Source organism: Macrosteles quadrilineatus, unplaced genomic scaffold (assembly GCF_028750875.1).
Source record: "Macrosteles quadrilineatus isolate MER2022 unplaced genomic scaffold, UCM_ALF_1.0 Scaffold_3__2_contigs__length_128488019, whole genome shotgun sequence".
NCBI classification, from domain to species: Eukaryota; Metazoa; Arthropoda; class Insecta; order Hemiptera; family Cicadellidae; genus Macrosteles; species Macrosteles quadrilineatus.
In genome coordinates, this window is record NW_026542596.1 from 125,268,697 (window position 1) to 125,389,134 (window position 120,438).

The 120,438-nt window shown below is 35.3% G+C and overlaps 3 protein-coding genes across 4 annotated transcripts; 2 read left to right on the forward strand and 1 right to left on the reverse strand.

Moving 5' to 3' along the window:
• The first annotated feature begins 4,006 nt into the window (after positions 1-4,006).
• Positions 4,007-71,158, forward strand: LOC128989726 (RNA-binding protein 24-B-like). Of its 2 annotated transcripts, none has more exons than XM_054411742.1 (5): positions 4,007-4,440; positions 23,148-23,301; positions 41,642-41,699; positions 66,414-66,655; positions 68,667-71,158. In XM_054411742.1, the coding sequence occupies exons 1-5, from the start codon at positions 4,180-4,182 to the stop codon at positions 68,822-68,824; spliced, it is 873 nt and encodes a 290-aa protein (XP_054267717.1). In that variant the 5' UTR covers positions 4,007-4,179; the 3' UTR covers positions 68,825-71,158. The 2 variants fall into 2 exon arrangements, with proteins under 2 accessions (XP_054267717.1, XP_054267718.1); XM_054411743.1 differs by having other exon boundaries at positions 23,148-23,274.
• Positions 71,159-86,624: 15,466 nt separating this feature from the next.
• On the reverse strand, positions 86,625-102,898 carry LOC128990571 (uncharacterized). The gene is made up of 2 exons (XM_054413003.1): positions 102,804-102,898; positions 86,625-91,198 (listed from the first exon to the last, which is right to left on the reverse strand). Exons 1-2 carry the CDS (start codon positions 102,874-102,876, stop codon positions 87,012-87,014), a joined length of 4,260 nt encoding a protein of 1,419 aa, XP_054268978.1. The 5' UTR covers positions 102,877-102,898; the 3' UTR covers positions 86,625-87,011.
• An 8,106-nt stretch (positions 102,899-111,004) lies between these two features.
• On the forward strand, positions 111,005-117,571 carry LOC128989533 (uncharacterized). The gene is made up of 3 exons (XM_054411430.1): positions 111,005-111,143; positions 114,910-115,322; positions 116,752-117,571. Exons 1-3 carry the CDS (start codon positions 111,005-111,007, stop codon positions 116,953-116,955), a joined length of 756 nt encoding a protein of 251 aa, XP_054267405.1. The 3' UTR covers positions 116,956-117,571.
• Positions 117,572-120,438: the final 2,867 nt, after the last annotated feature.

Here is a 120,438-nt window from a genome sequence, read left to right on the forward strand (position 1 = left end):
AGCAGCATTGCAACAAAAAATAATAACAACAATAATAAAAACAACAACGTGACAAAAATTACAGATAATAACATTAACAAAGTATTGTACAGATAATAACAAGAAAAAATGTAATATTAATTTGGACCTAAGAAAAAGCATATATATTTTGAAAGTAACAACAACAAATATCTCCTCAAGATTTAACAAAATATAAACTATGATGACATTAAGTTCTACGTGAAAAAATTACAACAAACAACAATAAATCTATGAATGAATAACAAGAATGAAAGAGATTTAGGAAAAACAAACAAACATCAGCTACAAACAGGCATAACAAAGATAATGTTGGAGCATTTTCTTCTGATGGAAGACAACTGTTCGTTGAAGAAGTCAACTTGTGTTATGTTTTAGCACATAAACCAAACCACCACACAACAATACAATTTATAATATGAAAGCGCTCTCTTGAATCTTCGGTTTTGGTTTTACATTTTAGCATAGACTAAGGAATGTCAGTGCCGATACCATAGATAAGAGAAGGATACTTCTTTTGTTTATGGTATAGTGCTAGCGTCAGTGGTGTTTACATTAGTAAATTCAATAGGGGAAACACTTTTACCAATAATATTTTACGATATCACCCACATAAAATAATAGCATGTAACCCTCATTCTTCAGAAAATGAACCCTGCATATTTTCGCCAAATATTCTCACATCTTAAACTTCCACTTGGTTGGTTTATTGGTTGGTTAGGTGAGACATAAAATAAGAGTATAGCGATAAGAATGAACGTATGTAAACTATGAGTTATATGGTTAATAATTTGTGAATCCTTTAACCAGCGTTAACAAATGCAGTATGTTTTCCCGTGGCAGTAAAATATTTTGAGATGTCATAATTTTTTTTCGGACATCGTCTTTGGTAGGTTTGTAATTTTGGTTTAGGGCTGAGAACACTATCAAACGATTAAAGTCATTCTTATCAGGGTTTAAACTATTGTCAAATTGTTTTATGTTGTAAACTTGGCCTATACAGTTTATAAGTTAAGGTATACAGTCTATAAGTTATAGTAGTACGTTTTCTGTGCTACAGGTGACTTATAGGTAGGCCTATATATAGTCAATGGCAGTAGCCCACAGTGAAGAAGGTTTCTTACTCATTACATTCAAATCTATGACTCTCTGGTTTTAATTTCCATAAAAAATTAATTCTCATGAGTAAAGTGCTTATTTTGTTGAGGTATTTACTAGTCACTTCGACTTCACACTTAACTTTCTTCTATTAGCAAAAAAAAATACAACGGTAAAAGCGTACACTAATATGAAATAAATGAAGTAACATAATTATATTTTCAATCGGTTAAGAACTAAGCTGACAATTACGAAGATCCTATTTGCATTAGCGCGTGGCGGACAGGTAGAACTCTTATAGAACACTTTATAAGAATACATTTGAAGACAGTGGTTTTGGTTTGTCATGATAACATAGTCATGTTAAATGTATTTTACTTCAGAAAAATACAGTTAGTGTATTGTGTTAAGAAGGCGGCAAAAATACTCTGCCTGAATACGACTGCTATAGCCAATGATAGAGCAAAATTTTACCGTAGGCTAAACCACGAAATTTACCATCACATTAAAGTCTTTTTGTGTTTACTCCGTTGTATGATTTACTGGGAAATCGATTTACTTTTGCCCTAAACGAGAGGTGCAAAGCCTTCAAGGACTTGGCCGTAGGAGGAGTTCCTGGAGAGAAATGTCTTCATTAATGCGTCAGCAGCCGCGCTATTGTTCCTTCAACACCTGATAAAGAGCGATCGATTGTGTCTGTCAGGTGTGGCATCTTGCGTTTATGAAATAGAACAATTATTTATATAGGTGCTTAAACAAATACCTTGTTGGCTGTAAGGTCACGAATTGACGAGTGACTTTCTTAAACTGCTCCGATGCAACCTATAGAGTAAAGGTTGATGTTTCATTGATAGTAAGGTGTTTAGGTAATTTTATACCCTTACTTCTTACCATTCGACATACTCCCTAGATTTATTGCCCCTGTGGATAAGCTGACGAACAGTGCGCCCCCCCCCCCCCCGCGACGTCCCGTGCGGTGCGTCCTCTTTATTTCATGACTTGTACGTTATTTTATTTCACAAAGTGTAGGGCCTATTAAATTATGACGAAATAAACAAATAATGTATAAATTCTGGTGGTAATAGTCAAGGTGTAAAGTGGACTATGTAATTGTAACATTTTTGGTTTTACAGATACGCCATTGATATTTTGTGACCACCTTTTTTGTAAAGGATCGCTCCAAACCGGTCTTGAAATGTTGAACTTTTGTTGGTAAGCATCATTAATCGATAGACCAATGACGAATAACATCTGAGTGCGGTAAAGATGTTGCTTGAGATGATAGCCAATGACGAATGACATATGAGTGCGGTAAAGATGTTGCTTGAGATGATAGCCCAATGACGAATGACATCTGAGTGCGGTAAAGTTGCTTGGGATTGAACAGACAACCTTCAGCTTGGAAGGCTAGCACAGAAACACTCGGATATATATGTATAAGTATAGCAGAGCTGTCTTTAATGTTGAGTAACGCACTCAAGCTTTACCGGATATACGTCCATAATATACGTCCACCAAAAACAAGCTTCTGAACAATTGCAATAAGACCAGTAAAGTATAATAAGTCGACATTTCTTGCAGTATCCTAAATACATGTTTATCCCAAGAAGAACCTTAATAAACTGGTGTGTGTATCAATGCACTATCCCAAACAGAGCTGTGAAAAGTAAACTGTGACCTACAATTGACGATGATCCTACAACGATTTTAATTTTAATTTCTCCAAAGCACCCAATTATGATAACCCTTTAAGAGACCGTCTTCAATTTACGTAACACGTTTATAGTAATTTTAAACCCCTCCCACCCCCCCCAGTAACGCTATATAATGCAAGCCCCCCGACTAACAGTAACGCTGTCTAAAAACTTTTATACTTGGTTGAGGTATGAACTCTTGGTAAAGTTTTCTCCTGACCTCATAAAATGGGTTTAATTGGTTTTGTCATCCACAATAACAAACATTTCGAGAACAAATTTTACAGTTTATTTGAGCACAATATCCAAACAGATTAACGTTTACAACAAAACTTATTTGGAAAAAATCAGCAATTGTATACTAAACACTTTTGTGTCTTTTTACTGTGACACTTCTGAACAAAATTAACATTACGGTAATCAAACAGAAAAAAATTCAGATTGGCAAGTCGTTTCGGAACTAGAATATCAGTTCTAGACAAAAAAAGTCAATACAAAATTTACTATAAATTGGTGACTATACCTGAGATACAAACTGGATTGCAAAAATGCAGGTATTTACACCTATTTATAGTATTTAAATATTAAATGCAATTAGGAGGCTAAAATTCAATATAATGAATACAAAATTTAAACTGATATTTCAATTATTTTTACAAAATAGACTGTTTCTGAGGTTATCATTATGTTACTTTGAAAAAGTTATTTGTTTAGTGCGTATTACCGTAACTATTGTATCTTGAAAACCCCCTCCCCTATCTTCGTAACGCTAAGCCTAACCCATAGATCTCTATGAGGCCCTCCCCTCTCTCCATGAGCGTTACATAATATGTGGACAGCCCCGAAACAACTTCGAATGTTAAAATGTATCTTGTTAAATGTTTCAAAACTCCTTTTATGGTCTCTTTATCAACGAAATAAGAAATACAATCGAAAAATCAACTTTCCTCAAACAAAGCTGAATAAACACTAAATTAATTGTTGATTTAAAAGACCAATAAATCCGCGGATCAGCAAGTTGCGAGGGAGGCATTAACAACATCTCACCACCCCTGATCAAAGGCTGAAAAAAGCCTAGTGGGTGGGGTGGGGGTTAGGGGGAGAAGCCCTCCGTGGCAGCTGCGTCGCGCCGTTACGTAGGGGGGAGGCTAGCTTAGCCTAAATATACTATATAGCAGTCACTGCCAGCGCGCCGAGTGAGTCAGATCGTCAACTGTACTACACAGTACACAGTAGTGAGTAGCAGTCGACGCTCGGAGTGCTTGCCGCGACTTTACCGCAAGTTTTCACACAAGTGAACGTGCTCTAGCTATGTAGATAGACCCCTGGAGTCACACGTATACAGTTTAAAGTGCTTTTAACCTATAAAATGCTGATGCCCGGTGCTCTAGGATCCACGGACAGCATGTTGGGAACCGCCGATGGTCTGGTTGGGAGTCTGGCTAGTTTGACCACCCCTACGGGAACTACCCAGCAGAAAGACACTACTTGGACGAAACTGTTTGTCGGAGGGTTGCCGTACCACACGACAGATAAGTCGCTGCGAGAACACTTCTCTGTGTTCGGTGATATCGAGGAGGCGGTGGTCATCACTGACAGACAGACCGGCAAGAGCAGAGGATATGGATTTGTAAGTTTCAATCTTTTTCTACTATGTAAACTAGTAAAATGTTTGAAGGTACGGACGATATGAGCTATGGTAATTCTCAAGCAATATTACTGCTGAAATTAGATTGGTTGCGCAACTTCATGAAACAAGCTTACTGGATACACTGCGGGCGAATTAATGTTTTCAAAACAATGTGTTACGGTTATTTCGCAATAGGAAAGATTGGTGAGCTCATAATTAGTTGTAACCTACCAATAAATTAGTTCTAGAAACAAAAAATGTAAGTCAAGTTAAATTCAAACAAACATTGTTTGCAATCCCCTATCCGTCTTTGATGTTAACGGTGTTTTACTTTGACCCCACAATGTTTGGATTTTATTTATGTTCTTGATTACGTTCCTTGATGTAATCTCTATTTTAATGAGATAATTATTTTCTCTATTCACCAGACAGGTTTTATTAAAGTCGGTTTGTAATATGTAACCCCTACATTTTTCACTGAACATTATTTTCGCGGGGTATCGCCAATAGTTCACCGCCATGATACCGCGCTCCGCGCTACTGTCTGTGCTGTTGTAGAGTGGAAGGAAGACGCGCCAAAAATAACCTAGCTGCACTTCCATTCCCATTGCACAGCTGTTGACTGTGTGTGTGAGTCAAAATCCTTGAATTGCACAATTTTGAGAAATAAATGTTTTAAGGGTGACTTTTTGTATTGATCATTTTTGCACCATGATATTTTTACAGAGTCCCAAGGTTTCAAGTTTTTACTACCACCTCAATGCACCTTTCTATGTCAAACTAGCACATATTTTATATTAAACTTCTGCTTTCTACATCAAATTCAGTAGATTGAAATTCATAAAAACTGGCAGGATGGTTGTAATCAGTTCCATTGTTGACAGTTGTGGTTGTTGCCAAAGCGCTCATGAACTTGTATGCAAATTGTCACCTTGGCCACAGGATATGACGTTGAATTCAGTTTTCACAACACTTTTTGGTTAAGGTTAAATTACAATTCGGTCTATTTAAGAGTTTAAGGGACATTTATCAATTTTAAGAGTTTTTTAGCCTATTTGAGCTTAAATGTTCTTCAAACCAATTGAAAGTTGTATCGTGTCTTCAACTTGTACTAATAATTAATTATTTCTATAGACTACCACGATGACGTTGACACGGTTTACATGTACAATATGTTATCTTTCGACATAAGAAAACATCAGTGTGTGTTCATTGTGCATTTTTGTGATTTTATTGATCTAGAAATTATCTGTTTGAGAGAGAATTTAGGTTTCTCGCTCTGACAAATTATTCGCTGAGTGTAGACAGGGGTCGTCATAAGGGGAGTGTTGCCCGAGCACTCGAAAAATTCTCGCATACCGTATTTACACGAAGATTTTTTCCATCTCCATCATATCCCATTAGCTTGTTTCAAGACAGATTGGGGTTAGAGTATAACAATTAATCGTCAAGAGTAAACATGTAAGTTTTGTTGTCAGAATTAATCTGTATTGCAGTTCGACTAACATAGGAACCTATGCCCAGAATCATATAATTATTGTAAATGAAATGAACAGCTGGGGTTGCCCCATGGCTCCCTCCCCCCTGCTGTGTTCGGCGACCCGTAACCCCCCCCCCAGCGGTGTCCCACCGTGTGTCACTTCCTTTCTGCACGTCACATGTTCCCCCATATTCCATATACAACATATAGTAGTGCACAATCATTTTTGTGCTTAGTACGTATGTGATAGAAATAAATTCGTTAGGCTATATTTCTCTGTACCAATTCCTTCCCTCATAACGTTGGGGTAATAAGTTTGTGAAATGTTATGTAGACTGTCGGTGTAAATTAAATATAACAAAGGACAGGTTATTGTAGAGTTATAGTTCAGCGAAACACCACCTGGGATTGTATACACAACTTGGGAGATGGGGGAAATTTACCAATTCCAAAGCCCAGAGTAAAGAGCCCAAACACAAAACTAAAGTACAAAATACGGAATCCCAAATTAGGCTTATTGGTAGGCTAACACCTTTTGGTTAAATAAGAAAAAGGTCTTTCCATTTGGTGACATATGGGCCTAGGTACTTCTTTTTCTTCTGTGATGAACCACAAGATTTTTTGTGTGTTCATTTTTGTACAATGAAAACGAAAACATACAATTCCTAATTAATTAACATCGTGTTTTAGAATACAGTAAGTAGAATATAATAACTTATTCTATCAATTATGGGCTGTAGCTAATCATCAGTGGTCAATCGCAACTCGCTACAGGCTACATCGAAAATGCATTAGTGGACAAAGATTATTGACACTATTCCATCTTCTACATGGGACTTAGAGGATCTTTTGTTTTAAAATTGATAGGTACCTACCAAACTAACATAAACTAAATAATATTAACATAATCGATCCAGTAGAAATGAATCTACAGTTCTACTGGATCGATTTTTGTTACCTAATGTTTCGTTGGAAAGCTTAATTCTAGAATATTTGTAAATAATTATGAAAGTTCCAACCAGTAGAACTGTAGGTTTAGTTGTGCAAAGTTAAAAATCTAAATCATTATTTTCTTGCCACAATAAATTCGGAGGCTGCTTATAGTATATTACGTTACTAGTCCTGAAAATAAGTGTTTACCGGACGAGTGTGATGGTCGTTCCCGTGCGAGACGAAGTCGAGTACGGGATTACCATACGAGTCCGGTACCTACACACATTTAGGACGAGTTACGTACGATAATTTACGCCATACTACTAAATTCGTACAAATTCTTATATATTTCCACCAACTAAAGGACTGAAAATCACCAGTCATAACCAGGTTATGTTGTTGTAGGTTTGCGTACTACTGTAGGCCTACTGCAATGAGTTTTACCAGACACCAATCAGCTGATTATAGCTACTGTATTTAGGTGGCAATGAATGGTTATAAACAAAAACATAACCTGGTTATGACTGGTGATTTTCAGTCCTTTAGTTGGTGGAAATATATAAGAATTTGTACGAATTTAGTAGTATGGCGTAAATTATCGTACGTAACTCGTCCTAAATGTGTGTAGGTACCGGACTCGTATGGTAATCCCGTACTCGACTTCGTCTCGCACGGGAACGACCACACTCGTCCGGTAAACACTTATTTTCAGGACTAGTTTTAACGTAATATACTATTACACCATAGATCCAAACAAAAACTAACTTTCATAATCATTTGTAAATTGGAGTGAGCATTCCAAAGACTCATTAATTAATCAAATCGGTCCAGTAGAACTATAGATTTAGTTGTACAGTACAAAGATTTTTACGACTGAATAACTATACTACTGAGTAGATAAAAATATTGAAGCCCTATAGGTGAAACCCAGGAAGTTTGATACATCGATGGTGAAACCATTACTTAAAGGCTGCATAGCAGACGCACAGGCCTGATAAACAAAGACTTTATCCAGTTTTATTTCATGTGAAAGGTGAACATCAGGCATCAGCACAGTACACGGTTGCTGATCAGATAAACATGCGATAATCGCAGTATCGCGAACACAGCTGTTTCCCAGTTGCTGTTTCCATGAGACCCACATCCCACATGCAGTTTTGCGGACAGCCGAGAGGCCGGATTTCCGCTGGATGGTTTACAAAAAGTGTGACTATGTACAATGTGACCTGAATGTGTCTTGTACTGTCTAGCCGTACAACAAAGCCATTAAATTTATGCAATCTCTTTATTTTAGCCGGTGAAATCAATCAACGAATCAACTGAATAAAGTCCGGAAATAAAATTCATTCTTTTAGTTTTTGAAGTTTTTTTTCAAACTGTTTTCTTCCCGTGGCCAGGTCGGGTTGGTTTACGAATCCATTCAAAGCATTATCTATATTTGCCCACATTAAATATGTTTAGTAGTTTAGTCAAAATAAAGTCTTTACAGTACGTTCTATCGTTCATGAATTCCAAACCTATCTTTATCGCTTTGATTGAAGTGGATTTAGGAGAAATATTTACGTAGACCTGTGGAGGTTTCCGTCTTGTTCTCAATTAAGAAACCCATATTGGGCTCGGTTCTCGGGCTTTCAAAATTAACCTTGTCAAGAGAATTTTATGATTGACACAGGTGGTACTAACTAGTTTACTAACACTACCTTTGCTAACTACCTGTACAGTACTAACTTAAGCGTTGCATTCGAGAACATCCGATCCAGAAGGGAGTCCAGTTTCTTAAACCCTAAAAGTATTTTTTCCCCTTGGGGTTAAACCAACAAACATTCGGAACTTTATATATATAACGTCTAGGGTTAATCTAATTATTCGTATCCACGACATCACAACTATTGACAAATAAGCATTTGCCTTGAACACAAAACCGTGGCAAACAGTGTGGAAGAATTTAAGAAGTAGTACAACGGTAGCAAGACTAGCAAGTAGCTCCAATGGATGGGTCGGCGTAGATATGTTATCACTTGCGACCGTTATATTATGATAAAGCTTCCCTCAGAAACACTTACACTTGTCCCACTAACTCAACAGGTGTAGACGTGAGTTGATTGTGATAATTACATTGTAACTTGTCTGTTTTAATCACTCCATTATTGCAATCAATGTCCTCTTTATTTAAGGATCAGAATACAGTAATACGATTTTTGGAATATCGACTCAAATGAACGGTTCTTGCATTGCTAGTCTTTTTGCCATCAATAATAACCACATTTTCTCAGAAAGTCGATATCCATACTTCACACGTCTTCTTTTTAAATAGCGAAATTAATACTTTTTTTAATACTTTTCGATGAAATGGCGACCATACAAAGTAAGGTATTTTAAGCCAAGATTAAACAAATTTAAATGGGAGAAATCGTTAGCCTGACGTTTTTGTGAAAAAGTAACAAGTCCTTCCAAATGTAATACTTTTCTGAATTTAAATTAAATTGTTTTGAATATCAGTGTTTAAAAACATATGTAAACTTTGCCTTCATCATGTTCATGACGAATTACAGTATGTCTATATTTTAATTGCCGGTCTATACAAAATGCAATCTTATCGCCACAATCCGGACTATTCTTGAGTTGAAATTAAAAGAGCCGGGCGGCGCTAGACAAGTAATCCAGCAGTCTTGTTCATGTTCAAGGGCTACGGTTGATTACTTCTTTTGTCTCGAGGCCGCTTCATCCCCTAAACAAAACTGCCATCAGAAAAGCGAAAAGCGGTCTTTGGACTCTCTTGCCTCTAGCATGTCAAGAGATAACGTTTTAGTCATAAGACGCTATTTAATATTCACACCACATTTTGTGCTCATTAATTGTAAAGTATATATTTTATACGATCGCTCCGTTTAGACGGTATAGAGTTTTGTTCAGAAGGATTTCATCGCGAAAATCTTAATACTGTAGTATAAATTATTCTCAACACTAATGTGCTACACACGAAATTGTTATTAGTAGTTAGATTCTTTTGTTGACATTCTGTTGAAGTCAATACATAGACGAAGTAGTGGAATTACTTCATCTATGCAGAAGAAAATAACTGTCAAGACACATTTTAACCTTTACCTTTATATACTAAATTAATTTAATTTGTACCTTTACTTCATGTCTATACTATACCTATGTTTCTCAAATCTCAAAAAAATAATTTGTTCATAAATATTTCTGGAGTATGTAACCTCTCGGGATTTTTTTTGTCACAATTTTATTTACAATCTGTTCATTTTAAACGGTTGTTTGGCCGTCGATCTAATCTCTTTTCTCATCTCTCGATGACATGGTTGTCTTCATACCAATGCTTCATATCAACAATAGTCAGTGTTTTACCTCATGTACCTGTTAAGTAAATAGATCACCATTCAGAACCAACACAAGTACTGGCAGCATATTAAAAACCTCATTGTATGGTCGTTAGCTGAAACGAGAATATAGTTAATATTCAATGGAGTGTGTTGGATCTGTGGTTACAATTACAATTCTATAACACTAAATACAACTTTAAAACTATTCTTTACTTTCTCCCCCATGCATATAGGCTTTATGGAGAAGGTTTTTGTAAAAATTATAGAGTTTTTGGGTTGAAATATCCGTGTAAGTCCCTGGACGAAAAAAGTAGCTTTTGAAGTACCTAATGCCCATAAAATAACGGAAAAATATAATTTCACTAAAAATGGTTTTTAGGTTATTGCAATTTTTTTTATTTTATTCCCCATAGGTACTCCCTCCTTTGTTTTTTTACTCACGACCATTTAATGTCAAGCTATTGGGAGAAGTGTGTTAGTCTGCTAATACAGTTCATTATTAATTAGCAATAATACAGTAGTTGGTGACATTACCGCTACATACGTGTAGCCCAACGATTGTGAACCTGTCAAATGACCTCTTTAATGTGATGCTAATCCTATGACGATAGTACACCCCTGACATTGTCCCTACATTTCCGGTCAAAAGATAACAGTGTCGCCAACCTATCGCAGGGAAGGGAAGGGAAATTATCTTATCTTCCCCTTTGACCCGACACACCTGTTCGTTCCCAGGCTGCCTCATTGATAACGAGTTCAAAGGTTATCTTTTCAGTTTCAGCCCCTAAGTCTGTTTAGACTTTCAAATCGTCTGGTTAATGTTCTTGTGACGGTTCGTATTTCAATGTGGTATTTCTTTATGTTTATTTACTTGGTTGGTTAAACAGATTTTTATGTGAGTTTAAAATCAATATTTTCTATCCCCGATATGTAACATGTAATTTCTTGGTGTTGAAACATTAAATAAAATATTTACACAATTTAAAATAACACGGTACCTAAATCAATAACTAAAAACTAAACTAGTAAAGCACATTGTTTCAGTTTACCTACTTCAACAGTTTTATAATACAGTAGGCTATGCACTTTTAGTTGCTTTAAACACATTGTTTTTAACAATGAACTTTACCTACTATAGAATACTCTGTATCCACTAATAATATTTAATACATTTTCAATCCATAGTTTGTTTACAATAATCACTGAATAAAAACGAGTCTTTATGTTTTCTGTTCCCCTTACTGATTGTGAGTACAATGGCCATGTGTAAGGAGCCATTTTCTCTTGATCTGAGCTGAAACTTAATAATTATCGTATACAAGTATGTAAGGTATAATGTATATAAGGCGATCACACTTATTTTTGTGTATGTCTTTTCTTGGGAGATATTTTCAACAAACGTACAGTCAGGCCATAATACTACCAGTCAGAAATAAAAATCCATTTTGTGAATTGTGCGATTTTAACCCCACTAAACGGTATAAGATATACAATGGTGCACTCAAGATGAAAATTCAAAAAGATTCCAGATAAAAGTAGTATTGTATCTATGTTTTGACCTGATTAAAACGTAAATATTGTTCATGACATATTTATTCATTGTGACAACTATCTGGGCGGTCCATGTGAAGGCATATTAGGTTAACGCGTGTGCATGGAATAATTAACCGTCCCATGCATTGTTGATGATAGTCGCATGACGTGGGGGAAATTTAACGCCCTTCGGTTGGCACCACTGGCGAATAAACACGTTTAAGTGTCGCGTGGACATCAATTTGGGGGAAATTGCTGTCACCTTTTACAGCCTGGTTGTTGAGTTTTATAAATACTGTCGCTAATTAAATATAGGAACAGTGAAAATTGAAACTAAACTAAAATGCATGTAACTTTTTATGAAGTGTAGTATTTTTACAGGTTCACTAGTTTATGTATCTTATCCAGCATGGTTTGTTTAACAAATAACTATGGTTTGACGTTCTAAATAGAATTTATATTTCGGTACCGGTATCTTGATTTAATATCGTTCATATACAAATTCTTTAATTGGGGTTGGTTTCTTATAGAATATTACAAGGTTAAACTTTAATTAGGCCAATGATGATTTTTAAACCATATTTTATATACTACCACATTGAAATTGTTAGTGATTGTTAACTTTTCAAGACTTTTAAATCTTTTATTCCATCTTAAAGCGAGCATAGAAGGTGTACAATGGCGCATTTCAACCTTATTTCAACCCACACGAATGGAGATGAGTGTGGGACGAATGATATGTCTTGTGTAGCTTTGTTGCTGAAAATTAGTTGTGTCTGACCGCCATGGACTAAGTTATTTGTAAAAGCATTATTATTTAATTTAAGTTATTTTGTTTATAAAAAATGGTGTTTTCTAAGTAAACGTACAGAAAACCAATTTCATTTTTTGCGGGTTTCTTACCTTGAAGCACTGCCAATAGAGTAACCTACTGTATATTGGTACTGTACTACTGAATTGCTTGTTCTTGAAGGCTATCGATTAGTTTCTGTAACTTTTTACTTTTACTTTTCTAAGTCAAACTTTGAGGTTATGTATTTCAGTCTTGTTTTATTAGACCTACCACAAGATTCTCCCCAATGTTAGCCAGGCGTTTATTATGCAAATGTAAGTGTACCGAAGCCTAGTCATAGCCGGAGCTGCTCGTTCCCCTCCCCTGTGTACCAGGGGTTGATAGCAATTTCCACCCCCTCATAACACGTCGGGTTGGAGTTCGCTGTGCTACTCAAATCATTGAACGAAGACTTCTAACAGAAACGAGGGAAATTGTTTAATTATAGACCCAAACAATTATTTGGAAGCCATTAAAAACGCCTTCGTACTTCCAAGATTGAGTTAACACACGTTACGTTGTTTTAAGCATTTATACATCACGGTTTTGTTATTTTTCTTCACGAAGATGGTGGTACATACAATAGCGTATTATACTCGTACTAAAAATTGGCTGTGACGTTGGTGTTCGATTTGCAATATTCCCGCCTAATTTAAATTCAGGTTTATCACTGTTTCAGTGAAAAATACTACCAACAACAGTAATACTCATTGAAGGCCGCTGGAGCGATTTCGAATTTTAAAACATAATTAAAAATGCATCTGAAAAATGTAGTTTACTATTGTGAGATAGGATTCGTAGCCAAGGCATAATAATTTATGCCGATTGTAGGAATGGGTGTGTTACCATGCGTAGCTTTGTTACTAGCTAAGATCAGCTGTTTAGTCACTACAGTTTGGGACAGCTGGATCCAATTAGAAAATCGGGTAGACTTTCGTATCGGTTGGCACAAACAACCAAGTGAAAATATTGATCGATACATCGATTATTCGATGTATCGTTTGGTTAGTTAGGCAATGTTAACCTAACCAAACGATGTATCGAAAGAAACAACCGAATAATCGATATTTTCATTCGGTTGTTTGACGGATACGGAAGTCTACCCGGAAAATCACCAAAAACACACAGACATGTATTCAAAAATTGAACCAGTTACCAACTATTTTACCGTTCAGAAGTCAATGTGAACTATTCGAGTGTTCATCTGATTGCACAAGGTGTTTTGTGTTCTTGACGAAATTATTATAAAAAGACTCAGCTGATGAGTGAGTTGGCGACCGTCAACTCCAGTGAGTGACGTAGACGAGTGACAGTTGACACCGAGTACAGTTTCTCGGGGTTGAATCTATTTCCATCCCTCACCGTTATGTGACCTTGTAAGTTGTACTCTCACCATCTAATGACTACTGATGCGATCTAAACAGTTCCTTGAATTCATACAAGTTTCGAGGGAAAATAGTTGCTTAGGTTAAAAATTGTACGGAGCATCCATCAGACGTTCGCAGTTGAATTTGAGATTTTTTGCGTTGTAATTTGTGATGAAGTGGAAAGATTAGCTAAAACTGGTAGATATTTGTTTGCTTTCAGTTAATAGGGAATAAGCTATTACCCTAGACCCGGGACCGATTTTATTTTCAATTTGAGGTCCCCTTAGGCTAAAAACACCATCAGATTAAATTAATTTATATAGCCTATATGTCCGTTAGCGCGATAACTCGAGCAAAAATGATCCGATTTTGATGAAATTTGGTATAAGCGTGTAAACCTACGTATATTCGAAAGAGTTAGCGAACCAGCATGATCGGAATAAGGGAACGGGGGTTTATGGGGTGAAAATTGATTTGTCCAATTTCCCCCCCTAAAAACACCAAATTTCATAATTTCTCTCCAAACCATTTTCTAGAGCTTAAATAAAGAAGTTTTGTATTTCTTTAAGTTATTTACTTTCACATAGGCTACTTAATAACGATACAGTTTTGCCATTTTACGCCACGTAGCATGTGGTAATAATTGACGAATTAATTCATGACGTGTGTAAGCAAGTGCCAACATCAATCATCAATACTGTACATTTCTGAAACTGGCAGTTTTATCGCAATTAATGTTCTTAGTTGAAGATACAAAAAAAACATTTTTACATTTTTTTTACGTGCATTAAATCTTAGAAGAACCCCATCAATGAAACTGGTTGAAAAATGTATTCACGAAGGGATAAAGATTTGAGTTTCGCTCTTAAAATCACAATAAAACATGTCGTGTCATGTTTTATCACACAAATGATTGTATGGAGTTTACATTACCATTTAATGTGATGTGAATTGTGGCAATAATGTTATTTCCGGAAGAATATGACACGGTGTAACAAGAATTTGGAAGAATTTGGTTTACCATTTTGGATTAATAATAACCATGCTAATACTTGTATGTTGTTGTATATTGTGCATGACGTCCTTAATGTGTTGTATGTTGTAACTCTATACAATTTAATCTTCAAAGTATTATTCATCGTGTATTATTCATCGATATTAAGAACATTTAAATTCTATCTAATTTCAATTATTTATTGAATTTCTTAGTGTAGTACGCAACTCAGAGATCCTGAGGATAAACGGAATATTTTGTGTTATATGATCCATAAGCCAAATAAACGTTCGTATTTATGCGTATATCCTATGGATTCATTCTAGTATATAAAATCACCATACCATAACTGTCATAAATCTATCACTTGTATATCAATCTCAAAGAACGTTCGCTTCTCTATGACCAAACATATCATACTGTACACACAGTTGCCCTGTGTATGTGCATGGCCATGGCCGTGTTCCGTGCAGCTAGGGGCCCCAGGGACTCTGTCACGGGGGTTGGTGAATGACCTCGGCACATCTGCCCTTAGCTTTGCATTCAACCCCCTTCCCCACTAAACCAGGAACGAATAAAAAACATCGCACTGCCATTGGCTGCAATCTGTCGTTTTATTGGTGACAGATCGCCTTTAAAGTATCTTTTTCCTCGACATGGTTTATATGTTATGTTCTATATGATTTTATTTTATTTTACAGAAAATGTTGCAGAAAATGTATCTATTAAAATATATTAAATGATTATCACCGTCAAGTTGCTATATCATACGTCGTATCTCGGGGTATGATATAGCAACTTGACAGTGATAATCTTAATATAGTTTTATTAAATCGCAGGATAAAGATTTACAGTATTTTCTGTAGTCAAATGCACTGTGGGGATTCACTCCTGCGGGTTGAAACGATATTGAGTTTATCCTTTAAATTCTTTGTTTCAAATTTATCTGCCAACTGGGACGACAACATCAAACTTAAGCGAAAACTAATTAGGCCTACTTGATTTTTTTTGTGATCAAAGTTTACCAGGATATTACACAGTCAGATATAAAACAAAACAAAGTAGTTGCAGCACTCTCTAAATAGTTCTAACCATAGAAAATTTCAACTTTGAAATTTACTAATTTACCAGCAATTTTTAATCCACGTTTAAGCCTATTACATAAAGTACTTCTTCAAAACTAAATTTTAATGAAACACACACTGAACATGTTAAACTCATTTCTTCAACGTATTTAATTGAGATATTGTAATCAGCAAGAAAACAAGGCGGCGTGATATAAAGGAAACAGGGAGAGGGAGATAGGCGATATTGCGAGGGTGGCACTCCCCCCCTCCCTCCCCCCTACCATTGTTGTCAGCCTGTTAGGTAAACAGCTGACTAGGATATCTGGTACACTCTGATTAGAGTAACATTGACCTGTCCTTTATTTGCGATTTTGCTGTCACCGCTGGATGTTGCAACGATAAGGGTGGACTTTCGATATTCACAAGTAACAAGTGTTGTTTAGGTTTCAAGGCATCGAATATTATATTTCAGATGTAAAACTCTACAAAATAGTGTAAAACCACAGAGAAGTAAGGGATAACGCAACAATAATGTCTGTATCCATAATCCCTTCGATTTAAACAAAATGTTAGCAGGGTAAAAGCGAAAAATGTACTACTGTAAATACAGTACACTAGAAATGGAGCTACAAATTGCATTTTAAAGATCTAAAGAAGTCAATTTCTTTAGCTCTGGGGAAAATTACACTCTATAGACACTCGATCTATTGAATCTCAGATCAAAACACGAAATGTGAGTGTGCAGCAAACCTGCAGAATAAGTCATTTTCAATTTGCCTAATTGGGTATTTACTTAAATACTACTTAGTCAGATTTATTCCCAATTTTTATTATGTTTAACGAGTACATAACATGTTTACTTCTACATAGAAAAATCGTTTGTATTTTGTACGTGAATAGTGTAGTATGAAATGTATAGATTTGACCAATTTGATAACAATATATCCATAAACAAGCAAACCACAATAGTTTACTTTTATTAATAATCTTAATCGTTTGACAACGTTTTAATATACACAACTATTTTTCTGTACTCGGTTGTAATGAGAATTTGTCAAATTTAACTAGTCTCTTAAACATACAAAACTGACATGCGCAAATTTGCACAAACATTTATGGTTATCCTTGCCAGAATTCCCCTTACTCATAGTATGTTTCAGCAAGTAATTCCTTAGTTTGTCCAAATTGTTTCCACACGCGTCACTTCGCAATAACAATAACAAGTTAATTAGCATTTTGATATCGGTGCTACAAGACATATCGGTTGGCTAACATGGTTGGCTTGTTATTGCAGAACTCTGCTACAGGCTACATTCTACATAGAGTTCAGATATCAGCTACATGCAACGACAGGTTACAACTGAACACCTGTGTGTGTACAAGTGCGCTGTAGAGGGCATGCCCCTCTACTGTTCAGTCCGCATTTTATTTGCTCGTTTTGTGTTCGGTTGATATGTATTTTTTGTTATGTATTGTTAAGAAAACCATTGCGAAAAAACATTATAACATAAAATGTGTGATGTAGCACAACAATGAACTTGCTCTTCCGTAATTACACAGAAGAGAATCGCTTCGGTGTAAACAAGTCATCCAAAGCTGTCAAGAATCTTGAACAGTTGCGTCGTAGAATACTCCCTCCTTATTGGAAGTTTACTTCGCATATAATATAGTCCTAAGCTCAAGGAAAATTTGGTTTTGTAGTTCTTCGGGGGAATCGGGGCTCTTTTGCTTCTAGTGTGACACTAACTGAGGTTAAAAGAAATAAATTCTTAATATTTCTAGTTTTCTTCTATACTACCATTGACTATTGAAATAGTCAAAGATACTCCTTTGTGTACTGTGAAGCACCCTCTTGTGCCCAAACTGATCAAAATGACTCGTGCAAAATGTCATATTTAAATTGAACATTTCGGGATTGTAAATTTGATGCTGTAATTAGTTTTGTGATTTTGACTGATATGTGGATATGTAGTCAGTGAAAATAAATTACCGTTACTTGAATTCTGATTTTATTCCATTGTAAAAACGACCCCTGAGAAACTACTCGATGGACAGCTTCGCTCAGTTTCAGACCATCAAATTATACAGAATTATCTCGATCGGAGCATCGGACTGGCGACCAAAACCACCGATCCACTCATAGTTTACTCTACAAAATCAAATCAATTGGTTCACGATAGGGCCGATCATTATATTAAACTATAAAACTTAACAAACTTAAAAACTTCATCCTAGATGAATGTATGGCGTTAAACGAGGCCATTTTCTACTCTAACCTCTACTGGAATAAGATTTTGTGACAACTTAGTCGTTAAATACTTTGATATCAAGAGCCAATAAGGGACAGATTCACTTTCACAGCTCTTGTCCAATATATCGACCGTCTATGAGAGCCTTCTATACTCTCTCGGCACGTTCCTACATTGATTGCTGAAGCTCTCCCACCATGGGACATTGGGGAGAGAGGATGAGCCTCATATGGCTTTAGTTTGTATACAATCGGTAGTGCCAATACTGTATAGCAACACCAACGACAGTGGAAATCGCGTAATAGTGTAGTACGATACACTAAAATGTATTGTATTTTCTACAGACCCAAGATTTAGATTTTTTTTCCCAAGATTGTTCACCAATTCCGGTATTCGATACGGATTATAAACCCACATTTTCTCTTTATTACAACCGATGTATCCTAGTTTAGTATTATACGAAGTATTTTCTTATCGACGATGACCACAACTATTTCATGCTCGAAATAAATTAAATTCTTTGCATAGAGTTTAGGAAGTGTTGCATACCGTGATAACAATTCAGGTAATACTTTGAATTTTTAAAAGATACGTCGGAAATTCTAAAATCGGTTATCTTTAATTTAATTTCAACTGAAAAAACTTGAAATGTTTCAAGATTGTTCAATATGTTGATGAATAATGTAATAAAACCGTTATATATAATCATTGAGTATTGGATTGTACCAATAGTCAAGGATATAATTAATCAACCCGTTACTAAGCGAATTTACAACATCTCTGGGATATTTGTAATCTTATTGCAATTAAAACATAGTTTGTATCATGTGAGCATCTTTGTATTTAGTTTTAAATTAGACGGCAAACTATCTATTTTATCTATCTCATATGTGAAAAAAATTTATGCATGTAAGGCAATTTTATTATATGCATTTGCGTTTCCGAAATTCTTTCCGCTGTGATCCAACTCAAAAGAAACTCGTATATTTTGAATTCCCACCCCACAAGAAAAAAATATTGATCGAGTTTTCTCGACCAGTAGGGACGTGTAGGTGTTTAGTATTTGTTAATTGGATGATCTTTTATAATTTTGCCAGTTTTTAAATCAGATCCAAGTTGAATAAAATACGTACGGTATATACTTGGGTAGCCACATAAATATAGATAAAAAATAAAATCCAACCATTGGCTATATATTCCAACTCAAACATATATCTTAACCATGTAATTTCCCTTTTTTGAAAACTTGACGATTAAGAAAATGTGTCGCGGGGCCGGCTCAGCCTCTGCCCACTTTCTATTGATTCTTGCAACTTAGACTTGGGCTTTTGTTCGCTCAAGAATTGAAGTCGTGTCTTAATGGCCTGTTAATGTTTCTTGCAATTTCAAAAGTGTGCATTTTCATTCTTGTTGCCTTTACAACTTCGTCACTTCCACAAAAATTCGAAATATATTCGAGGATCAAGTGATTGTTACATATCGACTTGATGTTTCATTGTCTCTTTAAAGACATTTTGCAAGTAAAAATGAACAAAATTGCTTAAAACTGCATATTATGACAAGGCTTTTCATACATTTACTTAGCCATTAATTCATAACATTATAAAATTTCAAAAACATTATTCACCCTTTTAAGAAACTTTGCATCTTATTTCCTTAAACTTATTGTCCTATAACTAAATACTCAAGACAGAACGTCAAAAGAACTTTAAAAGCATTCAAACTGGAAATACGCTTTGATAATAATCTTTGATAAATAAAGTAGTACTGTAATACATTTGGTGGGACCTAATAATATAAATAAATGAGTGCCGTACTCAAGAGGCAATTTAATTTAGAATAAGCAAATATATTACGTGTCGTTGAGAATAAGCCATCTAAATGTCTTAACATGTTATGGAACTCCACAGAAACATAATATATCTTCTTCTCCAAGCCTCTTCAGACACCTTTCATTGATTAGACACCAAATTATTTTAATGTATTATCGCACTCACATATCTCATGATGCCACTGAGTCGTCGGTGAAGGTAAAGTGGTATATTGTAAATTATTGTTTCTCATATCATATAAAAACTACAATAATCAACTGCTTGAGACTAGACCGGTGGAACTGACAACATGTCAGTATTAATGGATAGGATCGAAAATGAAATGGGGGAATACAGGAGGGTTCTCAAGGACCAAGGGCGAGGGGTATGTTGTTATTGCTGTAATTTCGTCCGATATTACATAGACTTTTTCATTCGTTTTACGTTGAGTTTATGGAACATAACAATTTTTATTATTGAAAGATTCTGAAAATACGAGAAATCCTGTTAACAAAATCTAGTTTCAAACTGTGTTGGGACCAGGTGCTCTCTGGTTGGGACGAACGAACTAAAGAGGCGTTTTAGGTGTAGAAACCCCATAGAATATATTTTACTGCTGAAAAAGATGGAGATGTAGACAGTATCAGGTCAATCAGGTCAGGCCTGGTTTTACCTTTCATTTTCCGCCGATTCCTATGAGCATAGATAAAAACTCATTATAAAATCTATAATGATATTTTTCTTATATCTACGAAACTATTATTCCGTGGATTTTAAACAAAAATTTAATTAATTCTCATGCAGTAATTTTTTCCCTAATTACATTACTTTATTTGTACTCTTCAATCAATTACAATGAATAATGCTATTCTATTTACAATGATTACCGTAGGTGATTTCAATACTGTGGATGACAGAGCGTGGGGTAGGTTGGCAGCACTACATTCCGCCCGACGGAAAACGCAGTTGCATAAAAGGGTTCCATTTGAACCTATGTAAAAACACGCTCCACGAAACGCTGAAACTCGGCGGAGTCTAAGTCCTCCGTCGGCCTCCGACGGAATTCTGAAACGCGACGGAGATTCCGTCGTGCATAAAAGGGTCCCATTTGATCCCATGTTAAAACACTCACCGACGGAAAGCCCGATAGATTCTGATAGATTCCGCCCGACGGAAAACGCCGTGCATAAAAGAGGCCTATGCTATGAGTAAAGACCTCGACTTTGAATAGTGCAAGGGAAGTTTCCTTCTATTAAAATGAACCCTTTATGATATATGTTTCCTCTCGGTTATGTTTGAGCACAGAAAACATACTACTACGTTTTCTGTGGTTTGAGTGGCCTGATGCTAACACATTGTTTCTCCCTACGTTAGGCTAGATATTATGCATTTTTGTGTCACTCCATAGTTGTTATTCCAGTAGACAAGCAACAATTTACGAAATTCGTTGTTAAATTTTGATAAAATGATTTTAAAATATAAATAACAAGGGAAAATTACTTAAACAAAATCCCTCTATACACAACACGTAAAAGTACTTGAATCATAAATTATTTTCAGTGAAAAGATAATTAAATGGACGTACAATTGAGTGGTTGTAACCTATGGTTATAATGACCAATGCAGACAGCGAGCAGGTGGACTGGTGGACAGCACAATCAGTGCCTAGACAAGGGCTAGGGGTGTGTGTATGATAGCGAGGGCTCTAGGGAGGGGTTGTCAAGCCTGGAACTTTTAGATGACTCACCCCCTACCCCCTACCCCCTACTCAATAGGGTGATTACAACTGTTACGTCACAATACATAGGCTGCAACTGTTCATAAACGCTAGATAGCTTATTTGAGCCAGAGGTAACTATTGAAACTTGGCATATGTTAAGGATATGTAAATGAGAAAAATTGTATAACGTTACGATTCGAAGGAAACCAACCTAACCTAACTTGACCTGACCTATCCTAACCTAGCCTTTTAACCTAACCTAACCTGATCTGACCTAACCTGTGTCTGAATTTAGAGTCCAGTCCTTCAAGACCTAACCGAATCTACCACTTACAACTCACCTAACGTAACGATTCATCTACACCACTCGCTTTGCAAATTATAGTAGCGGAGGCTCTTCAGTAATAAAACTCTCCTACTACTCTCTTCTCTGAAAGACCCAATTCTAAGTTACAGTATAATACAAACAAAATGCATATTTTCAACTCATCCTCCATGAACTCAAGTTACATAAATTTAGTTTATTTCACCCATGTCCACTTCGAATACACATGAGAGACAAGTAGTTGTCTCTATGACATCACCGTTATAAACCAGAAACATAGATGTCTGCGGTCCGCCGATAAGCTCTGTGCTGATAAGCAAACGGTCGCTGGCTGATTACAAATTTAAAATTATTTAGCTTGAAATTCATCGTTGTATTTCTCCGGACACTTTCATTGTTTGTAATTCTCGCCCCAGTTGAGGTATTGATTGTTATTCAGTTCCGGATTATTATCGTCTAGTTTTCGCGCCTATTGAGTCCGTCCAATTTAAAATAATGGGTCTCGACATAATCTTGTTGGTTGCACATCGATTGGGATATTTATAGTTTTGAATTAGAACTTGTCATAAATTTTCATTCTTCATTGTCTTTAAAAACTTAATTATTGTGGAGAAATTAAGGTGCTCTTTACCACCGGCTACGTCTAGCAAAAACCATAAATGGATTGACAGCATTTACATCCATACAATTACTGTACACTTGGTTTAAAGTTGAAGACTTAACCAGGCTGTTTTTCTGATCACTCATTTCTGTCCCTCCTTTTCCTGTCGTCCTATCCGATTACTATACTCTGAGTGATGGGACCTGGCTCCTGACCCTTTGTCTTTCTGGAGACTGGCCAATGGTATATTAAGTTCAATCCCAGGTGGATGGATCAGGAGACATGTTCCATCATACCTACTATAGTCAGTGTGCCTATCAACACACCTCTGACACTTCATATAGCACCAAAGCCCAAAGACCAAAGCTATGATTATGTTTCTTCTTCCTTTTCCACAACACTACAGTCCCTCTTGTATTTATGTGCACTGTTGTGACTCGTGTTCTGTTTCCAGGTGATCATGGGAGACCGACCCGCAGCCGAGAGAGCGTGCAAGGATCCCAACCCCATCATCGACGGCAGAAAAGCCAATGTCAACCTAGCCATCCTGGGGGCGAAGCCCCGGGGCAACGTTCAACCAGGTCAGAGCTTTGGTTGTGACATTTCATGTAGGTATTACTTCTTGTGCTCTTTATATTATTCCCAAGGATGATCTGTATTGAGTTTTCCGCCGGGCTTTCCTATGTTTGGGTAGCTTAATTAATTGACATAAATAAAACTCGACTGATTGCCTTGAGGTCGCGAGTTATATCATGAGGAGTTTATCAGTCGCATTTTGAGAAGTTTTGAACCACCCCTGTCATTCATGTTGTTGACAGCAGATCTTGCTCCACCTCCATACAAGAAATCTCCCTCCCCACACTTGTGTTTTATTCATACTTTGGTTAAAATTTCTTTAGTAGTGAGCCCATCTCATTGTAGTGTACTGTATTGCCATTGACTATTAGATACTGAAGTTGTATTAATAGTCAAAGGTATTACCAATTGAAATAGATACGCAACTTGACGTATTTTTACCCAAGTATGACAGAAGGAACAGTGTATGAAATGATCTGTGTAGTGCTAGAGCTATGATAAGATTTAATTATTTATTTAGCCAACCAAGATCATGATTTATCAAAAGCTCAATGATCAATAACAGTTGGGTCTAGTTTCGAAGCATCAAAAGGCATAAGTACTGACTTTTCTCAAGACACGACGACGTCTTCTTGATTAATATGTGAGCACTAAAACCACTTACTGAATGTTATGTCGTAGCGGTCCTATTATAGACTACTCAATTCTTCTTTGTTAGACCGTTTATGGTTATTACAGAATGTACAACTGAAACACCGCAAGCTTCGTCAGTTTCCTAGTCCAACTACAGCTGTTTCAGTCCAGGGTCGTGACTATAGAGTATAGATTGTCAGTTGGCATTGTACATATTTAGGTAAACTCGCCGTATGCTGTAGCACGCCCGCTACTCCAAGGTTAAACTTGTTACGGTTTTTAAGATAAACTAGACAAAAAGCCGTTTACACTCGTCAAAGTGGTTTTACACTGTTCATGGCATTATCATTTCCCGCGTTTTTATTCCTCTTTAATAGCGCTTGTTTACAAAGGTTACGTTGTTGTATACGAAAGGTATTTTGTGAACTTTGTTTCACTTGTGACATATCTTTGGACTTTTTCCAAAAGTGGGGTGTAACATGGGGTATTAATAAATAATATCTATGATGGAGAATTTTTTTAATACTCTGACCGTCTTATCTCCCATAGACGGCGTCCTGACGTGGTTGGGCCTAGTTTTGTTTACAAACTTTTAATCTGATCACAGTCTATAATTTTAGTCAATTATCTGTTTCCCCGGAAGCATATTGAACATTTATGCAAACAGAAGGAAAATACGAAAAAAAGGGAAGGTAAAATCTTAGCTTGGTACTTGAATCTTTTGGGGATTATCAGGGACAACTTGACAGATTCACTTTCTCTCACTCTCGTGTGAAACCTTTGCTGAATAAAACCTAAATAAACAACTTTGCTCTTTTCTATTCTTTCCCGTGGTAAATAGAATACCATTGGGTAAAACATGCTAGATAATCTGACGAAAATAAGTGTAATTATTTTTTCTATATGTTTAATGGAGGTTCCTTTGGTCAAGCTGTAGAGTGCAAGACACCTCACAGTTTGTGGATACTCTTTCGTAACATCCCTGTAGTATCCAGGGAGTATCCAGGGAGCGGAGACTATCCGGCACGTGCGACGCCCCTCATGTTGGCGCGATATCCGACATTCGATACTTCCACTGGAGATATCCGCTCCTATCTACTTCCTTTTCACCCCCTCCCCCCTCTACTATCTATAACCCCTTCAAACCATTTTGTCCTCTTCACACGCTTTGCAAATTAGCATAATGATTTCAAACCAATCGGTATGTTATGCTTTTAGACGCTCTGGATATTTTATGTTTGATTTCAAGAAGCAGGACTTCTAGTTTACGTTCTTAGTCTTCGCAGTAGGGTTTGTATGACAATAAAACATCGTCAATTGACCCAACCAATCGTCTCATAAATTTCTTTCCTTAAAAAATTTAAGTAGTGCATTGCGATTTTTGGCACTGCCCAGATTGAGTGAGAAACCCCATACATCTTGTTCATGTTTCCTCCTACCTGAAGACGATATCGAAAAGTCGTGAAACTCGCCAGTGATGGAAAATTCGAGTTTAGGAAAGATGGGGACAAGGAAAGTTAGGGACACGGAAAGTTAGGGCCAAATAGGGGTTCGACCGGGGGGGGGGAGGGAGAGATTAGCTGAACTAGACTCTGAAACTACTCTTTTAGAACGAATCGTTCTCCTGTTTCAGTTCACAGAGAGCTACAGTAAAGGGGGTTGACTTCAAAATCATAATTTGAATATTTCCAAACAGTAAACCAGCCATTTTTAACAGTTAATGTTAAAAGTCAGTCAAGTACTGATTGATCCAGGCCTAATCACCTAGGTTTGCTAGATTCTTTTTTACGCATTTTGGGTAAGTTAAATATATATTACAGAAAATATAAACGCATTCTATGCAACAATATTACTGAATATAATGTAATGACACATTTTTAAGATATGCTGACGTAATTAGTTTAAAATTCAAATATTTTTGTTTGCACATTGCGTCGGATCATGGTGTGTTACTTTCATGTCTGATGGACATTTTATCTCTGAATTTCTGATCCGCTGTCATTTTGTCGGAAACGCTTAAGAAGACAATATTTTATGCGGCCTACTCTGAGATAATTACAGGACTGGTCAAGATCGAATATTTTGACATATATTTTAAAGGAAAATTTAGTGATTATTTTTAAGTTGTTCAAATCGGTTTACAAGGCTTTGTAAAAATAAAGCGAAATATGTTACATTATATTACCCGATAGTTAAAGATTTTCTGGCCAAGGGATCCTTGGCTGGATGGCTGGATCCGCTTATATTACTCTTTTTTCTTATATTCACTAAATTGGTGAAAATGGCCCAATGTATTTTTTGAAATATAATTACGTACGTTCGTTACAATTGCTTACAAGGCATTTTATATTTTGTTTTTTTTATAAAAGGCTTGCTGCTACGGGGAAGATATTGAGGGGTGTTTTTTTTTCAAAATGTTAATAGCTTAGTATGAAATAAACTAAATTGCCAAATTTGATTAAAATATATCCATAAACAAGCAAACTACAACAGTTTATTTGTTCTCCATAAGAATAACACATGAATTTAAATTTACAATTTTTTAAATTATCTCCGTAACCGTTAGACATACAACAACGCTTCAATATAAAAAATTATTTCTTTAGCGAAATCCTTCCGCTGCATATTGAGATATATATTTATTCTATTTATTTGTCTATAATATTACAGACACACAGACAAACAGACATAGCTCGTATTAGAGTATAGGATTGAAGATGCATCAGCTGTTAGAGTTGTTGTTATTTACTCGTATATTTTGTTTGTTTACTTTTTTCCAGAGTTAATATTTTATTCTCATAATAGGCTAGGTGTTTACAATTACAATAAAGTTTTACTAGTTTTGATTCTGCTACACAGTTTTATTTTTATACAATATATTTTCATTTAAAATAAGCAATAAGTACGATTGAGAGTTGCCAGTATAATTTTAATGGTTAACGTGTGTAAGTGTTTTTTACTAAATTATTAGAATAATAAAACTAAATCTACAACTTTATAACAAATAATATCTACTTCAAAATCAGGTAACCCCAAAAGCTCTCACTTTTATGTATATGCTCGTCGCCGTATGGCTTATAACAACACCACCAACGTTATAATCTTCTTTGGCATAGTTATATTTATTTTACAATAAAATAACTTATAACTTAAAGATACAGGTGTAAGTTTGTAGGAAGAACACATTTCTAAACAGATCGGCATTTGTTTTCAGACGAAATATTATATCGTCACATTGTAGGTAAGTGACGTTTGCAGTAAAGAATTGAAGAAAACGTGTCCAATATCATACAAATCAGTGTTTTGGATAATTTTGTATATAAATATTTCAATCAGTATACACTGACGACGAAGGAATAAATTAGGCCTAAATTACCGCCACTTTTAAGAATTCAGAAAAAAATAGTTTTATCATAGAGTTCCTCTTTTGCGATTGCCACGTAAAACCAAAACAATATTTAGGTTGGAAATTGGAGGTCAATCACACTTTCGCAACTACACAAAAGTTAACTGACCCGAGTGACCTGATACCCCATCAACTGGCCTGTTTGAAAGGAAAATCTAAGAAATTGCAAATGAAGTCGATTCGGAGAAACGTGCGAGGGGATTAACGGGACATCGCTGAATTCTGTTCACTCATATTTCCTTTACCTTTCCAAGTACTGAATGTTTATGGGTTGGCTTAGATTAAACAATAGGTGGAATACATTGTACCAGATGCCTACGACCACATTTTACAACAGGTATTTCTTTAATCTTTCTCCATAATAGCTAGTCACGGGTTGTTCCTGAATTATATTGTATTATTGTTCTAATACAAACGAGAGAAATTCGCCCTTGTTCACGGTCGTATAACATAAATTGGAGGCTATAACATCATCACGAAGTTGAAGCTATTGTTTTGGAAATATTCAAGTGTATTTTTTATTTAAAAAATGTATGCTTGAATAATCATTTACAATTCGAGTTTACTCCGTGATTAGTAAAATAACCCTACAAAAACACTTCAATGTACTAAATCTGTTGTCCCTAAGCTCTACAAAAGTAACCATTTAAACGAGGTGAAAATTTTAAGGGGAGATACAACTAGATATAAATACAACAAGTCGTAGTTACAACTAGACCTAGGTACAATAACAATAGAGAACGAGTCGATTTAAAGAGTCGTTATCAGAGCTTAGTCAGCCTCCGTTTGCCTCGCCCTCGGCTCAAAACCCGATTTGTCCCTAAGTTTCCGTGTCCCTAAGTTTCCTCGTCCCCATCTTTCCGGACACCGAAAATTCTCCTAATAGTCCAAACAATTGTATTATATGGGTATTGTTTCTAACACGTAATACCCAATTGTAAGGAATCGTCTGTTGTTGGTTGGGTAACTTTTTCCGATAAGACCAGTTGTTAAGATGTTGAGTCTTGATCCTTGAAAGTTTTAAACCCTCTTCCTTAGACCTATCACAGTGTGAATTGTGATTATCTTTTTTAAAGCCAACATAGATAAAACATTCTTCCTCCCATCTCATTGGCGTATCAGATACTGCATTATCTCGCGTGATGCCACCCCATGTCACACCCTAAATGAATTTTTAAGCGTTTGCATATTTCATCTCTTCATATGTAATCTCGTTAACTGAATAAGAGTAAATAATTTGATGCTTTGGAGTTATATTTACGTTTAAAGTGTAATTTTGGGAAAATATGTCATTTTATGTCAGATTTTGGTTTTTTAAGCGAACAAGATCTGCTGGCTGACTATTGTCTGTGCTGATGCCAATTTTAAGCAGGTGCCTTAAATAATCCCCTCGTTAAAATCACTATCTCGTCCTAGTCGTTAGTAAAATAACAGTGAGTCCAAACTATCAGAACACGCGTCAAACAATAGATGTCTGGCATATTAATGTGACTTGTAATCAGCGAAGACATCGTCGACATGTATCGTTAGGAAAGAGATGCGCAGTGATACCTTTATCTCCATAGTTCCTTAAAAATACACGTTTCAAAGCCCTGCGTAAAATTAGCAAACAATATTTTAGTGCCTACGGTAGCTAAAGGGTAGTAGTTACCGTAGCACTCCTGCCGGAAGCACATTTTCCTATCACGGTCCCCAGTGCTTACGCAACACCTCCCAAGAGATTAACGAAATGGATAATTTTGAGAATCAGTACATTTTAAGGGCCAGTGAATTCAGTTATGGGCAATGGGAACTTTGCATGAGTTTGGTGCTTCAAAAATCAGTTTGTTGACTTTTTGACCACGTTATTAGAAAATTTTATATGGTTTCACCATAGAAATCCGCCATAATACACCATGTGAGCATTACGCATGGTCCGGCAGTCCGTGGACATTTACCGGAAGCGGCTACTGTTATTCATCCCGGTTTGTTTAAGTGGCCACTTCCGTTTTGTGTCGCCAAGTACTCTTGTCATTTCAATTTCACACTTTAGTAACATACATGTACTGAAAGTAAGTTTTCATTAAGCATCTCATTGAAAAAAATCAAGATTTGTTACTATTCTACATTATTTTCCATGGTGTTCCATGTGTACCATACGAACTGTGACTTAGATAATTTTACACTAAGCAGGAGTAACCCACGTAATAAACTAACTTTTTCCTTTTCGCCTAGCACCTCTGACATATGCAGCGCTCCGAAATGAAATCAAATGCTTTCTTCTGAGGTGAACAAAGCTGCGTAGTATTTCCTTACAGTTAATAACCAACCAACAAAAAATCATAAAAACAACGAGCAACAAAAGTAAACCAAATAAGTTTGATGCAATTGTACAAACATCTGATGTATGACCATTCGATAATGGATAAAATCACGACAAAATCACGCTTTTACTCTCTTGTCTTATGGTAATATTCTGCACCTTGTCACGTCACTCGGGATCGGTTGTCTAGGGATGTTTAATTTATTTGGATTTTTTATTCTACAATTTAATGGTTTATTATAAACTTTTGCCCTGTGATGAGAAACACACAGCATGAATTATCCAAAGAGAGTATAGCACCTCTTTCGCACAAAAAAATAAAGTAAGGATTCCAAAATTTACGGCTGAACCGTCGGAGATTGACATAATCCTAAAAAAATAAAATAGTCAATCTTTTATAGTTAGTCAAATAAGTCGGTCTACCACAACAATGCAATTTATAAACTGGTCGGAATTATAATATTATCAGCTGTGTGGCGAGGCGACGCGACGTTGCCGCTGTTATCAATGTTGCGTGGCTTATCAGTTATCGCGCCACATTGCCCACTCTGCGATATTGTATTCTGATTTGTCTCTTGTCCGTCTCTTTGTCCTTATCTTATTGCGTCAGTTTAGTTTCCCTTCGTCCTGCCTGGCTATTGATAAGGAATCAATTCAACTGATAGCATTGTACTGAACTTTTCTATATAACAGTTTTTTAAGTGATTAACCTACAGGGTGAGTTTTAATTGTCCCCCCCCCCAATTTTTTTCTACATTTTTTCAAATATCAATCCCAGACCACTTCCAAACATTGTTGGGTAGTAAGGACTTCATTTTGACAAGGTAGTCATTTCCGGCCGCCATCTTGGATCCGCCATATTGGATGCAAAATTTTTTTTCAAATGTAAAGGTGGGGTTGTGACCCATTATTTCGAACTAAATTTTTACCCTGATTACAATGCCGCAAACCGTTTTTAAAAATCTTGATTCATTCTAAAGTTATGAGGGCTTTTTAAAACTTTATTTTTAGCCCATTTTAACGTTATGCATTTACAAACTAAGACCATAATCTCAAAATAGTGCTAGATAAAGATAAGTATACACTACCAGTAATTGTCGATCTATTTTCACTTGGTTATGACTGATGTATTTTTTTCGGCCGCCATCTTGGATCCGCCATTTTGAAATGTGATAAATTATTTTAAATATGAAGGGGGTATTGTGACCCATCATTTCGAACTACTTTTTTAATCTGAACTTAAATCCGTGATCCGTTTTTCATTTTCATTTTTTGATTTTGAAATATTGACATTTTTAACAAAGAAAATGCAATATTTCATAAATAAAACTTGATAACAAAAAATAGATTGCGGCATTGAGTTTAGCTTAAAAAAGTAGTTCAAAATGATGGGTCACAACACCCCCTTCATATTTAAAATAATTTATCACATTTCAAAATGGTGGATCCAAGATGGCGGCCGAAAAAAATACATCAGTCATAACCAAGTGAAAATAGGTCGACAATTACTGGAAGTGTATACTTATCTTTATCTAGCACTATTTTGAGATTATGGTCTTAGTTTGTAAATGCATAATGTTAAAATGGGCTAAAAATAAAGTTTTAAAAAGCCCTCATAACTTTAGAATGAATCAAGATTTTTAAAAACGGTTTGCGGCATTGTAATCAGGGTAAAAATTTAGTTCGAAATAATGGGTCACAACCCCACCTTTACATTTAAAAAAAAAATTTTGCATCCAATATGGCGGATCCAAGATGGCGGCCGGAAATGACTACCTTGTCAAAATTAAGTACTTACTATCCAACAATGTTTGGAAGTGGTCTGGGATTGATATTTGAAAAAATGTAGAAAAAAGTTGGGGGGGGGGACAATTAAAACTCACCCTGTATATTATATCTAGTTATTAAAATATCTTTGATAATTTCGATTAGAATTTATTTAGGGAGTTCGTTGATGTTATATTGTAATTATTTCCAAATTATTATTAATTTACCTTTATGACTCCTTTCTGTTTTGCTACTGAATGTATACTACTGTAGTAGTGCTGGCGCAATCGCCAACAATGAATTGCGGCATTGGTGCATTGTGTGAGAGCTAATTATTACTCTATTGTACAGTATTTGGCAATACCCTACGTATAGTGCAATGAACATCACATATAATAGACCACCAAAATAGGTAAATGGTATATTCTCTGTGATAACATACATTACAATCTCGTCGCTTTTCACAGCTAGCCTAGTTAATCCTAGCATTCACTAGAAACCTAATACATAACCTTCGATTTTTGTACAAAACACTCCTTTACGTTATGCTTCAACCTCATCATTACCATGTGACCATAGATTGGTATACACAGATCACATAACTCAGATTTTTCACCATTGTAACCTATTAACAAGCAGTTTACCACAGTATTGGGTGTTTTACCAACACACACCCCTTTACCCATCGACATTAACCCTAACATCAGTTGGGGGTACATGTTCTACCACCATCCTAGAGTATTGACTTGTCTTCAAAACGTCACGTACTCTACAGGGTGTTTTACGATGAGCTTTTACCCATCGTTATCAGCCGGACCATCTATTGGTAATACGGGCCAATCATTCTAATCCTAGCTTATCGGCTGGTCATGGAGTACGTATACTCAGGGTGTTTTACCCAAACTTTCCCCTACGGCTTTACCCATCGTTATCAGCCTGACCATCGATTGGTAATACGGGCCAATCATTCTAATCCTAGCTTATCGGCTGGTCATGGAGTACGTACACTCGGGGTGTTTTACCCAAACTCTCCCCTACGCTTTACCCATCGTTATCAGCCTGACCATCGATTGGTAATACGGGCCAATCATTCTAATCCTAGCTTATCAGCTGGTCATGGAGTACGTACACTCGGGGTGTTTTACCCAAACTCTCCCCTACGCTTTACCCATCGTTATCAGCCTGACCATCGATTGGTAATACGGGCCAATCATTCTAATCCTAGCTTATCGGCTGGTCATGGAGTACGTACACTCGGGGTGTTTTACCCAAACTCTCCCCTACGCTTTACCCATCGTTATCAGCCTGACCATCGATTGGTAATACGGGCCAATCATTCTAATCCTAGCTTATCGGCTGGTCATGGAGTACGTACACTCGGGGTGTTTTACCCAAACTCTCCCCTACGCTTTACCCATCGTTATCAGCCTGACCATCGATTGGCAATACGGGCCAATCATTCTAATCCTAGCTTATCGGCTGGTCATGGAGTACACGTACACTCGGGGTGTTTTACCCAAACTCTCCCCTATGTTGCTTTACCCATCGTTATCAGCCTGACCATCGATTGGTACCATTAGTCTCTGCACTGTGCATTAGCCTAGCGTGTGACATGCTGTTATCTGTATGTCGTGTGTCCGGCTAATCGATATGATGGCTAGCTGGAAATGAATAGTTGGCTGTGTCTGTTTGTCAGTTGCAGATCCTTTAAATTAAAGCCACTGCAGTGTGAATCTTCACTGATCCAAAATTTGCAATCTGCGAATCCCATTGTGTACCTAGGGAGTTACTTAAATGTTCGCTTCCGCTTGTACGAATATTCTTCCCAAAATCAACCGTATCGATTTCCTATTTCACCAGGTTCTCTGTTCGCTACGTTTCACGAAAGAGCTTACAACTTCTATAATTTGTTTTGACAAGAATATTGTTGGAGTGCATTCCAGTGTGTATTCTGCCTCTGTGCTAATGTTTATACACCTGCCAGATGTAACTTACTGTACTGCACAGCTGTTCGGAGTAGTGCTGCCAACCTTGTGGATCGTGGACTGTCCTCCCACACAAAGCAAAGCAAAAATATCCACAACCTTAACAGTTTTTAAACGAGCCTACTCTTGCAAATAGAAATACGTAAATACTGCTTTCTACGAAAGTATATTCGTAATGTAATATTGTTATTTCAATTGATGATCAAATGAGTTTTGATTGAAGTCGCGAATTTACTTTGTTACTTGTAGAACACTAACTCAGATACAAAATTATTAAATATACTTAAAATTTGATGAAAGAATTAAGATCTCAAATATTAGTTTTATCGATAATTAATTAATAGGATGGTATGTAAAAAAATTTAAGCCAGGAAATTATTATTTTTAAAATATATTTTAAATTCTACCACGGTTCATTTATTTTTTAATGCACAGCAAAAACGTACAGAGTTCTGAGAACTAACGGTATAGGGTAGGTGAACGTCAGCGGTCAGCTGTAGTGCCAGTGTAGGAAAAATTAAAAATTTATTTTACTAAAATATTGATTTTTATCCAGTACGGATCATAAGTTTTCTCTACATCCTCATCCTTACAAGAGCGCTATGCTCAGATTAACTTCTACCCGTATCCCTCGACCATTTTCACCCTGCACCTCCAAGGAAGGTCCGTGTACCCTGTAGCTCGTGCCACCCGGGCCCGGATATCCGCGAGAGCTTCGCTCACTTCCGGAACACAGGACATCCCTAGTCCAGGTGGGCGTGGGATGCGCATGCGCCGGATCATATCATATCCTGGCGATCGTGATTTCTCATGTCCGAGGTTTCCACTCATGTTCCCACGTGAAGGTTGAAATTCCTGTGAGGTATTGGTATTTTGCGAAACATTTTTATTTCTGTGGAAATTGTCTCTTTTCTCCCCGGAGAAACAACATCCTACCGAGGATGGGTTTGATACGCGACTCACGGAATTAAAGAGTGCAGTGTCTTGTTGGTTTGTCAGCGACCACAGAATTAAAATTTTAATTCTGTGGTCGTTGTTTGTTGTGCTTATGCCGGAGCAAAAATCGCCTTTGAAGATGTTACTGCAGACTTGAAACGTCGGATAGTTATCATCCTCTTGTCTCGAGAACAACACACCCCACACATGCAGGGTATAATTTAATTTATAGCAAAGAAAATATATAGGCTAAGTATGTAGGACACAACTCAAATTGTACAAACCCAAGATGATTAATAAATTATATTCAGGACTAGAAAGTTTATAAACGTTTCTTTGGGCTTTGGGTCAGTTATGTTTTGCGTTAAACCATATCAACCATATCAACGAAGCTTGGAATGCAAGCAATAAACACCGAAATAGCATTGAAAATTTGTGCAAACTTACTTAGTTCCCATGAAACCTTCAATTCACTGCATACATCTGTTCAAGATAAGATTCCTTTATATTTTTATTGCATTCATGTTTCTGCGTTGTAACCCTACACCACCTAAACATAAGCTATTATTTGACTAATATTTCTCTTGTTAGTAAATTTTGATAATAGCCCCATAAAACAGGCTCGAAATAGTGACTTGTGGTTTAAAGTGGTGCGGTCGGCCAAGTTGATGGCACTCAGACGTTTGTGTTAAGAGCTGTAAAACTCAAAAATAAACTGCTAAATATAAAATATCAGTCGTCATCTGGACTGAAAACTATTAGGGTTCAACGTACAACTTATCCTTTGTTGGAGAGTTGAATAAAGAAACGCACTCAATGTAAAAAGCTCAAATAACATTCACCAAAACGAAATGCTCAATAAAGAAGTGCGGTAATATACTTTGACCTCTAAGTTCCAATAAACATAGTTGTTGTAACCAAAATACTCCAATAAGAGTCCCTTCCCAACGCATTATGGCAGCGTTATTGTTACAATCCCTAATTATCAATAAACCCTGTGTAGTGTTTTACCAAGCGGCTACTATAAACGATGTACAAGAGCATATCCATAAGTAACAAGAAACTCCGATGTTTAACAATACCACTATTTAGCAGCTCTGTACAATGTTGAATAGCAGTACTGTTGTTTCAACCACAAAATACAGTGAAGTGTATTCCCAAGACGCCACTTTGGTGTTTCTGTTCAGCACTATAGGTAATAATTGACCTAGTGTTGTTATAGCACACCTGCACACGTACAATTCAACAGAGCAGCCCCATTGCTTTAACCACCAAGTAACAACAAACTCAGTGTAGGATTCAAGATGCCCACTATAAGCACCCCTGTTCAATGTACTAGGGTAGCAGGGCTTCCCGCGTTTCTATTGCTTCCTCACTAGTTTTTACCACTTTCAAACAACCAATCGATGTCCAGGCTACCGACGCTTGGTCATTTGATGGAACTATTGCATAAGGTCCTTAAATGTAAATGGGTTTTGTAAAAAACTTTCTAACCATAGTCTGAACAAACCAAGTAGCTGTGTAAGTGTTAACATTTGAAGGGATAAAATATACCACGCTAGTAAATATTTGATTTCAATTATGCAATCCTATACGCTTCACCAAGCAATAATTGATAGGTGTTAAAGCTACATGTGAACTAAAATGACAAAAATATAAAAACCTGCAAAATTAGACATACATAACTACATTAAATAAATGTAAAAAAATGTATCCTCGTTACTTATAAATAATTCTACCTCGTGTTTTTTCCGGTTTCATGTCAACACAGTGAAAACAAAAACAAAAAATTCAGAAAAAAATAACACTAGGCACACATTGATTAAAAAACATACTTACCTGGCCAAGTAAGTTTTTTTGTCAAGGTGTGCCTAGTGTGATTTTTGTTTTCTTTGCATGGTGTGTTGCAAGCTTAGGCTAAGCATTTTGATGTATTGACTTTTCCTTGTACATATTATGCTTTCAGGAAATAACTCATTCTTTTTCTCAACAATCATAAAACTATTTGCGCAAAGTTGTACAATACTGTATTCGGGTGATGCAATCAGTTGGTTTGCAGCGTATTTGTGTAGGAATCGCATATTGACTTTACAATTAGAAATTTGTAATTGATTTTGATTTAGCCAAGCTTTAGTAATACCAGTAATACTTGCTCTAGGAAATGGAAAGAAGAACAAATTCAATTCTTTGCTTGATTCGTCCCTGCAGATGGTTTGGAGAAACAGTGTTTCTTTCCGAAAGACTAGTTCGAGTTCGAGACAGACTGTAGTCCATTACAAGGTTGTTGGTGTATCAGTTCAATAAATCTGTTTATCAGTTTGATTTACAATAACACAACTCGCTATCTCATTGTGATACGAGGCCCGGATAAAGGTTGTTAACATGGCAATTATAAATAACAAATCTTTACTGGACGCTTTCTTATTAAAATGTAACTTTGTCTTCAATGTTTAGGGTTAATGTAAACTGATAATTCCTTTTATTTACATTTATATATATTCTAATTAATGTGTGCTATTTTTCAAGCATACATCATTTGTTGTACGTTTGAAAAATTTAGTTAATTTTACAATACAGTACGGTTTCTGTCTGTACTGCCATGATGGTCGTTACATTACGTAGGAACAGGTCTACTCATCACCTACTGTATTTTCCACTGCGTGACCATTTAAATAACATTAATTTCTACCATAATTATTGGGTAGTAGTGAATATATGGAGAACTGTTCTAGCATACGTAAATATTTCCACACTATAAAACAGAATCCATTATTGTTTGCTAAAAGTTAAATACATTCAGAAATTCTGTAAATGTACACTAACAAAGTTCTTTGCAATTTCTCTTCCGTCTAAATGTAATTATTACAAAATGAAAATATTTTTAAATGTATAATCAAAAATCGTTACTCGAAGGCTGTGACCATATTTATATCTACTCGTAGGGACAATACTACATTTATTTTATGTAAGTGCTTACTGCAACATATTATAATGTGTCAATAGATTTTGGTCAAGATGACACTTTTGTTGAACAAGAGTTATTAGTGTTCTAGTTATAAGGATTTCAAAATAAAAATAAAAAAAAAAAACTAAATACCCGTCCCTGTCCAGTTACGTACGGACGTTCAATCTCGTGTTGGAGTTCCCGCCAATTTGGTGACGTTTCCCGCGTTTCCGCAGCGCTAGATACTGATTGATAACAGATAGCAGTGATAACGCTATGACCGGATGGCGTGTTCTGCGTTCACTTCGCCACCTGTTGTTGATGTTAGAGCTTCATTTCCTACATACAAACCCAACAACCCCACCCCCCCTCTAACACTCTCTCTCTCCCACTTTACCCTTAATTAATAGCTCTTCGTTCCATCCGTGTTTTAATTGTGTTTTGTTGTTTTCCAAGTGGAGGGTTTTATCGCCAGGTAATAAATTTCGATATTTATTGTTCGATATTCATTTGTCTTATTGTACGTTATTTTTTCTTGTTTAAGATTCACTTATCTTAGGTAGATTTTTCTCCCGTTTCTAGGTAGTGTTTCTAACATGATTTTCAACATAGGTATCCCTCCTTATACCAAGTCTTTTCAATGTATCCGATTTTTTCGCAGTGTCTGTTTTACATGTAGGCGTGTTAAATTCACTTTCAATTACAAATGAATTGTGTACCTTCACCAATGTTTTGCACCAATTTTCTTTAAACGTCTGAACAAACTGTCATACTAGTTAACGCGTCAAATGACTCCCAGGAGCGGAGCCTTGTCAGGGTATAATCAAACGGTTGTTTCACAGTGTAATGAATTGGTGGGCAAGTTTTGGCGGGTGTCGGTGGCGGGTAGTTTTAGCGGTACAATGCGCATGGCTGGTTTTGTAGACAGGTGGCTCGGTGCCCCCTGTACCCGCATATGCTGTGTGCTGTACTGACCACCGCACGCGCATACACGCACACACATGCGCTGTTAACCATACACTAACACCATGGTGGGAGGTGGGAGGATGCAAGAGAAACGTCTACGTTTTAAAGTGCTGTCACATTACAGTACCTTTGATTTTTATCTATTAGAAAATTTTCTGGAAACTAACTAAGGAGAATAAAATTTAAAGTTGGACATTCAAAAGCTTCCAGCCATTACCATCTGGGTCGTCATAAGCCACTTGGCCAGAAAATAATACAAATAACCAAGAATATTGCAATATTTTATTTGAGGTATAGTTTATTTGAAAACTGGTATAACTTGCTGTAATTTGATTAATAAGGCATTGTTTATCATTACGTTCCTGGTGATCCTTACATCGTTGTTGGGTGATCCTTGATTGTGTCTTTCTCTTTGACAGTTCGATCATAATTATCAGGATTGATAATGGTCCTGACTAAATAAATCAGCTGACATCAACAATGGTCTTATTTCTCATCTCATTCTACATTCATCTTCAACTATTACTCTTTACTACAGAGAAGTATATTACTTCTATGTGACTGTGCCTTTACTCATTTCCATTTTATCTTGGTAAATTAATAAATAAATACATGAATGACGATTTATCCATTGTTACACTGTTTGTCATTTTTCCGCACGGCGATGACTGTCCATTTAATCGATCAATATTCTCTATAGTCTTATCACTCGCAGATATGTTTTATTGTCTCTTTGTGACAAAGGTTGGCCAGACTGGGCGGCGCTAACTCGCTGTGGAGCTGGGACAGATGTGACCAGGGAGGCCGCCCCCCGCACACATGGTGTCTGCGCGTGTGTCGTTCACGCGCGTGCGTACGTCGCTGCACGCGTTTGTACGTTTCCCGTCACGTGACTGTTCTGATTAAACCGCGCATTGTTGTGCGGGATTTATTGCGATCTATGTGTGTGACGTCGATGCGGGGTTCCAATATCTTCGTGGGAGTTCAATTGTTTAAATGTGATTAAATCGATTTGTCATTTAGATCGCGTGTATATTTTTCTTCAGCAACAAAATTATGTCAATAGCAGCATTGGATTAAAACACTTTTTATTGAAGACTACCTAACTTGATGGTCTAGCAGTAAAACATGTTTGATAATGAGAATAGCAAAATTTGTTACCCTCATCGTGTTTCATGCTACCTCAACCGTGCCTATCTAGTGAACTCCACAATTTATTATCCAATGTCAAAAATTTAAATTTATTTTAGGCTGTTCCTGTATAATCGATTTCAGTGTGTAAACACGAAACGATGATAGTGTAAAATGATTCGCCATGAACGTTCGTGAGCTTCCAACTTGTCGCTTTGATGACATACATCAGCGTTTTGAATTTCACGTGTTCATGTGGTAAATTATATGTAGACAGCTTGTGTCATGTGTGTGGTTTGTGTACTCAGAAAGATAGTATCTCAATTGTGAATGAAATCCCCATTTCCTGAATCCTGATGTCAATGCTGCCTGACCTCTTTCTGGCTACAGAAAAGCAGTTTGTCAGATTTCTACTCTGATCCTATCGTCAAAAGGTTAGAATCTCGGAGATGCGATTTCAGACTCCCCTCCTTCGGATTCTCACACTTCTAGACATAGAGATGTGCATTTTCAGACATCTCACCACCAAAGGTACATTCTGCCTGAAGTGATGGTGTCCTGAGATAGTTGGATAGTTCTCACCTCGCCACGGTCGTATAGGTGACAAGACTGGAGCCAACAGTTTATTTCCAACCTCCGGACCTCCCCTGGCAACACGCCGAAGCCGGTCTATTTCCACCGGGCGACACAACTCACAATGTCCCCCGAAATAATTGTGCCTCTGCGCTGAGCGCTCGCTTCCCATATACGGCGCAGAGCACTCCGCTCTCCCGGCTTTATTATTATCATCTCCGGCATTAATTTGCTGCACGCGGCTCCTTGGGTTACTCTAAATCACAGCACGGTGCCAACACGCTGTAGCTCATTTGTAAGGTTGGTCCAAATTTGTAAAGGTCGGATGGTTGGCAGCGCTTGGACGCAATACCAAACATCGTTTATCGCTGTAGTTAGTCTCGTCAGCTAATCGCCTTAAATTAATGTTGGGCTTAAGTTCTTTGAGGTTTTCAGATCGAAACAGATTTCGTGTCACTGTGTGGAGCTAGTAGGTGAGAACTCAGAAGTATTCACGTCTGCTAATGGGAAATTATCAAATCAATTAAGAGGATGGATTTAGAAATATTCCGTATGTGATTGGGATTGGGCCATAGGGGATGAAAGCTAAATAAAGATTGTAAGTCAATAAATACTTTGCATCTAATAAAGATCAGGTCATGTGGACCAAGATATTTTATACACATCAAAACAAGTTTTCTAAAGGGAACTGAAGATAAAATAAGTAACTTCTTCTACACGGCGATGATACATGCCATCGGTTTTTTGGACGACTACTTAATTTGGCAGTTTTTTTTTTAATAAGGCAAAGGTAACTACAGTATCAAGTCATCAAGCCAGGTGTTGAATTAACAGCAACACAATTAGGCAATTAGTTATTGCTCATACCAATTCGGTTACTCACCATTGCAGTAGTTTTGCAGTTAGTATAAATGTGTAACTGAGATTATATGGACCTCTAAAATGTAGGTTATAGTATTATAGTAGTTGTAATTGCCGTTGTAGAAGCGTTGAGGTAGAATTCAATTATGTGAAACATCGCGAAACAAAATGCGCAATAATCTGTTTTGTAATAAACCTTGAAACATGATGAATCTTGATTAACCTGTAATATTCAAATGACTCACAAAAAATAAACCAACTAATTTATCAAATAAGTTTCCTGAAGAATACACTGCGAAACCTGTTCATCGTTACATTGTTTATTAAGCAAAAAGAATGTCTACTGTGCAAAAGTAACGCTTACTATAGTTTTTGTCTTTTGCGGACGTAAACAAACAAAACAATTGTTTTTGTTTCATCTACCGTGCAACAACCAAAACTGTACAATGTAAATTTTAACTTTAAATTGAAGGCTTTACCTAAAAAAAATGCTATGAGTTTTTAAATGTTCCTAACTGTAATAAAGAAATACTAAATGTCTGTTTTAATTAGAAAAATAATAATTAGTCTTTGTAGTGTAGCGAAAAGTAACTTTAAAATACGATTGAAAGTGGGTCTATATTCTCGACAAACACATGGTCTCAAATATGTAATGACTCACTTTCTACTCTTGTTATGAAATATACTATTTTGGGAGTGCCTACACATGGTAGTAACGTACTCAGAAAACAAACGTAGTGTTTGAATTACGTATGGTTGGTTCTCGCTAGGTTGATCGTTTTTGAAAACTAGTAGTAGACTTTGTATTGAAATATAACTCCTTGTGATTATTTTGTTCCTTAAAACAATAAACATTTTATTGTTGCAGGTTTCCAATTCCCTGGAATAAGGACAACCTACCCCACTGTATTGCAGAGCCAGTACGGGTGAGTACAACGTACCACTACTGGGGCAAATAGTTCTACGTACACAGGATTAACTCCAAAGCATTGCAAATACTTTGTTCAAACAAGTTGAATTGTTTCAAAAATTACAAATTTCAAAACCACAAATGAAGTAAACAATTCAGTAAATAAAAAAAATCATAATTTAAGTGTACACTTAACCGCGATTTCGTGCATGCCCAATCCATCTGTTGTGAAGACGATTATTGAAGTATACTCTGTTATGTAGCGAACGCCGGCCGGACAATTGGGTGACTAGCTGCTGGGTATCTACAGGGACTTGAGGGTATCTACCTTTCGAAGGAAACAGTGTTAGTGTCGTGTGTGTGTTTGTTTTGCAGTTTGCGCGCAGAGTGCACGTTTGCTGTGAATCTATCGGTATTGGTTGGGTTTGGTTGTTCTTACATATCTGTATAGAGGAACTCACTTCGCGGGAGCCCTCGTCCTGTCTGCCACTTACCAACATACACAAAACAAAACACACTATGAATGTTAACTACTACAACACCAGTAGTAATATATGTCGATACTTTACATGCTCACATGTTGTGTACAAGGTTTCTAATTGGTAGAAATTATTCATAGGTTGAAAAGAAAAAGAATTGTTCAACAGTCTTCCTTATCTCTTGTAGTTTCATATTTAAACTAATAGTTTATCACATTATGGTATCAAAAAGCTATCTAAAGGTAAAAACTATTGTATTTGTAATTAAAGCTTCTCCAAAATACGAAATGATGGCAACATGAGTATTTACGCACATCTAAGAACATATTCTCACTGTAACACGCTATTTAGTACTCAATATATTCAAGCAGAGGTATTAATTCATTTCTTAAAAAAGAAGGAACGTGTTAGGTTTTTAAAATGTATGCTTTTTTAATCTCAATTACTTTACTATCGTGGGTTATTCAAATAACAATGTATTTGGTGTTTTTTACGCAACCAAAAATACAAGTACTGTACCATAACACTGTTTTACGACAAAACGAGCTCATATTATTGCATCCTTGTATTGTTTATTTCATTGCCAATCAGCTGATTGTGCATTGTTGCATAGTTATCAATTTGAGGTTTAGTTTTATTGAGAATTTATTTTGAAAAAGTATTAACTTGGCGTTTTCGGAAGCTATACTTTGGGCAAAAAACCCTTTACGTCTTATTTTTACTGGAAATTATCAATAACACAATCCCTCATAGATAACTGTAAGGATGCATAGAATCCTTTCAACCGCCAATAAAGTAAAGAAAACATAACATAACATCACATCATATGATGTGGGTTTTTAAATAAAAAGCATCTCACGGTTGTTGTAATTATTTCAAATCTTCTCACGGACCCCACATTTCAAAATTAACATTGAGCAGAGGGATTGATCTATTCTCTTTAATCTTCGCTTGAAACATTAACTATATATCACTAAATAAATTACAATTAACATTAAAACAACATTAACATTACATTAAACGATTTAAATTAGTCTTGCTTGTAGAACAAAAACTCTATTTTTTGTACCAGTTTCTTCTTAAAATTACTTGATTACTCTGTCCAAAATATCTTTATTTAAAGTAAGTATAGATTTGCTTGATTGATCTCGTTTTACGTAGTAAGGTTTTTGTTGTTTTTAATATAGTTTACATTAATGGTGTCAACGACTGCAGAATTTCAATTATTAAGTGATTTAAATATACTTATGCTTTTAAGCTTGTCAATGATAGAATTCTAGTGAGGTTCAAAGTTTTTTAAATCTATAATTATTCTCTCTTAATTAAGTTGCGTAGTTCACCCTTAAGTTGGACAGTAATGGTTTCCATATAATGCCTCTTAATTAAGCCTAATTCATTGCTAATTACACAAAATTTTCCCTAATTTAGAAACTTGTTTACATTCACCGTTCCAGTATAACCCCAATACAGTTGACAAAATTGCGATTAGAGAAAAACAAACTAACAAAACATGGAATATTTAAAACATAGTAGACCTGCAGGAGTAACAAATTGTTTATTTTATCTACATGTAGATATTACGCCTTTGCCTTGATTTAAAATGTGATATGGCCTGAAACTGTACTTAGTAAGATTGCTCTTTCTTTTTACTTTAAATACCGGAAAAGTAGGCCTACAAGTTTTTACAAGTTTTTGTTTTTGAGATGTCCTCCTCCCTTTTGATTTTAGGTAGGACATGTTTTGCTATCCTTATAAAAATGATTTTCCCAAATTCACCTGACGTAATTATGTCGCTTGCCACACAACAGGGATGTTAAACAATAAACGCACTCTGAGGGTGAGTTACCCTCCCAATATACCGGACCCCTACAGCACGTCTAGTACCCCCTCCCCCCCTCTGCTCACCCCTAGTACGTGCTTTGTTCACCCTTAATAAACTCGCGACTACCACTATGATTTATTAAATGGCAGCTGTCGTTATATTCACTGCCAGATATTGCTTGCCGATAGCCTATGGGGTCGTAGCATAGTTGGTCCACTATTTGACGAACAATCATCGGTGTTTATTCTAGAAAAAAATTCGTGATAACTTAACAATGTTTGCAAATAAAGGTTTTGGCATTCTTATCTCGGTTTACGTGGCAAAATATTTCTTTAGTACTTCGTAGTATGCTGTATTTCCTTTAATGCTAGACCAACGTATTAGAACTTAATTTCATTCATTTGGTAAATACAAGTTAGGTGATTCCAGATTTTTCCTTTTCCAATAATTTCTCCAAGTATAGGATAATCTCAACCACACAAAATGTGAGACTATTCTTAAGACCAAGAGCTTAAATGTCTTGTAAAAACATTTTAATAAAGACCAAGAGCGTAAATGTCTTGTAAAAACCTTGTACTAAAGAACAAGAGCGTAAATGTCTTGTAAAAACCTTTTACTTAGGACCAAGAGGATAAATGTCTTGTAAAAACCTTTTACTTAAGACTAAACGGGTAAATGTCTTGTAAAAACCTTTTACTAAAGAACAAGAGCGTAAATGTCTTGTAAAAACCTTTTACTAAAGACCAAGAGTGTAGAGTATTCTCAAGCATATCATGTTAATAATCTAACAAATAACAGATTCTATTGTTTCCAACCAATAGATTCAAGACGTGTTTAATTGCCGTGACTTTGGTATTGATTTACTTCTGATGCCGTCACGACAATGATAAAGCACATCTGTACAGTTATCACTTATATTGTCTTTCCTTCGATTATTTATCACTGGAAATATGGGGTTCATCGGTAACGACTTTTTTTATTTTAGTAGTTTTGAAACTAAATCTATTTACTTAAGTGTAACCGAACCTTAATACTATTTTTTACATATCTATTAAATAAAACGTGAAGGTGGTAAGCCAAACCAAATATCATGGAATAGGCATATTTGTCTTGCGCATTGTCAATTAATTTATAGTGCAATATTTATACTTAATGATTGAAAGAAAACAGTTTTCCTGTGGAATATTGAAATCGAATAGCGATTTAAAGTGGAATACCGGTCATATCTAATTGTGCATCAAGAGCAATCAGGTCATATAAGAAATGATACACTGATGCTTTCTTAATACTCATCATCTCAATATTTACTTCTTAGTACATGTTGAATAATAGTTAATGTATTTGAAATCTAAACTATACGTAGATGAGCTAACAATTTTCATACTAAATTTGTATCTGTAAATACTCTCTAAGGTTGATTTTTTCAACATGTTAACAACCTCTGTACCTCAACAACAGTCTGATAAAAACTATCACAAGTAGACCTATATTTCACATACACAAACTACACTTTACACTACAAACAAGGGATAGTGGTGGACGGGGGCGGGTGGCCGCCCTGCGATGGTTTGGTGTGGTTTGCCGACAGCTTGTAGGCTTAGATTCTAATTATTTCGTGGATTAATCAAAAGTGTGAATCACAGTAGATATCGAGACAGAGACCCTGTCTCCGGACTTAACCATCTGTAATGCACATTCTGTTCTTTTATTGTTATTTTATTCATATTGTTTCCTTTTTGTGGCGTTCCTTATAATTTGTTAGTTGTGGATTTTCTTATACGACTGTTTGTTTTAGTGGATTTTTAGTGACTTCAGATATTTGGCTTGGGGTTAACCATTTCGTTTAGTGACGGCGTTCTTGGGCGATTTGTGTAACAACTTAAGGTAAAGTTCGTTTTCGCTTAGATGAAGCACAGTTTTCATTGAACTTGCAACAATTTTGATCAAGCACAAGTGTGATTTTCCATTACGATAGAAAATTTGATCTTGATATAAAATAAAAGAAACAATGTTCTTACTACCTTAAGGAGTATGAATCAACCTCACTATTATACGTTTAGTCGTATACTTAAACCACAAGTTATTACACGACCCGTCGGATTGAAATTTATATTCAACAATATCAATACCTTCAGAGAATAACTTTTTCCTAGTCATTAACGAAAGGAAAATGGAACATTAACATTTCCCACTGCTTAAACCCTTTTACAAACTACCACTTGAAAATACCACCTTTTAAACGTGTTCAAACAGTCCAGATTTTAAATTGAACCATAAGCATTACTATGAAGCCAGATTCAATATTTTCCGACTAGTCACTATTGTCTATTGCCACTGCAGGCTGTGGTCTACATAATTTCAAATCATGTAGTTTAATATGATACTAAAAGCCCGAATCCTTCATCTAGGGATTTTATCAAACTAAACGACCGAACAAGGCAACGAAGCATCTTGCGGAGCTGAGCAGTTGTAAACAAAACTTGCAGACGCGCCAAAATGTGCATATTTTGGCGCGGTGGACTGGCCCGGGAAGCGGGAGTCATTTCGACACAAGACACAATCTGGTCCAAAGCTAAACTTCCCGTTTATTTTCATACTTGCCAACTTTGTTGAGACTAGAAACTTTGTCATGTTCGTTTAGTTTACGAGCAAAATTCAAATGTTTACGTGTAGTCAGTATGAAGTTGTAGAGGTTAAAACACTTTTTGTTACGCCCCTGAATTAATTTTCTGTGTAAATTCAAGCTGAGCTTCAAGTTGGATTTTGTACAACTTCAATTTTAATCGTAGATATCAATATTTTGCTTAAAATGTAATATCATTGTTGGTGGACGCGAAGAAGTTAAGGCTTCTGTCCTTGAGGAATATGCTCAATACTACCTGGCCTTGATTTGGGAGTTCTATACCCATCTAAAGCTGCAGACCCTCCTATTTTGAAAAAAATAATAAACGAATATATTGTCTATTAGACGGAGACGAACCCTGTATTGCAGAACTACCTCCACTGAAATCCATTCTAAACCAATCCTGTAGTTTACATACTTGAAGTTCAAACTCTCCTAGAGTGAATGGATGTGTGTTACTATAATTTGTAAAGGGGTTGACAAAGTGTTTACTTTCTCTACGTACCTGATAGTCTGGGCGTCAGCTATGGGGACCTGGAAATTTGGGTGGACAAAGGTTTTTTGACTGATTCTGACTCAGTTTTTTGCGCTGATTACGAATATGCCGGGTGCCACCTTGGCACCCTTGGGCAAACGCCGCCATATTGGAAAAATGGCGGCCAAAACTGGTTTTTCGATAAATACTCGAAAACGGTTAGTTTTAGAGATATTTATGTGGAGACATAAAATGTAGAGCGTAAAAAACTACACAGAAATGATATCTACACTTTTTTTGGTAAACCTCACGGTTTTAGCACAATTTTGTGAAATTGAAGTTGTTATTAACATAAAGTTGTAATTTAGTGCCAATACCTATGACATATTACATCCATTCTTCAAAAAACTGAATTATATAAGCAATACACATTTGTGCAAGTAACCTTTCTTAAAAATAATTGTTATTAGTGCCTTCAAAGGCCCCCCCCCCCGCCCCCCCCCCCCACATCACACTCGCCCCTAAATAATTACACCGTACATTCTCGTATTCCCCCAATCTTCAGGTACAGTGAGAATCTCCTGGTTTATTTTAAGCAACAATAGCATTTATTGGTGTGATGGTGAAAGAAAAATACAGGTACAGTTACAGATTTAAATTTAAGTAATGTAAATAATGGAGTTATTACATATAACTGAGAAGTCGCTTGAGGTTTTAGCTTGAGTCATAGTCATAAGTAAAGGCAGAGTAGTAAGTAAGTAATTGGCTTAAGCAATTATTTGTAGATAAGAGTGTATCGAAAGTGTCACCTACAGCATGTATAAATCCATCTTTGCGGTCTCTTAAACCCCTTAACATTGGATTTTTACGAGCTGCAACAGCCGCTGATGCTTTAAACCGCCGAGCCTCACTGTACTGTATGTACTATGTACAGGTTACACCAAATTGTGTAGTTCATTGGTCTGTTTCTTCTTATTTAGCAGTAATGATAATATATGATAATAGTATTTCCAAGAGAAGATAACACAATCAAGCTAGGTCCTACGATGTCTGTTATTTTTTTTCAGAATTTTGCCCCCCCCCCCCTGGGATTTATAAAACTCAAACAGCTCTATTGAGTTCCAAACGCGTGATGGGTCTTCTTTATAGTATCTTCACTACCAAGATTTGTGTTTGTGAATAGGTCTTTGTTTTTGGTGCAAAAAGCATTATGACAATCTCTCTGATAACTTGCATCGGCGGCATGTAGATCTCTAATTACCCCATTGATTCTAACTTAAATTTATTAGAAAATTCATCTTGCCTTAACTCGCATTTTTCTAAAACTAATTGCTTTAGAGTGGGAAACATTTTTCTCCACAGTACAGGCAATTTAGTCTAAAATCAAAGCTCTTTACATATGATCTTTTCAAACGCTTGGGTGGTGGAGGAACTACGGACGGGCTAATGTTTAGACTTCACGCTGTATGTGGGTCTTTGATATGTATGAGGAAGAGGAAACACAAGATTTATGAAAATAAACGAGTAACTTTTCACCCAGGTATATGAACAACTCATCTTGTCGTTCAATACTTGCTGATTTAATCGATCGGACTCTTACTTTTTAACTGCCCATTTTTTCCGCAGTTAAAAAGGCAAGAATATTCCCTTCCCTTTGAGGTAAGTTTTCATCCTCTAATACACTTCTATTTTCCTTCATTATCGTATTCTATTAATTGTTCCAATCTAGAACAAAACACTTAAATTAGAATCTTCATTAACTTCATAAAGACGTTCCACAAACATATACTGTGCCGGATCTGGGGGTTTTTTCGTCAGGGGTGGTGGTATTTGGGGGGAAGAGCAAGGTAAAGTTCGCCACACCATGTATATATATATTTTAATGTAAACTTAAAAAAAAAATCATTTGGTCTAATATTCGATAAATTTTTATTTGCCAATTTAATGTATAGGCCTATTAATACATTATATATTTTAATAGAACCTTGTACTAACTAGTATTACAGCTTGTCAATTAAATAACCAACAGGGTAAAAATTAAGTAATAGTATCGTCGTATTTATCTACTACTATAGCTAGAATAGCCTATGCAGTTGGCAGGTATTTATAAGCAGGTTAAATAAAAGACATAATGCAATAACATAAAAATCTAATTTTAAGATAAATTACCTTAGTAATTTCCAACCAAAGTATCCTTTATTCCAACTACATATCACTTGTACAACACTTACAAGCAACTATCACAACTGTATCTGAAACTTAATTGAAGACTGAGCGCGTCACCGAGCCCGCCAAAGACTCGCATACATAAATAGCATAAAGGCCACGGGGTGGATAACTGAGGGGTGTTAGATGCAAGTAACAATTATTTTAATCAAAGGTTACCTACTTGTACAAATGTGTAATGCATTATATATTTATGTTTTTTTGAAGAATTAATGTAATATGTCATAGGTATTGGCAATAAATTACAACTTTATGTTAATAATAACTTCAATTTCACAAAATTGTGCTAAAACCGTGAGGTTTACCAAAAAAAGTGTAGATATCATTTCTGTGTAGTTTTCTACGCTCTACATTTTATGTCTCCACATAAATATCTCTAAAACTAACCGTTTTCGAGTATTTATCGAAAAACCAGTTTTGGCCGCCATTTTTCCAATATGGCGGCGTTTGCCCAAGGGTGCCAAGGTGGCACCCGGCATATTCGTAATCAGCGCAAAAAACTGAGTCAGAATCAGTCAAAAACCCTTTGTCCACCCAAATTTCCAGGTCATCGTTAATTACAATGGGTCGACGCCCAGACTATGAAGGTGCCGAAGCATCTCTCACTATCTAGAACACCTTATAGCCAACAAGCCAGGGGTGTCTTTGGTATACACAAACACTCAAGACTGGCAAATTTCTTTACCTGGAATCTGTTCGCATTTTCGGCTCATAATTCCAGAACAGATTGTTTGAACTCAAATATCAGCCATTTGTTGCACGTTTTTTCTTTTACAAGGGTTGGTTTTACGGGAAAAGTTGACTCTGCATGATTTAATTATTAGATTGATTGGTTTTAAGTAGATGGTTTTTTTGCATCCAAAATTGTTAAAGGGTTTGTTCATTTTTGGGAAAGGAAATTTCTCTGTGTTAATGTATAATTTTGAAACAATAGTCAAGTATAAATTTAAACCTTTTTTGTGTCAAACAACACATTTTGTTGTAGATTTAATTTTCTTAAGTAGGACAATTCCAAAAACTTACTCTTATCCAGTACTTTTTACTTAAATATACTGCTATTGAACATTCCATTAATTTAAAAAGTGAATTTGGTTTGTAAACAGTGTTTACAATTATCGGCTTACCTAATTAAATTACTGTATAAATTAGAACTGTAAAATAATTAATAATGGTCACTGTATGTAATTGGATCTTTCCTTCGATGGTTTAGTTTTTAGAAGTGCCACGCATTTTGAGCCTTTTAAAATCTATACTTGTATGACATAAACTAACAAGCTGAATTAAATAATTTTAATTAGTGATTCAATCATTAGTGGGGGGGAAGGGGGCCTAGAGGAGGGGGGAGTTTGGGATGAGTTAGGGGGAGAGTTGGGGGAGTTAGGGATGAGTTTGTACCATAACAAGTAAAGTGAAAACCCCAAAAGTCCCTCAGGTATTTCTAATCAACTCCATTATTTATCTCGATGATTGAAAATAATTAACTAAATTTGTTGTCACGCTGAAATGCATTTTATAAGTTAAAGTTATATTTAGTAGTTACGGCAAAATTCTACTCATAGATTGAATCCCTTTCTAGTCAACACAACACGGTTGAACAGTAATTTTGAATTACAGTGTTACAGAATTACAGAATTACAAAACATTTCATCGAGTTGTGAACTGTACATTGAAATGTTCTATAAATCACATGTTATCAAGATGCCTTTTCATCTAGGAAATATACAGCTGATAACAGATATCAATAAATTTATAGGAGGCAAGATAAATAAGAGCATTCCATGTTGTAAATCTGTGCCGCGCTAGACACGATAGTCTTATTTGCCCTTCAGATAAGGGAATTTGAAAAGTGAAATTTGATTTGTCTTGGACATTGCTGGAAACTAGTTGGTCTGTAGAGGCATACGGAGACGATGCTATTTTACGTGGTAAACATTTATCACAAAAATCTCCTCAGGAGTGGTAAAGTGTTAAGATATCCTTTATCCGCAGTTTTTTAAACGGCGGCCATTTACAAAAATTGTATTTCTTTATTTTTGAACCTCTTTAAAAACAAGGGAATGTTCCCCATATAAAGTTTGCTGTAAAATCATTAGTTACTGAGATCCCAATGGTGGCACACTTAAAAAAACACCCTGTATATCGATGGCCAGTGCCAGTGGCGGGGCCGGTGCTAACGCCAGCCGCGCTATTTTTGAGCGAGAAATGCGCTCGCGTCTCGGCTAAAGGACAGCTATTTGAGTCTACCAGCTGTTGCCATATTTTTACGTCACCAAGTTGGCCAACCTGTGCTCCTCCGTCCCGAGATGTCGTGGTTTGATAAAGTACTTAACCTCTAGAAATAAATTGTACGGTTTCCGTATGCGTCCTTTTATACTCGTGCGTCTTTGATTACGCACTTGGGGCGTGAGTGGTTCCTGATTTCTGAAGCCTACATGCCTTAAAATAGTTCACCCTCCTAAAAGGTGTACACTTGTTCTTAGGCTCTTAGGACACTGGTCGTACTCTTGTCGTGGACATTTTCTTTGCTTACAATTTCGTTAAATCTTAATCCAACACGTGTAAAATATTCGAGCGTAAGAGTAACTATTCAAAATAATATTAATTTGAAGTTTCTTTGTACTTGTGCCTTAACTTGGAGTCTACATATTTTTTACTATAACGTAATCTTATCTCAAATTTTCAAATTTAAATTGACGAATTCACAAACAGGGTTTTGTGTATGGAACACTCGGTTTCTCATTGAATGCGAAAATTGTTTCCTTTGAGCAAAGTTTCATAATAATTATACTTATCCGTTTGGACTTTGGGAAGATGTTTGGAAATCCAAACCCAAAGGTTATTAACCATTTATTATCTATACATTCACCGTGTGTCTCAGGTAACAAATTCTACAATATTTTGACAAATGGTAACCACACATTTTGCAACATCCCGAAGTCGAAATGGTAAAGTGGCTGCAGCAGTGAGGGGAGAACCTCCCCTAGCTCTCCCCTGCAACCCTTTAGGCTTTTGTTGCTCCCCCTCGGATACTAGGGGTGACTGTAATCTGTAATCCAAATCTGCTGGGCTGCAGACTACAGATACAGACAATACTGCAGTAATAAGCGACGACTAATTGCTGCAGGACTGAGTTGTCCGTATCCTACAGATACTACAACAATACTGCAGTAAACAGTGATATCACTACCGGGTCGACTGTAACCTGACTTTGGTTAACATTTGGATGAGGAGTATGAAAACTGGAAAAAATATATCTTGGATAGCACAAAAAAGGAAGAATAATTTGATCTCATTGCTGTTGATTTGTGTCCTCGTCTCACTAAACCGCTGATTTAATTGAAGCAATGCTGCAGTAGGTGATAAGAAATTCTTGAAGTTTCAGAATTTTTTTGTCTGGACTTGCAGGAAAATATATGTCTGGAAAATGTGCAGGACAATACCGTAAACGGACGATGTTTGTGAGCAAAGATAGTTTTCTAAAGTCAAGGTAGGACTCTGTTGTGATCAAAACGATTGGTGTTTTAGAACTTAACGTTTATGAATAACATTTTTGGTAATTTTGATTGTGTCATACGAGGGTTTGCGGCTGCAACCTCTATAATGCTATAGATGTGCTTTTGATGTTGTAATGGCGTGTGTTGAACCTTCGTATTGTAGATTGTTGATTGATGGACTACTTTTTCTCCATAAATTACTACAATGGTCAAAGTATTCACATTAAAATAAACGTACCCGTGAACTTTCATCAATTTACGAATAAGTCCTGATGGGTGTAAGATGTACCAAGACACACTATTAGACGTTTTCAAAGTTAACTTTATACGGATTTGTAAGTGATCCATGATGTTTCAGCAAGTTGGCGGCCGTTTAAAATGTGTACAATAATGTCTGCTAAACGATTAAGAAAAGGTCCCTCTAAAGATTTAACTTTTGGCTTCAAATAGCAATCGACATTACTCAGTTAAAGTTTTTAAAAGGTTTAGAAACAAAATGGACTTGGTTGAGTCTTCATCAGAATCTACTGCTGCTGTCAACTACTGATTTGATTTATATCTACCAATCTTTTAACGGAACAGAACCCCTTATTGAACACTATTGGACCGTACACCACAGTCTCATAATTTCAAAAAATAATAAACTAATAAAATATTGACTGCAGTGGTTCTCTGTGAGTGGTTCATTCAGCATGAATGGTATTCAAAATTCAAAATTTTACCTAAACTCTAAAACGAAATATGGGTAAGGTACGCGCGCACTGCGCCGTCACGGCCGTCATCGCCGTCACCGCCTTTTTCAGGGGGGGTGCGCGCACTGCGACGGCACGGCCGGCCGTCACAGCATTTTGGACTGATGTATTTTGCAATTGAGTTGTTTTGCTGTGAGCAGTGAGAGTGTGGGAGCTATGGATATCGACGAATACGTGGTGGTAGTTGGATTAATTTTAGGAGAAGAGGAAGAGGAAAGCGAGATTTTGGATACATAATATAAATATAAAACGACTAGGTTTTGGTGAATTTCACACATTATTCCCCAATCTTGTAGAGGACGATGACAAATTTTTCCAGTACTTTAGCATGACCCATGAAAAGTTCGAATGTCTAGTTCGATACCTAGAGGAGAGTCTTTCTAGACATGATACAAATTTCCGTATACAAATTACGTCCGTGCCGTGGGGTGCACGCACTGGGACAGCACGGACGTCACGGACGCCGCGGAATTGTCCTGAGATTCACTCCTCCGAACTTTCTGACAGACGTCGGTGGCGGCGGTGGCGTCCGTGACGGCCGTGCCGTCCTAGTGCGCGCACCTCCATTACATTACATGGGAACGACTTTTGGAAAAGGCCGGCCGTGACGTCCGTGACGGCCGTGACGGCGCAGTGCGCGCGGGGCTTGTTTGCAAACTTGTACACTCAATTTCACTCGCATGACACTCGAAATTATTTCTGTTGAAGACGTCGCTACCTGAATCATTGCTTGAGCTCGTTCCAAGAGCGGTTGTGAAGTATCAATTTCTGTCTGTCAGCCGCAGTCATGGCTTGCAATAGGACAAAGGAAGGTGCTACGCCAAGTCTTCCAAGTTTAGAACATGTAGGTTGTGCTCAAGTAAGACGGAATTGGCTGCAGATCTGTGGCTGGGTGTTTTCTGAGTAGTATTCCTGATGCGTTTTTCTATGACGTTCTTGAGAGATTTTTGTTGAGATTCCAGCCGCCAGGGGATGTTGAAAAGTAGGCAAATAATTAAAAGAGATAAACCTCCTGATAGACATAGTAAAAGAAATATTGTTGAATAGTGCTGAGCTGATCTCGAATCGTCTGACAATCACTTTAATCAATCATATAGAACTTGTTAGGGTCATGTTTATTACAAGATTTTGTATCAGGTGCCAATGTTTTTGCTGCATGGCTACAGAACTTAATTACACAAGCAAATTGGGGTTGACTTTACTAGTTTAACTACGGGAGAAAGTATGTGTGTATTTGACATCTCTTAGTTGTAGGGCCTAGCACAGATTAAAGAAAGACGACCTACTCACTTTAATGTGTGGCTATGCATACACCAATCTTCTGGTTGTCAAGTTTCGATATTTCCGGAAGTCTCAGGTTTGTTTTTCAATTTAGAGTTTATTGTACTTGTTGTACCTACATCGTTTTGAAGCTTCGTTTTATGTTTTAAGTCAGGCTAGGAATAAACTAGACCCCACATTAAATTGTAGTTGCATAACAATATTTGACGCTGAATATATTTTATTCGTCCCGTCCTACAATATCATTTTCTGAATGCAAAATCAGAAAGTTTCTTTTTACAATTATTTATATATCGCGCGAAATGTAAAACACAATTTGTGCAGTTTAATATGATCTTTCCACTTTGCAATGTGGTTATACGTACACACACAGTCGACAAAAGTATACACTTACAAACAAAATTAATTCACAATTGTCTGTGCACGTTGTGAAAGTGATTGGTCCGTGTTTTAGCCACGAATAACCGTTATCAGGTATCGGGTTTCGTGATTACCAGAGAAAGCTTTTGCAATCGTTCATGATCATTACATATCACGCGTACACGCACCACGCATCATGCTGATACTGATACAGCAGTTCGTTGACATTATGATAGGGATTATGTGTCGATTGGAAATCATAATTCTATTATTTGGAATATAAAAGCCTTTAAAAATAATCGTATAGTTGTATAGTTTGATAGTTAACCAAAATTAATCGTTTCTTTTTAGCTCAGTGTTAAAACTGCGGTAGATTTTGATGTGTCTTATTACGTCATCACACGCAAAACGCGAAAATGGAACATGAAACAACTCTCGAACATTTAAGTCACAGATAATACATTGATTATACACAGATTATTAAAGTAGACATTAGGCAACTAACTGTCTACTCTCCTTAAAGAAGAAGTTACTGTATTGTTTCCGGAATTGTGCTATTGACAAAAATATGATGCTTTCCCAGCAGTTTAAAATGTCGTGTTCAAGTGAAACGCCGTTTTCAAACCAAGTCCAGGGACAGCTACATTGAATCAGCTCGAGTAGAATGAATATCCACTTAAATGAATATGAACATTCAATTTTCACACATTTATTGACAAGACTCAATTTTCACACATTTATTGACAAGACTCAATTTTCACACATTTAACGACAAGACTCAATTTTCACACATTTTACGACAAAACTCAATTTAGACATATTTATCGAAAAAGATAATATCATTTACGGCTTTACAGGCTTTTTGGTAGATAACTTATCACATAGGTAAGTAAAAAGATTGTGAAGAATATACTTTTAATTGATAAACAAATATTTATACTGCTTTATCTTTTTAATTATTTTAATTTTATCAGTCAGTATTCCAGTTTATTGATAACGCGATGTTTGATACCCTCTTATCACCAGCTGACTAGGTGGGAGAGAAAGGGGGGGGGGTCAGGAGGATTGTGATTGGATATAGCGGTTTGTAGGAGATTGGATAATCTTGAGACTTGCGCTGAGGTGTTGACCCCCCTCCGTCAACGACTCCCCCCCCCCCCCTTTAGATAACCCCCCTCCTAGTTACGCCTTCTTGACACTGGTCAGAGCGATAAATGTTATCAATTTCTCCAAAGCACTAATGAAAATATTTATACTAAAAATAAATTGTAGATTTGTCAACTAAAATTGAAGGCAATGTATTTTCAGAAGAGGTTTCCAAACAAGGTTAAATTCAAAAGGGTTTCCTTACAGTAGCATTTAATTTCGAACAAACTACGTGACACTCTAAATTAATTAGTTTTATAAATGAAAATTTGAATTGGTATTACAGTTCCGGTTGTAGAAATTAAGTAAAAAAATATGTGATCTTGATAAGAAAAGTATTTTTCCTAAAGGGTTGCCGTGTTAATTTCGTGAATTTGTTACCATTTACCGATACAGTATTAAGTTAGTGAAAGTTAAGGAATTAGTTTTTTTAGGACCTTTTGCACTTAGTGTCCTCAATTACAAAACATCTTAATCTGAAACCAACAAAAAGATAGGTGGAAGGGTACAATTTGAGTTTCCATACAATTAATTCTTAAGAAATTTATTTTTACTTTTTCATTTATACAAGGTGATGTACAAAATTTTAATTTGGTTAGCTAGAAATGTCTACCATTATTTCAGTACCACCTCTCAAGACGTGTATGCCTATAAACTATACAGAACGCCCTTTTTATACAGTCAAGTTTCACTTGATCAAACATTTTGCTGTTTATAACAATACATTCCATCTACAACTGGTCTTAAACCAATATCACAAATATTAGCAAATAGCGCCAAACCACTAAATGGTGAATGTGAACACTTGTGCATATACAAGTTTTTCCGTGGCCTCATTTCATATATTATTAGGAATAGAGTGTGAGTTATGTTTATAACTGTTATGAACTCTTTGGGAATGTTATTTTCTTGTGGTGTTGTGCAAAAAGTTAATTTTGTATCAAACAGTAGAGAAATGGTGCCAGTCTATGGATTAAAACTTTTTTATGCCGCTCCCTTCTATTATAAATTTGATTCTAGCTAACTTTCCATCGAATTTTCTTAAAAAATAATAGGGCAAATAATTGTCTGTCGGTGAAATCAAATTTAAAAAATATTATCTATGGATCCAATGTTTTGGTTTCTTGAGCCTCTAAAATGAAACTACTGTATACCCCCGCCCGCAGCAAACGTGCAAACCAAGCCAATTTTCATTATCCTGATTGGGTTTTATTTTTTTTAATTATTAATAATTTAAAGGCTTAATAATAATTTAAAGAATAAACAGACATGTCGGATTTATTCCCTATTTGAATAACATTAGGTTTAAGGAGTACTTATATAGGTTTGCTGCTACAGAGATGGTTATAAAGTGTGTTTTAGGTCAAATTTTAATAGCTTGATAAAATATAATAAGTAAATATGCCAAGTTTGATCAAAACAAAATATACCCATAAACAAGCAAACCACATCAGTTTACTTATTCTCCATAAGAATAACATAGGAATTTTTAATTTTAAATTTTTTTAAATTTTCTATATTTATTTGTTTGTACGAAATTTAAAGCTATTGTGCTAATGGATACACATGAGTTGGAACGGATACATCTTGGAATGGATGGTATTTTGGGTGACATCAAAATGAAAAAGTAAATCAGTCCCGGGTATGGATATTCACTGAAAGAAATCAGTTTTACCTTCAGTAATGAAATGTATAACTAAATTTAAAAGTTCAAAAAAGCCAATTTATAATAAATTATTTTAATCCACAAGCGCTTTCAGAAACTATGTTTCCATCATCAGGCTGTGTTTAAACTGATACAAAAAGTAAATATTTACAATAACTAGGGTGGTCTGCCGTTACACTTTAGACGCATAAATGAGCGAAGCATTATTTAAAGATTGTCAATGGCTAAAGCAGCTAACAACCTACAATATGTTCCCTTTCAACAGATTCACCGTTTGTTTGCCCGATATTATTTAAGTTCTAAAGAATGACAGGCACCGATGTTTCTTCAACTTGGTCTTCTTCGATTTCATCAGGACTTTCTTGGTTTTCACGTACACACAGTACTCTCATGTGAACAAAATCATTGACTGGTAGTTGGTGTAGTGCTTCATCACTAATGGTTATGTCAAAATAGAATGGGTTATTTGCCTTCAGCCAAATAAGTGCTTGCTGTAGTTTTTCACGTCGAACTTTTAAATTGATATGGCCAAAGACGCCTTGAAGTTGGACAATGATGACTTTTAAGTTTTCGGGCAGTGTAGGTAAGACAGATGTTATTTCATTAATATCTTGCTCAACATTAATTATGTTACCTTTGTAGTGAAACTGGCCATCCCGATCATTTGCTTGTACTTTGTAAATGCGCATAGCGGGATGTACTCGTGCAATCAACTTTTGTTCTACAATCGTCAGGTCAGTTAATTCGTTCGGGACACTTGACACATCCATATTATTTAACGCCGTGAATTTAGTTGCATTTGAACGACAACGCGAACTAATCGGTGATTCTTTTGAAGCTGTTAGTTGTTGGCGATGACAGTTAGTGCAAAAAAATTTTGTGTAAAATTTTAGTGCATCTAATTCATGTTGGAATTGATTAACTAACTGCCTATCATTATCAGCTTCTTCCGCCACTGCTTCATCTGGTTCTTCTTGTTCACGACGCCACTCTCTTACAATATATTTGCATTATTGGTGCGACGACCAATATTACGACGTGGCCTTTGAGGCATGCTCAAAACAAATTTAGCAAAACTGTTACCTCCATTGATAAACTGTTACATTCCAACTTTAACCTAGGATGAAAGTAAACATTGAAATGGAAACAAAACAGTTACAAACAATTAACATATGTTTATCTTATTTAAATGAAACGAGATAAACCCATATAGTACAGGTAAAATAGGGTTTTATAAACAACAAAATTTGTACATTCATGAAATTTTACCTGTGAGTTACTAATAGTATGAGAAATGAAGATCCGATGAGTCCTCAAAATTTTGGGTGTGCTAAGGCCCTTTTTGGGGCCCTTTTTGTTCCGAAGGGCCCTTTTTCAAGAATAATTTTTTTTTACGTTTAAGGTCGAGTGAGGTGTGGTTTTCGATGGTTTTAGTTATTTTAAATCGATTGGGACTAGTTTTAAGAGTATTAAACCACTCCATACAGGGTGTTTCGAAATATTATTACTTTTTACGATATTTAAATATTTATTCATAAAGTGATAAAATTAGTTACCTCCATGTTCTATATAAAAGGGGATTATTGAAAATAACTGTAATTCTTTATTATAGTACCTGGGGACCGAGCTTTGCTCGGGGAAAATCATTAGTCCACTCTGAAAGCAGTCTAAGTACTGTATTGGAGACACATAGATCCATTCCCAAACTCCACACGGCTCGCCTTTACTACGTCCTACACCATTTCCTACGTCATTGACCTGTTTCCCTCCCTTCCCATAGCATTTCAGAATTGCAGATACCTTAATCTAATCGTCATAAACAGTTCCCACACTACGGACAGCTCGCCTTGACTACTTCCTTCGCCACTTCCTACGTCGCGGACCTGTTTTCCTCCCTTCCCATAGCATTTTAGGATTATAGATACCTTAATCTAATCGTCATAAACAGTTCCCACACTCCGGACAGCTCGCCTTTGACTACATCCTTCACCACTTCCTACGTCGCGGACCTGTTTTCCTCCCTTCCCATAGCATTTTAGGATTGTAGAAACCTTAATCTAATCGTCATAAACAGTTCCCACACTCCGGACTACTCGCCTTGACTACTTCCTTCACCACATCCTACGTCGCGGACCTGTTTTCCTCCCTTTCCATAGCATTTTTGGATTGCAAATACCTTAATCCAATCATCATAAACAGTTCCCACGCTCCAGACAGCTCACCTTGACTACTTCCTTCACCACTTCCTTCGTCACGGACCTGTTTCCCTCCCTTCCCATAGCATTTTAGGATTGCCCATACCCTTATCTAATCGTCATAAACAGTTCCCACGCTCCGGACTACTCGCCTTGACTACTTCCTTCACCACTTCCTACGTCGCGGACCTGTTTTCCTCCCTTCCCATAGCATTTTAGGATTGTAGAAACCTTAATCTAATCGTCATAAACAGTTCCCACACTCCGGACAGCTCGCCTTGACTACTTCCTTCACCACTTCCTACGTCACGGACCTGTTTCCCTCCCTTCCCATAGCATTTTAGGATTGCCCATACCTTTATCTAATCGTTATAAACAGTTCCCACACTCCGGACAGCTTGCCTTGACTACTTCCTTAACACCTTCCTACGTCGCGGACCTGTTTTCCTTCCTTCCCATAGCATTTTAGGATTGTAGAAACCTTAATCTAATCGTCATAAACAGTTCCCACACTCCGGACAGCTCGCCTTGACTACTTCCTTCACCACTTCCTACGTCACGGACCTGTTTCCCTCCCTTCCCATAGCATTTTAGGATTGCCCATACCCTTATCTAATCGTCATAAACAGATCCCAGACTTCTCACTGCTACCCTTGACTACAATGTATCGAGTAATCTTCAGTATAATCTTTGCTAAATGATGTTTTTCCTTTTGTACTGTATTTGTAATTTGCTAGTATACTGTGGGTAGTTGGCTTATTATGAACACATGCTACAACTTCAAGTTTTTTGTTTACTTTTTCCTTGTTATTTAATTCAGCCAACAAGGTTACCTAGCAACCCATAAGACTAATGTTAAAAAAATGTGATTTTCAGTTTCATTTTTCTATGTAATTAGATTTTTGTTGGCAGTTCTAACTGCAGTAAACTCGTTTTTAGGCCAGAATTAAACTATTTACAACATTTGAAGAAAATCGTCGGAACCGTTTTCGAGATCTTTGTGCAAGCAAGCATACATACATACATACATACATACATACATACAAGCAAACATTGCTCGTATTAGAGTATAGGATAAGAGGGAAGGATCACAAGGAGTAAGATAAAATATTAAATACCCCCGTCACAGCAAACCTGCAGACTAAGCGAATTTTCATTTGCCCGATTTTCAATTAAATCTAAAATAGCATTGAGTTTAATGAATACTTAGGTTTGCTGCTACAAGGAGGCTAATAAAGTGTGTTTATAGTAAAATATTAATAGCCTAGTATAAAACAAATAAATTTGATAAGTTTGGTCAAAATATATTTATTAACAAACAAACAAAATCATTTTACACTATTCTACATAAGAATAACATGGGAATTTTAAAATTACAATTTTAGTATTTTTATCCGTAACTAATAACCATACAAAAAGACGTTAATATACCAAATTATTTGTTTTTAAGCTATTTAAAATTTTCTAGAGAAAAATTGAGAAACTTTGTGTTTTGAGGGTAAAGTAAATAAGAAACCCTAATTTTTACCCGTTAAACCTCGTTCCTATTGTTCAGGACAAAAATGCTTGTACCGACAATGCTGCTCTGATGTCTTAGTGTTGTCCTGGTCGTCATAACCACGAAAGATAACCGTACTTGTATTGATTGAAAAATAAGTTTGAGGAACTTAAGATACAAGTTGCAAACGTCAGTAATCAGTATGTATGAAAGGTGTTTTTGAACCACATTGTTCGTGCTTTAAGATTGTTGTTGCCTGTTCTGCAATATGCAAGGTTTTAGGTTTGTAAAGGAGAATCCTGCTTGAACACCAACTCGGACAAAATCAGTAAAGATGGACAAGTTGCTAAGAATAATAAAATTGTTAATGAGTCGTCTGAGAATAATTATTGTGATGATGAAATTGTAAAGAGAGATACTATGGAAATTGTAGAAAAATAGCTTTAGTTTAAGTACTTCATTTTAATATGTAATGTAAGGTTTTATACAAATTCAATTATTTTAATTTTTAATAAATGTAAAAAAAATTAAATAACTACCTAAGAAAAATATATATCAATTTGAAATTGCTCTTAACTTAATAGATTTGCATAAAAAACACGTTGAAAGATTATTCACACCACCTTAAAAGTTGAAATTTTTGCTTAGTAACCTTTGTTATTATGTTATAGTGTAAAACTTAATCCATCCCCTTTTAGCGAACATCCCATATAGGAGATAAGCAATTTTCGAAGGTCTTATGGTAAAAAATAGACCCGAAACCGATTTACGTTTTCATTTCGATGCCCCCAGAAGCCCAAAGCACCATCCACTCAAAATATTTTATATATGTCCATGTTATATACGTGCCCGTAAACATGATAACTCAAGTAATTTTGGTTCAATTTTAACGAAACCGGCATAATCGGTCAATGGAACAGTGTTATATGTGTAAAAATTTGTAATCTTTGACCCCCAAAAGACAAAGTTTCCCAATTTTTCTCTAGAGCATTTTAAAGAGCTTATAGAAAACAAATAATTTAGTATATTAACGTGTTTTGTAAGTGTATTAGTTACGAATAAAATTCAAAAATTGTAAATTTAAAATTCCATGTTATTCTTAAGGAGAATAGTGTAAAATGATTTTGTTTGTTCGTTTATAGATATGTCTTAATAAAACTTGTCAAATTTATTTGTTTTATACTAGGCTATTGATATTTTACTATAAACACACTTTATTAGCCTCCTTGTAGCAGCAAACCTAAGTATTCATTAAACTCAATGCTATTTTAGATTTAATTGAAAATCGGGCAAATGAAAATTCGCTTAGTCTGCAGGTTTGCTGTGACGGGGGTATTTAATATTTTATCTTACTCCTTGTGATCCTTCCCTCTTATATAATAAAGAATTACAGTTATTTTCAATAATCCCCTTTTATATAGAACATGGAGGTAACTAATTTTATCACTTTATGAATAAATATTTAAATATCGTAAAAAGTAATAATATTTCGAAACACCCTGTATGGAGTGGTTTAATACTCTTAAAACTAGTCCCAATCGATTTAAAATAACTAAAACCATCGAAAACCACACCTCACTTGACCTTAAACGTAAAAACAAAATTATTCTTGAAAAAGGGCCCTTCGGAACAAAAAGGGCCCCAAAAAGGGCCTTAGGACACCCAAAATTTTGGGGACTCATCGGATCTTCATTTCTCATATTATTAGTAACTCACAGGTGAAATTTCATGAATGTACAAATTTTGTCGTTTATATGGAGTGTTTTTGTATTATTTTACCTGTACTAATATGTCATAAACCCAATATAATTTTTCTTTCAACTTACATTAAATTAACAAGCGAAATTGCGTGACCCGTAAAATAAAATCCAGAAGGAAATTTGCAAATATTTTTTACCTAAACATTGTGCTCAGTATTGTTTAGCTGTTGGCCAAATTTCATATCAATTGGTCAAGCCATTACATTCTGATGCTCTTACAAAGAAGTTACAAAGTGAGGGAAAGTGAGCTTCGCTCAATAAATTAATTTTAAGGAAAGTTAAAACAGATAATGAAGAGGATATTGGAAAAATATGAAAAAATAAACTTTTGAAATTTACCTTCAGTATCCAATAGTCAATGGTTTTACCTAATTCCTAGAGTGGAAATTTGCTAAGAAGTTTCATTTCCCTTTATTGCAACATGCTAATGTTTTTGAAACCCTATAGCCACAAAAACATCTATTAGTGGTTTTTGTTGCAACCACTAACATACATGATATCAGAGTAATTAACTTATTTAATAAGGATCCACGGTTTTTTTATTCAGATTTTATTCAAAACCCTGAAATCTAGTGAGATGATCATGATAGATTATTTGAAGAAATTACCATAGGGCTGTGTCTTAGCCACTGAATATCAGGTTGTATTGTGGAGGTTTTGATGGTTTCCGGCATCTGTTGGAAGACCTTGGCGCAGATCCAGTAAATAAACAAATCTGAGGCAGTTCTAATTAAATAGTTGACTAGTGCTTGCCAACAGTTTACCACCAAACCTTCTTCTGCAGCTAAATATTAGTCTGATCTGGCCTAAAATCAAAAGTGCTTACCCCCTCTATCTTTTCTCATCCTAAATGTCATTTTACTTCAATAACAGAATTGTGACAGTAAATTAGATTTTTTTAAAGCATACAGATAAATACACCCTGTCTGAGTTACTGATAAACTTATAGGTTGATACTTTCCTTTCATTTGTTTAGCATCAAGTTGCACTATGATCAAAATACCCATAAATATTGTTTCTTATCCAAGAAAAAAAAATTGTTTAGTAGTTAAAAAAACCATATTCTTACTTCTACCTAAAACCTGGAAAATCTTGATGTTTAGAAGGATTGTTCTCCTCCTCTATAAAGGTTACAGTATTTAGAGCAGGCTTCTTTTTATAGGGAATAATAGTTTGTGAGAGTGTTTGTCTTTTTATAATAGATGCACCTTTAGGATTGTCTTTTTCCCAATTCATTAGTTGATCAATATTGTGGATTTTAGGGAGAACAATTTTGGACAGCCACCTTTTGGTTCCGTAAGGCTTTGTTGTATTTTCTTTAGAATATTGCTGCGATAGGAAATGACTGTGATTTGTATCATTTCTTCACGGTCGCCTTTCTTATGTTAGGATGCACAGGTTTGTTGGTTGTGTTATTGAGCAAAACTGAGTGACATATTGTTTTTTCAGCTTAACAACATTCATGATAATATGTAATTTTTTAGCACCAAGAAATGTTTTATTTTTTAAGTAACAGAATTTGCTTAAAATTTTGATGTTACTGTTGCAACCAAACTTCGTAATATATTTTCAAGTTTTACAGTACAGCTTACAATCATGAAAAACACATTTTCTTTGTTTCGATTTTGTTTTTACTCTTTTTCACCCAAACTCTTAAAAACCAACTATTTCAAAATAAAATACCAACGGGAATCACCCATATAAATAATATTGTATAGCATATCACATATAACTTTAACTTAATTGTTTGGCTTGAAGCGATTTCATTTTACTCCGAATTAATGAGTTAAATTAAGTTTTTAATAAATAAAGTAAAAGAATGTATGAATTTATCTTCGGAATTGTTTGCTTTTTCAAAAATTGAAAGTATTAAGACACACAAATGAACAACTCTTTGCACAAGATTGACATTCCCTGAAGAAGGGTTTGTTACTTCTGGTTGCAAATTTATTTGGATTATCAATCCATAATTTTAACCTTTCTTGCAAGGGGAGAGCAAGTGAGTAGAGGTAATTGATGTTAACGTTTTAATGATTAATTTTTTTAGAGTTTGATTTGGTGTTGTTTCACTGTTTTGAAGTTTTTATGATGTGATTCGGGTTTAAATAATACCTTAACTATCATTGACTTTGTACTGTAGTGTTAAAAATAAGGCTTAACGTAGAACTTATTGTAGAAAATAAATCAAAATAAGAGTAGGTGTATCATGGTCAGTCCCTAAAAAATCTGTTGAAGACTTAAAATATTATTTCAAAACTAAATACCTTCCAAATTTGTAATGAAAAAAGATCTATTTTGGTCAAGCTTTTTTAAAAAACCCAATACATTTTGATGTTTTACTAACAGGAACAAAACTTTGACCAATCCCTGCCTGAAAAATATACAAATAAAACTAGAAAATATCATGCCTGGTTACTTATTTTCTGAAAGTCATAGAATATTGTTATCTGTTAAACCTTTATCCACTAAACTAACCTATGTGGATGCATAATTTATTGTTAGTTCCTATAATAATGAACTCTTGAATATACTTTTAATTAATTTCTGATCAAGAGTTTTGCTCTAAGATGGGTGGATAAGAATCAATAATCTCAAAATCTTTTAGTCTTTATAGTAATCCTTACTATATCCAAAGAAACCATAACATGAGTACAGCAACTAGGATACACTAATCAAACAATACATCTGTCTAAACCGAAAAATTGTGACCAATTTATGTCCAGTTATTATTACTTTTTGGAATCGGATATTACTTTTATTAGGTCTATTTATTTATCCAAGTATACAATTTTAATTTTCTCTGTTTGGCTGACTAATATTACCCTTCTTTGTCAGAATAGTGTGAGGGAGTTTTCTTAATTAAATCTCACCGCAAGCCAAAATCCTTCACTATTTGACACAAAACTTCAATCTCAACCTGTGCCGGACACTAACAGGTCTGCTCATGTTACAGTGTACCGCCCGGTTATGTGTACCAGTCACCTTACCTGAGCGCCGCAGCCGCTGCGACCCCCGGGGTTGTGTCTCTACCCCCGGCCCAACTGTCACACGCAGCACTCGCCGCAGCCGCAGCATCGCAGTTCTATGAGTACCAGAACGCAGCAGCCGCCGCCGCAGCCGCAGCTGCAGTGTCTTCCTACCCCAGCCAGGCATACACTAACGGCTTTGAGACTTACCCTTACACTACGGCTGCCGGTATGTGAAACAAGTCTCAGTTCTTTAGAGGGCTTTGGAATAGTCCTGCCTAATGAAATAGCTTATCTTAGTAGCTGTCATCTTATGGAACATACATCCTTCTGAAATCTTAGTCTTCACCCTGTAGTGATTGCGTAATATGAGTGTAATGTAATTATCATAAGCTAAACCTTAGCATAAAGTAGTTTTTTTACCAGAAGCGTAATATCTGTAACCATTCTCCCCTCCCACCTTAAAAATCTCCTTTCATGTTTTGTTTTTAGAACTGTTTAGAAGACTGAACATAGCAATAATTAATTAATTTGTTTTAGAGATGTATAGCTTCAGTAGCAATAAGATATTTTGTTAAAACCTTTTGGTATGGAAGCATAGATAAAGTTCTAAACATAAAGGAAATTTTGAGCCTTCGAGGATGTCATGAACTCCTTTAACTCCTGTTCTCAACACTAGGAGTGGGCTGCATGTGTAAAAGTTCCAGATTAGCTAAGTATTTATTTTTCTCAGTTCGATTAAAGTATGAAGTAACATGGCTTTTGTTGACTCAATAAGAGTGCACTCTCTGATTATGTAGTTTAAAATGTAGTTTTTTTTTGTTTTTTGCAGCAGCTATATTATAACTGTTCTAGTCGATCATAAAAACAAATAGTTTAGAGTAATACATTCTTCTTAGCATGGTGATTGCACCATGCTAGTCTAATGTATGCTGTTTAAGCTTTTCAGTGTGATTTTTGTCCTGATATCGTTATTTCTTATGTATGAAAAGCCAAAGTCAAGACTAAACACTGAGTAATTCTTCATGAGCACCCTCTCTGCTCTGCTTGATGGGATCCTTTCATGTCTATAATTGAAACGAACACCTCTGTGGAGAGTTCTCTGGCCTCCAGGCTAGTGAGGGAAAGTGTACTTTGTGGGCTTCCCCCACTCACATTCCATCCCCATCTGCTAATAGCTGCCATTCCTCTAAAACCACCACTTATGTTACACATGTTCACCTATTTAACTGTATCAACCTGTTTCAAATAATTTTGATGTTCTTATAACGAGGAAAAAATAATTTTCATCATTCTGTTTACAACCATTGGCCTTCTGTAATGGAAATAATTTCCAATCAGCAGAGAGCTTTTCTAAAATTGTTGATTTCAAATCTATAAAATCATATTATTTTCCAGCCTCAACAAAGTTTTTCTTGTCCCATACAATCAAAGTTTTCTTTTGCTCCACAGAAGCACTAATTTAGAGCTATTCATTATATTAACCGATTTTGATTCTTTGCAGTGTGAAGAAAAGAATCATTCACTACTTGTCACTAAAGTCCCGTTTCGGGGCTCAGTAATATTGTTTCTCTACCTCGCTCATGAACAAAATTTGCCCTGAAATAGATCACTTTGAGACAAGAAAGGAAATATACTCCTCCATCATGGCAAGAACGACGTTAAGTGTTATTCATGAGATTAAGCTAGATGAGGCCCACCCCAATGTAACAACTGTGTTAAGTTAAGACTTTTTCTCACGCTCCCTGTATCCGTGGCAACTGGAGAACGGAATTTAGTAAATTGAAACTGATCAAAAAACTACCTAAGAAGTACAACGGGCCAAGAGATGCTGACAAATAGTGTCATCTTAATATAAAATAAAAGAGCTAGACACATAAACTTTGACGAGATCATCAATATATTTGCCACAAAGAAAGCCAGAAAAATAAAGTTTTAAGGTTTTAAATAAATGTTCATCAGTTCCTCATAAAATTTTTTGTTATTTCAAATCCTATCTAAACCTAAAATAATAGCTTAGCCTAAATAATAACCTGTCTAAAATAATAGCTTACGCAGGTATTTGGTATTTTGGTTAGGAGGGGGGGGGGAATCAATCCTTGCCCCCCCCCCCCAAACAAATCTCCTGATTCCAGCCTTGTTCAAGGATCTTGACAATGTAGAGTTTGACAATGTGTTAACAAAGGTCTATGTCTGCATAACAGTGTCAGGGCCCTGATCTAACCAATGTGTTTGTGCAGGGGCTGCCAGCTATGTGACTCCGTATGCCTATGCCACTCTGCAGCAGTCCGCAGCTTTGCCCACCGCAGCCACTGCAGCCAGTGCCTTTACCGGACTGTCACCCTACACCGCAGCCGCAGCACAAGCAGCCACTCTGCAGGAGGCAAGGCTACAATGATCCCCTCCCTCGTCTTAGCCCTCACATTGTTATCCGGCCTCGGGCCGAACATTGTTATCTTGTTGGCAATATCGGTTGTGATCGTGTGGTCAAACATAATTGTGCAAACGTAATTGTGCGGCATCTAGCAGTAATTTAGTGTTAATTTATCGTTAATCGTAATGGACTAGTTACTTTCATAGGGTAGTTTAATTTCCTTACACAGATTCTCTGAGAAATCACTTTGAACGGGGGAACGTTCGAATTCCGAAGCTTTATTAAAATTAAAAGTTATCGGATGTTTTTTCGTTAGGCCTTCATATTTATTTATTAATATATTCTTCTGTTACGATGTTTAGATTTTTTATTTGTTGTAGACATTTGATGTACATTTTACAATCTTAATTATTTATTAGCTCGACAAAAATATTTAATTAATTCATTAGTTCTTATACTTCGTACGACAGCTTAAATTTTTCTCTTTGATGTATCTTATTAGTGATGCAACTATGATATTTGTAAATATTTAATAATACATTATAATTAACAATGTTTGTATCACCGTGTACTAGACTCAAACTTTCTTAGTTTACCATTTTAAGAATCTCATTTTCAATTACAATCGCAATTTCACATTTTAAAATGAGGCGACTTGAATTTTGCTTTTGAACCACATAGGTACCCTAACTTATTTCTTTTACCTAGCTATACAATTGTACTATGTTTATGGGGATATTAACACATGCCCCACACATTATCTTAAGTAACTTGTAAATTAGATAGTAAATCTGTTATCTAAACTGCTTTGCCCCAGTGCTATATGGGAAAGTTATTTAAAAAATAAAAATAATAAGATAGTTTTCTGGATAACATTTTATGTAATTTTTACAAACTAAACCTGGACTAACATCACACTGCAGAAAATGTCTGTAGTGAAACTACAACTAAATGTACAAATACATTGACCAAAGAATATCCAACTGCAAGACTTGATAGTCTATGTCAATTAACAAATCATACCAAATAATAATTCAGTCAACAAACTTTGTAGTCAGAGGTTTTAATGTTAAGTTTAGAGCACTGCTTGATATGTTAAATGTTTTTAGATGTTGCCTTGGTAGTCAATTTAAAAATATTCTTACTACTTAAATATTGAAGGTGTACATGTACTACCGTACTTATGCTAGAAAAGAATATTCACAAACTATTATCAAAATTGGCCAGTAAAAAATCAGCTCTGTGTTTTCATATTTGAAATTATTTCATACATCACTTAATATTTAAGCGTGACCAAAGCATAACAAAAATGCAAACTAATTATGGAAAAACATGATATGCAACATAACTATTTTCAAGTACTGTATTTCGAGTACAGCTCTGATCTCATCATGTTGACATATCAGCAAACCAACCACTAACCTGTTAATTTTAGTTCCGTTTAGTCAAGTTGACTGATCATATTTTTCAAGCACTGCTACAGCATCCATTTCGTGTGCCATCGTTAGTATTTTGAGGCTTCGAAATGCGATCGCCATACCTCATACCATTAAAAGGGGTTTAGATGACGTGTAAAATTTGTTCATATATTTAAAAACACGTTACTTAGCAATAGAATATATTAGTAATCGTAAGTGTTAGCAATAATTATTAAGTACATTAATGAAATGTAATATTTTTAATATCTAGTCCATATCCTCCTGACTGACGGTGATTGAGCAGGACAGGGTATATTACCCAATGTTATATTGGAAATCTGTTACCCGAATACATTAGGGAAGCTATTTCCAGTATTTTTATAATATTTAGTAATTTAGATAATGTAGTTTATTCCATAAGTAATTATCATTTATGTTCTAATAGAGATGTGCAATAAATACACCGATTTAATTGGGACGCTCGTACGACTGCGTCAATCTTGTAAATGTAACTCCTCCCTTAAATTATGCAAAATCATTTCTCATTCACTTTTTGTTTGGTGCAATATTATAAATTTGGTGTTTAGTGTTAGTTGATTTTTTTACAGTTTTGTATTTTCGTATTCGTATCTTGCATATCTCTATAGTGTAATATTGCTCAGTTGTTTATTAAATAGGAAGAGCAAATATGATTTGCCCCTGTGATTCCTGTTGTTAGAACAGTAAAGTACTTATTAACTCATTACCGTCCTATCTGGCCTTACCAGAGTGTCAAACGTACAAGTTATAACAGACTCAGTGCCTTGAGTACAGTCTCATCATCACTAACACATCTCTGATCCGTATATAACACTCATGTCATTTTATCAATTCACAATTTAATATATAACTATTATAAATAGGAAAAATTGTAGCTATAAAATAAAATGTTACTTATAAATTTCAGCGTGTTATTTATCCAATCTATAAAATTAATTTATACTTATAATTGTGATTCTTTTGGTGGAAGAGGTATTATAATGTGGTGAAATCGTTGTTCCTTGCATAGTATTATCTTATGTTCAGGAATTTTATTAATTCTAAGAACATAAGAGTTTGGATAGGATGTTTCAAAAATATAATTTTGAAAGTTGGCTTTTCTGTATTATAGGCCCTATTGATTGGCATATTAACATTTATAAAGTTTAAAAAGAAATAAAAGGCAGTCCTGAAATAACCATCATCAACCCTAAGGCTACTGACATACTTGGCGACTTACTCTCTACAACTTTTTATCCGTAACTAGGTTGCAAAAATGTCACTTTTGGTCCAAGAATGCAGTTGTCTGAATTGCTCGGATGCTCCAATGAGTGAGGAGGGCCTGTTGCTATAGTTATCGCAATGTGTTTTAAAAGGAAGAGATAACGCAGATTTGGAATGCATCCCCTGAATGCAGTTTGTTTGAACATGGTCAGTTTCACTTCACAATAATGCTTAGAGATGGCAGAAACCATTTTACTCTTATTTTTAAATGAGATTAACAATTTTTGATGAGCTCCTGACCTTACACATTTACAGCAGTCACTTATTGATTGTGAAAAAAAAAATACAAGGTTTAGGATTCCCATTGCAACAGAAAATACTAATCCTTCAGGCTGATATCATATCATCGCTATTGCCATCGCGCCCGAAAAAGTCCATATCATACGTGACGGCAAATGCGTCGCGTTGATCCCTTCCCACCAACACTGTGTGTCTGTTATACGTAGCGTCTTCCGGGCGCAATTACAGTCACAGCACTTATTTTATTTCCAAGATGGACACCATCAATAGGTTGTTTAATCTTAATGCACATTATCAAAGAATATTATCGGAAGAATACAAGACGATAGAGTACCCATCCTGTTCTTGACGTTTGTTGAAAGGATAGTTTTATCTTATGTTCAGACAGGAAGTATGAAGAGATATTCTTTCGTTACTTTTGAAAGTCAGTTGATTATTTTCACAAACTCCTTAGTGCTGTGTGTGAGAAAATAAGAAAGACAGACAAAGTGTTGATGATCACTCAAAAAAGGTCAAAAAGGTCTTAGAGTTGATCTGCCAGTAGTCGGGTGGCAAATGTATCCCCCTGACGCTAGCGCTCTGTAAGACAGGGTCCCCCTGTCACCAACACCGTGTTGCTGACGGGACCATACACATTGGCAGCGCTCAGTGTACGGCTGACACGGACTTGCCGACGGCATTAGCCTCCGTATGATTTAGGTCTTAGGGCAGTGGTACCCAACTCGGTTAAGGAGTCCGTGGACCACTTTGTATTTATTTTTGCACATGAACATAGTCTATTTAAAACCCCTAAAAAGGGAATAGTTAACCTATTTACTGTACAGTAAAACCTCGATTATTTGACAGTCCTTTTAAGTAACTCGACAGTCAACAGCTGTCAGGGAAAACATATAGCTGGCTTTGTCTTACCATAGACAAAAAGAATGAAATATAGACTGTCAGCCGTGCTGTGGTTACCATGGTTACCATAAGTTCCGGCGCACACCGCTGTAGTTTACGTAGCGCGTACACTGTAACTACCGTGGCGATCCCAGTGGTGTGCGCCAGAACCAATGGTAACCGCAGCACAGCTGACGGTTTATATATTTAATTCTTTTTGTCTATGGTCTTACTATTGTGTTTGACTTTTCAAGTTTTAATTGTTGAATATTTTGAATATTCAACTTTTTTATTTATTTGTAAAAATTTGTCTATTATGTATTCATTTATTTAAACTCATTAAACATTTTTATTTTCTTGATAGTTTGATAACCCACAAACTCGACAACCTCTGGGTCCACAAATAGTGTATACAAATTACTGATCTTATTAATTTCAATGGGAATAAAGTATGGATACAGCAGATATATACAAGACTATATAAATGGAACAGTCTTCAGATTTCAGATTTCCCCCCACAATGTTAAGTAGAACCAAAAATTTTTTTCTAAAGTTGCATATACAATATTTGCTTAAAGAAATTATAAAGGCAATATCCAAGCAATTACTTTATTCTATTTAATTTTGAAGGTACCAGTAGTCGTAAAATAAACAAAGTGTAGTGGTGCATTAAGATATTTATTGCTTTGTCAAATTTTTATTATCTTAGAGAAGTAAAGTATAGAGGAATGGGACCTACATTATGGAATGACCATGCGATGTCAGCTCTGGTATGTTGCACTGGAAATATACTTGTGACGAACAAGGAAGAGCCCGAACGGAACGGAGAGAGCTGTTCACCCTGCACAGGGCACAGGGTATTCCTCCAGCGTTGTAAGGACATGAGGGCAAGGGGGGCGGTGTTGGACTTCCCTAGACAACACATTAGTGTACTATTGGATGTTTTCTCTGTACCAAATTTCAACCTGTCAGATATTGTAAGCCGATTGAATTCATCCCAGTTTAAGAAGGCGGTCTCAAATCTGTTACAAATCATACAGCCAAAAATGAGAATAGAGATATATCAAAATTTGGTCTAATGTTAAATTCTTTGTTATTCTTGGTAGTATCGACTGTAAGAAGTATAGGCTGATTTGTACTCCATTTACACTTCCCTGTATAGCAGTGTGCCCCACAACCTAAAGCATGTAGTGGAGAGGGTGCGTGGTGAGTGAGTATTATTATATATGTTACACTCAACCTCCGAATTCGGACAATGTCCGAAATTTCTACCCACTTCGCGATGTGGACGGCGTGTAATACCCACGTCGTGGAGTGAGCATTTTATTCGGACATTGGCCGAAGTGAAATGCCCAGACCGCGTTGTGGGTAAATTGATTTACTCAAATGCCGAAGTCATAACGTTCTTCGGCGATTGAGCAAATCCAAAATACCCACAACGTGATGTGAGCAAGAGGGATTGCCCACGTCGGGTTGTGGGTATTTCTAGTTTGTGCAAACGCCGAATTTAAGTTTAGACATGTCACCCCCACCATTTCCACTATCTGCGATTAGGATGGACGGACCTGTACCTGTATTGTGTTTTCTTTACTGTTGCTATCCTGTAGTGATACGCACGTGATCAAGTTAATATAATTATGTTCAGTGATTACCTCTTGTGAGATGTTGTTTTGGTCTGTCGAACAAGTTAATCAAGACGTAAGGGATAGTCTTGTTGCTTGGATGGCCGACAACAACTCCTCTGGCTGGGCAAATGGCCTCCAGATCATACAAAATTCTCAGAACAACAGTTAACACAGTGTTATTAAGAGAAACCCATTCGGCGCAACTCAGAGAAATGGACTAATAGATTCTCCTTTGACATCAGAAGTCGTGAAGATAATAACAACCGAGGAAGAACTTGAATATGAGCTCTCTAAGCTAGAATGCAGTTTGACTGAAGTAGAGAACGAAAAGGGAACTCCTATGGATGACTACACCAGAAGTCTGACCAACGATTGTAAACAACAACAAACATGGAGAACAAGAATCTACGTCAATCGAAATACTTTCACAATGTGACAATGATTGCGACAAAGGAAGCAATGTGGCCTGAACATCCATAATGAAGACGTATATAGAGAGCAATGAGACTTATATTCTTTCCTAATCGGTAATTTGCTGTTTTCTTGTATTTTCTAAAATTATATTTATTCATTAAATAATTATAACCACAAACATAAATGTTATTTATTTTACCTAGTGATTGTGGATTTCATGTAGGTTTTTGGGTATACGGTAGTTTATAAACTACTAGTCGGCGTTTGCGCAAACTAGAAATACCCACTATCCGACGTGGGCAATCACTTTTGCTCACATCGCGTTGTGGGTATTTTGAATTTGCTCAATCGCCGAAGAAGGTTTTGACTTCGGCGTTTGAGTAAATCAGTTTACCCACAACGCGGTCTGGGCATTTCGTTTCGGCCAATGTCCGAAATAAAATGCTCACTCCGCGACGTGGGTATTTTGCATTATCCACATCGCGGAGTGGGTAGAAATTTCGGACATTGTCCGAATTCGGAGATTGAGTGTAACATATATATCAGGAATGTTTGCGTGAGCCCATCAACAGGTGTGCAAATACAGTAATTAAGATGATGGATCATGGGTGTAAAAAATCTTTAGTTTAATTTAGTTCAAAAAAATTACTGACTTAAAATAAAAGAGCACTCAAAAATATGCGTTAAATTAAAAACTCTGTGCTTGGTCATGTAATCCCAGAGGGGAGTTTATAATTTTGCCTCCGTTTTTGCAACTTTTGGCTCTTCGCCCAAGTTACAAAAATATAACTTTCTTGGGAAAAGATACTGCGGATAATCTCTCCACAGTACTATCCTGAAAATTATACCAATTCGTATATACCTAGGCAAAAATGTGGTTCGGATTCCACTATAAACTGTACGTCCCTTAGTTGCCGTTAGCTGTATGGGGCATTAATTAACAGCTGTGTCTAAGGAATAAGTCGGCCTTAGTCACTAATAAGACTACAAGATCGCGCCACTCATCCTTCACTAATCTCCATTCATACTTGGCTTAAAATACCTACTTTGTATGGTCGCCATTTCATTGAAAAGTATAAAGTACCGGTACCCTATACTATAATACTAATGTTTTCCATTTGTAGCAACTTCCCCCACAACTAAATGTTATAAAAAATGTGCATTTTATACTTTTATCTGAAATGTCGACCATATGAAGGTAGGTATTTTAAGCCAAGTAAAATGGAGATGAGTGTAGAATGAGTGACACGATCTTGTAGTCTTGTTACTGAAGGCCGACTAATTGTCTTGTGAAGTGGTACGCCTACAAAAAAGATAGGGAACTTTTGTGATAGCGGAGTTGACGTTTATACTCCCCAGAAAGGCATGTTATGTTATTGCAGTGTGACTGGTGGTCAAGGGGAACTTCAGGTACCAGTAGCCTTTCTATGTTATCACCAGCGCTGGACTTAAAAAATACTAATGACTAGATTAATATTTGATTTTAATGTAGAAATAGAAGAGATTCTTAGAACAATGACTTTGGGATATAAGAACTTGAGAGATTTGATCCACACAGATCGGCAATTTTTTTAATACTTAAGAAACATATAGTTGACTAAGCCACTTCCTCCAGAGTGCGCTGCAGTCTACAATTCTACATCCTTCCTTAGATTTTTCTTACTGTGATAGTTGATATGACATGAAAATTCATTTGGAGCTTATAATAGGTTGCAGTGGCGGCCCTAGAGATCCTGCCGGGGCCCAAGGCGAAGTTCAATAGCTCCCTTAATACCTTAAATATGGCTGCTGTGCAGGGCCCCAGGCACCACCTTGTTTGCCTATAGGTAGGACTACCTCTGATAGGTCACCCTTTCTGTTAGTGTTAGGCATGGCTAAAAAGTTAGAGTGGTCAACTGAAACTCGTAATTTATACCAGCGCATAGACTGTGAGTGGCTTCAACTTAACTTTAACTTGGGTGGGTTATACCTTAACATGTGAATGTAACGTCTTATTATAAACACAGTCACAGTTTTAACAATACTTCATTAAGAAAAAGAGGATAAACTATCCGGTGGGATATTGAAAGCCTCCAGTTTAAGCATGATCCTGGAAATTCCCATGGTTTCAGACCCAATCCGATTAATGAATCACAGTGTTGCCACAAATAGCATTTACTCTAGCACTTTCAAAAAAATTTTGTCATTTAATTATTCTAATTATGAGTATTTTTATTGGGAAAGGTGCTAAAAATCTCATTTTCACTGAAAAAAACTTGGAACAAGAAAACATTAGTCCAGGAATAAATGAACGACCTATAACTGAACTCTTATATCTTCTGCCAGAAGCTATTTTCATCTTAATTAGTGAATACATCCATGACACTAGCCACAGCTCAGTCTGCCACTGGCCAAACTATAAATCATTTTACCAACAAAAATACCTTTCTGTTTGAGGTTATGTAAAAGTGTATAACAAGCAAAAGTAACCTAATCAAGATTTAGCAGATGCAAGCCAAATCTTAGATAGAGCTGAATATGCTACATGTCAGTTTGTCTTAGGCCCGATTTCACCAAATTCTCGCTAACGATGGTTTAGTTAAACTTCGGTTAAAACTAACCGATGATTTAAACCACAGTTAAGGAAATCTGGTTTCACCAACGAAAACGCGTCAAAACTAACGCTGGTTTTATAAACGAGAGTTTAGAGTAAAATCCAGGTGGCTGTGGCAGTGAACTGTCATAATACCGGGCTGTTGCGGGAGCAAGTAAACATAACCTAGAAAATAAATCAGTGTTTATGAGGTAGTGAAAACAAAACTGAAGACAGCAAGCTTACAGGAATACAATAGATTCTGAGCAAAATAACAACAGAAAGCAAGAATAAATACCAAAACAATTAACATAAGTAAATAAAGGCAAAGCAATGCTGACCAAACATATTCGAGGAACAAATTGATTGAGTTTTGAAGTCGAGTCAAGACTCAAAATCCAACTATTTACAGGAATGTTCAATATTATGTTTGTTCACTAACCAGTTTGGTACATTTGAAGTAGTGAAAAAAAAACTGGAGTCAAAAGAATTACAAGAACAAGACACAATAAAGATAACACCAAAATAATTATTTGCTATAAAATACTAGCAGAATAATGACAACTTAGGTTTAGATTTTGCTTTAATTACGTCTGGCCGAACGCGAAACAATTGTTTGAACTTGGGCTTGGGTTAGGGTTACCCATAGCCGGGAGAAGGAAAAGGGAGCCTATTTTTTCTAACAATGAAATAATAAATTTGATTATGTTGCTAGAAGAGCCGGGACACTATTTTTAGCCGGGATAAAAGAGTGTCCCGGCTCTTGATCGCCAATCAGAGGAATCAATGCGGTCGCTGCTGATAACATACAGTATATACGCCTTAACTAAAAACCTTGTGGGATAACCTAAAGCAATGCACTATGTGGGATAGCCTAAATACAGTAGTGGTTTGTATTAATTTCCTAAAGAAAAAGGCTAAACGTTTTGATAGTTCATATCTATTAATAAAATCAATTTCACCTTTGTTATTAAAATCATTAACCCTTTCTCTTATCCACCTAGTTCGGTGAACAACATAGGCTACTCTTCATTGCCATCACTTACGGTACTTTCAAAAGCTAATTCGTACCGTATTCTCTTCTACCATTTCGCCTTTCCATATAAACTTTAAACTTAAAGCCAGCTGATATTTACTTAACGAAAGATTAAAGAAGTTAACCGGTCAAAATTGGGCAGTTAATTATCTAACGGCGGTTTAGTCTAAACTAGCTCTAACGGCGGGTGGTGAAATCCGATTTCGTCAGTTAAGAGTTAACTGCAGTTAGAGCATGGTTTAACGGCGGTTTAAGTGTTTGGTGAAATCGGGCCTTAGTTTATTTTTTTTCTTATTGAAACATTAATATTTTATCAAGCTGAACTGTTTAAATTTCAAGTTAGTAAACCAGTGAACTATTTTTAATCACAAAGAAGTATTTACCAAGATGCATTTCTATTCATCCAGCTATATATAATTGAGTCTATTTACTATATTATGTCCCTTCAGCGTGTTAGGCTGGCATTGTCAAGGGCTTCTAGCTCCAGTCATGCTAAACAGAGCGTTGTAATGGTGTATTGTTGCTTTATTGTTTAACATCTGATCAAAGGCCGATGAGATATATCTCTTCTCGGATAATAAATTTGTACAAGGTCTGTCTCCTTGTGCAATTCATTGCTACTACAAGAGTAGCTGCGTAAAATATTGTAGACTACTTTGAAGTTCTAACCAAAACAGTTTAACAAAGATGAAAAAAAATCCAGTGGAATCAAGAAGAAACAATCAAATGATAAACATTTTTTTGGTTTATTTGCGGTGGCGACAGAGTCAAATTGGGTGAAAAATTATACAAAATGATAAATATAAAGGGATTTGAAACCATAAATGTTGTAAAAAAATAATAGAAACGCTCCTTTGTGTATAGAGAGATCTTCCCTGAACAACATTGATTTTGTCAGATTGATCGTTCTCAAACTTGAATATCAGTTTATTGTATTTCTCGGGTGTACAAAATTATAAACTCTTTATTTAGTTACACACATTTAATAATTCTAAATCAAACAAAGTTGTCTAGTTTTAAAATGAGATCAAAATCATTCAAATGAACTTTCAGAATCCAAATTAACAATCAATGTTCATATAAAATAAATAATTGATTAATAAATACAGGAAAAATTAATTTCCAAAATAAATTACAATAAATTATTTCTTTACTAGTCCTACTACCAAAAATTAATCATAAGATGTGTTTCCAAACCTAATATCTATATCTGTCTCACTCCTTTTTGATTTATTATCGTTTAGGCTCGGGAAAACTAAATCTGATTCGGAAGGGTTAGAATCATCAGTGGAGAGAACTGGTGGTGTTTCTGTACTCTTACTGTCCAAATCAGAATCATTTTGGGAAGGCGACGAGTTTTCCAAATGTGTATTATCCGATTCATTGTTTATTTCCCAGTTTTGTCCGTAAGACGGTTCTTGCGAAGGTTCTAAGGGAAATTCAGGTTGAGTTTCATCATAGCTGTTTTCTAAAGGAGGACTCCAGGACGGAACTTCGTCTTCCACATGAAGCTTTCTGTTCCCTGTAAGTGCGTCGAGGGTTTCCTTCATCAAAATGGCTGGTCCTAACACCACTGTAGCAAGAGGTTTGCCGATCTTCTCCACAGAAGCTTTCGCCACTGTGTTGGCTTGCTGGTACAGGTATCTGGGGATGTCCTTGACAGCTTTAGATGCAGAATGTGCAAGTTCCTTGAAGGTGTGATGAAGATTCACTCGCTCTTCTACAGGATCTTGACGGTATTCTGGAAAATATATTTTACAAGTTACGCGTTAGTATTCTAGTGAACAAACATTAAATTATATACTGTTACAATTCTAGCGTTAACTTTGGATACTGAAGTAGACCTTCAATTCAAATGGGAAAAAGCTGTAGCCAGTTAACTATTTAAAGACCACATGAGCAAAACTGTTCATACTAGCATGGAAATTCCATTTCCTCTCCTAGATTTCTAAACTGTAATAGTCGATGGATGTTACCGATCCTATAGGTAATGATATGTTTTGAGTTTGGCATGGTTAACATTAACAAACCAATGTATAAGAAAGAAAACTGTGTTTAAATTTAAAATACTAAAATCTGTCGTAGCTCAATAATCGTAATGCACACAAAGTTTTGTCTAGCAAAACAGTTTGCTTTCATCGTTAGATTTCAATTGTGAATATATACTGGGGAAAATACATTTTGATTTTATGTGGGTTGCTGTGAAACTCTTTAACTCCATACAATTTAATTTCTTCTTTATGGTTGAACCTGATACAACACTGATAGACTTCCAAGTAGACTGAAATTTGAGAAACACAGAGGTCCAAAATGACAGTTGAATATCAATTTTGACTCTCAATATGAATAAGATTAAAGTTTAAAATAATAGATGTTGACAATAAATTGCCAAGTTGTGACACACACACATTGCAGGGAAAATGGATCACTGTCCTGTGCAACTTTCCAAAACGTCTTAATCTCAAAACCGAAGATATCACTACATTGGCTATGATTGTATCAGAAACATGTAGCGAAACATGCAGCAAATTTCACACAGTGTATGCAAATATGGGTGGATTCTGAATCAAGATTGACTATTGATATTGCCTTTAATTCTTCAAAAGGCTCTATCACCATTCAGATACATAATGACCTTGTATTTGAATCACAGCAAATCTTAGCATTAACTTACCTCATATTACCACACAAATTTAAAAATCAAGAGATAGAGGATTTGACAACTGTAACCCACAGTATTTTACTTGACACCTGTATTATAGTGTTTCAAAGGTTTGATTAATCACTTTTACTTCTTGTTATTGAACTGAAATTGCACACATTCAAAATTAATTATTTAATTTTGTACCCCTCAAAATATAAAAAATTACATTTTTATTTGAGTGAGGAATTTTATTAAATTTATGGTTTATTTTAAAATCAATTTATTAATATAAAATCCCACTAAATCTAAGATATCAAAACATCAGTAGTAAAACATGAATTATGGTATTACATTTTATAAAATAAAAACTTCTAACAATCAATGAGTCACAACATTTCTAGAAAAGTTTCTAACATTACACAATTTGATATTATTTCAGAACATTTAAAATTGATACAAGCAATACTAAACATTCAAAATTAATTCAATTCAAATTTCAGAGTCATCTCAGTGAAAAGGATTCTTTCTTATGACCTACATCTACCATACCCTACACCAATTCAGAGAAGAAAAAAATATATTTAATTTTTAGATGGAAGAACATCTTCAGAATTATCACCATTTCCCAAACGAATGTCAATTCCAAGATTATCATCATTATTCTTCGGCTCCTTGTCTTCGAATTCAATTGCAACATCTGAGTTTCCATTTGTAAAGATTATTTGCGTTGTAGTCTTTGGAGTTGAGGAATCTGGTAAAGGCTCTTCAGAAAATCCTTCTTGTGAGAGGTCTGGGAATGGCATTGGCCGAGGGTTTTCAGGTGCAGGGTTGTTTTCAATCGGTTCTTCTCGGCAGTTTGTTCCACCGTAAGGGCATTCATACTGATGAGTGTGTGTTCCCATAGGAATAATCTGTGGACGTCCAATGTCTATGGTGTGGCTTGTTTGGTGGAAATGAGTATGAGTCGAACAAGGTGGGTATGGACAGAACCGTGGAGGAAAGGGCGGGCGAAAACCTGGAGGTTGGTGAAAACCATTCAAAGACCCGAAGTGAACTTCTTTGTTGTGCTGAACCGTAGCATCAAGATGCGAGCCAATTATGCTTTGCAGAGTGCCAGCTAGTTGTCCGATGGGATGAAGACCTTGTTGTTGGAACTGGGGACCCAAAGGTGGCCCAAAGTTTTGTCTGCCAAATGGAACCTGAGGATGATCTCCAAAATGGAATGGATGGATTTGTCTCACAGATCGCTGCCTTTTGTCTTGTTCATTGGAATTGAAATTTTCAAGAGAGTCGAGATTCTTCTGATACGCCGCTTCAACTTCAGTTTCAAGTGGGTTGTCGTTTTTTGAGAGACCTGAAATAGACATTTGTGTCTAAATTGCTTTATTATTAAAATGTAACAGATTATGCAAGAATTTAAGTAATTTTTTGTAGTAGTAAAAAAATAAAAATATGATAAACACTAAAATACTAATAAAGGATGCAGCAAAAAAACGATCTCAGGTCATCTGAGAGTAGTGGGAGTAGCTCATTGGAAAGCTGCTGTAGTTATAGAGCAGTTTTGTCAACTGAGCAAGCAACGTGCGTTTGTTATCGAGTCATTTAAAAAAAGTAATGACTCAGCTCATTGCAGCTGGCATTCCATGCATTCTTTCAATTAGATCGACATGCAGAGGTTCCGTTGCCATTATCTGAATGGATAATCAATAAAATTAGTTGGATTAGTACAAATTAATCTGTTGGGATGAAAATTAAGATCGAACTTCTAAATTTGTGTAATAGAGCGGCCAGACATGTTTAAAGCAAGACGCTTGTTTTCAGGCGGGCCTAAGAGGACTGTTTTCCACAGCAGTTCAAACTCTTTAAAATGTTAGTTGTCTGGCGTCAGATCTGACTTTGGACGGTCTGTCAGCTTCTTTTTGAATGCATAAGCTGTTGTTCTAAAGTTAGTAACCCACCGCATGATTGTGCTACACAACGGAATCTCTCCACATCACCCTAATTAAAAGAATGCACAGAACTGCCGCTGAGTTGCAATGACTGAATCATTACTATTTATTGCGACTCGATAACAGACTAACCCCACCACTTTCAGACAACCTGGTTCTGAACCGTGCGCTGTAGAAAATAGATAATTTTTTGCCGCTCCCTTTATGGGTGGAAACAAAGCTGTTTCTGCATTACGTTACATGTCCCACAATGATTGTCTATCAATTAAAGTCTCCATCAAGCTCTTGTTACAACCAAACCAGCTAGTTCAAATCTTAGCCCAACGTTGGGTTCCTTACTTTGTCCACTACTATTCTAATCATCCGGTACCTCTCTTTTGGAAAGATAAAAATATTGGCATAAATAGGTATTAATTACAATAAATAGGTTACAGTTCTGGCACTTAATTTTTTTCTATCGAGTACTGCTAATAGGTAACATCTCTATAAGGCTATCACGGAGAACCAGCTACAGTAGAACTCCGATTATCCGAATCAATAGGGACCAGACCCCATTTGGATAATCAAAAATTCGGATAATCGGAGTTTTACCGGAATTCCGGGAATTTTAAAGAAAAATCCTCATTTTCGGTACCAAGTGAACTTTTAATTAATAATAATTTAAATCAGAACATTTTTACAGTTTACAATGCTTATAGAACAAGTGTCCTATACATGTTATTAAGTCAATAGTGTTCCATCAAAGTCCAAAATTGGCTAAATGTGTTTAATAACAATTATTTGATATTTTGCAAAACTTATTACTGTAGCTTTACGTTTTTAAAATTGTTGAAATAAGCGATTCGGATAATTGGAGATTCGGTTAATTGGAGTTCGGATAATTGGAGTTCTACTGTATCATACATGGCTTTAATGTATGGTGTCATATGGTGGCTCTCATAATATGGAGCTATCATAAATGGTTTGATGAGTTGGTGGAGATGGTAGAGCCATGGACTTCGGGCCCAAAGCAGCATTGTTTGGATCCTAGTACCTGCCATTACTTTGTATCAGTACAGTCCATCATAGTATTCTACTGGCTTACCCTCTGCTTTTCTGGATACGTTCCATCTCCATGCAGGGAAGTGGACGGGAAGGTGTAGGTGAAAAGAGGCTGCCAACCTATTTTTTTTAGAAAGATCAAGGCAAGGCTATTAAGGAGAGGGTGTTAGTAAACTATGGAAGACAAACATGTTGATCAACAAGTAGTATCCTCAACTTCAATCATTTACTAGATAAAAACACCCACTGCCGGCTCCATTATGTCAAAAGCCCCCCGTGAATTTCCTAAATTGCTTTTCACATTTTCTATGTGCAAACACCTTCTGCATACACATCTGTCCACTGACCACAGTAATCATTGAGGATTGATGACCCCCTTCCTACAGAAACCTAATCACAGAACATTCACAGATTCATCCTTAGGGTAAGGACATGTGAAGGAAGTGTTGTGTAGTTTGCCGTAAACGCGAAGTAAAACAAACAAATTATCTGTTACAGGTGCGCGCATAGTGAGCAGGTTGAGGTGGAGGTGTAGGTCGCCGCTTACAAGGAGATCCAGCCGGATGCTTTTCGAGAACAAACTATTTTGATTTTACCTCGCCACTTAGCTCGCTGCTTATTTTAATTGGTCCGTTCAGCTGTTCTTCTGGACCGATTTATGAAAACGTTTTAGGAGTCATTCTCAAGTACTGATGACATTTTTCTGGAAACGATTTAAGTTCATGAAACAAGTGATAATATTCAAATCACCCAGTTTCTGCCGTACTTGATTATTGAGGTGAGCACTTAACTCTTGATTACTTAAGGTACTCGTAAACCACCACTTACTAGCTAACGACATATCATCACTATCATCCATTACTGACAGAAAGCATTATTTACAGAAAAACTAAACAATATCCAATTAGAACTTGCTATTGCGCCACACAGTTGGAGACAGACTGAAAGTGGACTGGAGTGGTGGGGGAAAAGGAGCGGTAAATCTCCTTAACATGCGATACCTAGCTCCACCCTATACACCTATACCTCCAGCTACACATCCAGCTACACCTCCACATACACCTCTTCAACATGTCCTTACCCTTACAAGAAACGTCAATTTTCCCTCATATAGGTTTTAGCTAATATGATGAGATTATTGTGGAATGAATAAGTTGACAGACCTTAATAGAATAATAGTGGACAAAAAGGACAAGACATTAGTAACAGATTTGAATGTGACTGAAGTTCAATGGAGACTTTATTTTATAGACATTTCTTGCTCTATGTTTGCTGTCCACCATATACTATGTCTTTTTTAAGGTTCCATTCAATCCATTCTATACTTGATGTCTGTTGTAAAAATTATTCTTTGTTTGGAAAACTGTTGGTTTTCTTTAAGAAAATGGTTTAAAACCTATAGCTAAACAATCTAAATATTCATGGCAGTCATAAAGTTAAATAAATAATGGTACAGTTATAGTTTGTCATTATAGCTATTTCGTTGTTATATCAAGTTGTAATGAATTGCCAGTGCTTAAATCATAAGCAATAATAGTTTAGTGATTGAGTGTAAATTAACTCAAACACCCATAATCATATAAAGGAATAACCTGCTGTATCCTATGTCCACTAATTGGTTAAGGATAATCAAAAGCCTTAGATAACACTACTTGTTTACACAATATTTCAAAGAAAGAAACCACTTCTAGAGGATATAACAATCAAAATGAAAATGACATGGATATGTCCTGAGTGACAAAACATTCTTCTTGATATGAATGCAAGAGTCTAGCTCCAAAAAATTGTATTTATAATGTTACTTTTTAAAATCTAAGCTTGATGAACTGGAATTATCAAACTCTTAGATACTCTAAAGAGCTTAATCAGTAATAATATATATTGTATCTAATTTAAAATAGCTAATAATACCTTTCAAACTAGGTTAACTTGTTAAAAACACAATTCAATATTTCAAACAAAAGAATAAACTTTAAAATCCACAGCTGTCATAAGTCTAGTCTAGGTGTTCATTTTGTGGGCTATTTTCTTACATGAAATTTAGGTCAATAACACTTATGTTGGTGAGGAGCAGGGTGAACAAAACATAAAATATTTATAAACAGTTGTTTATTAATTCATTAAGCATGTAAAAATGCATTACATAACATTGTCACATCATTACCTCATTACAAAAATTTTATTTTTTAAGTTCCCTCTGGTTAAAAAATTGCATTAAACATTTTTAAGTAAGCTGAAAATTTCAATTTAAGTTTTGCTTTAATCAATATTACTTTACTTTAATTACATTCACCTATTACAGAATAAAAAATTAATGCATTTAAACTAGATTACCGTATACAACTAAACTAAAACATAAGTTGACTGTTGACATATAAAAATGCAGTCTAAGAATTCTACCCAAATTTACAAGTTTTATGAGGCAATTATATATTCAGTTATATGTAGTTTTAAAACTATAAGTGATAAAACGTCCATGGGATTTTAAAAGAATAGGTTCAGTTTAAAAAAGAAATATAACTACAGTTCTTTATAAAAATAAAATTTGTAATAAAAAAATATTCTCACAAAACCCTATGTTTGAAAAGTAATTATTAAATATCATCATCGTATAACCTGATAGGTAAGAACTAATGTAAATAAAGAAATTGATAAAATTTTACAACTCTTAAGGGAAACATTGTAACAATAACTAAGAGAATATTTAACAAATATAATCCATACAAGAGATAGATTTAAAAAGTTCTTTGAAAGAATTTAAAAACAATATTGAAATGTTCTTGACGTTAAACATTTTAAATAATCATATATTTACATTCCTGCATCGCTACAGTAATATGTTTGAAAAAATCTTAAATAACACACAATTAACTATACAACTAATAGTTTTTCATGTTGAACAACTGTAATAATGTCACGTTCACTTAAGACAAGGGTTAAAATATTTACATGAGCTATATTTACAAAATACAGTACAACAAATATTTACAGCCGGGCACTAATAAATAAAAAAGCATTATATACATTTTGTTTAGTCTAAGTCAATATTAAAATCACAGTCCATAGTAGTTGTGTTAGTTTACAAAAAAGCTCATGATTTCTCAGCTCTTGCTTTGCGTTCTTTGTGCCTTTTAGCCAACTTTATTAGGTCAAAAAACGATGGTGTGTCATCGTAGTCATCCTCAAATGGGTCAACATAAAACTCTTCATCCCCATACTCGTCCTCTTCTTCCTCGTCGTAGTATTCATACTCATCCTCATCATCTTGAATCTGCAGTTCTCCCGTTTCAGAAAGTAAAGCCAAGATTGCACTTGCATCTGCTTGAGACATCTGTGTCGACCGAGCTGATCTTGATTTCTTCATAGGAACATTAGAGTGGCTTCCCATATTATTTGGAACCCTTTTGAGTAGTTCATTCATAATCTGCAGATTTTTCTTTGATCTTTTTAGTCTCTCCTTTTCTGAAACTTCATCCGTTAAAGGTTCAGACGAATCGTAATTAAAGTCTTCAATATCTTCATCTAGCCTCGATGCCCCGTCCCCCATGAGAAGTTCACCGGTTTCGGTAATTTTGTCAAACGTTTCCTCATCCACTAAGGCCTTCATGTCCCCAAATAGAGATCTGATCACTTGTTTGTCTTCTTCGCTAAAAGCGTTATTTCTGTAACCCTCCCTTATCACAGGCAAAAGTTCTAAAATTGTTGAAGCATAGTCGATTGGATTTACAGTATCTTCTAGATTTAGGCTGATGCTGAAGGAACAGTTTGATTTCTCATGTAACTTGTTTGGCTTATTATCGGTTTTTTTGTTTTCTACGGCAGTTCTTTTCCACCTGTGACCATGTGGTAATCCTAATAAACACAAGACACATTCTGTTGTTGGGTATTCCCTAACATTTTCATCTGTGTTTGTAACTGACCGTCTTCTTCGGTTTACACTGTCTTCTACCTCCAAAATTGATTCAGGAATTGTTGTCGCCTCAACAAATTCTGTTTGCAATCCCTCCTCATTTGAAGTTTCTATCTCTGTAGTGAACTTAAGCACTCCACTTTGGTAGGAGGAAAATGAAGGATTCTCACTTGGCAAGTATTCTTGTGTACTTTCTTCAACATTCTCATAACCTTCTCTCCTATAATCTTCAGTCAAATAGTTTTGATAACTAGTCGACAGTTCTCCTACATCCTGTGTTGTCTCTTCTTTACTCTGAGGAGCATCTGTGTTACTTGCTTCTGTTGATGCTGGAAAAGGGATGGTTTCTGTAAAATTATAATCTTCATTGAATTTAGATTGAGGGTATTCCGTTGTTTCTCTTTCCAATAAAGTATTTAAGTCAGGCATAGAGGTTTCTTCTGTTTGCTCTTCTGTCCAGTCTTCACTGAAAAGTAGACCTGGGGTATCAGTTTTCCCAAACAGTTCCTTTGGAATGGTTGGTATTGGTTCGTTTGATTTTTCTTCAGGTCTGGAAGTGCTAGTTAACGTTTTAGTCTCTGTGGCCAGTTTTTCTTCTACAGAAACTGTTGTCACTCTACTTGTTGATATTTCCGAAGTAGTTACTACTGATTCAGTTGTTTCCTGTAATACTATGTTTTCGTCACCCTCTCTTAACTGTGGCAGTTCACTAGGTGTTGTAACAGTAGAAATGTCTTCATGACCGGTACCTTTAGAAAAAACATTAGTTGTTGAAATTAATGGAGTGTTATTTTCTTTAGACTGCACAAATAATTCACCGTCATTGTTTGTCGTGAGGAATACTTGTTCACTTTCAGTCAATGCTGGCAATTGGCTGAAACTTCCTTGCGGAGTAGTCAGATCTCTCATGGTTTCGGTTTTACTCTCAACAATACCGTTAAAAACTTGTGTCGAAGCCTCAGTTAAAGATGAAAAGTCTTCTGATGGTGCATGGTTTGAAGTAGTTTGTTCTAAATTGTAGAAAGTGTGGTCAATGTCATCTTCTCTGGCTTGAAGTAGATACTTAGTCATCTCAGATTTCTCTGTTAGATCTTCCGTGGATTCCATCGTAGATGTAAACAAAACATTGTCTTCATCCAAGCTTGACTTGGACTCTTTGCCTTCAGTTGTATTGTCATCGGTTTCATAGGATTCTGTAAATATATCTTCTTTTCCTTCTTGATGGTTTTCAGTTTTAGTATTTGGTAATTCAGTTGTAGTAAATTCCAAGTCCTCTTGCCTGCCAAGAATGGTTTCAGCAGGTTCTGAAACAAGTTCTGTTGTTGGACCAACTTCATCCTTGTCAGGTAAATTTGTTGAATACAGAATTATATCCTCAGAAGCTTGTTTACTTGCTTCAGTACTAATTGGTTCGAAAGTAGGGTATGAGTCGGTAAACAATTCTTCTCTAGCCTCTTGATTCTCTTCCAATGTTATTGATCTATATGTTGTTGTATAAAATGTTTCTACTGGTTCAAATGCATTTTCTTCTGTAGTAGACTCGCCAAACAAATCACGAGTTTCTGCCAAATTATCAGTACTAAACATTGAATCTTGAGTAGTAATTTCTTCATCATTCTTACGATAATCTGTAGTGCTAACTCCATTGTCTGTATCTTCTCGTCCTAGATTATCTGAATTGTATGTTGTTGAATCTTGAACGGTTCTAAAAATGGTCTGTGTTGTGAATTCTTTCTCTTCTTGGTTGCTTTCAAATGTGACTTTTTCTCTTGGTTGAACTAAAGCTACTGGGGTTGTTTCAGATACATCATTATTTTCCATTCTTGTAATTTGCTCAGAATTGCTCATTGTTGTTGTAAAAAACTCTCTATTGGCATCCTGTTCAGTTGTGAGGAGGTAGTTTATTGCAGTTTTACTTTCTGGAAAATACTCCTCTGACACTGAAGTTTGTTGGTCTGTTGTTGGCACAGGAAGTTCACGAGGTTCTACTGTGGTCATTTCAGTAATCTCACTTTTCCATGCAGGGGTATTGTCAAATGTCAAAGAATCCAACTCTATACTGTCTCCTGACTTTGTAGTACCTTGTGTCTTGTTCTCTTCTATTTCATTGCCAAACCTATTTAGCTCTGTTGCTCTGCTTTCATGTTCCAAAAGGCTGCTTGAGGAGGTTGACTCTAGCATTATTTCATTTGTAGGCACCAAACTTTCAACAGGAATTTTCTCTTTTACACTTGGATCAACTTCATCCACAATCTTGAGAACTAGTTCACTACTAGCTGAAGTTGTAATATCAGAGAGAGTGGTGGACGTGGTTATCTTCTGACCATCTTCAATGCTTTTATCAACAATTTTAGGTGATTCAGTTGCTTCATGATGGTTCTGGTTGCCTTCTGGGGATGATTCATGATGATAGAATTTAGGAGTAGAATTCACTAAGCTTGGGTGTGTCTTCTGAGTTGGTATATTTTCAGTACTCGTACCTTCTCTAGCTTCAGGTTTAAATTCGACAGTTTTCAAAGGAGGTTGGGTAGGAACCTCAGTGGAAATTTCAGTCTTTGCCACATAGGATATCTGTGTGTTGGACTTGATAGAAGGTTCCGTCCCTATATTAGGAATCAAATTGTCAGGAATTTCCAAAATCTCATTTTCAAGTTTTGACACTTTTTCCTTCTGAGATCCAAAACCTTCTTTTTTATCAGGTTTATTTGAGAATTTCCCTGGTTGAGTTGGATGTGTATTCACAAGATCTTCAAGAGGGGTTGAATCGTGTGGACTAAGTTTACTAATGAGCTTCACGGTTGCATAAGTTGGCCAAAAAGTGCTTCGATGATGGCAATTCTTGTCTGGCCGTTTCCTATCACAGATGATGTGGTGATGATGTTGCTTTGGTGGATACTTATTCTTGGAGTGGCTTGTATGAGATGGTTTGGCGATAACCATTGGCTTGTAGTGAGGGTTGAAAGCTTGATTACAGTTGGCACCATAACAAGGCTGTCCAACTGAGGGCACAGGAACAATTTTTGCCAGTCTGGACGGAAAGAGATGAAGACAGTTCAAGATGTTTCCAGAACATGGACCAGCAGGAGATTGGTGAATGTATAATGGGTGAACAGGAACATGCTTCACAGGAACATCTCCGTGATAGTTTGGTCCAAAATGGTCCAAGCGTTCCTTGACAAAGGGGAGAGGAGCAAACGCATTGTAGAAATGTTGACGAACGATATCCATGTACTTCTTCTTCAACATAGCCAGGTGAAGCTGAGCATCTTCTCCTGCATCTCGGATGGCTTGGGCAGCTGCCAGTTGAGCATCGCTGTAGTCTTGATGGCCGAGGTGGTGGAGATTGAAGTCTTTTGCAACTACAACACCTATAAGAGAAAACTGGCTTGTAACACTTTCGGGGATTTTTATACAGTTTTTTTATTCATAACACCTCTCTGCCCAGTTGCTGAATGGCTTGAACACTTGATAAAAAAATACAAATCTAATTCAATTTGTATATAAAAAAATTCACTTGATGAAATAACGGTAACTGCTTTGTCCAACAGTGACTGTCCCAAATTATATACTGATTTTGTAGGAACACATAAAATTTGAAGTAAACAAACATTCATCAATGGTATACCAACAAATTTACCATTAATAACACTTCCATATTTGTTTTTCTAGGGTTTTCCATGCTTTGGTTAAACCAGTGGTCAAGAGAAAAGCTTTTCCAAAATATAAATCAATTGGGATGAAATTATTTATTTTAGTTGTAAGCTGAGCACCAGTATTTAAATAAACTTGTTTACATTGAATTCTACAGTACTTCGAATGGCATGCGTTGCAAGTAACTTATGACAATAAAAAAAATGTCAAGTGTAAATTACTTGATTTGACATAGTATTCTACTGGGCCAAAAAATAGCCCATAATCGAAAACCCAAATTCATTGTTTTCAATACATGGAAAGCTTAGTGACATTTGTGACATTAAAACTAGTCGGACATTCTGAGTTGTATCTTCTGAAATATTCTCTGAACTTTCCTCAAAAGATTTATTGTAAATATACATTTTAGAAAAATATACAGGGTGTTCAAAAAAAGGTGGGGACATAATTTACGTAGTGATTCCTTTGATCAAAATGAAGAATAACATTTTTCAAAAATCGCTTTGTTAACCTGATACCTGCCATTTTGTATTTTTTTACATAAACATTTCTATCTTTGAAATTTTTTAACCGATCTTTATGAAACTTGGTATGTATGTTACCAACCTGTGTAGCTTAGCCTTATTTTACCCCATTTTACAACAAAAAATCGTATTGTTTCAGCTATTTCTTATTCAATCTTTTTGAACTTGGTACCGTTTGATAGGGAATTTAAAATGCTAAATAAAAGCGTTCTTGACATGTGTTTCATAAAATCAGCCATTTTTTAGTAACAGTAATTGAAGTTTAAAAAATTAAAATGACCGCCATTTTGAAATTTTAAGTTCAATAAAGATGAATTTTTTTCCTTACATAGGTTTATCTTAACATCCCAAGTTTTATAAAGATCGGTTGACAAATTTCAAATATACAAATGTTTATGTAAAAATACAAAATTGCGGTTATCTGGTTAACAATGTGATTTTGGAAAATATGTTATTCTTGATTTTCTTTTTATTTTTACCCAAGGAATCACTACGTAAATTATGTCCCCGCCTTTTTTGAACACCCTGTATATCTAAATAATACTGCCTTTAGCTCTAATAAATGCAACAACTCCATCATGGTAAAATATGTAAATGCAGTACCCAGTACTTTTAAATATAGCAGTATCTCAAATATCATTAAATAATTATGTAACATGAGAAGTGATAATAAAACCTTATATGAAGGATACAGAGTTTGTAATTACATTGTTTTTTTGCTCTTAAAATATTGTCTGCATATTTAATAAATGAAGTTCTGAAGTATGGGAATGCATAACCATGTTTTTTTAAGTTTGTTTTATAAAAAAAAATTAAATTAATATTTTATAGAAGTTTTTCTAACAAAGGATGAGCATCCATGAAATCTGTTTGAAAAAATCATGTTTTACTTTAGGTTATTGATATCTCTAGATCCCTGGTAGATGACCAATGTTTTAGAACCATGGATTGTTAATGAACTAAAATTAAAATTTATTAGTTGTAATGACAATTTGTAAGCTCTACCGCAAGGAACTGATTGTTTTTTCATTACTCTGTTAAAAGCTGATCAAATATCAAATCAAAAATTGCGAGCTTTGGACTAGATTAAGTTGTTGTTAGAAATTAACAGCTTTTACATTGTGTTTTATGGTTTATGTAACCTTGTACTCAGTTGAGTTAGAGCTTTAAAAAGCTAAAAAGAATCAATTCATTTGTACTAAATTGTAGCAGCAACGCACTCCTGAATGATTATAAAACTAACCATAATTATTAGTTTAATAGTTTCTCGCAATTGCAAAGTGAAACTGTCTTAAAAGATTATACAGGATGTTCAAAAACGGTGGGATATATTTTACGTAGTGTTTCCCTGGGTCAAAATAAAAGAGAAAATCAAGAATAACATTTACAAAAATTATAAGATATATATTGTTTGACATGACTAATACAAATCTGTATTTGTTACTTTGGTTGAATAAATGAGTCATTGAGTTATAACATTCATGCTTTCATGATGATGTTAACAGTCCCGCGATGGTCACCCTACCCATCAATGTTCAAATTCCTACTTTGAACTTTATTAATACATATATAGAACAAATCTGAAGATCAAGCTAGTAACTTCTGGTACCTATAGAATGAAGCGATATCCAATAATATTCTGAGTCTTGTACAATGTTAATAAACTAAAACTGTACCAAGAGTTTTATTTAATACTCCATCAATGATCTTGGGGCTCAACAAGGATGTACGAAAGTATTGTTGATAAATCTCTGTTCAAAAAAATACAAAGATAAATATATTTGGTCATTTTGTTCCTACTAAGAATTGGTTATTTAGTACGCTAAGAGACAATCATGAGTTATTAAGTTCCGGGGTGCAATAAAAAAGGTAGTTGAATAAATTCCAAAAAATGAATTGATCTTATACTCCTCCTGATAATCATTAAAAGTTCTATATTTAAATAAACTGTGTAGTCAACTATTTCAACTTCAGCAAACATATTTTTAATCTGATTCACTCACCAGATAATTAAGTGAAAAACTCTTGTTAGACGCAACTGATTCTTAGAAACGAGGTGAACTAGAAACTTTGTCCAGAAGGTAGTTGATGTTGTATAAAAATATTCCCTAATCAAAACAGCAACAGGAACACTCATTTTTATAAATCATTCATTATAAATGTAGAAAAAACTTGAGTAAATATTCAAAGGTTTTGTATAACAACAGTGAATTTCATTTATACTCAAGGCTTTTATTTCCAATTACTAAACCTGAATTTATGAAAATATAAACAAATACCCCCGCCGCAGCGAACCAGCCGACCAAGCAAATTTCCATTTGTCTGAATCTGAATTGATTTTCAATTAAATCTATTTAAATAACATGAAGATTAACGAGTACCTAGGTTTACTGCTACAAGGAAACTAATAGTGTTTTTTAGTTAAGTATTAATTGCTTAGTATTAAATAAATAAATTTGCCAAGCCTGATCAAAATATGCCCATAAACAAGCAAACTACAACATTTTACAATATTCTCCATAAGAATAACATGGAAATTTTTAATAATTTTTTTTTCAATTTTATCCCTTACCAATAACCGTACAAAAACACTTTGATATACTAAATTATTTTATTTATAAGGTCTTTAAAGAGGTCTAGAGAGAAATTGAGAAATTTTGTGTTTTGAGGGTCAAAAATAAAGAAAAACAATTTTTACCCCATAAAACCCCTTGTAAAACCCCGTTCCCATGGTCCAATCATGCTGGTTCGTGAACTAATTTAATTTTATTCCTCCTTACACCTTTTAACCAAATTTCATCAAAATCAGACAAAAATTATTCAAGTTATCGTGTTCACGGACACACACATACAATTTTGAACAAATGGTTTTTGGCCTCTGGAGACATCAAAATTAAAAAGTAAATCGATCCCGCTCCTATGTCTTACCGCCCCTATGGTAATAGCTACTTCCCTATAGGGAAATTCGCAAAAACAATGCATAGTTTTTCCCAGATATTGTGGGGATATTAGTATAAATTATAAAGTGTGGCTGAAAAGTCTTAGAATGGTTTAGTATACTTAAATATTATAGAAGATATTTTTCTATTATTTTTCTACTATTATGGTTATAGTAATGAGACTTGGTATGTCAATAATAACAAAAAATGTCTATTCTTTTAAGCTAACATCCCTTTTTTCTCTTAAGGGGCGCACGAGAAGACAGTCAAAATTCTTAAATAGTTTGGTATCAAATTAAACGACTTAGTTAGTTAGTAAAACACATTGCTGCAAACCGAAACTTGAACGGACAACCGAGTAATGTGTTCTACTATAACTACGACTTTCAATTTGATACCAAACTCGACCTGCTGCTATTTAAGAATTTTGTCTGACTCCTCGTGGGTCGCCCCCCCCCTGCCAAAAAAAGTAATAATAGCTTAAGAGAGTACACATTTATGGCTATTATTGATGTCTCACAACTTCATCCAAAAAGGTAAAAACTATATTACACCGTTCTTTTCAATCACACTGTATATTTTAACATATCCATTAAAAAGTAAAATTTTTTCATGATTTTTGAAAATTAATTTTGACATTCAACCTGAATAATAAAATGCATGGAAAATTTCAATGCTAAGTTTGCCACCTTCCTTTATTACTTAACTTTATTTTACTAGTTTAAACAACAAAATTTCCAACTTATTCAAGTTAACAATTGACGGTTGTTAACACATACACTTGCTCCCATTATACTGCGTAAGCGGAGTGGGCAACTATGGGTTTGAAAAGTTTAAAAATCGTTTGAACTATAACTGCATTGGGGGTTGTGCCATTTTTTACTCACCGTGAGTAGGTATGTAATAATATTGCAAATTCAATTAATCTTTGAACAGCTGTCATTTTTAGTTTGACTCGGTTGCCCGTTTGAGTTTGGGGTTTGGGTTTGCAGCAATGTGTTCTAATAAATAACTAAGACGTTTAATTTTAAACCAAACTATGCTGCTATTTAAAGCTATTTAAGAATTTTTTCTGACTCCTCGTGGGCATCCCCCTGGAGGAGATCATTGAATAGAATATGTGATAAAATACCGTAGATGTTTACGTCAAGTAACTTAGTGTAATGTTTAGTAGCTCTATTTTAAATATTTCCAAAAATATTCAAACAATCAAACTTTTTGGACATCCTGTTTATACATATCTTGGAAACTGATGTTTTCACACAGACTCAAAAATTGCTATATACAAAAGAACTTTCTCAATGTACTATAAATAAGGGGAGAAAGTAAAAATGTATAAGAAAATATATTACAGTTACCTACTAAAATAAACATAATCATGTTGCTGTAAATGTTGTAATGTTTGACAGAAAATCTCACAAAATTATCTTTGTAAACAATTGTTATCTTTCCATATTATAGACACAACCTATGAGGTATTAATTTAATTGCTTGAGGTACAAAAATATTACTTTTTCTTATTCAATATGAACGACGGTGGCGTCGTCCTGTAATCCAGCTACTAGGAGGTCACGAATTGTGGATATTTATAGGCATATGTACATATTACAGCTTATTACAAATATTTCACATTTTTAGTTGTATAAAATAAAATGTTGTCAACCCGGCAGACGGTCTTATGACCATTGCTGTAATGTGCTGTTTTTAGTAATTTTGTTGTTGTTATGCAGAAGATTATGTTTAGTTATAAGTTCATATGTATTTATGCAGTTTATTTTTTTGTTAATAAAGCACTTTTTCATTCATTCATTCATATTTATAGGCATACACTGTGGATGCGATGCTCCGTGGTGTGGATTAACGTCCGCACGAGTGAGTACTTGACTATCTGCAGTACTATCAATTCATTAAATACCAAGGAAAAAATGCGGTTCGGATTCCACTCTAAACTGTAAGTCCCTTAGTTGCCATTAGCTGTATGGGCTATTAATTAACAACTGTGTCTAAGGAACATGTCGGCCTTAGTCACCAACAAGACTACAAGATCGCGCCACTCATACATTACTCATCCTACACTCATATTTGGGTTAAAATACGCACATAGTGGCGTCCCCATCTTAAATAATTGATAATTGATAATAACGATTGCATAACTTTCTTTCTTATAGATAAAAATCAAATTCATAAAAAACTAACTGGAGTATACAAAACAAAACATATATTTTCCATGGCTAATATTTGCTACTGTATACTCTTTATTATATGGGGAACCATAAAAGAGGGGGGGGGGTCAACGTGAATCATTTGAGCCTTGGCCAAATTAAACAAAGGCCCTCAAGTAATAATTAATAAAAAATAAGAACAGTTAATCAAACAAATAAAATTTAAAATTCAATTATATGTTATACCAAATATAAGAAAATGTAGTAATAAAAGGCTCGTACCTTAAATTTTCTACTCGTGTCGTTAACACTATTTACGTGAGTTGCTACACTAGTGTTTTAATTACTAAAAATCACTATTCATAACTTCTAAGAGAGGTTGTGTTTTCGTTTATAACCCCTCATCGCCACTGACAGTGATGCAACGAAACCTTGTACCAAACACTAAATTGCACCACTCAACAATTAAATTTTTGGAATCATTACAATTTTACTTCTCCTTGTCAATCCTTAAACCTCATTGGTCTGTTACCCGTGTTGTTATGAATAAAACTATGCTGTTATGAAAGTAAACAATGTTGTCATGAGATGGTTTTCAATTCTAAGACCTGTACTGATAAAACGGCTACTTAAAAAACGGTTGTAGGTAAAACTAATTATAAAATGAAAATAGGTTAAATGTTAAACTTTGACAAGCTAAGAATTGTTCTCAATTTATTCTTTGATCTTGTTTTATATTGTGTTTTTTAGCAAGAACATAATGGCATGAAAAATTCTCAACCATCACAGTAATTTCAATCTAATTTTTATAATCTTAGATACTGTATTAGTTCAGTTAAGTCAATAATACAACTAATAGAATTTGACAAATGCATGTAATTTTCTTCATTATTTATTTGTATATTGTAACTAATCATAAAGGCACATAATCCCTCTGAAATGCTTAGAAGACTTCTGTCATTTTGATAAAATAGCAAAGTTAAGTGTTTTTAACAATTTACTTACAAAACAAAATCATTGCCAGATAATGTCATTGCACTCAAGAACTTTCCTGTCATTAGTAGGGTCTGTACATAAATAATCATTTTGCCTTATCATAACTAAACAGCATTCGGTTTTTTTAGGTAGGTAGATTTTTAGGTAGGTGTAAAACAGCATATCGTTACAATAATGGTATTATTCATACGGAATGTCCCTAAAATATATTTTTAACAAAATATAGAACATTTAGGTCAGTTAAAAATTCTGAAATACTGTAGACCAAATTTTAAATTTTGACTTGAACTAATTGGTAATAATATTTGGTACAGTTTTACCCTTTAGACAACATGATAATTGATTACACATATTTCGACTTTAACAAAAAATATCACAATTTGGCAAACATTGAATTATTTGGTTCTAAATAAAACGCCAAACGCTGGAATCTGAATCTTTGAAGTTTACTGAACTGTTTCTAAAAACAAATACCAGTATAAACGTTCTTTTTGTAACTGGGTGAAATTTTTTATTGTTGCCGACTTACACATCAACACACATGACTTTATATGACTCATTATCATGCACTGGAATTTGCTAAATAAGAATGAAAAACGTAAACTACTTAAGGAGGGATTTCACTAAAAAACTGAATTTTTACTTGAAAATGTTATTTTGATATATTTTTATTCTCCCTTAAACTCCATATCTAAAAAAACATTAACTATAAGACCGTACTATTTTTATTCACATGGACAAATTTTTTAAGTTAATAATGTATGTCAATTTTTCAACCGTTGATTGTTTTGTTTTGAGTATTTTAGTAATACAATTTGACTAAAACCTTTGACTATTACTAAAACCTACAGTACCTAGTTATTTTATAAATAGGTAGTCATTTTAATAGTCATTCACCTATAACCAAGTTAGTTTATTTGGAAAAACTGCATTTATTAGTATATGGTCTGTTCGGAATAGCGAGGGCCACAGCTGCTTTCAAACAAAGGCCACAGCTTTGGATTCCCGAAAGTTGTATTTTTTACCCTAGATATAACCCAGCTCCACTTCTAGAAGATATAGAGAGGTGATTTTTTGTTTTTATTTTGTTCAGCTTGTTCAATTCTATGATCTGTAGGATGGATTTGAAAGAAAAATCAATAGAACATATTTAATAATATTGTTTTGTTAATTTTCTACAAAAAACCTAGTTACATTTAGTTTTTTTATAGTTTTTATAGTTTACATTAAACATTTTATAGTGCCATTAATTTTATTCAAACAAAACTCATCCTACAGACCATAGAGCATACCTCAAGAAACACTTAAAAACAAACAGTTTTAATTAATCTTTCATGGGTTTTAATCCGTACATGATCTAGTAAACCCTTGTAAAACTTGAAAAATCACCCCTCCTCCCCGACAGGGGGTGAAAAAATCCAACACATTTTTTTGTTACTATGGTTACAACTAATTTTCAGAAAAAGTTTAAATATTTTTGGCTAGTAAGATTTCTAATTTTTTCATGAACTCCCCCCTCAAACAATAGGGTAAGATTGATTTGTCCAAAATAAGTGTAAAAACCGATTAGGTGACGGAAACAATGGTAATAAATATATAAAAATATGTGAAACATTATTCCTTTCACTTGTTGATCTATCATGATTGTAAGTGTAACTGCAGTTTTTTATCTAACGTATTAATTAATATGAACAGAAATACCTAAAAATTGTTTATTTGGGTTATTTTATTATCAAATCCTATCAACTGTCGGTAACAGCTTTTAAAATGATAAGAATAAATCAATCAAATGTTGTGGTTTTCTTACAAGACCGAACATGAAAATAACAAACAAAACTGAACTCTTACATGCGTAGATATTAATTAACAAGGATATATTAAAAGGGAGATATTGAAAACCAAATGATTTCACATGGTTTATAAAAGTCTGTTTTTAGTTGTTTTTAGTTGTGTAAATTGTTTTTAGTTATGTAAATACAAAATACTTTCTGGTAACTGTCTGGTAATATTTATACCGTTTCATGTTGTGTAAATACAATATTTTTTAACTCAGTCAAGTTTTCTAAATATTTAACTTAAACAGAATCCTGGAATCGTTGACAATATTTAGGCCCTATACTAATAGTTACTTTAAGACAGTTTTAAAATTATAAAATATTAAAAGTAAGTTTTTGAAGTCCTTGGTTAAATTAATTAGGTACCATTATCGTTTATTTATTAAATGAATAAAGTTCTAAACCCGTATTGTCAGGGCCGGATTTAGCATTTTTGCGCCCCTAGGCCCAAATAATTTTCCGCCCCCTAGTCTGGTCACAGTTACTTTCCTTCAAACCTTTATTAAAAACTATATCATGCCCATTGACTTAAGTTATTTGCTTAAATACCACTCCTCGTTGGAATCATTGCAAGTTTTTTTTTTGAATTGACTTGTTTATAGCCTTAACAAAATGCCGTCTTAAACACTTTTAGCAATTTTATGCTTTTAATAAATGCTCACGTTTGTGGCCGTGGGACTAAAACAAAACAACTCAACCCACCGAGCATTCCTGAAAAAAAAAACATGGCCATTGATTCCAATTCCAGGCCAAAAAACATGAACTCCATACAGTACGTGATACCATAGATTAAACATACTCCTTTAGTAGATTTGTCATCATTTTGGATTAGCTGAAAACAATTCTTGTTATTTAATAGTACCTAGTATGTTTGATCTATGTTTAAACCTAGTTTATCCAAAATAAAACGATCTAATCATCAACAATAGGTCGTCTCCTGGTTATATTACAAGAAATTGAAACACACATCATAGAACTAACCCTAAAATAATGGAACCAAATTACGTCAAAACTAACGTCCAGTGTCACCAACATAAACTAGATATGAAAAAAATTTTGAATTAACAATGTCATAAGAAGTCGACTTGAGTTATATTTAATCCATGGTCGTACTGCATCTAGGTTATATTTCCAAAGCAAAACAGAGCAATATTCCGGCCAATCGTCGATCCTTAGGCCCCTATTACACGAGGTAGCCTGGCGACGTCACCAGCGGCAGTAGCTGGCGACGCACTGGCCACCAAACCTATAACCAGTTGAGTAGCCAGTTGAGTAGCCAGAATTTTACCGCCGTGGCGCCGTTGTTGTGAGTGCTTGTCTTGCACTTGTACTTGTTATGAGCGGTGTTTACAGTGAATAATGAGTGATTATAAGTATCTTCTCCTTCTGTTACTTCTGAAGAAAAGGAGGCAAAGGAAGAGAAAAATGTACGTTCATCCAATGCTTAGTGCAAGAGAATCAAAAGGGTTATATTACACCCTTTTTGATGAGCTCTGTGCGGACAATACAAAATTTTTCAATTATTTTCGTATGTCACAATCCAGTTTCTTCGAGTTGTTAGGTCTCATAAAGGATGATATAACTTGATGATATCAGTGCAAGTACCCCGTGAACTGACTGAGTGGCGACGTGATCCTGGCGACCTAGTGTAATAAGCTCCATATGCTACAACGCAGCGTCGCCAATATGGGTAGCCAGTGGCTACCACAGTGGCGACGGGGCTCGGTAGCCAGTCGGTCGCCAAAGTGTGGCTGCGTCGCTGGCTACCCTCGTGTAATAACATCCATAAGAATCAATGCCCCATGACAAGCTGAGTAGCCAGTTTGGTCGCTGGCGACGTCGCCAGGCTACCTCGTGTAATAGGGGCCTTAGGTCTGAGGAGAAAATGACAGCATTATTGGTGCTTTGGAGGGTATTGAATTTTTCTAAAATCTAATGCAAACTGAGATTAATATTTTTTGGTTAATTTTAAAGGTAAATTCATCGTTGTTTTAATATTCAACACAACTTATTAACTTGATCCTGCAGATTGTTGTAAACTAATCAAAAGATTAGTTAATAACTTTTGTTTTGTGAGGTGAGGGTAGTAACAATGTCTAGCACGCATGCGCCCCTAATCACTCTGATCAGTAGTGCCGAGCCCAAACCAGCATAGTGGCAGTGGCAGTGCAGTGACATTGGCAATACGATGCGTACCCCTTGGGCGCTCGTCAACGTCAACATCCCTACAGCTACTCCCGTATAACCAATGTTCGTTATCAATTTTGTAACGAAATTGATGCGTAATTCTGAAAAATAGTTTAGATTTCCTAACAATTATTTCTTCTTATGAACTTCAGAATCACAACGCTTTGGAGTTTTTTTTATCAACTGTGACTATTTATTTTTTTATTTTTAGATAGCCTAGGTATAAAAAAAATTACTCTCGGCCGTGCGCCCTCTGGGACCTTGCGCCCATAGGCCCGGGCCTACCGGGCCTATTGGGAAATCCGGCCCTGCGTATTGTGGGAGAGCTAGTTAAATATTTTTTCATCTTAAGACAATGAAAATAATATTTTAAATAGATTTTCTACCCTACCTCATGATTGGTCTTTAAAACTAACAGATTAAAAATAGTTAGTTGCAAAGTAATGGATAACATGTTAAACTTATTTATTCTTCGTGTATTCAGTGATAATCCATTGCATTTGTAACTTGTGCTTCAACTTTAATTAAGTCAAAATAAACATTTTGTTAATAAGCGATTTCCAAAATGTTCACTCTAAAAAATCTCATACAAAACGTAATTTATGCAACCTTAATCACAACAGAATTCCCCATACCTGAAAGCAGTTATAACAATTTAGAATAATAAAATGTAACCAACCTTTGTGCCAGTTAGGGCGAGCGTAGCATGTGCTGGGGATGAGCAGGGCGCACAGCAGTAGCAGGAGAGACATGGCTACCCTGGACTTGCGATGGGCACTGGTGACACTGAGGGACTGACCAGTGGACCACTGGACTGCTGACTGCTGACCAAGGGGTTGTACATGGGTAGGGGAGGGGGTGGACTTTGACCCTAGACGCCAGACATGTCTGTGGACAAGCCGGAATGAACTTCCTTGTAGGAAATTCAAGAATAGTGCAAATTACCTGTATCAAGTAGAATAGTTTACTATTTTGTAGCTTTTAAGTAACACGATTTTAGCTATCATTAAAATTACACATCCTGGTTTTGATTGCTAAATGTTGATTAATTTTTATAGAAGAATAATATTATTTTATCAGAAACTTGTATAAGATACACAATTTACCCGTATCTCTACGAATACACTCAACGGTGATGGTATTGACACTAAAACTGTCATTGAAAAGTAGTTTCTCCCCGAATACAGTCAAAAATCGTACGTACATAAATAAGTAAGTACAGTATATCTAATATTTTTGACACGAAAATTATTCTTTGACATTTCGTAGATACAAAATAAGTATGCTGCCACTTTTTCTAGTGGTATATACTCGTGCTGAGTTATTTCTTTTACATGAATAATATATCGTAGACGTGAATAATTCTGATGACATCATTCGATTCTACGTCTCAAGTTAATCCAAAATCATAAGAAATCCAAAATTGGAACACGAAAATGATCAACATAACTTTTATCGTACCTTAGGTAATCATAAAGGTTAGTAAAGTTAATCATAAATTGATAAGCATTTTACTAGATATCTAGGTAGAAACGTGAATAGAGAAATAAATAGCAGGCTTGCATTTTATCTACGAATAGATAAACTGATGTTCAATAAGTAAACTTTCATTTGGGTTCATACCACATTCTACATGATCAAGAAATACTTCGTAATAAATACATAGGTAGGCTATCCTATCTTAACGTATTGTGTTCATTTAAAAATAACTTGGGTAAAAAATTAACTGTAACAAAATTTAACTAATACTATTTTGTCAACCATTCCCACTAAATGAGAGGTAACCTAGATGTGCAATGGATTGTCTTGAAACTAATAATAAATTCATTCTGTATAAAAGAACAACTAGGTATAATCGGTTTGTTTGCAGACAGCACTATAATGCTAGAAGACAATAAAAATCGTGTTTTACAGTATCATTACTTTATTTCAGACCCCAACACACACTATCTACATGTAATAAAATATGTGAGAATCCTTATACTATCACCGCATACTTAATACTTGTTAATTTATTCAAGTAATATTTATTCATCTTTTATATCTAATCCAACCGGGAAGGCGAGTGTGAACTCCCGGAATGAAACCAGTTCTTTCATTCGTGGATCGTAATCTAAATGCCAACAGTTCAATCTTAAAGGCTAGTACTCACTAGGACACCCTGTCGCCTATCAACCAGCGACCTGGTTGACGAGCGACTAAGTTGATGATTGAACGTTTTATTGCTGGGTGGTACAGACTAGGATACCTAGCACTTTCAACCAAGCTGGAAATCCATCAAAATTTGGTGGGGATAGACAATTTGTTTTGTTCTGGTTCACGCTTAAGCCTATCAAAGTGTGAACCTAAATGACAACACCATGCCCCCGACCAAGAGGAAATAGCTGCCGAAGTTTTGATTATATTTAAAACTGCGGGAAGTAGAGAAGAAGAAAGAAACTGTTTAGAAGCTTTTGGGTTAAAGGGTGGCTTTAACGGAGAAATAGTTACAGCCAGCCACATCGGCACTCCTACGAGCTTTTCGACTTTAAAATCCTCAGGATTTTAAGAACTATTTATATATGTCAGATGACAGTTTACGTCATACTAAGCAACCAGTGACACCCGTGAAACCTCACATAGAAAAAAGGACGTCAGATTGAGATTTTAGCAGGTTTTTGTTTCGTCAGTTCATTTTCGTTGTACTGCGCATGCGCTAGCCGTCTTTAGTTGATCAACTTGGTCGCTGAAGCGTACACACTCTAGTTTTTTGAGAAATCTGATTGCCCGGCGATAAAATGGTTGATCGGAAACCCCCAGGTTCTCGATACATGTCCGAAAACCAAAAAGTTGCCTGGCAACCTACAAATCACCGTCAACCAAATTGACAGACACGTACACACACGGCGATATTTGTGCAATTTGGTCGCTCGTCAACCAGATCGCCGGTTGATAAGCGACCGGGTGTCCTAGTGAGTACTAGCCTTAACATTCAAAACATTGTATATGATTTAGTAGTAATGTACCGTAATGCCATTCATAGTGTGATGAGTCCTCAATGCGTCAAAGAGTAGGATATTTCTGCCGACGAAGTTAATCCGTTACAAGTACAACTGACAGCTGACCCAGAATATTCTAGGAACGGGCGAAAGTTGAATGATTAACTGAGGAGTTCCCTCTGACGAGCAAAAGTTAACATAGTTCATTGTAAATCTGGGAGGTAAAAGTGCAAGTTGTCATACAAGACAACCGTTTTTGTGAAAAAAAAACAACAAGTATCAATGTTAAGTTTAGCTGCGTTTGTCCCCACGAGCCCTTGCACCACCTTAAGAGGGTTCCACGCGCCCGACTGGTTACCACGTAAACATGACCCTACAAAAAAGAACCTCGTGGTATTATTAAAGTGTTTTTCGAGTTGAAATAAACTGTAAAATACTCACAAAGATCCAAACTATGCCCTGTATGAACTGAAACTTCGTAATTGTTTCTTTACGTATTTACAGAATCATTTTGAAAATCCTTTTTGAAAATCCAACCCCACTCATTGCAAGCTCTGATATGTTGGGAGCACAAAAAGCACACAATCATTGGAAACTAATTAGTTTTAGAGTGTTGAAATCTTGTACCGTAGAGGCATGTTTAGCCGCCATCTTGAATTGACCCGGTAGAACCTAATACATATTAATGTAATAAGGTGAATAAAGTTGATGTAGTGAACTAAAATGCAGTTTATAATAAATATTTCTAACAAAGTAACACGTATCTTAAAAAAATAAATATATTTACTCCCCTTTATTACGATCGCATTTTCTAAAAAATACTGCACTTAAAAATTGAAATAATTTGTATTATAAGATTGAAGTTGTATATGTGGTTAATATTTATCGTAGTTATGGGGGTTTCCGTGGTCCACATAAATATAAGAATGCAGAATATTGGTCGTTGACCTACAACAACCAGCGTGGACCTCTGTACCTTCCAATGGAAGAAGCGAGAGAAAATGCAACTAGAAATATCATGAAAAACTACAAAAATGTTGGTGAATATATATTTATTTGTATGTTTAAATAGAATTGACCTCACTGCAACATTGTTTAACATTTGATGACTTAAAGTTAATTGTTTCTGGAAAGTCTTTGTTCTGGTTAAAGTTAATGGATTAGATTTGAGTACACCAGTAGATGTAATTTTCAATACGTTGATTATATTGTTAAATTCTTAAATATGTGAAATTCCAACAGCAAGATTTGTAATTGAAAACATCCCTTTTCACACTAAAATACCGTACGTTAAGTTACAGTAAATCAACAAATAGGGTGCATTACTGAAATAAGTTCATGCATTGTGTGTTTAAATAATCAATGGGTATTTGACTGCAATGAATTAATAATTAATTATTGTATGGATTCCACGGTTTGTTGCTGACGAGCAATATTAAACTGCATTTCCTGATTTTAATTACAATTTTTCTGTTGTTCAATTTTGACTCAGTCGTTCTGAAAACCTTTTTGTAACTAAAAGAGATTGTAAATAAAAATATATGTTCTTGCACATTATTGTCATCACGTTTTCCCACCAAACATATTTCCTGAACAACAATTGAAAAAGATGAGGAATTGAAATAAATTATCTAAAATCAGTTATATCGCAAAAGGCCTCACCGTTTTTGTAAAAATAACTTAAAATACATTATACTATAAGTAGTCCAGCCAGTCGCAAGAGGCTGTAAAAATTCCACAGTGTTTGTGTAAGTATAACTTACAAAGAGTAGACTAAGATGAAACTCTTCACAAAGATAAATCCATGGCGATACACCTGAAGAGTGTGAAGGCTGGGCTGTCCACAAGGAAGTGTGTGAATTACTTTACCTATGTGATTCATAGTCTAAAACCTAGCACCATTGGATCGTCGATAATCAATTTTCCATTTCCCTTAATCACACTTAAGTACGAAAGCGATAATTGAACAATGTCTACCGCTTTGTGGAATGTTCATTAACATTGAACAGATGATAGGTATGAAGCTGTTCCGTTTAAATACTAATGTACTCCTGTGGTTCGAAGATTTTAACAAGTGTTTCTAAAATCATAAACTTGTACTTCCACTCGATCGCACTAAGGCGAAGACACCAACCCCTTGGGACGTCGGAGGGCAGGAGTCAGGGTGACTGGAGACTAGAGTCTAGACCGCGGGCGACGGGCGACGAGGGGACGCCCATGGGGGCGCTAGGCAGGCGACCAGGCGAGACCGACGGAGTCCGACTCCACTCAGAGGTCCGTCTACGGCTGTAAATGGAAGTTGTACATCAACATAATGGACAACCATTATACATTCAGGTCATGGTGTCTCGTGGTCGAGATTTAGACAAATCAATAAGGATAAATTTAAGTGTAAACTTTTCCGTGCTACAGTAGAATGTGCAATTGAAATTCCAATAATTTAATATTTACATAGCTTAGACACCAAAGTTTTAACTTTGGCTGATATGTCAAACAAAATGTTTAATAGTTACTTATATTATGTAAAACAGTTTAAATAATCTGAAAACAGTCGCTTGTGTGGTATGACCATCACAAATTCAAATTGCATAAAATAGTCAAAGAGCGAAAACATATACAAAAAGAAGATATGTGTAAACCATTGACTATTAATATAGGCCTACTAGTATATAATTAGTCAATGGAAAAACTTAAAATTAAATTAATTACTACAGTAGGTATTTTTTGCCCAATATCACCGAGAAACTAGAACACTAAGAACACTAGAAGCTAAACGAAATTCTTATGATAGTATAAATTCTACCAACGTAATCAAAAGGAACACAATCAAATGAGAATGCATGACATAAATAACTATCGAATCAGCCAAACATATTTGTAACAGTGATTAGAAATAACTTAAATACAAAAATGCTGATAACATTTTTTTATCTGAGTCCTTCAAACTGATTTTCACGATTCTCGAAAGAATGCAAGACATTTTGAAAATGTTTAAGCCATTTATTCATCGTTCTGCAATTAATTATATACTTGAACTGATAGTAAACTAAATAAATGAAAAACATTGTATGATTAACAAGTGTCTGAAGATAGTCAAACAAAAATAGTCGTCCAGCAAAAAAAACATAACTTAAATGCCTACATATTCATTCTGAAAATATTTTATTTTATTTTCTTACGTTTAAACAGTTTTAGAACCTTGTATGTCTAAATAAATAGGCTTCTGATCAAAAATATTTTAATTTTTTTTTTTTAAGATGCTAGTAATGGTCAGTCTTTAGAAATGTCTATGCTAAAATGCATATAAAAGTTCTCTGTGGCCTACTACAGTGTTGGGGTATAAATTAGAGACACACATGGTCCACCCCAACACAATAATCGCCCAAAAGTTAGCGCACAAACCCAACAAGAGCATGATGCACTTTCACCATAACTTTTCCGGGCATCACGAACACTGCAAGTAAAACATTCCCACAAGTTTTATTAATTCAATAACAACTTGGTTTGTGAATTTTCCTTGAAAAATCTTAAACAATTTACTCCACACTTGATCCAACACAATAAATTAAATATTTTCAGTCAGAGTGTATAGTTTTAACCCTTATTATCATGTTCATTTTTGTTGTTATACATCTCGATTCAGCTCAAGTACAGTATAAGCTCTGAATACTGAATAATATACATTAAAGTACCTATCAAAGCCTGATTTATAAAATTTCCTCTAGTAGGCAGTGAAATTAGATTAATAATTGATATTTTTTCAACAAATCGGTAATATATGAATACTGCTTTGGGAATATACCTTATGCAATACATCTGGAAGATTCCACGTTTATCATCAAAATACCAAACACGAATAACAATACTAACTTACAATGCAAGTCAGAAATAAGTAAAATTATGTCGTTTGTAACGTACCGTAGATTTTGACATCACTGTTGTAGATTTGAAACAAAAAGTAACATATTTTGACGAAGTAACTATATATTTTTTAATCAACGTGAAACGTCATTGTAGTAAAACATAATTAAATGAACATGATATCAACTATTTATATTTGCATGTATGTAAGGATTTACAAACTGTGTCAGGTCGGTCAGTAGACGGAAGCCCACAGGTACAATATTGTGTCACTGTGTCATTGATACTGTATTACAACATAATGTCGTAATCTAGGCATATGTTGGGTTGTATAATGACCCTTATGTCCATTGGTCATACACCCAGCCTGTCCTAACATCAGTAGGCATCGATTAAAGTTTGTGTAACAATTAGTAAACTTCTCTTACAACGTACGTTGGTCTAATTTTGATCTCAGCCAAATTTGAGTTGGGCTAATTTTGTTTTATAAATAGTTGGTATATTTCTAAAACCTATATTACAGTCAGTTTTGTTAAATTATTAAAGTATAACAGAATAAAAGACCTGGCTACAAAGATTGCAATCTGAGTCTTAATTTATACATCTTGTGAGTTGAAAACGTAGAATGTTCAATTAATGAGGTACCTACATGTAAAACAATAGATAAAGAAAAATTAGACACTTTATGAAAAATATGTTTGCTTAAAGTGTCAATAGAAACTTGACTAAGGGCCATGTTTGAAACACAATTAGAACTTAAGTCTTCAGACTTTTTTAAAGTATAACAGCCTAGAGTTAAATTTTTCTGGAATAGTTTCGATAGTGCAACATTGTACATAATTACTCTAGGAACAAATCTATGAGTTTCTAAGAGTGTAAATACACTACGGTCCCATTAGAAATAAGGCATAGAGTTTGATAAATAAGAATACTAGAAAAGGTTAATTCTTGAAGTTAAAAATTCAGATTCATATGACTCTACGACCGTTATTAGTGTTGAGAACTTGATTCATAGCCCTCCTCTAGACACGACAATAAGTAAATTTTATCATTAGCAAATCCATATAATCCCTGATTACAAATCAATTAAAATAGATTGAGCACTGAAATAAATTAATTGAATGAATACTGTACTGGGTAGTAAAAAAATAACATTAAGCCATAACATTAGTTATTAATAACTATCGAAATATTTACACACTTTCCCGTAGGTAGCAAAAAACACAAAACGTGTACTTTAGTTATATAATTTTCCCCTTTTGTTTGTTGACCTACCTAAACTCCTACAGCACTAATAAAATATGTGTTGTGAAAAACAGTTATGCTATTACATTAATGACAACGATATAAATAGCAGATTCTACGAATTACGAAGAATTTCTATGGGTGAGGAACATTTATTAATTACAGACAGGAATCATTAATGGCCACTAACATTCAGCCTAATATATCTTTGACTATACAATATGCAATACGCACTACGGACACATTTCGTTCCAATTCCCATGTATAACATAGCAACATAGCTGTTTTAGATCACGTCAAACCTCTATAAGACGAATTTCAAGGGGTAGGGGAACATTTCGTACTATCGAGGTATTCTAAAGAGTTTATCCTTGCTCTAAGACAATCGTTGTAAGGAAGAGGAATGGATGGGGGTTTCATGTTGAAACAAGCTCCTTTTTGTTTTGAAAACTACGTACTGTACTATAGAGGTTGAGATCATGAGAAATTCGTCTTATAGAGGTTCGTACTAACGAGATTCGACTATATATAATTCAGTTCAATTGAACACCGACTGTATTTAGGCCAGAGGAGTCTGAAAATCTTGTTAACCCCTCCCCTTCCCTAGGTAGCAAATACTTTACAACCATAATAAGCTTTTTTAATCCGCTCAAATTATCCTGTACATGTGTCCAAGAATCACAGTTATCAGTCTTATTTCACGAGTAGCCTATACAAACACCTTTTCTAATTGTTTTAACTTAACAAGTGTTAATGTTTACAAACACGTCTATACCCAGTTTGCAACATCACCCGTATGCAGCAGGTTATAAATGTGTGCGCCGCCTACCAGGTGGCTCAGTACGGTAACATGTGGGTATTGTTGGTGACGGCTAGCTTGGTGTTGGGAGGTGACTCCGCGCCACCACCGGCGCTGCTGGAGCTTGGTGAGACAGGTGAGACCATGGGGCATATGGGGCTTTGAATGGCACTATGAGGGGAATGTGGGGATATGATTGAGTAGAGAGGTAAACAATAACTACAACACTGTTAATATAATTACTTTGTAACTGTAAAGCATTCGGTGTTCCTTGACCGTGGAGGATTCAGGTACCATGGGGTTTTGTATGCCCTTATTGGGGAAAGTACGTGGACTTTAAACTAGAGGTCGTCCAGTGGTCGAAAACTCGACTAAAAATATGTAATGTACGGACCTCTCTATTTTCACCCCACGCTGTAAATAAAACATGTGATTGAAATTGCTTAAATTTGTTTTGATTTCTTTTTATATTTCGTTGTTATTTTTTCACCAGCATGCAAACCTATAGGGCCCATGTTAATTTTTTGAAATTATTTAAAATTATTTTTTTTGTGCTTATTTTTTAGCATATTTTAATTCATAAAGGGATTATGCACATCTACATATCTTTCTAACACAGTGGGCGTAGATGCACACGATTTGAGGAAAAGGTTTTCAAGAAATTTGCTTGCCTATTAATAGGATGATCCTGGCTAATGAATCAGATGATCTTAGTCAGTAACAAAGTTACACAGAACATCTCACTCCATTCTACACTCTTCATTCACTATTATTTGGGTTAAAATACAGTAGGTAAATATTTAATTCTTTTTGTCTATGGTAAAATACAATTATTTGGGTTTTAGGTGGCAGAGACGTTGCTATCTCAAAGCTTGATAATTGGTTGATGATTGATAATTGAACAGGGTGTGGAAAACAAACATATAAAAATATTGTACTGTGGAACCAGATACACACAACTAACACTACAACCACGAAAAAATCCAATCAAACAAATTAATTTTGTGTCATCATGCATAAAAGTCACAGTAGGCCTATATGCTGTCACATAGTTAAAAAAGTATTTACTATACATCCTCCATTCATTGTGGATATATTTAAATATACAGTATAAATCGTAGGTTAAACTTTGTAATAAGTACGATTTTACACCTCAGACAGGCCTAAATATTTTTCGTAAATAGTTAACGTTGTACTTAGTTGTTTTCTTCACTGAGTTACTTTGGTTGTACTTTTGAAAAATCCTTGATCGTAAAAAAGGTTTATAGGTGATTTTATCTTTAAATTCAATGTTTGAAGAACCTTCGTTTACTAGACGAAATTTCTTCAATTACAATGAAAAGCATTTAATGTTAAATATTTGGAGTGAAGTGAATGACAAGGACGTATTCTGTCGAACGGTTGGAATTGTTTGGCCAGTGAATGTGGTCTGACGATTCCACTTGTGCTGTGGGGGATAAGCAGAGAATTTGAATACAGCAAGTTTATTTCTTATTCAATTGTAAAACTTGAAGCATCGTTCATTGTGTGGTTAGTCTGGTGAGCCAGAGGACGTTGGTGGTGATTGAGAATGTATCTCTTGTTTCAGGATACATTTTTAAAACATTGAGGGTTATTTTTACTTTTTAAGTGATGACTACATAGGAGAAACAATAGTTTAAAAACATGTTTTTAATTTTTTTCTGAACAGTTTTAAAGTTGGCAAATCAACAAGGGGAAATACTAAATATAAAACCAAGCATATAAAAAATAAACATATGCCTCAAAGTTGTCTTCAACTAATCCTTAAGGTTGATCTATGATAAAGTAGGTTTAAAAATACAACAGCGACGAGGTCTAGAAACAGTTTATTAGAATATATCTTCTAAGAAGGTAATATTTTGTAAAACATTAGCTACGTGTAATAAAATTCACAATCATTTCAGTCAAATACCGTAGTGGACATGTTATGTATAGAAATGTGAAACTATGTCAGTTATGGGGTTCTGCAATAAACGATTCAATTATAACAGCCTACGTTTTTACCGTAAGAATAAATAACTACAAATTTGGATTGTAGTTTTCTTATAATTTTTACATTATTTAATGTTTTATTCTACATTTATAAAAAAGCAATAATTTTTTGTTTGATATGTTGCAATAAATAAATGATGGTTTACACCAAGTTCGCTAAAAATTAATTACACTATATTCTAAAGTACAATAATTTTTGGCTCACAATGTCAAAAATATTTGACACGGTTTGTTGAACATTTATAGTTGTGAAATGTATTGGGTTACAACAGCTATCCAAATTTAATTATTGGTTTTCAAAGTTTTCAGCATAAACTTCCTTCCTTTCTCGTTATCCGTGTAAACAGATGTTATCGTGGCCCGCATTTAGCTAAGCTATTTCTCTCTCCAATTAATTAGGAGGCTCAGTCCAAAACCTACTCTCCTCCAATTCTGACAGCGAAAGTCTTTTGATAACGACGCCCACATAGTTCAGTAATCTTTAAATAACACTTTTACCTTTTACCATTTTAATTGCGAATGATAAAATTGAGAATTCCGTTTGCCAGAAAAATCTGATACAAGTAAAGAATGTTGAAATAGAAACTAAAAATCCACTAAGACTTTATAATTAAAACTAGTGGCTTGTAGGGGCAATAGCCCCTATGTATATATTCTAGTAATTATTTTATACAAATTATTAGTCTCATGGATCACCCTACCTTGATTATCGTTTAACATTTTTAATATTATAATATGTATAATAGTTATTACATACCATTATAAGTTATTATTTTTGGCATGAAAAATATGTTCCCTTTGCTTACTTCAGTAATTACTACTAACTTAACACCTTTTCAGACATACCTAACACAACCAATCGTACTCCATTAACTAATCCAGACCCTAGGTTCATATTTCTTATGAGCATCAATATTGAAACAACTTTTAAAACTAATTTGTGTGGTGGCATTCCAGATAGTGTAATTGAATTGATATAGTCGATAGGTATGTTCAACCTCTCTGCAAGGTTAATATACATACAGTACATATTACATATTAATGATATTACCATATGTTTTAAAGTAAACAAAGCAGACATGACCTCGATCCCCATGCTATTTTAATGTGAATTATTTTATTCCGTAACAACTTTTTGGTGCATAATTAAGACAAATGAATAATTTTCCCCAAAATTTCATGCCCAGACCTTTAAAATGAGACCTCTCCCAGCTTTCTACGACCTCCCGTTACCTCACAATTTCATTGTAAAATTTTGGGCTTACGGAATTAGATATATAGATGTTTAAGATTAAGATAATATTATTGATAAATATTTGCGGAATATTTACATGCTGTAGGTTGTACGTAATGTATTGCTTTAAACTCTCTGTGTAAAAATTCTCACAAGATGGGCAAAATATTGCAGAAAAGCCTCCCAATAAAATTGATCCAAGGGGATTTAGCCAAAGTATTTCAAAATAATTTGCAAGCGTGAATACTTCACAGATTTGAATTTTAGAGGGGAATAGTCAGTCAGAGTTCTCAACATTTTACAACGCGATTCTCCATCTAGAATCTTTAAGACAATTAACTCTTTGAATGTTGAAGTTGATTTCAACAATGTCAATATAAGCACTCCGAACTATAGAGATTAAAAAAAAAATTCATTTCAAGATACAAGTGTTAATAGGTTAATGCCAACCGATTACAATGGTGTATTATTTTCCTCTGTTTTGCAATATTCATGATTATCATTCCATAAATTAATTCTATAAACATAAATTATGAAACACTATGGTATTAAAATAGGGTTAATCCTTAACTCGATTGTAATTAGTTTTAATTGGTTAGCTGGTATTGTTTAAATAAAAAAAAAACTTAAAAACGTTACCAATAGTTTGTTTCAGTTTCAGAAATCCTCAGCGACCTAGAAGACATTCCATTGGAAGAACGAGTCGACGACACAGTTCCTCCAGAACTCCTGGAGCTGTACCAAAACATCGAAATGCTGCTGGAGATTCAAAAAAGCAACCTAACCGAAAGTCGGGAGGGCCGAGGACTTCTGAGCAAGCTGAGTTTTCTAACTGGTCTGAAACTCGGGAATTTCCTGACGAGCTCGGGCACGCTGGCTGCTAGTCAGAGTATAAACTTCCTGGGGAAGGTGCTGAACGCAGCCTTGTCTGTCAGCTACGGGAACGTCGGAGGATATCCTGGGCTGGGGGGAGAAAATGGAATTGGAGTCGGAGAACTGGGAGCTCTAGGGGCTCCAATAGTGGGTCTGCAGAAACTGCCTGTCATCGAGGAAGATGTTCCTGACGAGGTGATGTATCTGAACACTCTCTGTGTAGTTCTTCAATAATTAATTTGTGAACCGCTTTTTGACATCACACCCAAATCCAAAATACGCATTTAATGTCACATTTTCGTCTTAAATTACAAACTTGGTGTATTACAGTGTCGTGCAAAAATATCAGACCGTAATGTTTAGCGCTAATTCAATCCTTTGAAAACACGACCCAAACATTCGAGTCAAAATTGGTTTCAACTGTGAATGTATTTCGTGTTACTACTTGCTACTCCAAGCCTATAAACTATAAGGTACAATCATTGACTAGTCAATGGTACAATCTATGTTATAAATCATTTGTTAAAAGTAAATGGTTGTTTTCAACTTTGCATTTCTGTTCATACACATGACTCATGGAAAATTATTACCTCGCTTGTGCCAAAACGAGTCAAAGCAGAGGGTAATGCTCACAAGAAAGTCAAAGTACAGAAAATAAAATATGTGGTTCCAATTCACAACACGTTGTTGTGACTTTTTTAAGGCAGCCGCATTTCAAACTGGGCTGTTGTTAAATCCAAATTATCCTACAGTTACTTGACAAAGTGGGCCTTCTAGCACTGATTATAACACTTGAAGTGGCTGATTCCTGCTCTTTGTGCACTAGTTACAATAACTGCAAAATGTATGTATATTTTTTCATCACTAGAGTGTAGTGACTCTTTTCGACTCGAGTTCAAGTTTTACGATCGAGGCGAAGCCGGGGTAGAATTTGCGAGGGTTGAAAAGACACTTTTTCCACCTGTGATGAACTTTTACGTCATATTTAAACATCCAAACTAAGCTATAAAACGAGAAGAAATGTCATGTTAATTGACCTCTCAAACCGACTTTCAACTTATTTTCAATAATTTCCTTAATTCAAACAAACATTAAGTGATTATTTAACTATTTTCTCTATTACGATTGGGTTAGTACATACTCGATATGACTAACTATTGGCAAGAATCATTGACTATTGGCCTCGGAAGTCAATTGGTTGTACCGATAGTCGAAGCAAGAATGCAATAATAAGCTACAACCTATTTAATTTATATATAATATCGATACCATGCGTTTGGACACAGTTGAAGTTTACAATGGAGTTCAGCGGACCTTTACAAAAGAGCTGTTTTAGACCCGTGACGCATGTATTTAAAACGGCTATTTTTTTGCAGTATGACAAAAATTATTATTTTTCAAATCCTTAAATAATATCACAGATAAAACATACTTCCTTAGTCACTAAAAACTCAAAACCTTGTGTTCGTTAGTCTATATAATATGTACTGTATATGTTTCTGAATGCTGGCCTGAAAAACATCTATGCTATTGTTTTAAAACGTACCAAGTGTCAGTGCTGAACACTCGATCAAACCAGACATAGTGTTTAACTTATACATTTTAAAAATAACTTTTATTTTAGGACAAGAAAAGAGAAAAGCCAGACAACGCCTCCCTGCCAGTCACCTCCCCGGTGTCGACACCCGCCGTCAGGATCAGGGCGAGTCCTGTGGAGTCTTCGAGGAAGGAGTTCCTCAAGGATCACAACCACAGGGTGGACAACTTCAACAACAACTTTGAGAAAAAACTGAGATCCCGAACTGGACGAATAGAAGCATCGACGTAATGTTTAGATACCATTACCTTGGCGTAACAAAATCCTGCTTTAACTCTATGAACTTTCTTTCAAGAAAAGTACAAACATTGTAAATTTAAAATTGTAGTAAAATAAAACTTGTCTATGTATTCGAGTCTGAGCTCAACTTTGAGTCCAATTGAATTAAAGTAACAGGCCTGAAACTATATATACTGTAAGGGGTTTTGATAGTATTTTTTGTGTAAATTAACAACGTGTTGTATATTTATTAATTTATAGTCTTAATATCAAATCTCAAATCTTTGTACTTCAATATTGTATATGACCTGATCTTAGTCCCTAGGTTTTGAATTGGCCTTTTTAGTAGTTGACAATCTGAGAAACTTTAAAGTTCACAAAGAAAATTCTAGAAATTCCTGTAGTAGTAAATTATAGTCCTAGTCCATTTTGCCTATTTGATGCAACTTTACGGGTTAGGTTAGTTTTAATGTAACAGTGTTTGCTTATTTGTTTAGTAACCATTGTGAATATCATTTTTATCTAGCATTAGAAGACAAAAATTAAAATTTAATTTCATCCCATCGCTTTCACGATAGAAAATTAAAATCTTAGGTTATGTATGTATATATTCTTAAAATCAAACTGTTCCAATTACATTACCAGGGCTTGATCACTAAAATCTCTCTAAAATTAGGTAAAATGTGAATAATAGTCTCTCATCATTTCTTGACAATTTTGTAATTTGTTTACATAAAATTATGTTATTGAACAGAAACACAGTTATTTTTCCTTCTCACCAAAGATCTTGTTACAATTTCCCACAGCGGTGTACAGTCCCACAGCAGCCATTATCATCAGAGGGCCGTAAGATCTTGTCATCATAGACGAAACCGCCCCCAAACCCACGAACCCAGCCATAAGTGCATTTCCTTCTTGGAGGCACGTATTCCACTTGTCAGCTCTTTGGTGGTGATGTTGTGCGTTCGTTTTCTGTGGACTTGTAGGGATCATAGTCATATTGACTTTTGTGAAATGGTGTTGAAGTGGGGAATAAAAGCAAACTTAAAATTTGAAGCTTGGCTTGGTGATCGATTTAACGTTTTATTGCCATAGAAACATTTTAATTAAAATATTCATTGAGTTTTATGGGTTTTTATAACTTGACATTCAACAAACTCCGTGCCACAGTAGTCTGTACAAGTTTTTAAGGTGATGTTAACATAAAAAGAGACAGAGAATTTGATGTCATAGGGGTTTAATCATTTTCTTGTGCGATTTAATAGCTACAAATTAATTTCTTATTGTTAATACATAATCTTTTGTTTTACATGGAGATTCATCGTCCTATGGTGATGGTGGGTGCAAATCTGGTGCGTGCTGTAGCAGGATGACAGAAATTGACAATTTTAAAATCATCATTTGAATTTAACGATTTAACCTATACAAATGGAGGACAATGCCACACTTATCATGCTGAAGATAACATATTTTAGGGCAAACTCTGTCAGCCAAAATACAAGGCGTTTTTAAAAGAATGCCGGGATTTCAAACGGTCATTGCTCAGGGACTATTCAAGATAATTAAACGACTTAAACGTCAAATTGAAGGGAAAAGAATAAAGTTTTTTTCTCATTCTTTCATACAATTCGGAATGATATAACAACATTCAGATTTCATCAATCTTAAATGAGCGTAAAACTGGCAAAGTCTGTACGCTTAGGGCGATCGGCATGTTTATGGTTTATCTGATGTCTTAACTGATTTTTTCGATACAAAGACTCTATCTTTTATAGATAACAACATAAAGTGACCAATTTAGGTTTTTTAAACTGAAGATTTCGTCGGGCAATCGATTGTTCGGGCTTATGATGCAGAAATGTCGGATTTCTTCCGACTATGTCATCGTTTGTTTTTAGCCAGCCGGGTGAATGTCTTTTCAAAACACTTCGGTGCCACAAAACTCATTAAACTAGCTTCAAAAGTTTCTTTATCATCAAGTATATTTAAATTTATTTAATTTTGCAATGGATATAACCTCTGCGAACTACAGGTTACAATCTGTGCCTTCTGTTGCACCGCAAACGTCGTACTGGCGACTGGCGTCAGGCATATGAGTCACAATAGCGGCTTATCACGCCGAAACTGTTTTACACGAACAGTACCAAGGTCAAAGTTTCCTCCCTTGATGCACGGGAAACAAAACTTAGTTATTTTAGCTTCAATTTGACGTATAAAAGGTTTAGTTACCTTGAATAGTATCAAGCAATTACCATTTAAAATCCCGGCATTCTTTTAAAAACACCCTGTATAAATGGCACAGTTTGCCTAATGCTTGCGCCTTCAGAAACTGAGGGACAAAATATCGTACATAATTGTAGCTCGGTTGCTCTGTAGACAATGTAGGCAAGCAGTTCAGTAAACTGAGGGGAGGGTACATATTTATTTACATACCATCCATCCACAAATTATCCACAATCAATAAATATGTTGTCCCTTCCTTCTGACTCCAACAGTTCCATTTAAAAATATAATGTAATTGATCATTATGCTATTAATGTCGAGCTATATACGCTCCACAGAGTATAGTTTTGGGATCAGAAGTTTCTAGAAAATGAAATATCTCTGTGATGAGTATATAGATAATTATTTATTTCTTAGTTGTAAAGCCCTTTTACAGGTAATTTTATTGAATCTATTTTATCAGAGACTCTCAATCTCTTAAGATACAGTATTAATATTTTTTCCCATTTACAATCGAGCTGGATTTTGCACGTTTTAGTACCTTTATCAAATTGAAGGAAAGTGAGCGCAGCGAACGAGCTCCAACATACAGGTGAGTGAGCGTAGCGAACGAACTTCAACCAGGACGTGATTGAGCCATGCAAACGAGATCAGATAGTAAAAATAAAAGTAAGCCTACCGTTATAGGATCGACCGGCAGACACAGAGGTAATTTAACCTTTTATTGATTGTCATACCGATCCGGAACAACAAAAAACAACATAAAATGAAGCTATGTATAATAGTTTGGCCAGCATATCTTAAAATATGCAAACCAACTGCTGTTCTTTATATAAGAAGGTTTCAACTGAATATTATAAGATCCCCGTGCGTAGAACGGGTACACAGCTAGTTCCTGAATAAAAAATTAAAATTTCTACAAAAGCCACATTTTCTTCATCGATGCAACATATGGAAGTGTCAAATTTCTCCAATAATTTTGGAAACTACAAAAATGACTTCCGGTTTCGATTTAGTATGAATACACTACACATTTTAGGTGTGTTGAAAACGCAAATGCATATTATTTAAATACTTTTTTACTGTAATCATTTACGCATGGTGTGTTTTACTCTAATGTTATCCCAACGAACTGTTGGTTAGGTTAACCCTCTTCAGAGAAGAAGTAATGCCGGAAATTAAAAAAAACATACAAGGGAAGTCTTTTAGGTAATGTTTATTTTAAAGATATTAAACATACTCCCTATGATATCGACCTAAAAAGATAAACGT

Bases quoted from the DNA above. Each gene is read 5' to 3' on its own strand.
- LOC128989533 (XM_054411430.1), top strand. From the start codon at position 111,005: ATGCAGCAGGTTATAAATGTGTGCGCCGCCTACCAGGTGGCTCAGTAC. The intron at 111,144-114,909 runs GTGAGACCATGG...AGTTTGTTTCAG, and splicing joins GCTGGAGCTTGGTGAGACAG to TTTCAGAAATCCTCAGCGAC. The intron at 115,323-116,751 runs GTGATGTATCTG...CTTTTATTTTAG, and splicing joins AGGAAGATGTTCCTGACGAG to GACAAGAAAAGAGAAAAGCC.
- LOC128990571 (XM_054413003.1), bottom strand. From the start codon at position 102,876: ATGTCTCTCCTGCTACTGCTGTGCGCCCTGCTCATCCCCAGCACATGC. The intron at 91,199-102,803 runs GTTGGTTACATT...TTTCTCTTATAG, and splicing joins TCGCCCTAACTGGCACAAAG to GTGTTGTAGTTGCAAAAGAC.
- LOC128989726 (XM_054411742.1), top strand. From the start codon at position 4,180: ATGCTGATGCCCGGTGCTCTAGGATCCACGGACAGCATGTTGGGAACC. The intron at 41,700-66,413 runs GTGAGTACAACG...CTCATGTTACAG, and splicing joins GTATTGCAGAGCCAGTACGG to TGTACCGCCCGGTTATGTGT. The intron at 66,656-68,666 runs GTATGTGAAACA...GTGTTTGTGCAG, and splicing joins CCCTTACACTACGGCTGCCG to GGGCTGCCAGCTATGTGACT.